The sequence below is a fragment of the Tachypleus tridentatus genome, chromosome 12 (genome assembly GCF_004210375.1).
Source record: "Tachypleus tridentatus isolate NWPU-2018 chromosome 12, ASM421037v1, whole genome shotgun sequence".
Classification (NCBI taxonomy): domain Eukaryota; kingdom Metazoa; phylum Arthropoda; class Merostomata; order Xiphosura; family Limulidae; genus Tachypleus; species Tachypleus tridentatus.
The window spans coordinates 97,037,253-97,181,431 of NC_134836.1; the positions used below are offsets into that span (position 1 = coordinate 97,037,253).

At 33.7% G+C, this 144,179-nt stretch overlaps 1 protein-coding gene and 1 long non-coding RNA gene across 2 annotated transcripts; both read right to left on the reverse strand.

Moving 5' to 3' along the window:
• Nucleotides 1-4,535: 4,535 nt before the first annotated feature.
• LOC143234088 (peroxidase-like) lies at nucleotides 4,536-72,771 on the reverse strand. Its single transcript, XM_076471143.1, has 15 exons — nucleotides 72,578-72,771; nucleotides 72,354-72,451; nucleotides 70,283-70,385; nucleotides 69,399-69,616; nucleotides 66,557-66,727; nucleotides 56,245-56,412; nucleotides 41,862-41,963; nucleotides 39,631-39,753; nucleotides 36,111-36,352; nucleotides 32,807-32,939; nucleotides 31,718-31,845; nucleotides 27,792-27,994; nucleotides 21,264-21,433; nucleotides 13,331-13,439; nucleotides 4,536-6,607 (listed from the first exon to the last, which is right to left on the reverse strand). The coding sequence occupies exons 1-15, from the start codon at nucleotides 72,754-72,756 to the stop codon at nucleotides 6,514-6,516; spliced, it is 2,241 nt and encodes a 746-aa protein (XP_076327258.1). The 5' UTR covers nucleotides 72,757-72,771; the 3' UTR covers nucleotides 4,536-6,513.
• A 58,285-nt stretch (nucleotides 72,772-131,056) lies between these two features.
• LOC143235567 (uncharacterized) lies at nucleotides 131,057-137,527 on the reverse strand. The gene is made up of 3 exons (XR_013019298.1): nucleotides 137,427-137,527; nucleotides 131,611-131,732; nucleotides 131,057-131,259 (listed from the first exon to the last, which is right to left on the reverse strand). It is a non-coding gene; the product is annotated as an uncharacterized LOC143235567 (long non-coding RNA).
• Between the last annotated feature and the right edge of the window lie 6,652 nt (nucleotides 137,528-144,179).

The window sequence follows — 144,179 nt, forward strand, 5'->3', positions numbered from 1 at the left end:
GATAGTCTCACAGTGCTAAGTTAGGGACATTCGGTCAGATTACACATTATGTTTTTATTATTTTATTAAATATTATGTGTTACTTTGTTGTTGACGTGTTTTGTTTTGTTTTCATTTATGGCATTATTATACTTTGTCTTAACTTTATTTTAAGTTATTTTTTAAGTCTTAAGTTATTTTACCACTTCATGCCACTGTCTGCCAGAGAATGCTTACATTCGTATGTTAAAATTCTCTTAGCCTCATAGGACAGCGAAACCCTGGTATGATTTGAGAAAAAAAAAACACAACAAAAAACAAACAAATACATGCCCTAGTGGCGTACAGTAAAGACTTAGATTAAGGTGTGGTGTTAGTAAAATGAGGCGAAAGCAAACATCTTAATACTAAATTACCAGTATGACCTGAAATATGTTATTTGCCGCTGGAAAAGTAAACTTGCATTTCTCAATTCCATAAAAAAAACATTTTAGCTACAATTAAACTGCATTTTAAACCGTATTTAAGTAAAAGTGAAGCCACTGTCCTCAATATTGATTTTAACGTAGATGGTACGCAGGAACATGCTATTTTTAATATTATAACGGTTTGTTACAAGCTGTTAAGTTCATTATATTTTCTATGCAACAAATATTTATTGTTTATGATTTATATTACAGAAGTATACACCACTATTCTAACCGTTAGATGGCAGTATATTATCATGATTTCTTTCTGGAATGATAGTATTATGTTGAAGGTAGGCCCAAGAGACCGCAGAAGTAAATTCTAGAAGGAAAGAAAAAAGTTGCAAGACTATATAAATAACCCAGAAAAATCAACAAGGTATTACGCTCCAAATAAATACGTTGCCTTACATAATTTGTTGGCTTAAGAGTTATTATATTACTTAAGACTGATATTTGTTTAGAGTTAAATAGTCGACAGAAACCAGTTCAGCAATGAAAAGTTGTGCGAAAAACAAATCGATTAAAATCTGTTGTCAAAAAATATATTTATTACTACAGCTAGTGGTTTTGGCTTCTAACCCTCTTCAATTGTAAAGACTGTTTGTTTGTTTTTGAATTTCGTGCAAAGATACACGAGGGCTATCTGCGCTAGCCTAATTTGGCAGTGTAAGACTAGAGGGAAGGAAACTAGTCATTACCACCCACTGCCAACTCTTGGGCTACTCTTTTACCAATGAATAGAGGGATTGACCGTCATATTATGACACCCCACGACTAACAGGACGAGAATGTTGGATTTGACGGGGATTCGAACCTGCGACCCACAGATTACGAATCGAGTACCTTAACCATCTGGCTTTGCCGAGCCCAGTTGTAAATAAGGAAGGCAGTCTAATTTCAAACATTACCTCTTGTATGTCCAGTTAACCCCTTCCACAGTTACGGACCAAACTTGGCAAAGGGGTTGGGAATGGCCGTGTAGGTGTTTTTATCTTTGTGACGTAGCTCTCACCTCCTACAAAGGGGAGTACCAAGGAAGATTAAAATGCCTTCGGAAGGTCATTTAGGCATGATGGAGTCTGAAAACAGGTCTTCAGGTTGCTGAACCAAAATCTGATATCAAATTTTATGTTCGTGGCCCACTTTCCATGTCACTGTTAAATTCGTGCAAGCAGCACTGAAATATTGATTTAAAAGAAAGCGTGTTTATGGCTTTAAGGTATATGCAGATTTTTTAGTCTTTGTTTAAGAATATCACATAAAAAATTAGTTACTATATGATAAGTCTGTATAAATACTCTTATAGTTCATATCAAAATGTTATTATTATTTGACCTCACATCCTTATTACGCTTTGTAAAACAGACACATACTAGGTATTAATGCAAGAAATAAATCGCCTATTTTTATCATTATATTCAAAATTTATAAAGAGATCACTAAGACCAAGTTATTGTACAATATCTAAAATTAAGATGACTTTATAATAGGACGTAGCAGGTTTACCCTTAAGTATTCTTACATCGGCTTTGAACATCGATGATGAATAATTCCAATTTAGAAAAGCTTTCTTTAACCACACGAGGACAGAAATATTAACTATTAGGTCTTATAGAAATCTTATATATTTCAATAATGTTATTTATGAAAGTTTTAAATTTTGTTACAGGATAAAACTTCAACATATGTCATCTTTTTCCCAAACCCTATGACTGATATTAACAGTATACTAACACCAAGTAACTTTGTTGTCATAGACAGGGTTTGCTTGTGAGGCTATACAGAGTAGCATGCAATGTTTGAGAGGATTTTGTGTTGTGACTTGAATGAGAAATATGATAAAGCTTTAAGTTTTATTCAGAATTCCAGTCACTTAAAAGCACTCTGAAAGTCATTATGTTACGGCTATGTTTCTTGGTATTTCAAAATAGCAGAATGTCGAAGATTTTTGTTAAATTTCGTCAGATCCAATCATTGTAATATTAGCTTGATTGTGTTTTGTACTTGTAAACTTACTGGACTTATAACCTTGTTTAGGGTTAGAGTTATCGTTTATTCACATACTTATTTTCTTATAACAGCAATATCTAAAACAACTTTTACAAATAATCGTAAGCCTTCTTCTTTCTTTCTACAGTCATGTGATAAAGTTAGGACACCCAATGAAAGCCTGTGTATTTTTGTAACATTTTTGGATATATAGATATTTAATCTCAATTTCAACAATACTGAGAGATTATAGGAATATAATTAAACAATTAAAATTAAGAAAAGACTTTTCAAGATCTTCTGTAAATGTAATTCTGCAAAAATGCACATTCTAACTGAGGAAAAGTTAGGACACCCTACCCCCAAATAGCTAGTGTTACCCCCTTTGGCTGAAATATCTGCAGTGAGACGCTTCTTGTAGCCACCTACCAGTCTCTGACATCGGTATGAAGAAGGTTTGCCCCACTCCTCAATGCAGAATTCTTTCAGCTGTGAGATGTTTGAGGGGTTTCTTGCATGTACAGCCCGTTTCAAGTCACCCCACAGCATCTCATTTGGATTAAGATCTGAGCTTTGACTCGATCATTCCAGGACTCTCCATTTCTTAGTTTTCAGCCAGTCCTTGGTGGATTTACTGGTATGTTTTGGGTCATTGTCGTGCTGCAGGGTCCAGTTCCGCTTCAGCTTTAATTTTCTTACAGATGGTCTCACATGATCCTCAAGCACCCTCTGATACACAGTAGAATTCATGGTGGATTCTATGCTCGTGAGCTGTCCAGGTCCTGCTGCAGCAAAGCAGCCCCAAACCATGACACTTCCACCTCCATGCTTTACAGTTGGTATGAGGTTCTTTTCCTGGAATGCTGTATTTGGTTTACACCAAACATGTCCTATGTTCTGGTGTCCAAATAATTCAATATTGGACTCATCTGTCCAAAGAACATTATTTTAGAAGTTCTGGTCTTTGTCTACATTCTCTCTGGCAAACTTCAGTCCAGCCTTGATGTTTCTCTTAGAAAGCAAAGGTTTCCTCCTTGCACACCTCCTATGCAAGTTAAACTTGTGCAGTCTCTTTCTGATTGTAGAGGCATGCACTTTTACATCAACAGTAGCCAGAGCTTGCTGTAGGTCCCGTGATGACATGTTAGGGTGTTTGGAGACCTCTTTTAGCATCTTGCGATCTGCTCTCGGGGTGAACTTGCTTGGACGACCAGACCTGGGCATGTTGAAGATTGTTTTGAAAGCTCTCCACTTGTTGACTATTTTCCGGACAGTGGAATGGCTGATTTCAAAATCTTTTGGGATCTTTTTAAATCCCTTACCAGACTCATAAGCTGTTACAATTTTCTTTCTGAAGGCTTCAGACAGCTCTTTTTTTCTCACCATGGTGCTCACTCTCACTTCAACAGTCAGGAGCACACCAAACTAAATGTCTGAGGTTAAAATAGGGCAAGCCTCATTCAAAATGCTGAGAAACGATTTTCTACTAATGTGCACCTGGTGTGATACACCTGTGTGTGAGTTGAGTCATTTTAAGTGGGAATAAATGTGGGGATGCCCTAACTTTTCCTCAGTTAGAATATGCATTTTTGTAGAATTACATTTACAGAAGATCTTGAAAAGTCTTTTCATCAGTTTTAATTGTTTAGTTATATTCCTATAATATCTCAGTATTGTTAAAATTGAGATTAAATATCTATATATCCAAAAATGTTACAAAAAACACACAGGCTTTCATAGGGTGTCCTAACTTTTTCACGTGAGTGTATACAAATATGAACTCGAAGCCTTTTTTAAGTAGCATAAGCGGTGTTATTATATCTAAAAAAAATATTTTTATATGTTCCATGAGAGAGAAAAAGGAATCAGATACATGTTGATTTAAAATCTAAGACAGCTATAAGTCTGATGAAAAAGCTCGTTATAGCCTAAAATGCTGGAAATAATAATAAACAATATATTTGCGACTATTTTTAAATCAATGTTTCATTGTAGTGTTTTTATACGCCTAGAAATCTCTATTTTAAGTTGTGTCAAATCTCATTAACATTAAAATGATATTTAATTGGTGAATTAATGAAAAACACTAAATTTTCCAAAACAATAATTTATTTGTAACACATTGACCCATAATAATAACATGTAGACAGAAACGGTTATTGTGCTTTCACATACCAGGCTTTAAATTTGTAACTTGTCTGAAAGTTTAGCAATTTACATGCTTCAGTTAGTGGTCGGTTAGCATGAAACATATCCCACTTTCATGTCTTTACCAATATGAAATTTCACATAAAGCTCATTACTATTGGCATCACTTAAATTTAAAGAAACAGTCAACTCGATCACAATATTATTATCTGTAAGTTAAGAGAGTGAAATTTAACCCCCAAATGATTAGTATAATATAATACGAGAAAGGTAATTAGTATTAGTGTATTAATCCATACATCCATTTTTACACTCGGTTGCTAAAAAACATTGTTGTCCAGTTTTAAGGTAATTCAAAAACATTATTATTACTTCATTTTTAAAATGGAACAATAAACACTTCCTATATGAGGTACAAATTAACGGGAATTTGGTAGTCCAGCAAACTTAAGTGGTCATGGCGATGCTATTACTTTTAATAGAAACAGGAATGTTTATAACTTCAGTTGGACAGCTTATCTATTTTAGATGATTCAATAAAAATTACGAAAACAAGTAAAGACCACCAAAAGATGACGTGGAAATATACTCCAGTGCCACCTTAAATGTATAGTGATGCAAGTGGAGGCAAAGCCATACAGAAATAATGGCATGACCAAATTTGTCATGTAAGAATAGAAATACACCCATTTCCACAAAATAATTACTCATAAAAAACGTATGACACTTCTAGACACAACAGTTACAGAAATAAACCTGATAAAAAGTATGATTACGAACTTTAACAAAGCAAGACTAATAGCAAGCAATCTCAGATGCCATAGAATGAATGCGACCATATCATCTGTTCAAAAACTTTACAGTAATAGTACCACCCACTGATATGCATGTCAGATGGGATGCAGTACACTGGACCCATACATGGTGGTCTTAGCTGCAGTATGTCTGAACTGTACCTAACCGTGCACAATGTCACACCAAGTCTGTTTATCATCTGTTAGAGGTAATGTTCAGCTACTGTGCATTTGTTTTGAGATCTGTTCAACTCCTGCTCATCGGTTTTGGAAACTTGTTTACTTTAACTTTTCCCAGTCTTAACAGATATATTTGTTATTCGCACCATCTCCTGTTTCTGGCTGACCCGAGAGTGCCAGTTCATGGTTGAATTTGTGGGACATAACGTGAAACATGCACTTTTTGTCTGGCTATCCTCTATCGTTTTTCCCCTAGGAGATGGACGCTACAATTCTGTACTTTTAAATAGATTCATTCGTCATGAATGTCAAAATTTTTCATTGTTGTATTTAATGATGTTGTAGTGTTATATGTGCATTGCTGCCAAAGAAAATAGCGGATCTCCCAGATGATTCCTCCTGACAGACTTTTGTATATACCAAACCTTGTTCAGTTGATTGGATTATTTATACTATACTTCCCATATTATTATTTATTTATTTTTTGGAACGGTCACCGAAGTTTCTGGAGGCTTCTAGTATATCTTTGGGTGTATTTCGATCCTGTAATTGACACAGAGTAACACTTTGTACCTTCAACTCCACTTTTCTACCTTTTACACTTAAAATGACAGAGGAAAAATTTCAGGTGATTCTTTATGACATTACTGTTTTGAGCGTTTACTCGTGTTAGAATATTCATTACAGTAACCGATGGTAATAGGTCGAGATAATTCAATATTAGTACAACTTCAGTTAATAAAGATTTTAGTTGAAATGAACCAATTATTTCTTACGTTTAAATTCCGGCAGAGAATAAGATAAAACGAATTATAATGGGGCAGTTGTATAATGTTTTACATGTAGATACTGACGTTTCGATCTTTTGTTATGATCACAAGGAGACGGTATTTTTCTTCTTATGTCACTGGACTAAGTCAAATTATAGTCATCAACAGAAATGTCAGTTAGCCCTATTTCCTGAATGAGTAGCCACCTTGCACTGGGTCCTCTTGCCAGTAGCGCAGGTCAATTTCAGGGATGTCGTCACAAAGTACCCTAGGGTTACTACAAAACAAAAAGTAGATGTTACATTGTCGTTAGCCGAGAAATTTAAAACAAATAAACGTTATACATAATTTAACAATAACCAAACTCCAAACATTACAGAATACATTAATTACAACAGCATATAGAGTACCTAAAACCACTTCCTCAAAGTTCATGCACAAATACTCAAATACACAAACAATACCAGATAGACTTCTACATAGTACAATAAGATATTTTGATAAAAATTGGCGAAAAATGAGTTGTTATGCGAACTAGACAGTTTGTTTGTTTTTGGAATTTCGCACAAAGCTACTCGAGGGCTATCTGTGCTAGCCGTCCCTAATTTAGCAGTGTAAGACTAGAGGGAAGGCACCTAATCATCACCACCCACCGCTAATGGGCTACTCTTTTACCAACGAATAGTGGGATTGACCGTAACATTATAACGCCCCCACGGCTGGGAGGGCGAGCATGTTTGGCGCGACGCGGGCTCGAACCCGCGACCCTCGGATTACGAGTCGCACGCCTTACGCGCCAGGTCATGCCAGGCCAAACATGCACATACCTAGACATGAAATATGAAACACCTACAATAATCCCTATCCTATGATTAATTGTATTAAACATGCACATCCCTAGGCATTAAATATGAAACACCTACAATAATCCCTATCCTATGATTAATTGTATTAAACATGCACATACCTAGACATGAAATATGAAACACCTACAATAATCCCTATCCTATGATTAATTGTATTAAACATGCACATACCTAGACATGAAATATGAAACACCTACAATAATCCCTATCCTATGATTAATTGTATTAAACATGCACATACCTAGACATGAAATATGAAACACCTACAATAATCCCTATCCTATGATTAATTGTATTAAACATGCACATACCTAGACATGAAATATGAAACACCTACAATAATCCCTATCCTATGATTAATTGTATTAAACATGCACATACCTAGACATGAAATATGAAACACCTACAATAATCCCTATCCTATGATTAATTGTATTAAACATGCACATACCTAGACATGAAATATGAAACACCTACAATAATCCCTATCCTATGATTAATTGTATTAAACATGCACATCCCTAGGCATTAAATATGAAACACCTACAATAATCCCTATCCTATGATTAATTGTATTAAACATGCACATACCTAGACATGAAATATAAAACATCTGTACATTAATTGTTATTATTTGTTGCATTTTAAAGCAAGTGTCAAATTATATCTTTATATTCAACTGAATGACTGAACTGCCGCCTTTATCGTGATATGTTAGTATTATAGCAACTGTTTAATGATGTTGTATTCGTAAATAACAATAATTATATACATATTTATGCAAATGAACACCTTACCACATATAAATACTTGTTTAAAATAGGAAAATAAATAGTTACAGTAGACTTAATGGGTGGTGGTTGGGAGTTATACTAGTTAGTTTAAATAACTGGTTGGGAACATTTATACTAATACCAGTTAGTGCCTTTCTCCCATAACTGGGGCTGGGCTAAGAAAGGTAAGTTTGTTTAACGTACTTACCCCCAAATGGTTGTACTTTAGATTTGTTATTCTTATTTTTATTTTCAATTAATTTTTTCTTCTTCTTTACTTTGGAGAGCAGTCACCTTCCCACAACTGTTCGCAGACAGTGAAGGGTGATATAGATGTGGGATGTTGTGGGATTGAGCACCCACATCTCGCTCTCCTATTTCTAATTTCTATTATTTTAATTATTTTATTCCTTTAATTTATTTTAATTATTTATGTGAGACTGGTAAATGAAGGTTAAGACTGATAGATGGTGTATCCCAACTGCAATGTAGGTCCTATTCCGCATTCACCTCCAAAACTTAGGATACATTCTATATCCCACATTATAGCCTGTTTCCTGGAATCCTTTCAGTTGGTACAGCGTTTTTTATTTTTGTTTCGGCTTGTTTAGGTTATAACAAACTAACATTAGACAAAGGTTTGGAGTTACTGTTTTTAACGCAGTCCTTTCTTTTGATTTTATTTAATCTTACTTAAGTCTTAATATTAATATTCCCTTCATATATATATTAGTTTGTTATACCAAAAAACAAGCTGAAACAAAAATAAATAAAAAATAAGACACTCTGCACTAACTGAAATGATCCCAGGTTACAAGCTATAATGTAAGATATAAAATGTGCCCTAGGTTTTGGAGGTGATTTAGAAATTAAAATAATTGATAAGGATATCAATGTAAATACTTTTGATAAAAGAAAATATTTTTCCTTTCCAATGTATGGTTTACCCTCGTTTAATAGTAATGTACCATACCCTTCTGTTATATTTTTTATTCTAGTATTAGTGCCCCCCGCTAATATAGCGGTAAGTCTACGGATTTACAACGCTAAAACCAGCGGTTCGATTCCCTTCGGTGGGCTCAGCAGATAGCCCGATGTGGTTTTGCTATAAGAAAACACACACACTCCAGTATTAGTGTATGTAAATTATTTTCAAAAAGATTAATGAACTTAATCTTTTCAAAATGAGAGCATTAATTAATGTAATAAAAACTTCTGCAAAACACTTTCTTGAAAATATTATAAAATATCAAATAAGAATCAATGATTTATCAAGTTTTGAAAATGAGAAACTGTAAATCAAACCTTCATATTTCGTAATTAATTTTAAACATAAAGTATTCAATGATTTGCAAATTCCTAAAAATTATTCATCAATCTATAAAAAAATAATATTTTCTTGTAAAGACTTAAAGCCTATCGTCAGTTATAAATACGAAGTTCAAATTGTTCCACCATTATATAATTATAAATGGTTTTAACTAATTTAAATGTAGATGAAGTTAATAACTTACCTTGTGAGCGTGAAAATGTTTTATTTACCGATACATTTCATAAATATATTGTTACTGTTAACTTAAAAATTATAAAAAGTAAAATATTACGTGAAATACTCAAAAAAGGATATAAATACAGAATAGCCACAAAATGTAATAAGAATAATATTCTAAAATCTATTTAAAACAAAATATTGATGAATATATTTTAAACATTAACTATATCACATCTTATCCAACTAGATGGTTCCTGGAATGACAGTTGTATGTACTCAAAAATGATATAGAATTAAATTATCCCGTATAAAGTTAAAGAAATACTATACAAATTTATTGTTTCATAAGTTCAAAATAGAATACAAGAATTGCAAGGAAAATATGCTTTATTACCCATTGATAAGGCTACGTGTAATATTGGTGTCATTTGTAAAAATATTTATGCATTAATTATGATAAAAGAAATTAATAGTACACAAGTATTTAAACTTATTAAACAATCTAATGATACAGCAATTAATAATTTCATTGAAACTTATAATGAACCTTGTTCTAAAAAAAATCCTTATGCAGATTTACATTTTCTTTAGGCTATTCCAAAACTCCATAAATCTCCAATTAAATTTAGATTTATTTCTAATTCAGTAAGAACAATTATTAAACAACGTGCTGTTTCATTAAATAAATTACTTAGTGTTTTACTTGAAAAATAAAAATATAAGTGTTAATAATAAAAATATATTTTTGGATAATAAAAAATAATCAACCCATTTTTAAATATTTAAGAAATTGTAAATAAATAAGTAATATTCAAGCATCACAATTCTTTGAAAATATGTAATATTTGTTTTAAATTCATTAATAGAACAGTTCTGATATTTTTTATAAACTAGACATAAGAAAATTAGGCTCCAAAAACATAAAAGATACATTATGTTTCTGTATCAACAATAATTATATATTTTTCAATAACCAGGTTTTTAGACAAGTAGTAGGAGTTTTACTTGTATTGCAAATTCATATCCTTATTATTATGAAAACAGATTTATTGAAAACTACACAAATTCATTAAATAGATGATTTAATTGGTATAAATAATCCTGGAGTAAATAATGTTATTAGCACTCTTTATCCAATAGAATAAGAAATTTAAAATACTTAAATATCTAATACAGAAGCACATTACTTAGATTTAGAAATTAAAGTAATTGATAAGGATATCAATGTAAATACTTTTTGATAAAAGAAAATATTTTGTCTTTCAAATTTATGGTTTACCCTCTTTTAATAGTAACGTATCATACCCTTCTGTTTTTAGCATTATGACTTCGCAATCATTCAGATATTGTACAGTTTATAATAAATTACAATATTTTATCAGTAATGTTGAAATACTGACACCAAATTTATTAGTTAATGGATTTGATAAAGAAACTTTAAATATAATTATTAAACTATTCTGTGACAAATATAAGAATGTGTTAAATAAATATAAAGAAATAAAAGATTAAAGAAATTTCTAATGACTATTTTTAGTTATGAGTAAGGTAATTTAACAACTTGGCACTACTTTATGCGGATGTACACCTCACCGCATATAAGGACTTGTTTAAAGGATAATAATTACAGTAGACTTAATTTTTAACTAGTATAATTTGAACAATTTACTGGGCTACCAATTAATGCCTTTCTACCATAATGGGGGCTGGAATGCTAACTTCAAGAGGTAGGTTTATTTAACTTACCCTCAAATTGTAGTACCTTATTTTTGTTATTTTTATTTTTCAATTAATTTTTCCTTTTACTTTACTTTATCTTCCCACAACTGTCTTCAGGAAGTGAAGTGTGATATAGACGTAAGACATTGTGGGCTTGAGCGCGCAAATGTTGCTCTCGACATTTCTTTTTCTATATGTGTTATTTCTATTGCTATTCCTTTATTTTCTTTAAGTAAGTCTAGCGAGTGGAGGTTAAGAGTGATAGACAGTGTATCCCCACCACAACGTAGGTCCTACGTTCGCAGCCACTTACAAAACCTAGGATACATTTTATATGCCACACATTATAACTTGTACACAGGGATCCTTTGAATTAGTGTAGCGTTTTTATCATTTGCCTTTTATTTCTGTTTCGGTTTGTTTTGGTTATTATATATATGTATATATACAGTACGGGACCGAGTAAAAGTTCCGGCTTAGACAGTGAACATGCGCTTCCTTAATTATATATAATTTTTTAACGAAATATTATACTTGCTTGACTCAAGGGAAGTAACACGTTTGTGAATAAATTTATTATACTGTTTATGCTATATTTATTAGGATAAGAACACAAACAGGCATTCAAAATATACATAAGTAGACAAAATCTTAATCAAATTTATTTGAAGAAAGTGTCCAATTTCAGCTGTTTCGTTTTTCTAATGAGCTTTCTTATGCGGTTAAAAGAGAACGTCAATTCGTCATAACAAACAACTTCTCCACAATCTCCACCATTATCAAGAATAAATCCACAGTTTCGAAAGTACTTTTTTCGCATTCATCTTTTACACATTTGATTGAATGACTTAAAAATGCAACTGCCTCTAATACGTCAGTTTTCATGATCATTTCTGATGCTCTCTTACAGTTGTCCATGTTTGCAATAATATGCTGAAGCATCAATTTTCTTTATTTCAATTTTATACACTGTATAATTCCATTATCTGTTAGCTGTAGAACTGATGTTGTGCATGGAGGTAGAAAGACTAAACGAACATTTGAAAGTTGAACATTTATATGACAAGTTTCATTATCATGGAAAAGTAGAATATTCCTATTTTCTTGTTCCATCCTTTTGTTTACTTTGTTCAAAAATTCTCAAATATAACACTTGTCATCCACGCTTTATTATTCGTTTTCCATTCCACAGGAAGTTCATTCTTCCTTAAATTTGTGAAACAGCGCGGATTTTCACTTTTACCTATTACCCATGGTTCCTTTAATTTTCCATCACCAAATGCTACCAAAAGTACAGTGAATTGTTCTTTCTAATAGCAACCTCCAAAATAATGACAGCAGGAAAAAGAACAGAACATATTTAGCCAATACTTACTGTAACAAAATGTCCGATAATTTGTTAATATTCAAACAAAGTATTAATTAAAGAATAATTAATTAATATTTAAAGAAATTATTAATTAAATAAGAAATTAATATTTAATCAAAAACATTTGTTCCGCCTTACGTAGGTTCTAACCCTATTTGTTGATAGAAGAGGTAGGTGAAAGATAATCCGTGATGACGAGAAAACCCACTTGTAGAGAAAAATATGTGTGAAAACGGCTGGTATGGGTAGAGAAAGCTCTATGAAGCCTTACTTATACAACAACTCAAGCTCAAAATAAACCAATACCTATAATATACCTATATTAATTAATATAATCCAACATCTAAGAACGCCCTCTACATTCCTACCATCAATCACACAACCGCCTTCAAACACGTGGTCAGCTATCGGTCAGTTATCTCTTTCTTTATTTGTGAATCTGATGATGACCGAAGAAGGTCGAAATGTTGTTCGCTCCTCTACATAGAGCTTTCTCTATTCATACCAGCCGTTTTTACATATATAGGTGAAAGCTAGTTTTCCTTCCGCGTTGCTCAAGTTCTGCTATACAGAGAACCTTTTATAAGAGAAATCTTAAGATAATGCTGCAAAATTTTGATATTTTTCGCCTTGTACATGTTCCCGTAATATGCAGCTTCCGGCTTAGACAGGTTTTACTTATATATACATATATGTATATGTATATTTATTTATTTTTATTTTATTTTTTGAAAAACTTGTGAACATTAACAGACGAAGTTTTAATTTTTATTCTACTCACTAGATGGGGTGAGCAAGTCGCATGGGGTTGAGTTGAATGGTTGGAATATCATCGGCATTTTCACAGAGTAGCTTAGACTGGGAAGATTTTCTGATCTCCTGCAGTTGCTCTGTAAAAAATTAATAATAAAATTGTTATATGTAATATATATAAATAAATGTGATAAAAATTCTAGTAACCAAAACTTATGGCATCAAGAAATGGAATTTAGTGCCACTGAAAGTAGGAAACAGTCATTACAGAAACACTTGTCTTTAACCTTTGTTAACTGACATACAAATGGATATGGTTATTGTAGGAGAGAAGTGGTTCTATGACAAGACGATGAAACTATGAAAACTCAAACAATGAGATTGGATATGCATTTGGTATATGACTGTTGCATGTACGTTTGTTTGTTTTTCAATTTCGCGCAAAGCTACTCGAGGGCTATCTGCGCTAGCTGTCCCTAATTTAGCAGTGTAACACTAGTGGGAAGGCAACTAGTCATCACCACCCACCGCCAACTCTTGGGCTATTCTTTTACCAACGAATAGTGGGATTGACCGTCACATTATAACGCCCCCACGGCTGGAAGGGCGAGCATGTTTGGTGCCACTTGCCTTTTCGCCTTTAAACTTTGTTAATATTGAAATACTTACTTTTACTCTATTTGCAGTATTGTTTTTCTTGTCTTGGTTAAAACTTTAACTAATGTATGTCATAGTTTTATCCACCCCATCAAATCTGCAGATAGAGCTTGGGCGAGATACTATATTGTACTTGAATAAAATCTTTAATTTCAACATGAAGCCTTTATTTGTCATGTTCTTATTTCTTAGATCACTGAAAACGTAGCAAATGTTTGGAGAAAAACACATTATTAGTACCTAGCTCACTCGGGTCTTTAGACAATGAAATACCTTAAATATTTAGAAAAATACATGTATGTTTGTAACATAGCATTTTCTGCAACAGGAACCTCAAGGGGTGAATTAAATAGAAAGTAAAAGGTGGAAATGTGTTAAAAAACAGAAAGTCTGATTTGTCATGACCGAAGTCACATATTGGTTACAGCAGTTTGCATAACTTTATGTTTTGTAGGATATAATAAACAATTTGAAAGTTGAAGACAGTATTACGGTAACATAGAACTACTTATGAGTTTGCTTGATTTATGAATTTTTATCTAGCTGTTTTCTTTTTAGTATAAAATAGCCACAAGAGTGAAATATTTGTTGTATTCAGTATAACGATATTAGCAAAAGATCGAATCATATTTTAGTTATAAATCTGTAAAAGTAGCGTCTGGACAACATTTGAAATAGTAAAAAAACCAACAACGAATTTGTATTGTGTTAAATGGGGAACAATGCAAAATATTTAATAATTATTTTATAAAAATAAACGTGTAATAATAAGGTCATTATTAGAAATAAGGAGTAAGATAAAATATTAGAAATGTGTTGTTGAGCATAAAATATGTAAATTAAGTAAGACATACCGGTAACATTTGCAGTTGGAAAGTCAAAAGTTGAATCTTAATGCTCAGTTGATTGCACACACCTTTCCCTGCTTCTAAGCTGGTGGAACAGAGGGAAAACATTTAGATAACAGTGCCCGCTTGTAGATTTTGAGTTAATATTGTCTGACCGAATAAAGCAATTTGATTGTTACTCTTAGAGTGCACCGATGGTCCCAAAGTACTGAGCATGTTTCTGTAGCTGTGAGATGCGAACCATGAAACCTCGCATTTTTAAGCTATTCCTGACCTCGTTTGCGTTTGTCCACCACTGTGATGATTAATGTTTAGTTTTTACACTTTTTGAAATGAATGTTTCGTATAGTACAGGTGGGTTATTCCTTAAATTAATAGTTAATGCAGTTAAAAGCAACAATTTTTTGTTTTTGTTTTACAGAATAAACATTTTTTATTTAAAAACTGTCTCGGGTTCGAATCCTCGTCGCATCAAACATGCTTGCCCTTTCAGTCGTGGGGGTATTATAATGTGACGGTCAATCCTACTATTCGTTGGTAAAAAAAAGTAGCCCAAGAGTTGTCGGTGGGTGGTGATGACTAGCTGCCTTCCCTCTAGTCTTACACTGCTAAATTAGGGACGGCTAGCGCAGATAGCTCTCGAGCAGCTTTGCGCGAAATTCAAAAACAAACAAACTTAAAATCAATATACAATCACCAATATACCCAAAAAGGTTGGACGCTCTAGGCACTTTCAGGAGTATAAATGACAAGAGCATTCTACAACTACTATCGCATCTGCAAAAAAAAGAAAACAAAAAAAAACGCAAATACACAACAAAAAACATCCAAGATAAAATAGAAAGTATAAACATTAAATATTCTTATATATGTAAAACCGGCTGGTATGGATAGAGAAAGCTATATGTAGAAGAGTGAACAACGTTTCGACCAGCCGTTTTTACATATATATTTTTCTCAACAAGTGGGTTTTCTTGTCATCACGGAATGAATATTTTTGTAATCTTTACTCTTGAAAGTGACACGTTAAAGTGTTGAAACTTATTCAGTATAATGGTGACTGCATATCAGTCTCAAATAGAATATATATTGAGTCAAAAAAAGAAAAGAAGTTGTTTTGGTAATTGTATTGTCCACTTATTTATGATTTTACACATGTGTCCAATAGGAAGATTTATCATAACTTCTTTCTTAGCCATATAGCACCCTTGCTTGTGTTTGTCTTATGAGTTTCTAGCTCTGTAATTCTGATAAGAACCCTTATTATAAAGTCGTTACCTTTTCTGTGTATTTGTGTAACTGTCTTCAGAATGTACCAAAATGTTTTTATTTGATTTTGTTTTACCGAAAGGAAACAAGAGGAACTATTGAGATTTGATTTAAACAGTCATGCTGGTGAAGTAAATAATGTTTTGGTCCAGCATGGCCAGGTGGTTAAGACACTCGACTCGCAATCTGAGAGTTGCTGGTTGGAATCCTCGTCACACCAAACATGCTCGCTCTTTCAGCCGTGGGAGCGTTATTATATGACGGTGAATCCCACTATTCGTTGGTAAAAGAGTAGCCCAAGAATTGCCTTACCTCTAGTCTTATTCTGCTAAATTAGGGACGAACAGCGCAGATAACCCTCATGTAGCTTTGCGCGAAATTTAAAAAAACAAACAAATAATGTTTTATTTGTTTTACATTTACAGTTATAGATAAAGTTATTGTCAGTTTGTTTGTAGCACAAAGCTACACAACAGGCTATCCCCACTGTGTCCACCACGGGGAACATGGCCTCAAATATTAACATTGAAAGTCTGTGATCTTTCCTCTGACCTACTCTGGTGGACTTTAGTTTCTGATGGAACGTAATTTCAAATGAATTGGAACTTTGATAAGTGTTTAGTGTTGAGTTGTTGGAGAGCAGTTCCATGAAATGAATGTTTTAAAAAATACCACTACCTCTAGACAGTTTCTTATTAATTATGAACATTCCTTCCCTGTACACTAGTACTCCAGAAGATGTCTTTGAGCCTTAAAAACTGCATTTAGTTTAACAAAACTGTCCGATAATTAAAAAAAGACTTAGTCAGAATTGTCTTAACTTTGATATTAGTTTTTAGTGACTTAGAACTCAACAAGCAGTATTATATTAGGCTAATGGTACTGTCAGTTGACTCCTAATTTTGATATCCTATTGATGCTCAGAGAAAAGCAGCGTAAAATCAAACATCTAAAAATGTTACATTAGTAACATGCACTTGGGTCACCAATATTTATCTTTTTTAAACGTTTCTTTATACGGTAACTTCTTCCAAAAGTATATTCCTTTTACACGTGACTATTCGTCTCCACACATGAGCAGTCTTGATGTTGCTGTCTCTAAGAAACACAGGCTTTAGCACATTTCTTATACGGATAACACAGAGACTATTATCCAGTTCTGCCTCACGTCATTCATCACAGATGAGTAAAAAAAAAATAGCACAGATATTCGACATAAATGCATTACACGTACTAAGTCATATCAGTGCGATAATTATCCATTATCAAGGAAGACTTTCTGTCTGTCTGTGAATGTGTCTCATCCTAAACAAGTTGATCGATCGTGACTAAATTTGGCATGCTAACGTAGCAGTCCAAAAAAGACCAAACTCACATTAAACTTTCCATATATTTAAAACTAGAAACATGTTATAGAATAATCCCTATATTGTAACTCACACAACAACAAAATTCTGAAAGTAAAATTGACAGCATTTTTTCTTATTTCTCGTAATAACCAAAATATCCAGATACAATGCAAAGGATAAAGATATTTCTACTGTTTAAGTTTCCAGCTTTTTCCTGATCCACGCTATTTAACTTTCAGTATATTTCATACATTCGTAAACAAAAGCATTATATAGAATAACCCCATAAAATTTTAACAATAACATAACACATGTATTCAGCTACAATATGGCGAGTAAAGATATCGCTACTTTGCCATTTCTTCCAAGTTTTGCGAATCATCTTCTACATTTCTTCACATCCGATCAACTTCCCCTATTTTTACAACAATGCTCTTGAAGAATAAAAGCTATTGAAAATCCTCTCGGAGATTTTGTTCATTTTTAGTAAATCTGTGAGTGTTTTCAAAAAAAAAAAAAAGATGAAGGAATGCATTGTTGTAAAATAACCTTTACGTTTTTTTAAGATAAGACATTTAAAGTGCAATAGAATTATGAATTATTTTAAATTTCGTGCAAAACTACTCGAGGGCTATCTGCGCTAGTCTTCCCTAATTTAGCAGTGTAAGACTAGAGGGAAGGCAGCTAGCTAGTCATCACCACCCACCTCCAACTCTTGGGCTACTCTTTTCCAAACAAATAGTGGAATTGACCGTCACATTATAACTCCCCACGGCTGAAAGATCGGGTACGTTTGGTGTGACGGGTATTCGAACCCGTGCCCCTGAAATTACGAGTCGAATGCCTTAATCCACCTAGCCATGCCGAGCCAAATGCAATAGAAAGCCAACTATGGACTGAAAGCTCACTTTTACTTGTAGATCTTAACCAGATCTGTCAGGTTATCACCAAGGGTAATTGCTTGGTCTGCAATTTGTCTCAAATTTTAGTCAGATCGCACTTGTACTTAATTTGTTACCATAATTTGCACCTCTCCAACTGTAAATATTTTTACCTACAGTAAAGTCTTATTATGAACAGAATTTGCATTGAAACTAACAGTTACATAGAAAATACGCAAATAATTTATTAAAACAATCCATGATATTAAAATAGTATAATAACTCAAAGAGTAAGAGACAGATTGAAAGAGTCAATATGATCAAACATTCTCAAAAACTCTAACACAAAAGATTAAAGAGAATTACACTGTGTAACACAAACTTTGTTGCATAGTGTTATTCTTGTAATTACAAACTTTTTAATAATTGTGTTAAAAATTAAATTCTTGTTGCTTCCTTCCGTAGAAAAAAATTCAGAGATATTCCAATTCATGCTCAAAGGAGCTAAACACCTCTACACAAAGGGTGCTGACCCTGTAATTATGTTTGTTGTCTGACCAATCACTTCATGATAACTACGGATAGTTTCTTAGAAAAACCAAGAATTTCACTCAAGAGAGATCATTTAGACTACACGAAACGGGATCTCCATGGCCAGATGGTTAAGCTGCTCGACTCGTAATCTGAGGGTCATAAGTTTGAATCCCCATCATACTAAGCATACGCACCCCTTCAGCTCTTGAGGCGTAATATGTGACGGTCAACTTCACTATTCGTTGGCAAAACTAGTAGCCCAAGAGGTGGCGATAGATGATGATGACTAGCTGCCTTCCCTCTAGTGGCCCGACATGGCCAGGTGATTAAGGTACTCGAATCGTAATCCGAGGGTCACGGGTCCGAATCCCCGTCACACCAAATATGCTATCCCTTTTAGCCATTTGGGGGTTATAATATGACGGTCAATCCCACTATTCATTGGTAAAGAGTAACCTAAGAGTTGGCAATAGGTGGTGATAACAAGCTACCTTCCCTCTATTCTTAAACTGCAAAACTAGGGATGGCTAGAGCAGATAGTTCTCATGCAGTTTTATGCAAAATTCAAAACTAAATAAACAAACAATACACGAAACGCCCTCCACAATGGTGATAAATGTGGCAATGAGTTTGTTCGACGCAATAAACAGCTTGGAGAAAACGTTTCAACAGCAATACGTTTTTCTTCAAAACTTCATAATTCCTTTCTGACCAACCTGTTAATCAAATGGTTTCTGAGGCGTTGAGGTTCAACCTCAAGCAAATTAAAACAAAAAGGGTTACTGGATTGTCACTCTTATTACTGTCAATAATCCGTATAACATTAACCTTACTTCTGGCATCAATATACCCTATGTTGGTTGGACGTTAAGTTGTAATTTTTCATTTACTATCTTTAGCTTTCTGCTCTTCTTATTTTACAAGTTTATACTTAGCAACAAATTTCTAATACTTTCCTTGTTCCTCAGTGGGACAGCGGTAAGTCTACGGACTTCCAACTCTAAAACATGTGGTTCTGTTCCTCAGGGTAAATACAGCCCATCTTCTAAGAAACTAGGAAGCAGACTTACTCCTTTTTTTGATGATAATTTTATTATAAATATTTTCTCTATATTGTTATTCATTTGACACGTGTCAAATCCTGTGCCTTTTGTACTGAGCAAATATATAAAATATACACAAGAAAAATAATTAACATTGATTAATAGGTTTATGGTTTGATAATCATGTCTTCAACTTTCAATCTGTTCTTTGTAATTCGGAAAGTGCAAGTTAAGTAAATCATGTGACTAACAAGTGACTTCCTCTTTTGAAACAATTTCCACACATTACTCTCCATTTCATCATTCTTCATTTACTCCTGAAGAAGACACGTCTACCGGTTTCAGTGGATGTATTCAGATGTGATCTGCTAAGCCTTTTTTATCCTTGTCGTTTTTTTTTTACTATCATAAAAATAAATATTATATTTATTCTACATTTGATATTTTCATTAAATTAGCCAAAATGGCATTTTAATTTTTATGGTGCAGATTGGTGTATAGATTACATATTAATACCAAGAAATAAACAACCTCATAGCACCAAATTGTTGTTTTTTCGTAATTGTACATTCAACGTTTCACTTTACAGCTTATTCAAGTGTTCTACTTACAGCCGTAACTGACAGTTTAAATCTTTATGTCCAGATTGAAGCTTTGTATCGCGAGTTACGGTTTGCGTTTTAGTCGAATACTCTTGAAGAGGTTGTAAAGTGAAACGTTGAGTGTCCAGTTAAGAAAAAATAACAATTTGTGTTGTTTTGGAATTTCGCACAAAGCTACTCGAGGGCTATCTGTGCTAGCCGTCCCTAATTTTGCAGTGTAAGACTAGAGGCCATGCCAGGCCCTAATTTGGTGTTACAGAGTTGCTTATTTCTAGTAATAAATTAATATTTTGTCTATTTTATCAATAGACAAAAAACTATATAAAAAACTAGAATACTAAAGCCTAAATGAGATCTATGTCTTCGCTTCACAAATTTGGGACATAATAAATATATTATTATTTATGTCACCATTTTATTTCAAAAATAATATTTTTACGTTTTCATACTTTCTGTATATCTTTTGTTGTTTATAATTTATTCTTGTATATACTTCTATTGAAACTATAAACAATTCAAATATACTTGAAAAACATCAACAATCTAATAAGTTACAAATCACACACATTCACCATATACGATACCTTAAGTTTATATAATTTCCACATTAAGCCTAGGATGACCAGTTTAATGACTGAGTTGTTTTGGTTATTATTCTGTGGTAAATAAAGCTTCAATTGAACGTAGCAATGTTGTTTGACAGCTTAAATTCACAGATAAGTTAAAATTAATGTTATATTAACAAAATATCAAAAAAATGGTTAACTCATTACTCAACCTGGAGTGAAAGCTGAAGGGAAACCAGAATTTTCATGCCAGAATCGATCACCTCGTCTTGAATTGGCGAATTGGCGAGCTATGATGCAAGCAAAGGTTGGACCAATCATAGCTCCTGCTAGATGGCGCTCTGTTACTCCTCCACTCCATAGGTCGATATCATCGGGATGTCTGGGTTGAAATAATATGAAAATAGAAAGAAAAGATTATATCCTTTAGCATGGAAAAAATTTTTGGAAAATAAGTTAAATCCTTAAAACTTGCTTTGAGAGAAAGAGAGAGAAAAAAAGCGTTAAGGTCTAAGTTTTAGAACTAGGATATCATTTTTGAAACATACAAGACTTAATTTAAATGACGAACTACCTTTACCAACAGTACATAAAATACGTATAGGTGAGTGAGTTTATAACATTCGTTTTAATTATTTAGCGATGTACACAGTACGTAATAAAAATAAATGTAATTACTATGGTAGTACCACCATGTTAATTTCTGCACATTTAAGGTTTAAATTTTAACTTCAAAACAAGGTGGATTCAGCATCTTGTTATAGGTTGTTCGATTTTTAATCTTGCCTTCAGCTTTCAAGACATTTTATACGTTATGATAATAAAATAATTGTAATTGAATTTTAAGGTTCGATCATTTTGCTACTTACTTGTATATATTTGATAGATATGGGATCCACAGTGTTACAGTGGTATGTCTGTGAACGTACAACGCTATAAACTGAGTGTCGGTACCAGGGTTGGGCAGAATACAGATAGCCCATTGTGTAGCTTTGAGCTTAAGTTCAAACAAACGAGAAACACTTAGCTATGAGTGATTATATTTCCGAAAATATCCAAGTATGTCGTTTCTGTATTTAAATGCTTTAGAAACAATAACGGAATTCAAAATATAATTTTTATTTGGTAAATATTTCAATAAGATTGGTTATCTTCTTTTCGACTTCGTGCAGAAAGGAGACCCAACTGCAAAGCGCTTGACAACACTAATGATATTAAATACAATATATTTTAATGATAACTTTACGAAATATAAATAATAAAGAATCAACAAACATATCATGAAAGGAGTTTGACGATCTAATGTAATTAGAAAAAGAACATTCAGGTCAGAGTTTATTTCAGTTATAAAGTTGAGTTCTTTAGATAGCTGAAACTTTCGAAAGGAGGTTTGTTTGTTTTGGAATTTCGCACAAAGCTACTCGAGGGCTATCTGTGCTTGCCGTCCCTAATTTAGCAGTGTAAAACTAGAGGGAAGGCAGCTAGTCATCACCACCCACCGCCAGCTCTTGGGCTACTCTTTTACCAACAAAAAGTGGGATTGACCGTCACATTATAACGCCCCCAACCTGGGAGGGCGAGCATGTTTGGCGCGACTCGAGCGCGAACCATCGACCCTCAGATTACGAAGCGCACGCCTTAACGCGCTAGGCCATGCCAGGCCTCGAAAGGAGGAACTAAGTGTAGTTTTAAACCTGATTGTTTAGTATCTGACAAACAAAGATAAGAAGGGATAATATTTATACATCAGGGTGTAACAAACAGCTGACTCTTCGCTTCTAAATAAAGGTACAGTTGTTTAGTATCCGACAAACAAAGATAAGAAGGGATAATATTTATACATCTGGGTGTAACAAACAGCTGACTCTTCGCTTCTAAATAAAGGTACAATTGTTTAGTATCTGACAAACAAAGATAAGAAGGAATAATATTTATTACATTAGGGTGTAACAAACAGCCGACTCTTCGCTTCTAAATAAAGGTACAGTTGTTTAGTATCCGACAAACAAAGATAAGAAGGGACAATATTTATACAACTAGGTGTAACAAACAGCTGACTCTTCGCTTCTAAATAAAGGTACATTGTTTAGTATCCGACAAACAAAGATAAGAAGGGACAATATTTATACAACTAGGTGTAACAAACAGCTGACTCTTCGCTTCTAAATAAAGGTACAGTTGTTTAGTATCCGACAAACAAAGATAAGAAGAGACAATATTTATACAACTAGGTGTAACAAACAGCTGACTCTTCGCTTCTAAATAAAGGTACAGTTGTTTAGTATCCGACAAACAAAGATAAGAAGGGATAATATTTATACAACTGGGTGTAACAAACAGCTGACTCTTCGCTTCTAAATAAAGGTACAATTGTTTAGTATCCGACAAACAAAGATAAGAAGGGATAATATTTATACAACTAGGTGTAACAAACAGCTGACTCTTCACTTCTAAATAAAGGTACAGTTGTTTAGTATCCGACAAACAAAGATAAGAAGGGACAATATTTATACAACTAGGTGTAACAAACAGCTGACTCTTCGCTTCTAAATAAAGGTACAGTTGTTTAGTATCCGACAAACAAAGATAAGAAGGGATAATATTTATACAACTAGGTGTAACAAACAGCTGACTCTTCACTTCTAAATAAAGGTACAGTTGTTTAGTATCCGACAAACAAAGATAAGAAGGGATAATATTTATACAACTGGGTGTAACAAACAGCTGACTCTTCGCTTCTAAATAAAGGTACAATTGTTTAGTATCCGACACGTAGAGAGGAAAGAGAATACAGTTGTGGAAAATCTATTATATGACCGTATTTTATCACATTTTTCTTTGGAACTACGTTTGTTTTGATACATCAATACATATAAAAGTAAATGTGTTTCATAAATGATGCAAAACTGTCTAAGTATTACATCAGCAGTTTTGGTGGCTATCTGGACATATAATCAGTCGTTTTTTGGCTGTAAATAGAGATTACTATAAAGAGTTGGCTTAGAAACAGATCAGCTACAATGGGCGTGTGATATTACCATGACTGAGAGTCGCAAGGTAACTAATACCATGGGAAAAACATTTATTGATTCTTTGAGCGAGGAAGGCACTTCGACAATGCAGATAGCTAGAAGAGTTAAATTTAACCAACCTACTGTGAGCCACTGGGTGTACAAATATAAAGAGACTGGCTGTGAGGAGTGGCAGAATGAACGTAGGAAGAAATCTTCCACAGTAGCTGACGATCATGCTCTGAACCTATAGAATCGTCATCTGTCGCCCACAGACCTCAAACGATCATAACAGGAAACTTCAGAGGACATTCTCACCACTCCCACTGTCTATTCTTGGTCATGTTCAGCTACTCTCCAAGTAAGATAACCAAGAAAGAAACCCCTTCTTATCAACAAGATGAAGCTCAATTGGCATATTGTTTGTTTTGTTTTTTGTTTTGATTTGAATTTTCGCACAAAGCTACTCGAGGACTATCTGTGCTAGCCGTCCCTAATTTTGCAGTGTAAGACTAGAGGGAAGGCAGCTAGTCATCACCACCCACCGCCAACTCTTGGACTACTCTTTTACCAACGAAAAGTGGGATTGACCGTCACATTATAACGCCCCCACGGCTGGGAGGGCGAGCATGTTTAGCGCGACTCGGATGCGAACCCGCGACCCTCAGATTACGAGCGCATGCCTTAACGCGCTCGGCCATGCCGGGCCTTGGCATATTGATAAGACTGAATGGACGAAAAAAATGCGGAGAAAAGTAATCTTTTCAAATGAACCAGACTCCCGTCTGTACAGATATGATAAGTAGCAGCACGCGCGATATCAGTATGGAGAACTGTTCTATCCAACGGGTTTGAATGCAGTTGTGAAGCATCTTGAGGATGATGCACATGTGGATTTATCACTGGCCAGGATGTAGGACGTTCGCAGTTTGTGAAAGGCACTATCAATGGCGACAAGTACATCAAATCCTCAAGTCCTGGTTAAAGTCAATAATTCGGAATCACTTCAGTGGAGCTGACTGGTGCACATTTCAAGATGGTTCTGCACCATACCATAAGGCTAAAATTTATGCACTTCATGCAGTAGGCGTGAAATAAAGAGGAAATTGTATTCTACTTGTATTGAAAAAAATATTTAGATTATTACATTACTTCAGGTAAAGGACTGTCTTTGAAATGATAGGATCAAGACAATACATTGGCCAGGAAACAGCCAATATCTTAACCCTTTCGAAAATTGCTGGAAGTTAACGTGTAACAAACTGCAAGACTAGAAACTGAGAAGCACATTGAAAATGCAGGAGTCACTGATATGCCTGTGACTTCATGAGCTCAATCCCGCCGACATTTAGTCCTTCATGTACTCTATACCTCGGTGATGTCAAGAAGTTATCAAAATCAGTGGAAGCACAACAAAATATTGAAACGAGAAATAGATCTTGTGACTACTTTTTGATAAGTAAGTTAAAGAGGTTTTCTTTACATTTAGGCTTTATTGGTCAGAGAACACTTTCGTATTTGACGAATGTAACGGATTTAATGTTGTATATTTATTTTAGTGCCTACGTTTGTTTCAATATATATTTGTATGCATGTGACGTATATTATTGGATGTGTATTGCGCAAGCGTCGCCTGTTCTTTAAAGTTGTAGAAGATACGTGATTGTAGGAATTAACAATATTTGTTTTACAAAAAATGCTTGCGTGTTCGAATATTGTTGAACGCTCTAGAATCTTGCGTGATTCGTGTTAAAGAAGATAGCTGAGAGACAGTAATAGAAAATTATTATTTGTCAGTTACAGCCACTAAACTATAATCCTTGGAAGATATAACTGTGATTAACGCTTATTAACTGGAAAACTACATAATTTAACCTGGAATGTTTGTAGATTTTAAACATTACAAACTGTTCAACTTCAGTGAATTGTTTTGGACGTTATTATTTCTACGAGAACATTAAATATCTTCCTCTGTAAGAAGTGAGCTTGCAATCAGTGCTAACCAAGAAAAAACAGGTTTATTTTAACCGAAGTGTGACAATATCAAATCAGAATTAATTTGCTCGTCATGGACCTGAATAGTCGATAAAATATTCATTTCTAGACCGGACAAAAAACTCAGTATTGTCTGTAAATTTGTGAAACTGTTGTATATAAATCATTATTTGTAATAACTGTTATTATAAATTGTATTGTTGTTTGTATATCAAAATATATTTGTATTAAGAAAGAAAATCGTATATATCGATCTTGTTGATAAATATCATTAATTTAATATATATTAATAGTTAATAACTTCTAAATTAATGTTAAAATTTCCGGTTATTTGAAATAGTAATACTTAAAGTACTCAACATAAATCGGAGACTTTTTAGATGTAAACAGTAATACGTAACCCAAATATTTGGTCGTTTACTGTAATAAGTTTGTTACTGTTAGTGTGTTGATAAGGCTAAAGATATATATGTCTGGATGACTAAAATATGAGTCAGTTTACTTCGCAAAATAACCGTTTTACACTAGTTTTTGACGCTTTCACAGTACGTATTCTCGTAAAATATTAGAGGAAGCAATAAAAACGTGAAAACGTTAGACAACAAATAATTATTTTCCATCATTTTATTACTCATGGCCTATGCTCGTAAATTAGGATACAATTGAAACTAACCTTTCCAAGAAGAAAACTGTATTATAATATAAGCCTGGGTGCATCTAGTTATTGGCACTGGTATCATGTATTATCCGATCTTAGCTGAGATTACGTTTCTGAGTATATTTAAAGTATGGCGTATTTATAACGTATGCTATACGTTTCAAAATGCCCCCCAGTGGCATGTCTGCGGACTTACACCCTAAAAACCGGGTTTCGATACCCGTGGTTGGCAGAGCACAGATAGCCCATTGTGTAGCTTTGTGCTTAATTCTAAACAAACAAACAAACACTTCAAAATGTTATAATTGTAGGTTGTTGCAGTTGTAATGCTTAATAAATACTTGATTTCCAAATCTGGTTGCAGTTCGTAAATATACTGTATTCTCACTAGCAAATATAGGTCCGCCTATTGACCACATTTTTACAGAGTTCAAGTAACACTACTTGAACTCCAACGTTATACAAATATCTGAAATTATCTATTAGCTGAATATTTAGTACCCAGCACTTCATTTGACACTTGTCTGTGTCTAAAGGCTTAAGATTGTGAAATATACTACACTTTACTTTAAAAGCTGGTTGTAGCAAAGAATTACATTTGTGGAATGTATTTAAATTTCAAACATAATTGTAAATTATGCTATGCTTGGAAAGTTTTCTACTTTTATTTGAAAACATAGTTTTAATTTTTCTTTTAATTACTTGACACTGGTTTATCTAAAGACTTGTGTTTATAAGGTTTTTATCGTTCTAAACACGGCTGTATCAAAGCGCTGTTTGAAGGGGTGCCACACACTATTTTACACTTACTTATAACCGTAGACCCACTTGTACATATACGGTATACACGTAAATGTAAGCTTATTACATGTTTAACTTTTCATAATCTGAGATTCCATATTTACTTAACTCTCCCATTTATAACAGTATGTGAATTTTCTTGTAGCAAAACCACACCGGGCTATTTGTTGTGTCTTCCAATGGGAATCGAATTCCTGATTTTAGCGTTGTAAATCCGAGTATTTACCGCTTTCCCAACGGGAAATCTTTTTTATAAGAGCATGTTTTTTACTTACTTGTAAAGTTGAGAATATTTTAGAGCTGTATTGTTGTTAAGTAGGGGCTCAAGGTCTTCGAACGTCTTAGCCCTACCCAGCCCACACCATTCTCTGTAGTCATTGTAACCTGGTACTCCTGTTTCTCGACCTCGTGCAATATTGAAGGAAATAAGGTCAAGTCCGTACGGTTCGGGAGGTTTTTCAAATAGATGATTAGTGACCTGAAATCACATTTTTAAATATTAGATATTATTATCACGAATCAACTGATGTTAATTAGTGCATATTAACCTGTAGTTTTAACTCAGGTAAGTATAGGTGCTTCAGTATTTAAGTTGCAACTCTTAATGAAAAAAGGAATAATGCAAAAAAATATTGTGTATCAAATCTGATATCGAAGAATTTCGAACTCTTAGGGACAAGAGTTCTTAGATTTTTTTTAACTGCAGATATCAAGTATACCTTCAGCATAGAAGAACATCAAATTTATATTTAATAGCAATATGAAATCTATACCTATTTTCAATCCCTAAGCCTATCATTCATGTGAAATATCAAATCTAGTTTGGAATTCAAATATAAACATTACCACTAATATAGAAAATCAAATATATTTCTAAAATTAACGAATATCAACCCTTGCACCAATGTGAAATAGAAGCCTACCATCAATGCGAACTACCACGTCTAATATAAGTAACATTTAAGATACACAATTGGAGTTACAAAACTATGTTTACGAAAAAGATGGAGGTCTGTTGATACAAGAAACGTATTCATATTAGAATGAATTTCACGTGGAAAATAAACATCAGATTAGATACTTTTGTAGAGATTATATTTTTGCACTACGCTTAATTAAATACTCATAGGCCCGGCATGGCCTAGCGCGTAAGGCGTGCGACTCGTAATCCGAGGGTCGCGGGTTCGCGCCCGCGTCGCGCTAAACATGCTCGCCCTCCCAGCCGTGGGGGTGTATAATGTTACGGTCAATCCCACTATTCGTTGGTAAAAGAGTAGCCCAAGAGTTGGCGGTGGGTGGTGATGACTAGCTGCCTTCCCTCTAGTCTTACACTGCTAAATTAGGGACGGCTAGCACAGATAGCCCTCGAGTAGCTTTGTGCGAAATTCCAAAACAAACAAACAAACAAAATACTCATAAGTTCGATACTGAAAAAAAAAAAAAAAAGGAGTGAAACTCTTGTTTTACGATTGAAGTGCCATCTATGCTTTTAATGCGAAACATCAAATGTATCATTAACGTAAAATATCAAGTTTATCTATCATGTGAAATATCAGAATTTTTCTATAATACGGAAAGTAAAATTTATCTACACTTTGAAGTAAGTATTACCGAATTGAAAAACAGCTCCATCTATTTTCAGGAAAAGGTTTCATTAATTCACAGTTACATTGATTAATGTTAACTTATGATTAAAACAGGCTACTTTTATAAATTAGAACTGAACTATTTACATGTTTAATTAAATATCATGCTCACACAAGGTTACTTATAACTTATATTTAAGTATTCTTTTTAACACACGAACATGTACAAAACAAGTAGTTTAAAATCACGGATGAATTTGATTTACAATTTGATCAAAGTTTCTGCTCATACCTATTTCAACTATTATAACAACTTTACGAATGTTTTCTCAAACTTAGATTCAGTGATAAGTACAGGCTTCTTCTCACGACCAATTGAATCTATAGTATTATGAGCATATAGTGTAATCGCTGATTTTTCTCTCTTCCCTAGGTTATAAAATCTTTTACTCTAATTGACTGTTACTGCTAAATATCATGTATATTGTTCTAGATATATTTTATTACATTCATTACATGCAAACTCGTTAATACTATTTTTTTCTCTTAATTGTTATCACTTTTGCAGTTAAACAAGAATCAAATATTGTTGAATAGTTTGAAAGCAGCTTTGAAATTAAAGTAAATATGTAACAATGGGAACACCTAAGACTGTTTATTTGTTGAAATTCGAGCAGGGCAACTATAGGGCTATCTGCGCGAGCCGTTTGTAATTGCCTAATGGTCACGGAACATGCTTACCTTTTCAGCTGTGGGGGCGTTATAATGTTACAGTCAATACATCTATTCGTTCTTAATTTAGCAGTGATAGACTAGAGAGATGCCAGAGACAACTTCTAGGCTGCTCTTTACCAACGAATAGCTCTTGTGTAGCGAAATTAAACACAAACAAACCGTCCCTAATTTAAAAGTGATAGACTAAAGCTGGTCAACTTTACCTCTGGCCAAATTTTGGACCACTTTTTATGAACGCAAAGTGAGATTGACCGTTGAATTATAATGCTTCATGGCTGAAAGGGCGAGTACATTCGGTAACTGGGTTGGAAACCACGTGTTGCACTGATTATCGAACAAATGAAATGCTAGATCAATACCAGGCCGGAACACTTAAATATTTAAGTAACTGTGGATTTTGTCAGGTCATCCCACAAGTAATGTCCGAAAATTTAATACAGAAAGTGCAGTTTTTCTTTGTAGAAGGCTTTAAAGACTAAAATATATAGTATGACGTGTATAAAAATGTTGAGACAAATAAAAGAAAACTAACCCAACTCCACTTTTTCAAATCATTAATCAAATAAACCTTTGTGAAGACGAATGTGTCTGAGGAGCACATTAGGTATATGTAATGCTTTATGAGTTTAAAAAGGCAATAGTGTAGCTGAAACTACACGAAACATTCAAGGTGTTTATGATGTGGAGTCTCTCAATGAAAGAAAATGTCGAAGATGGTTTCAGAAGTTCAGATCAGGTGACTACAGCTTAAGTGATGTGTCATGTTTAGGTCGTCCTGTTGAGTTTAATGATGACTTGCTGTTGGCTACACTTGATAAAGATTGTGAGGTAACAGTTGAAGAACTAGCACAGAAGCTTAATTCAACCCATTCAGCAGTTCACCGTCATCTGCAACAGCTTGGAAAGGTGTCAAAACTTGGAAAATGGGTCCTCCACGATTTGGCAAAAACCTACCTTCGAGCAAGAGTGGATATTTGCACTTCTCTGCACTCTTGTGAATGTAACTCACCTTTTCTAGACAGGTTAGTGACTGGAGATGAAAAATAGATATATTATAAAAATGTTAAGTGCTGCAGACAATGGCTCAGTGCAGGTAAACTGGCTAAAGCACAGCCCAAAATGGACCTCCACCCCAGGAAAGTCTTGTTAAGCATTTGATGGGATATTGTTGGTGTGATCCACTTTGAGTTGCTGCCACTCAATGTAACGATTACATCAGACTTCTTTTGTCAACAGCACTTGAATGTTGCATTAAAAGATAAGAGACCTGCATTGATCAATCGTAAAGGTGTTGTGTTACACCAGGATAATGCACGGCCCCATACAGCAAGGATCACGTCTGCAAAGATTGAAGAGCTAAACTGGGAAAAACTTCCACATCCTCCTTATTCTCCAGATCTTGCCCCATCTGATTATCATCTATTCCGAAGTTTTACAGAACTATCTTGTTGGAAATGAGCTTGGAACACATGAAGATGTCAAAACTACCCTCTCTACTTTATTTTCCTCCAAACCTCAAGAATTTTATAGAAGTAGCATTCAGAAGCTTGTGTATCATTGGCAGGAAGTAATTAATAATAATGTAACATATATTACTGATCAAATAACATTAAAAGCTTTTGAAATCGGACATTACTTAAGGGATGACCTAATAGTACTTATACTAAAAGATGGAGCCACTCGAAATATTTAGCTGTTATTTATCTCGGTATGTGTTATACGTTTGACAACACCGTCATATATGTTTTATATTGTAGAAAATACACTTTGTAAACATCTCTAAATAATGTAAAACAGTTGTTGTTGCTGACATTTCAACTTTAGAATAATAAGCATTTCATATGTTACCATTAGTACACCATATTAACACGGTTACGTACCTCCATGGTAATAAAAGGATCATATACTTGTGCAGGAGTATTGATGAGACCACCAATCAATTCGTCTATCTTTCCAGGCTCATAGACGATGAAGGGTCGCTTTAGAAGTATACGAAGAGGATCTTCTCCTAGAGGAGATCCAAACAGTCACATGAAAATGTGTAACGATACTACGTTTAGTATGTGTATTCTATATATTAACCACGTGATTCATTTCAACATGCTCTTTCGAAACACAATATATCAAAAACATAAAACAAACAAATACTCTTTTGTGAAACTACAGTATAGGGCCACCAAAATATATCCTTGTGGAAGAGATATTTGAATAATTACGATTTATACAGTGGTAGAGATACACTATCACATTTAACATTGAATATTCATTTTTTTTAAAGTCAAATTAGTAGTAAACATTTGTTTCCAATGTGTAATATCCCATTTCTAAACTATCTTCCACTAACTGCACCCATTCATCCATTCGTGTGAATTAAGTTAAAACATTAAAATCGAGATAGAACGAGGCTATGAATAGTTGGACACTTAGGGTGGTAATCAAAACACACATCCGCTTTCCAGCCGTATAATGGTAAAAGGCCTGCACAAGTAGTAACAGCTGAATTACAAGTTACAAATATTCCACTCAAAAATATAATTAAAATACATCTACCAATAAGGTAGAATATTATAATATAAATTGTAAGGGTAACAGGATTGAGGGTCCAATTTTTATTTTACATGTCATTTCTTCTGGTGAATACTAAAATATGATGTCATAATAACCAACAGCTTTGTAAACAATAACAATCACTTTGCAATCCTTTCACTAGTACATGATAAGTCTTTTTTTTCTTTCATCTACTGATTTTATTTTGACATAAAACAAATTAATTCAAACAAATATATGCAAAAGAATGATAGGGCGTGAAAACCGGTAATGGTAATTAAACGATGTTTTTATTGATTAATTACAAAACTTAGTCAAGATATTTTTTACTTTACATGTTTTAAATCTTTTTATTGTGCACTCTATAGGGCTATTCAACGTTAACGTAAACGCCATTCATTAGAAAACATGGAGGATCTTACCAACAAACTCGTGAAATTTGTTGTAACGTCTGACCATTCCTTGGATATGGGTGTGGCCAAACCTAAATGCAGCTGCTTGAAATGCGTTTGCCACTCCCATGTGAACGTTAGGGTCGTACCCGTTCCAGTAACCCTATTTATTAAATATTATGATATTCAGTATGGATATTATAGTAACACAAGTAGCTTTATATGTTTAAAAGAAAACGGCTATAAGATATAGACATAGACATTCTAGTAGTTGTAACAATTAAATTTTATCATATGGTTCATTATACGCATTCAATTAGCCATGTCGGTTAACCATAAAATTACATCATATGATTACTACCTACGCAAGCAGTCCTATAAACTAAACATATAATTATATTAGTTTTGTCTCTTAAGCATATTATTAGAAGATACACGGACATTCCCATTTTCACAGCTTTATCTGTTAAATATATAGTTAGAAAGTAATGACATGGTCAGTTCAGTAGGGGTTACTTAATTAGTTTTTTTATTTTGGTAAAAAATACATACTAAGGAAAACTCGAGAAAAAATACACACGTTATGCTATCGTTATGTTATTAACCAATTTTACATCTACGACAATAGTTTAAGCAAACAGCTACTACTGCTATGCTCCCTAAGTAAGATATTTTTATATTATATACTTATTGTTGCTTACGTTAGCTGTTGTGGTTATACGATTTAGTATATATCATTATTTTCAATTTTATTTATTGTTTATTATGATAAAGAATGTTTTACATTGTTAGCTTAATACATATATTTAGAACTAACCTAAATATCTCAAGTTTACCCAACTTTGTAAAGTATTATTGGGATTACAGCCAAAAATGTCGTTATTAGCGAGGTTACAAAACTAAGGGAAAACAATTCATTCTAAGCTATAGAAGTAGAAATATACGAAAAGCATAAGTGATCAGATTTACAAATTCTCACGTTGATTTTTAATTTCATTCTAACTACGTACCTTGCTCTGATCCAAAGTTAATATTATTAGGTTGTTTGAAAAATAATGGCGGATTTTTATGTCAAAATTTTAGTCATTTATACGGATAAGAAACCTGTCTTATTTTACGACTTCATATATACCATTGAAAAACTAAAGCTTTATTATATTCGTTTGTGCTTTCATTCTTTTCTAAAACTTTATTTCCAATATCTCAGACCCTTACAATTGATGATGGAAAAATTTGCGCGTCAAGTTTTTGTATTAATCCAAACTTGGTCATAATGCATCGCAAACAACTCACGATATCACCACGCATGAGGCGAAGGAAACATCTCCAAATGTACAGTGCAGCGTTGATTCCAAAATTTCGTAATGCAAATGTGAGTCTTGAAGATAAGACGGGCAGAGGACATCCTTGTGCTGTTGAAAACGAGCAACTGACAGCATTAATGGAAAGAAACCTGCACCAAACTGTTCAAGAAATGACACAAGAACCGAATGCTGGCATTTCCACAATTTTGAACCATTTTGAATAAATTGAAAAAGGGAAAAAGCTTGACAAATGGGTTCCACACAAATTCATTGAAAATTAGAAAAAATCGATGTTTTGAACCGTGCTCTATGCTGATTTTCTGCAAAAGAAATGGCCCATTTCTTTATCGAATTGTCACCTGTAATGAAAAGTGGATCCTTTACGACAGCAGGAAGGCGATCAGCGTAGTGAGTCGACCATAACGAAGCTCAAAAATATTTCCCAAAGCCAAAATTGCACAACAGAATATTATGGTCACTGTGTGGTGGTCTGCGACCGGTATTATCCATTACAGCTTGCTCAGTCAAGGGCCAAAATACCACTACAGAGGTTTATTGTCAAGAATTGGAAGAAATTCATGTAAAGTCGTGTGAAGAAATGCCAACATTAGTCAATTGAAGAGCACCAATCTTGCTTCATAATAATGCTCGACCACACGTTGCTCAAATGACGCTCCAGAAGCTCAACCAATTGAACTATAAATCATTGCTTCATCCTCCTTACTCCCCAGACTTTTTCAAGCATTTGGACAACTATTTACAGCACAAAATATTCAACAACAGAGAATGGCTTTAGAGAATTTTTGAGTTCTAGGACTTATGTTCATGGCATAAATAATCTTGTTTTCCGTTGGCAAAAGCGTGTAAATTCCCTATTTTGATTAATACAGTTGGTTTTGATTTTCTTATTTCTTATTAAAGATAAACTTTTAAATTCAGCATTATTTTTCGAACAACCTAATATTTAAACATAAGTGTTAGAAGGTATACATGTGACATTTGAATATACCATGAATTTCTATCTTATTTTAATATTATAACATTTATTATCAATTTATTCTTTGTTCTAGATATTTGCAGGTTTTACATAATGTGTGGTCGAGAAACGAGAAAGTAGTTAAATTGGTTTTACTATAAGGCGATCCTTGTTCCTTTTTCTTCATGAAATAGATTATACCTGTTACAGCCCAAGGTGGTTATTACTCAAAGCGTCACTTTGTGCAAGGATGTCGAAAGTAGTTTCCTTTAATAGTTGTACAGATAGTAACTAAAGGTTACAACTCCTGGTCCGGCATGGCCAAGCTTGTTAAGGCGTTCGACTCGTAATCCGAGGGTTCGAATCCCGATCGCGCCAAACATGCTCGCCCTTTCAGCCGTGGGGGCTTTATAATGTGATGGTCAATCCCACTATTCGTTGGTAAAAGAGTAACCCAAGAGTTGGCGGTGGGTGGTGATGACTAGCTGCCTTCCCTCTAGTCTTACACTGCTAAATTAGGAACGGCTAGCGCAGATAGCCCTCGTGTAACTTTGCGCGAAATTCAAAACAAAAAAAAAATAATTGCCCCCCTCTCAGTGGCTCAGCGGTATGTCTACGGACTTACAACGCTAAAAGCCGGGTTTCGATACCCGTGGTGGGCAGAGCACAGATAGTCCATTGTGTAGCTTTGTGCTTAATTAAAAAACAACAAGAACAACATGAGGATTAATTTGACACACCAACAACTATCGTGTAAAATGAACAAATTTTCTTTTAGGCATGTAGTGAAATCAGCGTAAAACGTCTTTGATTACCCAAACAAAAGCAACATGCATTTTTGTTTGGTTGGTAAGTTAAAACCAAGAGCTTCAGAGTGGTATATCCAAAAGTACCCTTCGTAGCGATCGAATCCAGAGTTTAAGTTTTATACTACATCAAGCTCACCACTGAACCAATGAGGGTTGCACAGCTTTAGGTGTGTACAAATAACAAAATAAAGCGTGTTTTCTTTTAATTCACCGATAAGAATTAATAACCAAGAAAATGATCTCACCTCTGCTTGTAGAGTGAGGTTGTACCTGTTTACCGTTTCTTCACCAAGAGCCATAGGAAGGAACTCTTTGTATATAATATTTTGGATACTAGCAGCTATAATATGTCGAGTCTCCTGGTAGATACGTTCATCGTTCCAGTGGGGATTTAATCGGCCAAGTTCGATTGCCTTTCGGTTGTGGTCACGAAGATAAAGAGTCTGAATAACCGTCAGGTGTATCTGTTCATTGATTCGTGGGTCGCCTTGCAGTAATAAATAATAGCGTCAACTAGTAAACATGGGATTAGGCTACTACAAAGGAAAATTTTAAAACTTCTCAGATAACAGGTTATACAGAAGAATGTCACAAATTCTTATGATACTGTATGGAAGAATACCACACGGTATTACGTGGATTAATTTTTTCCATGGGTTTATACACAGAAAAATGCCACACAAATATGTGTGAACACAAAAATATCACACATTCTTTCAAGAAATAAAGTACAGAAGAATGTTACGGACTATTGTACAAAAGAATATCACGCATTATTTCATTGGCTAATGTACAAAAAAAAAAGCCATACAGCCTTCCATAATATATAGAACAGATTCATGCTATACATTCTTACATGGATGAGCACCTTTGTTTCGGACATATTTTTCTGTGCATGTGACGAGGTTTCAGTGAGATACATTTATTATCGTGGCATATGATTAAACTTGGCATAAAAACTCGGTTAATGGCCCACATTGTAATACTGTATCAGTTTTAAAGTATTAATTTTATGAGGCAATATTTTTAAAAAACTTCAAATTTCCCCTAGTATGAGGATTGTGACAACTGCACTCAAGGTATCCCATTATCTCTAATTTTTATATCGGGCCCGACATAGTCAGGTGGGTTAAAGCTTTCGACCCGTAACCTGAGGATTGCGGGTTAGAAACCCTGTCACGCCAAACATGCTCGCTCTTTCAGCCGTGGGGGCGTTATAATATGTCGGTCAATCACACTATTCATTGGTAAAAGAGTAGCCCAAGAGTTGGCGGTGAGTGGTGATGACTAGCTGCCTTCCCTCTCGTCTTACATTGCTAAATTAGGGACGGCTAGCGCAGATAGCCCTCGTGTAGCTTTGCGCGGGATTCCAAAACAAACAAAAACAATTTATTTACCACTTTACAGAGAAGTGCGAAATTTAACATAAATTACGCATTATAATATTGTCATCGCTCATCTATCACAAACCCGTCTTTCAGTTGTTGTTGTTGTTTTGAAGTAAGCACAAAGCTACACAATGGGCTATCTGTGCTCTGCCCACCACGGGTATCGAAACCCGGTTTTTAGCGTTTAAGTCCGCAAACATACCGCTTAGCCAATGAGGAAGCCTCTCTTTCAGAAACTGCCAATAATTCTTTCTGACGTTTAATACTGCATTATTTATAATTAATATAAAACCAAGAATTTAACCTATTAAAACAGTGCACTATATTACATTGTTTTCTTCTGTCTTATATTACATTGTTTTCTTCTGTAGAGAGAACTTTGTATTTCACTTCCCCTCAAACTTTACTCCTACGCGAAACACTTCAAAGAGCTTAGCTGAATTTTTAACGACTCTTGTCACATAGATAGAAAGCCAGAAAATGTATAGGAAATTGCCTTTTGCCTGATATTATTCTGTGTTATTCGGTGCTTTGGTTAACTATTTAGAAATTATTTACTGCAGTAGTGCCATTAGTACAAAAAACAAAGTTCAGTTTCATCGGCAATCGTCAGAGAAGCAAAAAGAAGACCCAGATAAGTACTTTATGTATTGTTTGTCATGTGTATTATTTATTTATTATTATAAAAGTAACTAAAATGTAAAAATTAGAAAATGTTTGGTTTTATGTTAAGCAAAAATAAGAATAATATATGTATATTTTAATTTACGAAATACGCTCGCAAACAACGATACCGGAAATGAAGAAAACATTCGTCAAATGATTTACAACATGTATGGAGAGAGTATTTGTTACATGCTGTTCATAGGGCGATCGACCAATAACAGTTAAGTATAATACATGTATACTGTTACGAGTGTAAAGCTATTTAGAATAAACAAATAGAGTTTCATAATACAATTTGAAGTTGTTCTAGAAAGAAAAAAATGTAATCTAGATTTATTTCGAATTTCTTTTGGTGGGAACGAGATCGATCAAATTGACCAACTTTTATAGAGTTAAGGCAGAGAAAATAATATAAAATACAAAATTTTGTTGAAAAAGATTTGAAATTTATTTAGGAGTTTTTAGAAATTAGGCAGCTGAAAGTTGAAAATTTTCAAATGAAGAAAAGTATTTTTAATAGGAAGATGAAAATCCCCGCACTCGAAGCAATCAGCACTTTGACTCCATACATTCATGAAGAAATGTTTCGTGAAAATACTTCATTAACGATTCTGATTATTTTTTGTCTACAAATCACTTAATGATTATTGTAAGCTCGCGAAATTTCGTGAAATTACACAAAGCATACTGGAAATTATAGTATGAAAGTCTTCAAAGTCAATTTGGGGTCAGCTAGTAGTGAGAGAATTAATGTGCAAAAGAATGTCACACATTCTTAGAAGGGCTACCTTCTTACTTAGACTATTACAGAAAAATGGCACACAATCTTACGTGGAGTATCGTACGGAGATTACCACACATTCTGACGTGAACTAATATACAGAAGAATGGCTCAATCTTACACGTATTATTGAACAGAAGAAAGGCACAATCTTACACGTATTATTGAACAGAAGAATGGCACAATCTTACACGTATTATTGAACAGAAGAATGGCACAATCTTACACGTATTATTGAACAGAAGAATGAATCTTACACGTATTATTGAACAGAAGAATGGCACATATTCTTACAATGTTATATTGTCTAATGTACAGAAGAATACGACACAGTCAGTCTTAAAAAAGCTAAAGAATAGAGTTGTACACAAGAGTATTACTCGTTCTTTTCATATAATTTAATTTTCAAACAACTATAAATCAAAATATTCAACGTTACCTTATGTACAGTTTTAAATAGACATTCAACAGGAAATAACGCGTTCTGTTCCAAAAATACAAGTAGTTAAAAAGTTTACTTGAAAAGAAAACTAAGAAAAATAAGTTATTAATTTTACAGTAATGTAGGTATATAATTAATTTTTGTGTAACTTGCGTAAACATACACCTACACATAATACAAATGAAGTTTCAATAGACAACAAAAAAATGTACCTTTACAAAACGGCAACGTTTTGAAATAGCAGATTTCTATTTCAAGCTTTAAATTTGTTAGTTTATTATTTAACCTTCTGGGTATTCAGATTGAATCCTGGAACTGGGACACCTGCTCGAAACGTTAGCAAGAGTTTGTTTTTAGCTGCTCCATAAATCAAAAAGGAAGTAAAGATAATAAAAACGAACAAAATAGAAACGATATTTATATATTCTATAAATAAGTATACTACATTACTAATCTGTATATCTATTTAAATACATTAAATACCCTACCGGCAATAAAACAAAACAGATGGCGAGGTCTCGCATTGCAATCACGTTCCGGGTTCTCTGTCAATGGGGGAGGTAGTGGTTTCAAACCATACTCTTTGAAAACATCCCAGACTCGCATCAACCCTTCAATATAAAAAATCAGAACGTATTAATATGCAATATTTGTAAGCGACACTAATTATAAATAAAAGTTCCATACACAATACAAAATTTTAATATGTAATTCCAAAGGATAAAACAAACCTGAAGTTAAAAATGTTATAGTTATAAAAACAGAAGTTTTTTATTTCGCGAAATCTACAACAGTTGCAGCATAACCGTTCAAACTCCAGTTGTTGTTATTGTAAGTGATTCAAAAAGCTTAATCCTAATATTTTTAAACTTCTGAATCATAAAAGACATAAATGTTCACTTGAAACATAGAGATAGAAGCCTGGACACAATGCTGATAATTAGAAACGTGGAGATAGAAGCCTGGACACAATGCTGATAATTAGAAACGTAGAGATAGAAGCCTGAACACAATGCTGATAATTAGAAACGTAGAGATAGAAGTCTGGACACAATGCTGATAATTAGAAACGTAGAGATAGAAGCCTGGACACAATGCTGATAATTAGAAACGTAGAGATAGAAGTCTGGACACAATGCTGATAATTAGAAACGTAGAGATAGAAGCCTTGACTTTCCCACAATGCTGATAAATATATTAGTCTTACATCACTGCTGTTCGTTTTTCACTTTCTTAAAACATACAAATTTATTTCGTTAATAATATTCAGACATGCCTTTGATTTTTGTTAAACACGTATATTTCACTTAAACCGGCATAATTTCTGTTTTTTGTTGTTTAAACCATTTTTATTTCTGTTTTATTTAACCGATATCATAATGTAAAGAAGGTTTTGGAACTGAAAAGTAGTTATATAAACGTTTATTCAAAAAAATAAACAAATTATACAACAGTACGACACGCTTACCAAAGGGCTGCGCTCAACCCAAGAGAAAGAGTTGAAAAACAACGATATGTAAAAGAAAACTGGAAGACTAAGGAAAAAGAAACTCATAGAAAATTGTTGGGGTAAGAACAAACATTGCTCACTAGATAAAAAGGAACACGGAATTCTAGACAACGAAGTAGAATGAATAGTAATATGGCTTAAACCAGATAATAGAAATATTACAATTTACATAATACAAAGAGTAGTTAACCTGAAGGAAAACAATAGTGAAAATGTAAAGAAAGACATATAATAATAAATTAGCACAGAGGTTTGTTTGTTTTTTTAATTTCGCGCAAAGCTACACGAGGACTATCTGCGCTAGCCGTCTCTAATTTAGCAGTGTAAGACTAGAAGAAAGGCAGCTAGTCATCACCACCCATCGCCAATTCTTGGGCTACTCTTTTACCAACGGATTAACCGTCACATTATAACGCCCCCACGGCTGAAAGGGCGAGCATGTTTGGTGCAGCCGTGATTCGAACCCGCGACCCTCAGATTAGGAGTCGAACGCCTTAACCCACCTGGCCATGCCGGGCCTAGCATAAAAGTAAAAAAAAAAATTAATAAACATTTCACAAAAAGACTAAAGAATAATGAATATTTAGGAAAATGCTAATTTTAACATATCTATTGAAAAGACAATACAAAACAAAATGTGTGAAAATAAAATGAATGATAAGTGTGTGAAAGTAAGCATAAAGCTACACAATGGGCTATCTGTGCTCTGCCCACGGGCACCGTACCCGGTTTCAGATATTCCGTTGTGCCGCTAGGGGCGCAAAGTGTATGTGTGTTTTCCTACAGCAAAACCACATCGGACTATCTGCTGTCTCCACCGAAGGGAACGGAACTCCTGATTTTAGCGTTGTAAATCCGAAGACTTACTGCTGTCCGAGCAAGGGAAAGAGAGAATACATGATGATCCACAAGAAAGAAAGAAATACATTAACAACAAATGTTTTCTATGTGACGATATCGAAAAGTGATCAGATCGGAGCATGAGAAACAATGAAATTAATTTAAAAGAAGACTAGAAATAGAAAACTTGTAAGGAAAACAAAAGTGGATTTATATATAGACAAAACAATGGTAAACATATTTAATAAGGTAACACAATAACATACTTTAAAAGCAACAAGAAACACAATAGAAGAAAGAAAATTACCCATACATTTCCACTAATCTACCACCTAATTGTCATTGACTATAAATATAACTTTAGCTCACCTCCTTTACCAAGACGAATTTTACGAGCAACCTCTTCAGTTGAACCATACACAAAGTTGCCATCGATAGGTGATGAATCTAAATTGATGTGGGCTCTTGGTCCTGTCAACACAAACAGTACGTAAAAAAAAAATGATTATGTTTTTCATTATATTAACAATTAGACGTAGTATTTACTTTATTCTCTTTATCATGGTGATAACATACAATTAGAAATACGACATTTCTTAAGAAAACAGAAACTGTAATAAATTAGATCGTAACGAAATAAAAAATGACGTAAATAACATTTCGGTAAAATACAACAGGCTGATATATATATTTCAGGCCAGGCATGGCCAGGTGGTTAAAGCACTCGACTCGTAATCCGAGGGTCACGGGTTCGAATCCCCGTCACATGAAACATGCTCGCCCTTTCAGCGTTATAATGTGACGGTCAATCCCACTATTCGTTGGTAAAAGAGTAGCCCAAAGTTGGCGGTGGGTGGTGATGACTATCTGCCTTCCCTCTAGTCTTAAACTACTAAACTGGGGACGGCTAGCACAGACGGCCTTCGTGTAACTTTGCGCGAAATTCAAAACAATCCAAACTAAATAACTTCTAGCATAATATTCACCATTGTCTGCAAAAATCCTCCCTGTGAAGAAATTTTATACTCCTGCGGACTTACACACTAAAAACCGGGTTTCGATACCCGTAGTGGGCAGAGCACAGATAGCCCATCGTGTAGCTTTGTGCTTAATCCTAAACAAACAAACAAATCTTTTTAATTTTTCAATAATTACATGTTTTTTTTGAAAACTTCAAATGATGCGAGTTGAAGTGAAGAAGAATACATTTGTAATTTGTTTACGAAGTTACATTGTATAATATTGTCTCTATCAACCATGAAAACCACTAGAAGACAAATTAAATTGTATAATATTGTCTCTATCAACCATCAAGACCACTAGAAGACAAATTAAATTGTATAATATTGTCTCTATCAACCATCAAGACCACTAGAAGATAAATTAAATTGTATAATATTGTCTCTATCAACCACCAAGACCACTAGAAGACAAATTAAATTGTATAATATTGTCTCTATCAACCATCAAGACCACTAGAAGACAAATTAAATTGTATAATATTGTTTCTATCAACCATCAAGACCACTAGAAGACGAATTAAATTGTATAATATTGTTTCTATCAATCATCAAGACCACTAGAAGACAAATTAAATTGTATAATATTGTCTCTATCAACCATCAAGACCAGTAAAAGACAAATTAAATTGTATAATATTGTCTCTATCAACCATCAAGACCACTAGAAGACAAATTAAATTGTATAATATTGTCTCTATCAACCATCAAGACCACTAGAAAACAAAGTAAATTGTATAATATTGTCTCTATCAACCATCAAGACCACTAGAAGACAAATTAAATTGTGTAATATTGTCTCTGTCAACCATCAAGACCAGTAAAAGACAAATTAAATTGTATAATATTGTCTCTATCAACCATCAAGACCACTAGAAGACAAATTAAATTGTATAATATTGTCTCTGTCAACCATCAAGACCACTAAAAGACAAATTAAATTTTATAATATTGTCTCTGTCAACCATCAAGACCAGTAAAAGACAAATTAAATTGTATAATATTGTCTCTATCAACCATCAAGACCACTAGAAGACAAATTAAATTGTATAATATTGTCTCTGTCAACCATCAAGACCACTAAAAGACAAATTAAATTGTATAATATTGTCTCTGTCAACCATCAAGACCAGTAAAAGACAAATTAAATTGTATAATATTGTCTCTATCAACCATCAAGACCACTAGAAGACAAATTAAATTGTATAATATTGTCTCTATCAACCATCAAGACCACTAGATCAAGAACTAAAGACAAATTAAATTGTATAATATTGTCTCTATCAACCATCAAGACCACTAAGACAAATTAAATTGTATAATATTGTCTCTATCAACCATCAAGACCAGTAAAGACAAATTAAATTGTATAATATTGTCTCTATCAACCATCAAGACCACTAGAAGACAAATTAAATTGTATAATATTGTCTCTGTCAACCATCAAGACCACTAGAAGACAAAATAAAGACAAAATTGTATAATATTGTCTCTATCAACCATCAAGACCACTAGAAGACAAATTAAATTGTATAATATTGTCTCTATCAACCATCAAGACCACTAGAAGACAAATTAAATTGTATAATATTGTCTCTATCAACCATCAAGACCACTAGAAGACAAATTAAATTGTATAATATTGTCTCTATCAACCATCAAGACCACTAGTCTCTATCAACCACCAATACCACTAGAAGACAAATTAAATTGTATATGTTACCTCTATCAAAGACAAATTAAATTGTATAATATTGTCTCTATCAACCATCAAGACCACTAGAAGACAAATTAAATTGTATAATATTGTCTCTATCAACCATCAAGACCACTAGAAGACAAATTAAATTGTATAATATTGTTTCTATCAACCATCAAGACCACTAGAAGACAAATTAAATTGTATAATATTGTCTCTATCAACCATCAAGACCACTAGAAGACAAATTAAATTGTATAATATTGTCTCTATCAACCATCAAGACCACTAGAAGACAAATTAAATTGTATAATATTGTCTCTATCAACCATCAAGACCACTAGAAGACAAATTAAATTGTATAATATTGTCTCTATCAACCATCAAGACCACTAGAAGACAAATTAAATTGTATAATATTGTCTCTTGTCTATCAAGACCACTAGAAGACAAATTAAATTGTATAATATTGTCTCTATCAACCATCAAGACCACTAGAAGACAAATTAAATTGTATAATATTGTCTCTATCAACCATCAAGACCACTAGAAAACAAAGTAAATTGTATAATATTGTCTCTGTCAACCATCAGACCACTAGAAGACAAGTATAATATTGTCTCTGTGAACTAGAAGACAAATTAAATTGTATAATATTGTCTCTATCAACCATCAAGACCACTAGAAGACAAATTAAATTGTATAATATTGTCTCTATCAACCATCAAGACCACTAGAAGACAAATTAAATTGTATAATATTGTTCTATCAACCATCAAGACCACTAGAAGACAAATTAAATTGTATAATATTGTCTCTATCAACCATCAAGACCACTAGAAGACAAATTAAATTGTATAATGTTATCTTATCAACCACCAAGACCACTAAGAAGATAAATTATTGTCTCTATCAAGACCACTAGAAGACAAATTAAATTGTATAAATTGTCTCTATCAACCATCAAGACTACTAGAAGACAAATTAAATTGTATAATATTGTCTCTATCAACCATCAAGACCACTAGAAGACAAATTAAATTGTATAATATTGTCTCTGTCAACCATCAAGACCACTAAAGACAAATTAAATTGTATAATATTGTCTCTGTCAACCATCAAGACCACTAGAAGACAAATTAAATTGTATAATATTGTCTCTATCAACCATCAAGACCACTAGAAGACAAATTAAATTGTATAATATTGTCTCTATCAACCATCAAGACCACTAGAAGACAAATTAAATTGTATAATATTGTCTCTGTCAACCATCAAGACCACTAAAAGACAAATTAAATTGTATAATATTGTCTCTGTCAACCATCAAGACCAGTAAAAGACAAATTAAATTGTATAATATTGTCTCTATCAACCATCAAGACCACTAGAAGACAAATTAAATTGTATAATATTGTCTCTATCAACCATCAAGACCACTAGAAGACAAATTAAATTGTATAATATTGTCTCTATCAACCATCAAGACCACTAGAAGACAAATTAAATTGTATAATATTGTCTCTATCAACCATCAAGACCACTAGAAGACAAATTAAATTGTATAATATTGTCTCTATCAACCATCAAGACCACTAGAAGACAAATTAAATTGTATAATATTGTCTCTGTCAACCATCAAGACCAGTAAAAGACAAATTAAATTGTATAATATTGTCTCTATCAACCATCAAGACCACTAGAAGACAAATTAAATTGTATAATATTGTCTCTATCAACCATCAAGACCACTAGAAGACAAATTAAATTGTATAATATTGTCTCTATCAACCATCAAGACCACTAAAAGACAAATTAAATTGTATAATATTGTCTCTGTCAACCATCAAGACCAGTAGAAGACAAATTAAATTGTATAATATTGTCTCTATCAACCATCAAGACCACTAGAAGACAAATTAAATTGTATAATATTGTCTCTATCAACCATCAAGACCACTAGAAGACAAATTAAATTGTATAATATTGTCTCTATCAACCATCAAGACCACTAGAAGACAAATTAAATTGTATAATATTGTCTCTATCAACCATCAAGACCACTAGAAGACAAATTAAATTGTATAATATTGTCTCTATCAACCATCAAGACCACTAGAAGACAAATTAAATTGTATAATATTGTCTCTATCAACCATCAAGACCACTAGAAGACAAATTAAATTGTATAATATTGTCTCTATCAACCATCAAGACCACTAGAAGACAAATTAAATTGTATAATATTGTCTCTGTCAACCATCAAGACCACTAGAAGACAAATTAAATTGTATAATATTGTCTCTATCAACCATCAAGACCACTAGAAGACAAATTAAATTGTATAATATTGTCTCTATCAACCATCAAGACCACTAGAAGACAAATTAAATTGTATAATATTGTCTCTATCAACCATCAAGACCACTAGAAGACAAATTAAATTGTATAATATTGTCTCTATCAACCATCAAGACCACTAGAAGACAAATTAAATTGTATAATATTGTCTCTGTCAACCATCAAGACCACTAGAAGACAAATTAAATTGTATAATATTGTCTCTGTCAACCATCAAGACCACTAGAAGACAAATTAAATTGTATAATATTGTCTCTGTCAACCATCAAGACCACTAGAAGACAAATTAAATTGTATAATATTGTCTCTATCAACCATCAAGACCACTAGAAGACAAATTAAATTGTATAATATTGTCTCTATCAACCATCAAGACCACTAGAAGACAAATTAAATTGTATAATATTGTCTCTATCAACCATCAAGACCACTAGAAGACAAATTAAATTGTATAATATTGTCTCTATCAACCATCAAGACCACTAGAAGACAAATTAAATTGTATAATATTGTCTCTATCAACCATCAAGACCACTAGAAGACAAATTAAATTGTATAATATTGTCTCTATCAACCATCAAGACCACTAGAAGACAAATTAAATTGTATAATATTGTCTCTATCAACCATCAAGACCACTAGAAGACAAATTAAATTGTATAATATTGTCTCTGTCAACCATCAAGACCACTAGAAGACAAATTAAATTGTATAATATTGTCTCTATGAACCATCAAGACCACTAGAAGACAAATTAAATTGTATAATATTGTCTCTATCAACCATCAAGACCACTAGAAGACAAATTAAATTGTATAATATTGTCTCTATCAACCATCAAGACCACTAGAAGACAAATTAAATTGTATAATATTGTCTCTATCAACCATCAAGACCACTAGAAGACAAATTAAATTGTATAATATTGTCTCTATCAACCATCAAGACCACTAGAAGACAAATTAAATTGTATAATATTGTCTCTATCAACCATCAAGACCACTAGAAGACAAATTAAATTGTATAATATTGTCTCTATCAACCATCAAGACCACACAAATTAAATTGTATAATATTGTCTCTGTCAACCATCAAGACCACTAGAAGACAAATTAAATTGTATAATATTGTCTCTATCAACCATCAAGACCACTAGAAGACAAATTAAATTGTATAATATTGTCTCTATCAACCATCAAGACCACTAGAAGACAAATTAAATTGTATAATATTGTCTCTATCAACCATCAAGACCACTAGAAGACAAATTAAATTGTATAATATTGTCTCTCAACCATCAAGACCATAGAAGACAATTGTATAATATTGTCTCTATCAACCATAGACCACTAGAAGACAAATTAAATTGTATAATATTGTCTCTATCAACCATCAAGACCACTAGAAGACAAATTAAATTGTATAATATTGTCTCTATCAACCATCAAGACCACTAGAAGACAAATTAAATTGTATAATATTGTCTCTATCAACCATCAAGATTGTCTCCAACTCAAGAAGACAAATTAAATTGTATAATATTGTCTCTATCAACCATCAAGACCACTAGAAGACAAATTAAATTGTATAATATTGTCTCTATCAACCATCAAGACCACTAGAAGACAAATTAAATTGTATAATATTGTCTCTATCAACCATCAAGACCACTAGAAGACAAATTAAATTGTATAATATTGTCTCTATCAACCATCAAGACCACTAGAAGACAAATTAAATTGTATAATATTGTCTCTATCAACCATCAAGACCACTAGAAGACAAATTAAATTGTATAATATTGTCTCTATCAACCATCAAGACCACTAGAAGACAAATTAAATTGTATAATATTGTCTCTATCAACCATCAAGACCACTAGAAGACAAATTAAATTGTATAATATTGTCTCTATCAACCATCAAGACCACTAGAAGACAAATTAAATTGTATAATATTGTCTCTATCAACCATCAAGACCACTAGAAGACAAATTAAATTGTATAATATTGTCTCTATCAACCATCAAGACCACTAGAAGACAAATTAAATTGTATAATATTGTCTCTATCAACCATCAAGACCACTAGAAGACAAATTAAATTGTATAATATTGTCTCTATCAACCATCAAGACCACTAGAAGACAAATTAAATTGTATAATATTGTCTCTATCAACCATCAAGACCACTAGAAGACAAATTAAATTGTATAATATTGTCTCTATCAACCATCAAGACCACTAGAAGACAAATTAAATTGTATAATATTGTCTCTATCAACCACCATCAAGACCAACCATAGACCAAGACAAATTAAATTGTATAATATTGTCTCTATCAACCATCAAGACCACTAGAAGACAAATTAAATTGTATAATATTGTCTCTATCAACCATCAAGACCACTAGAAGACAAATTAAATTGTATAATATTGTCTCTATCAACCATCAAGACCACTAGAAGACAAATTAAATTGTATAATATTGTCTCTATCAACCATCAAGACCACTAGAAGACAAATTAAATTGTATAATATTGTCTCTATCAACCATCAAGACCACTAAATTGTATAATATTGTCTCTGTCAACCATCAAGACCACTAAAAGACAAATTAAATTGTATAATATTGTCTCTATCAACCATCAAGACCACTAGAAGACAAATTAAATTGTATAATATTGTCTCTATCAACCATCAAGACCACTAGAAGACAAATTAAATTGTATAATATTGTCTCTATCAACCATCAAGACCACTAAAAGACAAATTAAATTGTATAATATTGTCTCTATCAACCATCAAGACCACTAGAAGACAAATTAAATTGTATAATATTGTCTCTATCAACCACCAAGACCACTAGAAGACAAATTAAATTGTATAATATTGTCTCTATCAACCATCAAGACCACTAGAAGACAAATTAAATTGTATAATATTGTCTCTATCAACCATCAAGACCACTAGAAGACAAATTAAATTGTATAATATTGTCTCTATCAACCATCAAGACCACTAGAAGACAAATTAAATTGTATAATATTGTCTCTATCAACCATCAAGACCACTAGAAGACAAATTAAATTGTATAATATTGTCTCTATCAACCATCAAGACCACTAGAAGACAAATTAAATTGTATAATATTGTCTCTATCAACCATCAAGACCTCTATCAACCATCAAGACCACTAGAAGACAAATTAAATTGTATAATATTGTCTCTATCAACCATCAAGACCACTAGAAGACAAATTAAATTGTATAATATTGTCTCTATCAACCATCAAGACCACTAGAAGACAAATTAAATTGTATAATATTGTCTCTATCAACCATCAAGACCACTAGAAGACAAATTAAATTGTATAATATTGTCTCTATCAACCATCAAGACCACTAGAAGACAAATTAAATTGTATAATATTGTCTCTATCAACCATCAAGACCACTAGAAGACAAATTAAATTGTATAATATTGTCTCTATCAACCATCAAGACCACTAGAAGACAAATTAAATTGTATAATATTGTCTCTATCAACCATCAAGACCACTAGAAGACAAATTAAATTGTATAATATTGTCTCTGTCAACCATCAAGACCACTAAAAGACAAATTAAATTGTATAATATTGTCTCTATCAACCATCAAGACCACTAGAAAGACAAATTAAATTGTATAATATTGTCTCTATCAACCATCAAGACCACTAGAAGACAAATTAAATTGTATAATATTGTCTCTATCAACCATCAAGACCACTAGAAGACAAATTAAATTGTATAATATTGTCTCTATCAACCATCAAGACCACTAGAAGACAAATTAAATTGTATAATATTGTCTCTATCAACCATCAAGACCACTAGAAGACAAATTAAATTGTATAATATTGTCTCTATCAACCATCAAGACCACTAGAAGACAAATTAAATTGTATAATATTGTCTCTATCAACCATCAAGACCACTAGAAGACAAATTAAATTGTATAATATTGTCTCTATCAACCATCAAGACCACTAGAAGACAAATTAAATTGTATAATATTGTCTCTATCAACCATCAAGACCACTAGAAGACAAATTAAATTGTATAATATTGTCTCTATCAACCATCAAGACCACTAGAAGACAAATTAAATTGTATAATATTGTCTCTATCAACCATCAAGACCACTAGAAGACAAATTAAATTGTATAATATTGTCTCTATCAACCATCAAGACCACTAGAAGACAAATTAAATTGTATAATATTGTCTCTATCAACCATCAAGACCACTAGAAGACAAATTAAATTGTATAATATTGTCTCTATCAACCATCAAGACCACTAGAAGACAAATTAAATTGTATAATATTGTCTCTATCAACCATCAAGACCACTAGAAGACAAATTAAATTGTATAATATTTGTCTCTATCAACCATCAAGACCACTAAAAGACAAATTAAATTGTATAATATTGTCTCTATCAACCATCAAGACCACTAGAAGACAAATTAAATTGTATAATATTGTCTCTGTCAACCATCAAGACCACTAAAAGACAAATTAAATTGTATAATATTGTCTCTATCAACCATCAAGACCACTAGAAGACAAATTAAATTGTATAATATTGTCTCTATCAACCATCAAGACCACTAGAAGACAAATTAAATTGTATAATATTGTCTCTGTCAACCATCAAGACCACTAAAAGACAAATTAAATTGTATAATATTGTCTCTATCAACCATCAAGACCACTAAAAGACAAATTAAATTGTATAATATTGTCTCTATCAACCATCAAGACCACTAGAAGACAAATTAAATTGTATAATATTGTCTCTGTCAACCATCAAGACCACTAAAAGACAAATTAAATTGTATAATATTGTCTCTGTCAACCATCAAGACCAGTAAAAGACAAATTAAATTGTATAATATTGTCTCTATCAACCATCAAGACCACTAGAAGACAAATTAAATTGTATAATATTGTCTCTGTCAACCATCAAGACCACTAAAAGACAAATTAAATTGTATAATATTGTCTCTGTCAACCATCAAGACCACTAAAAGACAAATTAAATTGTATAATATTGTCTCTATCAACCATCAAGACCACTAGAAGACAAATTAAATTGTATAATATTGTCTCTATCAACCATCAAGACCACTAGAAAACAAAGTAAATTGTATAATATTGTCTCTGTCAACCATCAAGACCACTAAAAGACAAATTAAATTGTATAATATTGTCTCTGTCAACCATCAAGACCAGTAAAAGACAAATTAAATTGTATAATATTGTCTCTATCAACCATCAAGACCACTAGAAGACAAATTAAATTGTATAATATTGTCTCTGTCAACCATCAAGACCACTAAAAGACAAATTAAATTGTATAATATTGTCTCTGTCAACCATCAAGACCACTAAAAGACAAATTAAATTGTATAATATTGTCTCTATCAACCATCAAGACCACTAGAAGACAAATTAAATTGTATAATATTGTCTCTGTCAACCATCAAGACCACTAAAAGACAAATTAAATTGTATAATATTGTCTCTATCAACCATCAAGACCACTAGAAGACAAATTAAATTGTATAATATTGTCTCTATCAACCATCAAGACCACTAGAAAACAAAGTAAATTGTATAATATTGTCTCTATCAACCATCAAGACCACTAGAAGACAAATTAAATTGTATAATATTGTCTCTGTCAACCATCAAGACCAGTAAAAGACAAATTAAATTGTATAATATTGTCTCTATCAACCATCAAGACAACTAGAAGAAATTCTATACTCCTGTGGTAATTCGAACAATTAAGAGTGAATTGGATGTTGGTGTCTGTATAATTCAGAAAATCTTGAAATTAAAAAATGAATACCATGATTATATAGTCCAAATGCGATGTTGATGTTCTTAGCAAAGTCTTTTTATCAGCGCCACTGTTCGTATTTTGATGCTAGTTGTCAAGTTCTCTTGTTTCTGTAACGTGCATAAGTAACAACTACTTCATTAACCATTAGGACAACACTTGATTGGAGATCTATATTTTTAAAAGAGAAAATGTTCATTATGAAGGATAGAATGTAAGATGTCTCTTTCTCTCAATGTCCCACTTCCAGTCCGTAAATTTTCAAATTCTCTATTCGATGTGATATGAATTCACACACTGCATTGACGCCATCTTGGGTAAAGAACTACAGCATCTAATTCAATTCATATTGTTGTATTCATCATTATGCGAAATTCGTTCCTCATTTACTATGGCATGTGTTATCTATTTTTCAAGTGCGTTGGAACATAACTAAATAATGGCACTAAAATGTAAGCATGAACAACAAACACTTTCAGCAGCATTGCCGTATACTGGAACTATGAATTTCAGTGGCATATCCAGTTTATGTTCTTTTGGTAAACTGTATAATTGTGGAATGCGGTTAACATAGGGTTTTGGGGAGATTGAGGAACATCTGAGTACAAATGATCATTGCTCAATTAGAATTGATTTTTTGCTGCATATGGATAAAAGAATAATAAGATTTTGTTTTCAGATTAAAAAAAACAAATTTTGAAGAGATGAAAAAAGAACAATATGCTGTGAATTCATATGAGGAAAAAAAACATTTGAAGTAAATTCTTATATATTGAAAATAGGCGAAAATGGGTGCATATATAAAATGAGGCTTGTTTAAAAGATTAACATTTTAAAAAATTATTATAAGTATAAGACGCTTGCAATGATGGGAGGTCTGGAGAGTAATAAATAATATTTACCCAAAAGTTTTAAAGAAGTTAGCACGTGTGAAATACGTGCTACTAGTTCGTGAATAACGGGCACGTGTCAGAAAATTAAAAGTTGGTTAATGTTACTCATTTTTTTTCAAAGGATGTGATAAGATCTCTAACAGATAGGCCTATTAGTCTTGCATCAGAGATGAGAAAAGCCTTTAAAAGACTGATAAAAGATGGTTTGCAAAGTCATTTAATTAAATTTGAAATTCTGTTGGATAGTTTTACTTGCCTTATTTTTCATTCGAATTCTATAAAAAGATTAATACTTATGTAGATGAAGGTACGGGTATGGACTTGGTAAATTTTGATTTCCAAAGAGAAATTGACACGATATACCACATAAAAGGCTTGTTAAAAAGTTATCCCTGTAGGCGTGGGGGATAAATTGGCTTAATGGATAGTAAACTGGTTAGATGAAAGAAAATAAATGAAGCTTTAACTTTCCTTAATGCTGAGAATGTCAAATAGAGTAGTAACGATGTGGTAAGGGTAAGGTTAGAGTATTGTTTTAATATTGTAACAGATTTAACTTTCTTTAATGCTGAGAATGTCAGATAGAGTATTAATGATGTGGTAAGGGTAAGGTTAGAGTATTGTTTTAATAATGTAACAAGTTTAACTTTCCTTAATGCTGAGAATGTCAAATAGAGTAGTAACGATGTGGTAAGGGTAAGGTTAGAGTATTGTTTTAATATTGTAACAGATTTAACTTTCCTTAATGCTGATAATGTCAAATAGAGTAGTAACGATGTGGTAAGGGTAAGGTTAGAGTATTGTTTTAATATTTTAACAGATTTAACTTTCCTTAATGCTGAGAATGTCAAATAGAGTAGTAACGATGTGGTAAGGGTAAGGTTAGAGTATTGTTTTAATATTGTAACAGATTTAACTTTCTTTAATGCTGAGAATGTCAGATAGAGTAGTAACGATGTGGTAAGTAAGGTTAAGTATTGTATTAATAATATAACAAGTTTAACTTTCTTTAATGCTGAGAATGTTGTTCGTTACAGTATTGTATTAATAATATAACAAGTTTAACTTTCCTTAATGCTGAGAATGTCAAATAGAGTAGTAACGATGTGGTAAGGGTAAGGTTAGAGTATTGTTTTAATATTGTAACAGATTTAACTTTCCTTAATGCTGATAATGTCAAATAGAGTAGTAACGATGTGGTAAGGGTAAGGTTAGAGTATTGTTTTAATATTTTAACAGATTTAACTTTCCTTAATGCTGAGAATGTCAAATAGAGTAGTAACGATGTGGTAAGGGTAAGGTTAGAGTATTGTTTTAATATTGTAACAGATTTAACTTTCTTTAATGCTGAGAATGTCAGATAGAGTAGTAACGATGTGGTAAGGGTAAGGTTACAGTATTGTATTAATAATATAACAAGTTTAACTTTCTTTAATGCTGAGAATGTCAGATAGAGACAACCTTACCCTTACCACATCGTTACAGTATTGTATTAATAATATAACAAGTTTAACTTTCTTTAATGCTGAGAATGTCAGATAGAGTAGTAACGATGTGATAAGGGTAAGGTTGCAGTATTGTTTTAATAATGTAACAGGTTTAACTTTCCTTAATGCTGAGTAAGTGTAAGGTTACAGTATTGTTTTAACATAACATATTTAACTCTCTTTAATGCTGAGAATGCCTGATGTTTCATGATATTGGATGGAATTTACTTTATGTGATGATAAAGGTGCTTATTTAATATAGTAGTGTTTGTGTGTATATGTGCATTTTTATGGCAAAGCCACATCGGGCTATCTGTTGAATCTACAGAGTGGAATCAAACCCCTGATTTTAGCATTATAAATCCGTAGACTTACCACTGTACTAACGGGGAACTTAAATTAATAGTAGGGAAGTTCTACGTCGTCAAACCTGAGACCTCCTACTCTGCCTAAATTCGGAACGGTTTTACTTCAGTTAACTTTGGAATTCTCTTACTTCATGTAACACTGTAATGTTACATTATGCATTGCATATAATACGTTATTTTATGTTGCAAGGTTCTGGTTTAACTAAGATAAAGGCCTCATTTACAGCTCTTTTGAAAATGTTACGTTTTCAATATTTGAGGAAAGTTTCAGTAATTTAGAAGTATTCTAGCTCTATCATTGCTAGAAATAATTATATATGATATCTCTATTTCAGTTATCCTTGGGAACGGTAATATGTATAAGCTGAAATAACAAATTCAAAGCTAATTAAAATACAAATATATAATTCCTATAGCAAGCAAGATCACATATGAAAAAATATAATCTTTCTTCAATAAAGATTCAAGAGAAAACTTAAGTTAAAAAATGCATTTGGTTAACTGCTACTGACCTAGTTTATTAAATTTTGTAATTTTCTTTAAATTAATTAATCTTCAGTAACGAATGCCTGGCCTATTTCAATTAACTTGACTTTGACTGCGTAATCTAAGCCTCCATGTATGCTATTTAATAATCTTGTAAGAAAGTTATATGTGTTAGGACAATTTTTTCTTTGAAGGTTAGTGATTTTAGTATTTTACATTGGAGCATAATAATAAGTTACAGAAATTTATAGAATGTTCATAATGTGAATAAGATAGTATTGATGTTTCATGATGGCATTAGACAATGCATTCCAAATTTTGCTTCTATATATGTTGAATAAATTGATATTTTTAAAACATTTGTACTTTATCCGATTTCGGTATTTCCTTTTGAATATTTTATCATTACCGAGCTGTTAATAATTACAAATCTTTTTAGCTCATAATTTCTTTTTCTCCTATTTTTATGAGTAAAAATATGAGAACCACTATACTTGTGCTCATTGTACTTCTTAGTTGATTATGTTTATTTCAATATCCAGCACTTACCAAGAGTACATCCAGGTCTCTGACCTGCCTCCAGACGTTTAAAATCCAAACACCTTTGACCGTACAGAGAGTAGAATGGATCATCGTGAGGAATGTCAATTGTTAGACAGCTTTGATGTTGAAGATAATTAGGGCCTCCACAACAACTGAACTCCATATTATTTTGATCTAAAACAGAAGTGTTGCCACAATTATTTATGATACTAACTAAAACTCACTGTATTTTAATGATACTGCAATATATAAAGTCTAAGTCACAGTTCCTTAAAAATATCAAAATTACCATTATATGGCTTATAAGTAGGATTTTAGTTTCTCCAAGTAATAACAAGCATTTTGTAGATATAAGATTTTCTGGTGATAATAGTGCTAGAAAAAATATAAACGAATCTAGGGATGATAGAACTTCACGTAAATCATCGCTACATGACTTTTAATATTAAAAATTATTGTTACACAGTAACATACACAAGTAAAGAATGGTTGCTAAATTAGTCAAACTGAACGACCACGTACGAAGATTCTATAATAGTCTGTAATAATGAAGGTATGTTTTGATTCAGCTTGGTTTTCCTTGTACGTAAGTACTAAGCTTTTAGTTACACTATACTGATGTCAACCTTGACATCAACATGACGTTATGATGAAATTCCTTACCAACAGTAAGGAATACATACCTTTTATATGCAGCAATATTAAAGTGAAGTATGCATTTTACAGCGTAACAATAAATATACTCGTTTAGAATCTTTTCGCCACTGCCATCTCGACACAACTTTACTTCACAAAATATTATTTTATTACTCGTTTTCTGACGGTTTTTCCCCTGACTGAAAGTTAATGTATTCTATTAATGTGAGTAATAACATTTAATATTACGTATGATGATGTTATTTGCTCATTCACTTTAAAAATGTAGTGAGAATTCACTCCCTAATGACATTGATTGTATGTTATGCAATATTCTACTTGTTACTTTCGTCTAATGTTCGGTTATTAATGGCTAGTAATTTCCATTTCATCATGAACCTAAGCGTTTTAGAGAAACAACAAGTTATTGTTATCTACTTTTCGAATGTTCTCGTAAACTATTTATGCTGTATCGTTATTCATAGTACATACAATTTAGATTCAAACAGATAGTCTGCTAGTTATGTTTTTATCATGATATTTTTATTCCTTTTAAGGTCATTTAATCTTTTTATTATGTTTATTGCAGGTTTAATTTGAATTATCATAATCATGAGTCTGAATTTTTAGCTACGGCATATGTGCTCTCAGGACGGTTCCGAGTTTTTCAAGGAGAAACTTTAGCTCATGGCTTCATCATATCGTGTCCGATTTGAGATCTATAGTTTTAGACTCAGGAAGTCAAACCCTTTCCATGAATGTATTTTACCAAGTCCAAGGTCTCGTAGACCGATTTGAGATCTAATTATAGTTTTAGACTCAGGAAGTCAAATCCTTTCCATGAATGTATTTGACCAAGTCCAAGGTCTCGTAGACCGATTTGAGATCTATAGTTTTAGACTCAGGAAGTCAAACCCTTTCCATGAATGTATTTGACCAAGTCCAAGGTCTCATAGACCGATTTGAGATCAAATTATAGTTTTAGACTCAGGAAGTCAAATCCTTTCGATGAATGTATTTGACCAAGTCCAAGGTCTCGTAGACCGATTTGAGATCTAATTGTAGTTTTAGACTCAGGAAGTCAAACCCTTTCCATGAATGTATTTGACCAAGTCCAAGGTCTCGAAGATTAATTTACTCCAATCCTTCCTGAAAGGGTTTCAAGTGTCGTGGCTATTGAGGATTCCTTTATTTTTAATTACTACTAGTTAATGAGGCTAAGCGATAACCTCATGCACTGTCCAGAAACACATATAATGGATTTAGGTTTAGTTAACTAATCTCAGTGATGAAGTAGTTGTAATATTATCTCAACTGAAACAGCAACAAGACAGATGAACAATCTGGTGAGTTGGTCACTTTCTGATTCGGTATCTTAACGATAGTTTCTTGCTTTTTTGGGGATTTGTTAGATAATATGCCTATTGCGTATCTTGGCCATTCCTAAATGTAGTCTTCTGACTGTGGGATAAGAATATACTTATACGGGTGTTCCAAACCACATTCAACTGAAATATACACATCGCTAAAACCATCTTACATATTATAAGGATGATATAAGAGTTTTCGCCTACATATCTCACGACAACAGTTCATACTTCTAAAATACAGAAACTCCATATTCATTGTTTATATCACGTCACAAAAATCCTAAACACCACGCCAATGAAACAAATCCATGAATTTTGTAACATATCACGTTCATCATTTATGCTACAAAGCTAACATTTCAGGTTCTCTTACAAAAACCTTTGTATTAGAGAATAAAAATTAAAGGGACCCTTACAAACACTTTAATATTGGTTAACGAAACTTGTAGGGTCTCTTAGAAACACCTTTGTAAGGATCCTTCTGAAGATTTTACTATTGATGAAATAGAATTGGGTGGACCCTTATGAATGCTTTAACATTGGAGAACAGAGATTGTAGGAACCCTTGCGAACACTTTAATTTTGGATAATAAAAATTATATGATACAGTATGAATGTCTTAATATTGAAGAACAAAGATTGTAGTAACGTTTATGAACATCTTAATTTTACACAATAAGAATTATAGGATACCTTTTGGACGCCTTAATATTAAGGAACAAAGTTTCTATAGACCCTTATGAATACTTTGATATTGGAGACGGAAGATTGTATGATCTCTGATAAACATCTAAATATTGGAAAACAAAGATTTGATTGGCCAATATGAACACTTTAATACTGAAAAACGAATATTTTAGGTATCCTTATGAGCACTTTACTGTTGGAGAGCGCAAATTCCAGAGTCTCTTACAAATACCTTAATAGTTAGGAATGGAGGTTGCAGGGATCTCTATGAACACCTTATTATTGATAAAGAAGACTGGAAGGACCGTAATGAATGATTTGATATTGGAGAACGAGGACTGTAAAGTCTCTTAGAAATACTTTAATACTGAAGTATAGTATTATAGGGTCCCTTCTGAACACCACAATATTAGAGAATATAAATTGTAGGATCCCTTATAAGTTCCCTAGTATTATTATAAAACCAATTTGATATGTCTGATTTACTAGTGTTATCTCGTGACGTCACGTAAGCCGTTTGGTGAATTGTGAAATTTACATGAAGGAAAGTGCTTGAACTGGGCAGATTCTCATGTCACACATCCACTCATATATTCAGATTCCATACACACATACTCACCTAAGAACACAAGCATATCTTTGTGTTACAAAAATTAAATAACACGCAATAATAATTAATACCAACTTTAGATCAGATAATTATTTATTTGTTTGAACGCAAAGCCTCATTAGGCTATCTGTGCTCTGTTTGCCGTGGGGATGGTGACCAAGATTTTAACGTTGTAAGCTCGCAAACTTAACACTGACACACCAGGTGATCGACAAGAATAAGCTACATACTTGGAACAAAATTAAAAAATAAACAGGTAATGAATATAATTACATAAATTATTATTATTTATTATTACGCCTCTCGATTCCATGAAGGAACATAGGGCCGCAATCGCTTGCGGATTCATTAACAGGATGGTTTTTTAAATGAGCAGATTGTTAGCCCACTGCACAACCCCCAACCAGGAGGAGAAACCTGAGCCGTCCCTAATTTAGCAATGTAAGAATAGAGGGACGGCAGCCTAGTCATCACCACCCACCGCCAACTCTTGGGCTACTCTTTTACCAAAAAATAGTGGGATTGACCGTTACATTATGCGCCCCCACGACTGAAAGGGCGAACATGTTTGGTTCGACGGGAATTGGAACCCGCGACCATCAGATTACGAGTCGAACGCTTTAACCCATCTGGCTATGCCTGGCCAGCAGAGAAGCTATTTAAGACACTTAACATAAAGAAATTAGGCTTAATAATTGTTTCTAGTTCTGGTCATTGTTTACAATCCAGGGTTCTTAATAGGTGGTCCATAGGCTTCAGGGTCTCCGTGAGGCAGGGGACTAAAATTGATTTTTTTTCTCTATTATTTTGTATATATCTGTATGCATATGTTTATTTGCATTTTTCTGGGAAAATAATCCATAGCTTCGAATTAGATTCTAAAAGGAGTCCGTGATCCAAAAATGATTATTAAATAGTGGCTCACACACAGAAATCTTCTTCATCAAACACACTAGTTTAAGAGGTATCACATGTACTTCACTTTCACAAATAGGAGTCTAAGCCCACCTGGAGAGGTCACCTGTTTTAATCATTCGCACCATTGTACAGTAGTGTTTTGTCTGTCATTTAGCCAGTAGACTCTAAAATTACGTTACATAAGGGACACTTAATGCTACAGGTTCTACAGTCGTGACGTTAGTGAAACATGCACATACAATAAATCACGAAAAGAATTATGCACCCTTGAAGCTACAGCACAACATGACATATGACATTCAAAATCAAGAAGTAACTATATTTGTTGCTTCTAATTTTGGTTTTATTCACTCTTGAAAAATAATACCTTCGAAGACCTTGCGGAAGTACATCTAGCATGCACAGATGTGGGAGAGAAATATTCAAAAGAAAAATATAGAGGGTGTTTTATTTGTGTAAGTGTAGAAGAGAATAAGTACAGGAATATTTTAGAGCACATCGGCTACAGTGGAACCAAGGTGAAAAGAACCACCTTCCATTAATTGAATTGAACAATTTTTACGTTGCTATAGGAGGAACCTGTGACAGCATTGAACAGACTCGTATCGTTATTTTGTAGAGTATGGGAAACCAGTTAGAATCGAAAGGTCTAAGTTTTGAACCGCAATGTGAAGTGTTGTAACTATAACAGTTTATCCCGTTAATCAGTCAACAGTAACCGTATAGGCAGCAGACGCTGTTGACTGGTTCCCTTTATCTGATTAACAGTTTTAAATTAACATTAGCTAAGCCACAGTATTTGGGCCTAATACCTAACCCATGTGCTGCCTAACGTATCGTTCAAGTTTAAACTGCATAGTTATTTATGAATGTGACTAAACAAAAAAAAATGGCTTGTTTAATCCCGTCGCCTAGACAACCAGGAGTATGATCCAACAATTGTTTTTTGAAAGGTGTTTTCAAAATCTACAAACTTGTATCAAGCTACTTCTTCTTGCTTATCCAAACTTGTCAGTTTAAGCTGGCCTTACTTTTAAGTCTACGTTTCAATACAACCAGTTCCAGTCTGCAAATTAATTGCCAGTATAGGTTTTTAAGGACGCTTACTTTTATGTATAAACTTGTGGGTGTACCTGTGCAGTAGAAGAAATATTTTCTGTTTCTACTAGCGTTTTTCATTTGTTCTAAAGTTACTTGTCATAACTAGATCTCCATAAATCGAAAAAAAAAAAAACGTCCCTTACTTATAGAAACTGAAGCTACGTTTCAGTTCAAAAAGACAGTCAGTAAAGTTAATTGAAATGATATTAATTAAGATGTTGTTTCTTTTCCTTTTGTCCCTCACTGATACAGCGGTGAGTATAGGGATTTACAACGCTAAAATCAGGAGTTCGATTACCCTTAGCGGACTCAGTAGATAGCCCGATGTGGCTTTGCTATAAGAAAACCCACCCCTACCGTTTTCTTTATTTTTTTTGTAATTGTAACTCATATCGATCGAGAGATCGCGGAGTCATAATCTAAACGTTTAACTTAAAAACTCGGAGCCATTTTGGAAACCGTTATGTCGCAGCTAAAATATTCGTGATAATTCGAACGCAAAAGGCGATAAAACGCAATACTCATAAAAGATACACTGACTTTAATAGAAACAAAAATAGCATGATGAAAACATACCTGCTTCCAAGTGGCTCAGCGATATGTCTGTGGACTTACCAGCGAGAAAACGGTTTTCGATACCTGTGGTGGGCAGAGCACATGTTGCCCATTTGGTAGCTTTGTGCTTAATTCTAAACAAACAAACAAAAACACTCCTAGCAGACTATCTGTTTGAAACACGATCACGTGCACTTTGAACTCCAATCAGCATAAGTTATGAGTAGATTCGAAACAAACTATTGCTCTTTTTCAGTTCTCAATCGAGATCTGTTTTACAGAGTGTATGAGTGACAAATTAGCTGAAGTCCCTTCTAGAAAATTATAAACCTGGAGCTGATTCTGAAGTCTTTCGAAATGCCATCCTTTTCCACCTATTTGTTTGTTTATTTTTGAATTTCGCGCAAAGCTGCACGAGGGCTATCTGCGCTAGCCGTCTCTAATTTAGCAGTGGAACACTAGAGGGAAGGCAGTTCGTCATCATGACCCACCGCCAACTCTTGGGCTACTTTTTTTATCAACGAATAGTGGGATTGACCGTCACATTATAACGCTCCCACGGCTGAAAGGTAAAAGGGCGAGTACGTTTGGTATAACGGAGATTTGAACCGCGATTCTCGGATTACGAGTCGAATATCTTAACCAACTGGCTATGCCAGGCCTCCTTTCCACCTCTTTTACTTTTGAAGATTAGTCCTTCAAAACTTTCTCCACTCGAGTCACGCGGCCCGGCATGGCCAAGCGTGTTGAGGCGTGCGACGCGTAATCTGAGGGTCGCGGGTTCGCATTCCCGTCGCGCCAAACATGCTCGCCCTTTCAGCTGTGGGGGCGTTATAATGTAACGGCCAATCCCACTATTCGTCGGTAAAAGAGTAGCCCAAGAGTTGGCGGTGGGTGGTGACGACTAGCTGCCTTCCCTCTAGTCTTACACTACTAAATTAGGGACGGCTAGCACAAATAGCCCTCTAGTAGCTTTGTGCGAAATTCAAAAACAAACAAACTCGAGTCACGCTGAACTAAATAACTACTGCTCATTTCAACTGTGTTTGTTCATCATAAACATTTTGACTTAATCGTTTGTAAAATGTCTTACGTAGTTTTTCTCACATCAATTCTACAGAAACTAAGAACAGCTTTACTGGCTTTTGTGTTTCTTAATCAGGACAGTTTGCTCTACCTGCAAACAAATATTAAGAGAATCCCTCTTTTTTTAGACAGTTTTTAGCCATAATTTCTTTAAAATGTTAAAATAAACCTTCCGCAAAATATATGAATTTATGAGCGACAACGTTATTGCGAGTTAATATAAAAAATAACAAAAAATTACACGGAATATTGAAAGAAACTGTTGTTTCATTAAAATTACTTGTTACACAAGACAGACGTTTCACGTTGTTATATTACCCTTACATCGCATGAGATCAAGATTTGTATACATTTTAATACTCAAGTATCGGTTTCCTTTGTAATTGAGTTTTGTTTGTTTGCTTGTCTGATTTATCATCAAATATAAAAGAAAGTAACACAATGACCATTTATTTTTGTGAGCTATCGAGGTTAATATTTGAACTTGTTACACGTAAACAAGCATGGGGCAGAAAACTCGATAGAAAAACAACGAAGTATTATACAAATTATCTAATCCCTTTAAACAATGTATGCAACTTGTTTGTGAAATGTTCTGTGTAATATAATATCTTTATGTGATTTTTTTTGTATTGGACAAACGAATTACTCGTTGTATTATTTAATAGTTCCAAACTCCATAATAACGGAGTTCGAGATAAACGAATATAATTCTACCTTTCACAAATATTTTATTTATTAAAACCAAGTTACCTGAGCGTAACGATGTCTTTGTAGTTATAAACGAAGTGCTAGTCGTAACGTACAATTGTCTGCTTTCCTAAGTTCTGTAATTTTATTCCATATATTATATGCTTAAAAACACAGTTAAAATTAAAACAAATATTATCAAAATAAGAAAGTGAGTTTTGTTTTTCCACATGTGAGTAATATCAACATTTAATTGTCTCCTATATAAAATACACTGTTACAATGTTTATTTGTGCATACCAATACTTTTTACGACTCATATTGCGGTGATATCTTACACCTGACGTGATTAATAAAATCATAACATCGGAGACATGAAAACAATTATCACGCTGTAACATATCTGTATGTTCACCCGTTATTCATAAAACATCGAAATACTAAATTCATTTTTACATATAAACTATCTCTCATACGTGTGGCGGGCCTGGCATGGCCAAGTGTGTTAAGGCGTTCGACTCGTAATCCGAGGGTCGTGGGTTCGAATCCCGCTCGCACCAAACTTGCTCGCCCTTTCAGCCGTGGGGGCGTTATAATGTGACGGTCAATCCCGCTATTTGTTGGTAAAAGAGTAGCCCAAGAGTTAGCGGTGGGTGGTGATGACTAGCTGCCTTCCCTCTAGTATTACACTGCTAAATTAGGGATAGCTAGCGCAGATAGCCCTCGAATAGCTTTGGGCGAAATTCACAAACAAACATACATTTGGCATGGTTTAAGAAAATTACATTAATTAAAGTACGTAAAAGAAAGTGCCAAGGTAATGAAAGTAAGAATGGTGTTACGTATGAAAATTACGTCTGTAAGAACAATAAGCAACACCCTGTAACTAGCGCAGTATATGAGTGAATAACTATTCAAACAAAAAGAAGAAAAAAGGGTCGAACTTAACAATCCAATATCTATTGAACTGCTGGCTAATTGTTTCAAGTTTGTTTAAGTCTTTTCGTAGTTTATATTCAGCTCTGTTGAACAAGAAAACGATTTTGCATCAAGAAATTCCTCTTTCGAACTAATTTTCTCCAAGTTTTTTAGAACTGCTCTTGGGTTTCATGGGAGTCGCGATTCGGTACAGTTGGTGCATGGGACTTATTCGCTATAAATTTCATCAATAAACGGACAACACATAATTCACTTGATTTAAAATAATATATTCAAAAAAGTCAAAATTTGTTACACTACTGATTACCACAGTTGTATCCAGAGATTTAAATTATTCTCTTTTACGTCAAACATCCTCATAGTTTAATTACTTTAGAACCCGATTCACAGAATGTATATTTCTTCTCTACTTTGTTATTACAATGCAATCTCTTATTATTACACTTTAAAAGTTGTCACTATACATTCGATACGACTCAACTAACTTGCACTAAGTTAGTCACATATAATATATATATATAATGTATCAAGCCTGGGATAACTTTGCTTTTGAAAATAATTTATTTAATATTTGCATAATATAAAGTAAATAATGCTTTCCTATCAAACTTAATATAAAACAGTCGTGTGTTTCTAACAACTACATTACAAATGAAGCTCACATTCTTAGCTTAAACTAACTCAGAAAGGCTTGCAACAATTTAATATTTAACTAGTTCTTGCAAAGAAATTCTATTATGACGGTCACTTCTTAATACTCAAGATGTTGATGTACATATCATTCCAGTAAATAAAACATCATGAAATAGCTAAACTTCTGACCTTAGTTTTACTAAAGCAACAAGATTGTTATTCACTCTAGAATGATTAACCTATCAAGTCAGTCTCTGAGCTGTACATTTTTTGAAACAAAAGCTTCCAATGGTGAATTAGTTGTCACATTAAGGAATACAATAATAAAGAACAGCCAGCTCCACCTTCCACAGTCCATAAATAACCAAATCTATTTATCGTGTTGCTGCTGTTTCAGAACTGAAGCAACACTTATTAAAATTGAGCTTTTTTTACTAACTAGGAACTGAATCAGCACATCATCATTAAACTTAACTTGATAACACAGTAGTAAAAATTCTGAATGTAACTGAATACAAAATATTTAACTTGAAATAATTAAGGATACCACCTAATAATAACTTAGCTATTACGTAATATATATATTATGTCAACACCTGAGGGTTGCATAGCTATTACACAATATATACACTCAAAAGTTACGTGACTGTTGTCATAGTATTAGGAACTGGCACTAGAAGGCACGTTACTGAGCCCACAAAGTGGCATCAGAGTGTATGTTGGTATGAGAATTGAACCATCAGAGGATGATTCAGATCAACATGAAAACATGAAATCAAGTTTATAAGCCTGACATGGTTATATGGTTAGAGTGCTCGATTTGCAATCTGAGGGACGTGGGCTCGAATTCCCATCCCAAGAAACCTACTTCCCTTTCAGCCGTGGGAAGCTTAACAAACTGGTTATGTTTGTGTGACCAGTCAAAATCCACGAACTGGTCACACAAGACAAGAACAAGAGTTAGTAGTGGGTGCTGATGTCTTCCTTCTGGTCTATCAGTTCTAGATTAGGGATTAGGGATAGGAAATATTCCTTGATTAACTATGCAAGAATATATGAAAAATAAAGAAGTGATACTTAACGTAAGACTTACCTCTTGGTAATGCTGCTAGGGTCAAGTCATGGTCAATCATCTGACCCCATGACATGACGAGAATTGACAGCTCACCACTAGGGTAGTCAAAGTCGGGATGAATGAAGGTACTAATTAACCGAGCTGGTGGTAGAGGTCCTCCAGTTACTGATATTCGAGGTGCCGAGATTCCTAGGTATAGATGAAAAGTATATCTGAGAAATTTAATTGCTAATGTACATTGAGATAATTGCATTATCTGCTTCCAAGAAATCTTAACGTTATGCCAAAACTTTGTACAATTCTGAAGTAAGATGACAAATCAAGCACAAAATAATTCATGGTTGTGAACAAGAACTGTATAAACCAGCAATACACAGGACTATTTAACATAATATTAACTAGTCAGTTCTCGTTACTGATGCTTTGTATACAAACTAATTATACCAAGATACATAGTGTTCTGCAAAAAATACCAAAATTCATTTATTTTCCATTTTAAATATTCTGAGTTCTGTTAAATCCTTCTGCTGCACCAGTTCGTGCTGACTTGGGTGTGTGATCACTTGTTAATTTGGAGTGTATATGTGCTTTTACCAATGGAAAATAAAATAATGATGCGATAATTTTAATCAAAATAATATACAAGAAAAACTGCCAAGATGTTCTGGTCATAAGTCAACTGGATCAGAATATCGAAAAGAGTTAAATGGATCATAACTTAAAAATGGATTCAATTGATCAGAATGTAAAGTAACTTAACGAAAAGAATCTTAAATATATATCAAACTAAAATGAAGAATATAAGTAATTGTTTCAAAATAGTGCTAAACCTTAAAATGATTAAAGTGTATTAAACCATCATTTACGTGTTTGTATTGTTAACAATATTTCACACATTACACGACTCTGCTGAAAATGTAGATAGCGTAATCCAAAAATACACTTTTTTTATAACTTACAAGATAATTTATTAAAGTTATATAACAATGTAATGTTTCCTGAGGTTTAAAGATGGATATAAATCATTATTACCTCAAAATTATTATTTCAATACATTATTGAAACAATGTTTTTCATTCAATTAACCATTAAAAAAACAAATATAAAAGACTTGTCATAATTGTATTGTATATAAGCTGGCTCTTCATTTTTCAAATGGCTAAAAACAGATAACTTGTTTTAGAGCAAGAAACTTGCACACTGTAAGTGTTCCAGATTATTCTTACTAATGTGGCTCTTCATTCAATACCAGTGTAATTAAGGCATTACCTCAGACTCTGCATGCTGATGGGGAAGGGTAGAAAATTATGCTGTTATCTGCCTTCAGGGGAGATGTTAGTGTGGCCACAAAGTGGCACTAGAGAGCACATTGCGATAATGAATGTGAAGATAGTTCACGAAAAAATGAAGTAAAGTGGGATGTAGGTTAATGTGTCATTAATTTTACAGCAGCAATGAAAGTCTTAAAATTAATGATGTAATCTAATTTACATAACATTGTTTTCCAGTTTTATTGTATAAGCAAAACATTAACTCTGCTATTTTAATCTTAACAACTTTATATTTTTAGCTTGTATACCGTGTACATTTTACAAAGGCTGGCAATGTTTCTATAAGCAGATGGTACTATTATTACAAGGTCTTATTAAGATTCTATACACAAAGGTTTTACTAGGCATATTGTGTGTGACTTACAAAGGCAGATTGTATTTCTACAGGTTGACAGTCTTGCCTTTACTTCTATTTGATTGCACACAGATTTCAACTTCTCGCAATTTATGTTTATAATTTAATTTATATGTTTAATTGCATGCGTTTCACAAAAGCGAATGATATTACTAAGCAGATTGTGTTTCTAAGGGTTGTGTTTGTATAAATGAAGGGTGTTGCTATAGAAAAAGATAGTTCAATAAAATGATAGACTCATCAGAGGTTGTCTCGATATGACATTACATCATTAATGTCTAAATATAATTACATGCCCTAAAAGTTACAAGTAAAATCATTATTTTAAAGACAGAACAACTGTTACATATTATGTGTTTTTATCATACACAATATCTATTATTTGTATGCAGCAAAGTATTCTTGTCAATAATTTAACTTACATGTATTTAAAATTATCTATCACTTTATGTAATAAACGCTTCACTATTTCATTTGTTGTAAAGTTTTCACTTCTGTATCTAACTTAACAAACTTCTAGCATTTTGATGTTATATATGTAAAAAACGTATTAGTAACTCTTTTTTTCTGTAGTTTTAACTTTTATATCTATTATATAAAATATATTTGTCCAAAAACGTATACTTGTTTAAATCTCAAAATAACATACAATAATTTTCATGTTAAGCTGCATAAGTTCACTTGTTTAACTGAAACTTAAGTTTAATGTATCTATCAGCATACTCATTACAGAAACACGATCTCTTGCAGCAGATACCTGTCAGCCAGCTGCATGACAACATGTCTGTCATGGGGTCTAGCAGCTTGTCCTCTGGTTCCATTTTCTAGAATTTTGATGTTATAATCTCTACCCTTGCAGCAGATAATTAACGTGTGGTTTCTAAAGTAATGCTCTAACTATTCACCAGAAATATACATGCTACCTGGGTTACAAACAAACATATTTACTCAAGACTTTTGATGATGTACCACTGTTAATCTTTGGTGGTCATTAGTGATGAGAGAAAACTTTGTCAACAGTAGCCTGTTTATTCGAGAAACACCAGGTATAGTTCTTAGTGTTAAAGCGCTCACTATCTTATCGTGTTCTATGACTACATTTTTACCTTTGCAGTCTTGTTGTTTTTACATATTGCTATTTAAACCCCTTTGTGGCGTAGAATGTTATACATACCGTCAGGATGAGCTGGTGGAAGGAAGCGGACAAAAGGGGTATGTGTTGCTCCCCAGCTGGATTGTTGGATGTTGTTACAGATCCCTGTGAATGATCGAAATCGTTCAATGGTGCAAGGAATAGGCTTTACGTGGGCGGGACAAATTTCCCAGATATCAGTACGAGAAGTGTCAATCAGAGGAAGACCATTGAGTATTTCATCATGTGTCAATTGAAATCTACAAGGAAGGAAAATATAAAATGGAAACTAAAATTTGTATTTGTTGGTAAACAAACAGAATTTATGACACTTGTCGAGCCTTTAGTCGAGACTGTCATTAGAGATATAAAGTTTGTCTTAAAGCTATATTTAGAAAACAGTATCTCACTGTCTACTTTTTATCTATTTATTGTAATTCCACAAAGGACTACAATTTTGAATTACGTGACAGCCTTATGAAAAATTCACAGTGCGAATAGCTACTGAAGGTTATATTATAGTCAGGAAAATTCAAAGTATGGACAGTTACTGAAGGTATGCAATGGTCATATTTATCTCTAAAATATCACATGTTTATTTTTCCCAAGAACCATTTTTACGACTAAACTAAGAATGGAGTGACTTATAAGAAACGTTGAATTAACAGAAATATATCCCTCATTAAATTTTAGTAATTTGGATGAAACCTGTACTAGTTACAATACAGTAATTTGAAAGGAACCCGGGTTAGAAATCAATGATTTGAGAAAGCTTGTTCTTTGTTATAGTACGATATTTTAGTAGCAGCTTGGGTCTTGTTACAAACTAGTGATTTAATAGCAACAAATTCTGTTTTCTTAAAATTTACATAGCTTAAACAAAATTGGGTATTTTCTATCACGTGTGTATCTGGAAAGAGCCTTACTGTTCTGCCAAAATCTGGGTAGTTTCTAGTACCACTTCCCCTGTAACGCTAATATCCGCTGGTTTTGGCTCTAGTGAGTTGAGAGTCCGAGGTGTCTTGTAGCCTGAAAACAATTATATAATGAAAATAAATAGTGAAAGAAATAAAAAAGACTGTTAGATTGAGAGTTAGGTTTACTTCTATTGAAAATATACTTCATAATTAAGATCGAGTCATCGCACGAACTCTAATCTGTGAATTCGAACGTCCAGGACTTCCGGCACGTTGCTGCAAAACCGCCTTGTTCTTGAGTACTGTAGGCGTGTGATAAAAATAACGGTATTTCTAATATTCAATTAGAATAGTTTAAGAGTTGGTTGTAGTTGATACTGATTATCCGTCTAGCCTATAAGTTTCAAATTGAGGACGAATAACACAGATAACTCCTGTCTAGCTTTTAGCAGTGCGACAATAATCGAAACACAAAATGATTTAAACGTTTTGAAAACTATGGTTAAGCTCAGCATATACACCAGCTCTGCTATGAACTTTCCACAAGGTCAGACTTCTTCGTTGTTACATTTCTTCCAAACAACTTTGCATAAACCAGTTAATATCTTACGTCTACAAGAACTTGCTTAAGCATACCAACAAAGCAAAAATTCCTTGAAGCTACGTCAGAAGACTTGACAATACGTCGTCGGATAGAATTGTTGCTGGTACGGTCTTCTCGGCAGACTTTTTTCACTAAAACAGTCATTGATTGATGACTATGACAGGAAGTTTGATAATATGTTCTTTTCCTCTAGAAAAATATCTCTTTTTAGTTACTAACTTTCTACTGTTTTAATACAGTTATGGAAGATAAATACTATATTCAAATACGATTTATTTTTGTCTCGTCCAATAACAAAGCAATGTTTCGTACCTGTCTTCTTCCTCACCATTCTTATAAAACTTTCGTTAAATAATCTATTTTTCGTGTTCCAAAATATATTATGAAGGATTTCCTATACTCTATTTAGGGCAAGTAATTCCGTTTTGTGCCCACTTCCAGATTATAATTATGATATCTCTCATTCCAAGTAACGTTTGAGTAATAAAACATTTTGATTTTATTTCGTGCTGTGCCATACGTATGTTTCCAACATGTGTTCATTCATTTTATGTGCCATACGTATGTTTCCAACATGTGTTCATTCATTTTATGTGCCATACGTATGTTTCCAACATGTGTTCATTCATTTTACACCCAAAAACTATCCTTATAAAATATTAGATGTAAAAAGTTGTTGTTTTTTAACGCAAAGCTACAGAACAAACTATTTGTGTTGAGTCCACGAGGGAGCATTGTAAGTTCGGAAACTTACCGCTGACCCACTAAAAGACTGTTTAAAAACAATAAAGAAAGAATTACGTTACACTACCATTAAAATTAAGTTCGGTAAACATATTAAGCGTTATCTCACGCTTGTTTTCACCTTGCGCAAAACAACATTTAAGACTGTATGTTCTTGAATACGTGTTGTATTGTTGTACTTACACACCTAGTAAAAATATTGCTTAATAAGTTTATATTATACATTCATATCTGTAGCTAAAATAATTTTAGAACATTTTCTTTTTTGATAAGTTATTTCTAATGTGATGTTTTTAAATAAATTTATACGAATTTACAATGCTAAAATCATAGGCTCAATTTCCCTCGGTAGACTCAGCAGATAGTCCGATGAGGCTTTGCTATAAAAACACACACACACACACACTTAAGACAGTGGATTCTTATCTACAGCGTTTAATTTGTAGGCAAAGTTATGTATCCATAGCCGGTGTAATACTGATAAATAAATTATTTTAGATTTGTGTGTAACTCTATTGGTGTCATAATGTTGCTTTGGAAAATTTTCACATAAAATTATGAGCCCACTGCTAAACTAGTACTAGCATTAAATAATTAAAACATATATTTTAAAAACAATGTTGTTCAGATAAAATATAAATCTTCTAAGATAAAACATGTATGTTTACTCGATGAAAACTGTGCTCTTGTATCAGATGAATGTAGTTATAGAGATAATAACGAGGCACTGACCTTTACGCCGTTTTGCTTCAGCTAAAGCCAAGTTGATATCACTGTATCGTATGCAAATCTCTCCTGCTGGCCTATTATTGTCTATGGGACTGTAAAAACTAGAAATATTAAACAATATAAACTTTTTTGTGACCAAACCTTATCAAATAGCATCTTGATTTTTTTTTAAATTCTCACTCTATTTTAAAAGCGATAAAATATATAACAATAAAAATGAGACTTACTCTGGTCCAATCAGATTGAAGAAGCCTCTGTGAGAGGGAGCAGGAGATTTTCTAATGCCATCAGCGAAAACTCTTCGCAATATAAGAGCGCACCCTGATGAGCCTCCAAATGCATATATATCACGTGGTACAAATGGAACACTGTTTATTTCACAAACAGCATGTGTTGCAGACAGCATCAAAAGTATGATGGTTATTTGGCACCTGAAATGAATATAAAGACATTTGGTTATGAATAATACAAAAAAATTAAAACAGAAAATAAGAAAGAAACACACACTTGAAAGTTTTAGGCTAATTAACAGAAACTAAAACTGAAGAACAAATAAACAAATACTAAAAATACGACAATCGAAAAAATAAACAATCCAGTGAATTAAATTAAATTAAATAAATAAGTTAAATATTGACATGAATTAGAAAACGATGAAATAAGGGGAAAAGTATATGGAAGATTCCACCTATCGATTCTACTCTGCATAATTACAGATCTTGCCCCATCGAGTCATCATGGGGTAAACTTTAAACCAGACTTCTTGTAACGCATTTACCGTTGTATATTTATTTTAATACCGATGTCTGTTTCAGTTTGATGCACATGACGTATATCGTTGGATGTGTATCGTGTAAGTCCTGCCTGTTCTCTAAATTTGTAGAAAATTCTTGAGAGTAAGAATCAATAATATTTGTTTTATTAAAACGCTAGCGTGGCCTCGGCAGCTATAATTGTGATTAACGCTTATTAATCTGAAAACTATAGAATTTGACCAGGAATGTTTATAAAGTTTGAACGTTACAAACCGTTTAATTTCAGTAAATTAACTTCGGACATTAGTATCTCTACGAGGACATTAAACATCTTCGTCGGTAAAAAGTCAACTTATAAGCAGTGTGAGGCCAACCAAGTTAGCTCGCTTAAGCGAGGTGTAATAATATCAACTCAGAACTATTTTGCTCGTCGTGGACTTAAATCGTCAATAAAATATTAAGTTCTAAACTGGATATAAGACTCAGTATTGTCTGTTAGTTTGTAATAACTGTTACTATAAATTGTATTGTTGTTTGTATATTGAAATATATTTCTATTAAGAAAGAAAATTATATGCATCAGTCTTGTCGGCAAATATAAATTTGATAAATATCAGCATTCAATTAACTTCTAAATTAAAATTAAAATTTCTGGCTGTTTGAAATCTTAATACATTTATATAAGTGACGTAATAAATCGGAGACTCGTCCGAGTTTAATTATAGTACGTAACACTTCTACATTGTTTCACAGCTTTGTGCTTTCCAATAAACAAAACAAACAAATTACAGAGAAAAATGATACGCTTCCTATTGAGATGTGTACAATATCTTTCTGCTCCATTGTTAAATCTAGTTAGGCTTAGGGTCCTCAAATACAATTTTTAACTTTTATGGACATCTATTTCCATTTTTGTCTATTTCTGCACTTCACCTATCCCATGTTACAATTGAATATACAACTTATAGTGTATATCTAATATTTCTTAACTTACTGATTATAAAATGGAAAAAATGTGTTGTTAGTTAACAGTTTTTGAGTCAGCAAAACATAATATTACATTTTAAGGAAAGCACATTATTTCTAGATAACTTGTTCAACTGAAACTAAGTGATAGCTAGACTATAAATAGTCTAGCTGATATGTTTTTGAAATTCAGTACTGCAGAATAGAAAATTACTTCTTCAAGCACATCTGTGACAATGACATTGTACATTTATAAAGGTATAGCTAGAACAGATCATATCAAAATACCGATGCGACAATTATCAAAATAATAAATCCCGAATAGTTTATTTCAATGGAGTTTTATATTTAAATTTTACCATGGGTATTGAAAACACAAACTGCAGAGTATCTATTATCTTAGATAAAATTAATTATTTATTTTTAAACGTAATCGTATTATCTTTATTAGCAACTTTAAGGAAATTATAAATTTCGAGTAGTAAAACTGAAAATGTACAAGAGATTCTAGCTAAAGGAAGGTGTTTGATTAGTTAATGAAAGCAAAGCGTTTGATTAGTTAATGAAAGACGAAGCTACATACTATTTCCGAATATATCAATCAACTGCACAATAGTTACACATTATCACCATAAATCATTAGTTTACACATTATCACTATAAATTATTAGTTTTTAAACCTCGTCATAGCGGTAGATAACTAACTCTAAATAGGCGGTGGTGAAACTATCTTTAAAAACTATCAGTATTCATCCTTGCACGATCCTATACCCTCGTAGTGGTCTAGGTAGTATTAGTTGTTCAGAAAGTTATTCACGTACAAAGAATACTCGGTAGCAGTTTCCGAAAACGGTAAGTACGTCTGTCACCTGGTACAACAAAAAGAACCGGTACTGAGTTCAATTTCTGAAAATAAATTCTTGTTTGCTTATACCAGTTGTACCAGTTTTTACACTCACTCCGCCATGCATTAAAGGTTTTTGAAAGTATAAATATGAAATTATGTTTAAAACACATTAGTCACATTGCTATACACAGTTAAGCAAGCTTTTATATATCTTATACAGCAATTAGCAACCTTATTTTCAGGTCGTCATGGTTGATTTCATAAACAATAAATACAATAAGTCTTGTCCGATATTTTCTTTCCCATGTTATCACTATGTCAACGTCAAACGTTCACTTTGTAACTTTCTGTTTGAATCATGAAGGGAAGTGAACAAGAAATATCTACTAGAGATTGTTGAAACTGAAAATTATCACAATATTTTGTGTTAGACATACAGAGTAATCCAGGTGCGTGTTGACAAGCTGATACTATGAAGCTGTGTTTCAGCTGTACGTGTACCCCTATATGGCTGTTCCATGACGGTCAAAACTGTCGTGATTGCAGATCAACTTAGCCAGTCACCAGTTTGGTGGTCTTTTAAGTATCTGGTTTGAACTACTTTATTTAAATTTAAAGGCTTATTACGCTTACGTTGTCAGGTCTTAACAAACAAGAAATGTTCCAGCTATTAGCTAAATCAAATGTTGTGATTCAGTATCTGAATTACTTTGTAACTTTTTGTTCCCTGGTGGGAAGCTAAACTTCGGTATTTTATTTTCGTGAAGGATGTAGCGTAATGAGTTTGTGCTAAAACTGACGACAAAGTAAGTTCTTAAGTCTCTACCGAAACAGATTCCTTTTGTTCTCAAACTCATTTTACATAACAATATCGTCACCATTACTTCCTCAAGAATTACTTGTACCAGTAACATAATAAGGTTATTGTGAATCAAACTACAATAAAAAGTAAATACACAAAAATATCAAAATATTGAACTTTCAAAATTGGTGTAAAAATACGTTTAAATTATTAGTACGAATAAGATTACTATTCTGTATTGTTATATTTAAGTATAAATAAAATGAACACTTTCGTTAACGCAGTCAAAGGATGTAAACATTTATTGTAGTTATTGCGCAATAACTCAGAAGTATAGTTTCTAATCATTGATCAAACAAACTGCTATTCACATGTTTATTAACTAATAAATAAATCGAAAGCAACTCATTTCCAAAGCACTGTTTGCCTATAGAACGTGGCCCGGCATAGCCAGGTGGTTAAGGTACTCGACTAGTAATCCGAGGGTCGCAGGTTCGAATACCCGTCACACTAAATATGCTCGCCCTTTCAGCCGTGGGGGCGTTATAACGTGATGGTCAATCCCACTATGCGTTGGTAAAAAGAGTAGCCCAAGGTTTGGCGGTAGGTGGTGATGACTAACTGCCTTCCCTCTAGTCTTACACTGCTAAATTAGGGACGGCTAGCCCAGATAGTCCTCGTGTAGCTTTGCGCGAAATTTAAAAAACAAACAAATCTACATAACGAGGCTACTTTATTACGTACATCCAACGTAGTTATTTTTAATAAAGACTGTATTTCCTTATAAGAAGGTGATAAAAGTGTATATACTCTCGTATACAAAGCGGCTGTTCCCAATATTCAAAGCGTGATTTCAAGAAGCATTGAATTTCCACATAAGGTTCCTACTACGAGCTTATCCAAGGGAACTATTTAGATAGACGTTGCTACTTTGTATAAAATAAAATCCTTTTTTGATAGAAAACTTCATTTTCTAGTTACACTGGATAAACTCGGAATATTTGGAAATGAAAAAAACTAATTTTTTATATTTGTTATCTTCTTACTATGTAAAACCAACAAACTCTTCTCTCTGAATGGCTGACTATCATGAACTCTGTAAACAAAAATAAACTGTTTTGAAAGACAAAATATTTTCGGATAAATAACTCATAAAGATGTGACCTCCTCCGCCATGGGAGAAATTATTGTTTTATAAACCATTACCTTCGTAGATAAGGAAAAAGGGTTCGTTTGTACATTCAAATTATTTCCATTATACTTTCTAATTACTAACTTATTTACATCCAGGAGAAATGTATGTGTTTTTCAAACATTTCTTTTCTGAGTAAAATGAAATTAATGAGAATTATATTTTTTTCCTTTTCTTAGTCTCAGAGAAACAATCGTTTCAGCAGATGTTACTTCTCAACAATAAAGGCAGAAAGTTCTTTTACCATTAACTTACAAAACTAGTGCTTCATGTATAAATTCTACTGATTGTTTTCCTTGCTATAAAGTAGTTATAAATTATGCTCCGAGTGTAATTTTAACACACGTCTACTTCATTTCTTATGAATAAACTCAACAGCGTCTGATTTAATTTTAAGGTAAGTTTAAAATATTAAAATGTATAAGATTATATACTATTTGGAGGCCCGGCTTGGCCAAGAGTGTTAAGGCGTTCGATTCGCAATGCGAGGGTCGCGGGTTCTAATCTCGTTCGTACCACATTATAACACCCTTTCAGCCGTGGAGGCGTTATAATGTTACGGTTAATCCCACTATTCGTTGGTAAAAGAGTAACCCAAGAGTTGGCGGTGGGTGGTGATGACTAGCTGCCTTCCCTCTATTCTTACACTGATAAATTAGGGACGGCTAGCACAGACAGCCCTCGAGTAGTTTTGCGCGAAAAACAAACAAATTTTATTTTGTAACATCTTGTAACGTAAGATTTGTCTTGAAACTGCAATTTTCGGTAATTTATGGATGATTTTGGAACATCACGAGTAGATACAATTAAAAAAAATTAAGTGTTGTTCTTGTTTTTTGTTTTGTTAAGTTTAATGCCACACAATGGGCTATTTCTGCCGCTCCCCGCAAGTATCGAAACCCGAATTATAGCGTAATCAATCATCGGACTTGCCTCTCAGATTCTGTGTCTACTTCAAACAGATTAAGACATTAATAAACAGGAGAAATGTATCAAAGTTCTATTGAAAAATATATTCACGTATTATTTGTACGAAATAAAACTACAGTAGTTTTCTCGATCACTAATAGTTTTACCTCAATCTATTATTTAGAGCAGTAACGTTCATTTCATGAAATATACTAACAGAATAAGAACTAATACAAACAAGTGGACTACAAAAAATGTGTCTGATCGAGTAAAAAAGAGCTCCTTGATGCGCGTTTTCCTCTTCAGCGTCTCAACAATAAGACTGAGGACTTGTAATTCTAAACATCCAGTTTCGATAGCCTGTTGTTGATGTTGGCCTTTAACAACAAACAAACAAACGAGATCATTATTTGTATATCTTATAAATATTCCGTACGAAATAATTTAAGGAAAAACTACTTGTCCAATAAGGAGGTCATATTCTTGTCTGGTGTTACTGTTACATCTGTGTGTCTTATTTAAATGAAATAAGGTCACCTACGTTTCCTCTTCTTGTATTAATAGTTTGTAACATACTTTCGGAAACTTATTAAGATAGTTTCGTTTGAGAAACTCGTGTAATTATCAAGAAAATAGACTTTCTTGAAACCGCTCCAGCTAATACGTAAAGAATTAATAAAAAAAAAACTACCATTTTGATAAGGAAGAATAGGTGATGACGTAACAAAACTCTGCTACGAAAGATATTATCAAACCAAGTCGAAAGTAGTATAAAAATTGTCATTGTTTTCTTTGCTTCAAAACAAAATGCTTTTGTCTCTTTTACTGAGAATACTGGTCTCTGTCGAGAAGATCTGGAGTCGAATACCAGCCACCGAAACGTAAGATAAAAACCAGTTATTAATTATCATAATTTTATTACTTTTAGGTGATATTACATGTTATTGCCCCTCGCTTGTACAGCGGTATGTCTCTGTATTTACAACGCTAAAATCAGGGTTTTGATTGTCTGCGGTGGGCTCAGCAGATAACCGGATGTGGCTCTGCTATAAGAAAACACACACATTATATATTATTAACTATGACAACAAATGACATCCAATCGCCGTAACACTATTATATTTTAATTTTTATATTATTTGAGAATTTTATTTGATGTCAGATGATTATATAACATGGAAATAGCCAGGAAGTAAAAAGGAGAGAAATTAGCATACGCATGCAACGGTGAAATACGGGTTATTAGGTAGAGGGGAAGAGGGCAAAATATTCTTAGAGCATTTTAGGTCAGTCACTTGTGGCCTACTGAAGACAGACTCAAAATGCTATTCTTGCACATTTCTGGGTTTAAACGCTCTATGATTTAACTAACGTATTGAACAGAAGTAAAGGCTTCTACAGTACAATAAACTCGTTTTATGGCTATACGAGAATGTGAAATATAAAAAAAGACAAATTACAACGTTCCAAAGAGTTTACTTATTTTCATCAAGTGTAAAGTAAAAGTGTTTGTTGGAAAGTTACTTTTGAAATGTTAACAGTTTAAGTGAACCAATCATAAAACAGCTTAAATACCATTGGTGAATATAAATACAGGAGGGATACAGGATATTTGTTTTTAAAGGTTTTGTATATCTTATTAATAAGGTATAATGATTTTCTCTATAACTTTATATCTCGGTACATATGACATTTTACTTCTTTCCTTCAACTGGTTCCTACCAGGTGACAAGCTTGTGTCTTTTCTCCCGTCTCTAGCCCGAAAACCGAACAAATAATCCAGCTGTAACCGGATTTCGCGCTTGCCTTCACATCCCACTGTTTCTTTCACAGCATTGCACACTACGTGAGAAGGATGAAAACGTAATAATTTTTTTTCTGACCATCCCTGGTAATTTATAGTCTCCAACAGTCAGGAAATTCTGAACCAAAATACCTACCAAGATAAAGCAAAGCGTTTATAATGCTTTTTTGCTTTTATTTTTGTAATATCAGGTTTTATAGAGCTAAATTATTTTACCGTAGATGCCTTTGACCTGTTCACGATAAGTGTCAGCACACAGTCCACTTGTTTTAAAATGATATATTCAAAACGAGTCAAACGCATGCACAAAAATTCATTTCATTAGTGTCTAAAGCTCTAAATATTTATCTTTCTTGTCACACCAAACATCCTCGCCCTTTCAACCGTGGGGACGTTGTAATGTCACGGTCAATCCCACTATTCGTTGGTAAAAGAGCAGCCCAAGAGCTGCCTTTCCTTTAGTCTTACACTGCTAAATTAGGGACAGCTAGATATGCCTTCGTGTAGCTTTGCGCGAAAATTCAAACCAAACCAAATCTTTCGTGTCAAAACTCCACTTTAGTGGATCAGTTACTCTTGAAACCAATTCCTAAAATGAATTATTCTTCTTTACTCCCTTTTCTACTCTACAATCTGCAAAACCTTCATTTCAAAAATCACACTTTATCAACGTCGGTTACCACAGTTGTGTCTAGAGTGTAACGGATTTGCTACATTAATTATAATACGTAACGTTGTAAATTGGGGATCGTGTCTAATACCTGCATTAGAGATAAAATTTGTTTTAAATTCTTAATTCAATTTATATTTATTAATACCAACAAGATTTCATTATGGCTGGTTATAAAAGTTTGTTGAATCGCACTTCCTAAAACAACTAGAAAAATATAACGAAACTGAATTCTTAAAATTACCAAAATTTTAAAATTAATGGTTTTGTTTGTTTGTTTTGGAATTTCGCACAAAGCTACTCGAGGGCTATCTGTGCTAGCCGTCCCTCATTTAGCAGTGTAAGACTAAATGGAAGACAGCTAGTCATCACCACCCACCGCCAACTCTTGAGCTACTCTTTTACCAACGAATAGTGGGATTGACCGTAACATTATACACCCCCACGGCTGGGAGGGCGAGCATGTTTAGCGCGACGCGGGCGTGAACCCGCGACCCTCGGATTACGAGTCGTACGCCTTACGCGCTTGGCCATGCCCGGCCTAAAATTAATGGTTAAAAATCAATGAGAAAAAAATGAACTCAAAAAATGTATTGTTGAGATATTTATTAGTCGATGATGATTTGTTGTCTGAGAATGCATCAGAGGGATACTCTAGTGTCTCAACTAGCCAACCAGAGTTGAGTGATAAAGATAAGTCAGAAATTCAGTTGAAACTCAAAGAAATTGATCTTGAACAAGCCCGTATCGAAGCGGGGAAAAAAAAGTAAACGTTTCGAGGCCGAGAAAAAAATTAGGCTGGAAGAAATGGAAATTAAACGCTACGCCTATCGACTAAGTCAAAGTGAGAATTTTGAACTGAATCGATATATTAAAGTACCATTATTTAATGAAAATAAAGTTGGTAAGTATTTCCAATAATTTGGAAAACTTACCCAAACCATGTAATGACCTAACAGAAAAATGGTCGTTATTATTATAGAGTGTTCTTACTGGTAAAACTCAAGAAGCTTATGCTGCACACTCTCCAAAAGGGTCTGGCATGACCAGGTGGTTAAGGTACTCGACTCGTAATCTGAGGGCCGCGGGTTCGAATCCCCGTCACACCAAGCATGCTTGCCATTTCAGCCGTGGGGGCGTTATAATGTCAATCTCACTATTCGTTGGTGAAAGAGTAGCCCAAGAGATGACGGTGGGTGGTTATGACTAGCTGCCTTCCCTCTAGTCTTACACTGCTAAATTGGGAACGGCTAGCGCAGATAGCCCTCGTGTAGCTTTGCGCGAAATTCAAAACAAATTAAACCTAACTCTCTAGAAGATTGCACCAATTATGATGAGGTTAAAGCAACTATCCTGAACAAATATAAATTATTACCGGAGGGTTGTCACAAAGGTTCCAAGATTATTGCAAGCAACAAAACTAAATTTTTGGAATTCGCCCAAGAGAAAAAAGTTTATTTTAATCGATGGTGTAATTCTATGTATATTGGTAGCAGTTTCGACAAATTAAGATAACTGTGTGTAATTGAAAAATTAAACGCTGTACAAATGACGACCTCCAAATTTATTTGGATGATAAGAAAGGTGAAACACTAGAGGAGGCAGCTTTTTCACTGATGATTTCACTTTAATACAAATAAAAAACTTTTCTTAAAGAGATATTCCTGCCATCTCGGTAAAAATTTGAACTTGTTCAATCCACTAATGTTGATGACTCTTATAGAAATCCAGGTCCTCTAGTTTGAAATCTTCAGACAGTCATGATAAAACTTTATCAAACCCATCAAAGTCTGTCTGTTATTTTTGTAAAAAGCCTTGTTATGTTATGTTCAAGTTTTGAAGTTTGAAAAGGAAAGGAGGCAACATCTAGTGTGTTTGTGTCCACATGTGGACGAAGTTTCATAAACTTACCCGATGTTGCTGATTTGGCCACTGATAAAAAGGCTGATGTAGTTAATGAGGAATTTAGACCTTTTGTGTTTGTTGGTTCTGTGTCTTTGACAAATGACACCGTTAATTTTATACCTATATGTACTCTACGTGATACTGGGGTGACTCAGTCATTATTGTTAAAAGGTGTATTGCCAATAAATTCTAGTTCTGCTACTGGCGAGTCTGTTATTATTTATGGTATTGAGGCTGGTTTTGTTAATGTTCCTCTTCATAGCATTTATTTAGCATCATATTTAGCTTTGGAACCAACTGTGGTTGAAGTAAGACCTACTTTGCCAATTAAGGGTGCATTGTTATTGTTTGAAAATTATTTGGCTGGGGTAAAAGTTGTGGCCAAATCCAAAATGGGTAGTGAGCCAACCGCTGTTTCATTAAATGATGTTGTTGTTGAGGGTAATACAAATTTCTTTCGTGTGCTGTGACTTGAACTCAGGCTAAGAAATTATAAACACATGTTCAGAGGACGACATTAAAGATTTGTCACAGACAATTTTCGGACTAGACATGGATCTTGTGAATGATTGTCCTACTGACAAAGCTTTGATGAGTAGCAATAATGGACATGAGGGATCTGGTTCACCTGATGAAGTTCACTTTGCTAAATGCAAACTAATCCATGAGGAAAAAGAGAATCCACAGATCTCTTCACTACTTAAATATGCACTCACAAAGAATGAATTGGCAAAGCACCAAGTGGTTGTTTTTGCAAAAATGGTGTGCTCATGAGAAAGTAGAGACAACCAAATGTACCACCTTGAGAGGACAGAGCTGTAGTTCATCAACTCGTTGATCCAGAAACATATCATCCGCAGATATTTATAGTTGCCCATAAACTTCCCACGAGAACTCAGCAAAATGTGTTACAGAATTATGACGCACTTTTTTTGGCCAAAATCAAGCAGGTAAGATGTTTATTACTTTTGTAAAACTTGTCATACATGTCAGTTGGCTGGAAAATCCAATAAGAAAATTTCTGTCACTCTCTTCAAATTTATCCCAACTTTCGAAGAACGTCTAAGATAACATTTGTGTTTAGGCACTTTAACGTGCTATATAATTTTGTAATCATAGGACAATTTGTATTAATTGTATTATTTACCGTAATGCGTTTTGAAATTATATATTTCTTTAACTATGTATTGTATTAAATAAATGTTTATCTTTATGTGTAATATGTTAGTTAAAAATTGTCTAACACCAATTTTTTTTTATTCTCTGAAGAGGGAGGTGTAATGGAATTGCCACATTAATTATAATACGTAACAAGAGCTTTAAATATTTGTCTTCTTTTTGTCAAAGTTCACACAGTAGATTCAATTACTTTAGAACAAACACCCTTTGACAAGTGAAATTATACTTCGTATCTGTGTAACACTGTGAAACTCTAAAAAACGCTCATCACGCTGTTTAATTTCACTTTCACTAACTTAGCGTTTTCTGACTTGACTTCACTTAACCTGCGTTCACTATACATATTGTCCAACTGAGACCTAGAACATTCTACAAACTTCAAGACGCTATGATGTAACAATACTCACACTTCGAGAAAAACCTAAAAGTTTCTGGAAAGATGACGTCAACAACACTACAAAAACTGAACGACACATAATGTCTGACTCTTATCGTGTCTCTCTCCAAGGGACGCTGAGGGTGCATGCCTAATGTTCTGGCAATCGGTCCAGTTACTCACCAGTTATAAATGGGCACACAGACTTTTGTCAAGTAATATTTTAGATATAGATTTTATGATTCGTCAGATTCGGCATCCAACACTTTAACTTCATATATATATGGTATTATAACAATAAATACAAATGTGGTATATGACAGCTATTCGGATAACAGTCATACAGAATTTATTTAATTAAAACAAATACAAATGTTTTATACTTTATCATAAGATGCTCGTTAATAATAATAAAAGGGCGTTATAATGTTACGATCAATCCAACTATTTGTTGGTAAAAGAGTAGCCCAAGAGTTGTTGGTGGGTGGTGATGACTAGCCGCCTTTCCTCTAGTCTTACACTGCTAAATTAGGGACGGCTAGCACAGAGATAGCCCTCATGTAGCTTTGAGCGAAATTCAAAACAAACAATAATAATAAAAAACTTTTAATGGGTTTTAATACATAGATTTAGAAAATTATAAAACAAAATACGATAAATATTTAATATAAATGATCATGATGAAACAATAAGTAACTTCCTTTAATAATTGTGACACATTTTGTGTCTTATCCTCGTATATAAGACGATACTTTGTGAAGTTTTATGTATGGTCAGCACATGTCCATTAAATCATGAAATCTAGTTCAAGACTGTCATTTATTATTTAATATTATATGGAATATGATAAGTATCGCCATATCAAAAGTTGGTTGCTACTTACCAGAGAATAAAATCCATCTTTAAAATCATCTGATACCAATTTTCTTTTGAAAATCTTTCGTAAGTTGAACAGTACGTCTGCTTCTCTCAAGAACTTATAAACTTAAACTTCACAGTCTTACAGTTGGTTTGTCTACTTTTTCTACTCACTTAATTCAACAAGGCATGGTATCTGAAAGACCAGCTTCAGGGTAGGGTTTCTTTCTAAATATACTCAAAACTGGAGCAGTGTTTAGTAAGACACAAACACTGTAGTCAGAGTTGATATTCTACTAATTTTACCTTGCACTTTATGGTACTTTTGTATTACTGGCTCAATAAGGGTTTAGTTGAGTGGTGATTGGTTTACTTACTTTTTTCAACTCCTGGCTACAGTAGCTAATATCGAGTGTTACCGGTAAAGTGAATAACCAATCGTTAAGTGCTGGGATAACGTCATAAATTTCATAGTTATTGTAATTCTTTCAATCACCTCGACATCCTTCAAATGATAAATCAGTAGTTTCATTATATTGCAGTGCAAACTGGGATTGATCAACGAAGAACATTTCCTGAATGCATTATTGTGATACCATGACTCCATTGTACAAAAAACCAGTCTAATTTTGTAATCTTGACGTATTCCTCAGTACAGAATACTTGGCATTATATGACCAATGACCTGTAGTGGTTCATTACTTAAAATACAGTTCGTGTAAATGACGCATTAATATAAATATCGGCATTAACTAAAACGCAAGAACCTCAGTAAATGAGGATTTTACGTGTTTACAAGTCACCACACATCAAGCAGACAGACAAACCTACACTTCGAACTAAGACATCCTCTCTGGATACAAATATTCCTTTATAAACAAAACACGTCATTCTCCAGCGGCGAACTCATAACGGCTTTCCTTAAACAATGTTCGTTATTATTACGAAACAAATATTACCTATTTATGTTTCATAGTACACGCAAAAACTGGCCGTTTTATGCCACACCTGTAAGTACACAAGGAGAGTTCTGCTTTAGAACAGGTCTCAGATTATCTAGAGTGGTTCTTCAAGATGCATGTTCTGTAATCCTAAAAGGCAAGTTCGTTGGTCAGTAATGTGATACTTCTTTCAGATTCCTTAAATATAACGTAATATATATTATGTGTTATGTCGGATATTGAGTCAATAATCTCATTCTGAGTTTCTCATAAGGCTCTAATTTCCCAAATATCAAATCTCACGTTGCAGCTTCGTATATTCATATTATTTTTATTTCAAAAAAGTCGTAATTTGGGTATTTGTTTGTTTGTTTGTTTGTTTTTCAATTTCACGCAAAACTACTCTAGGGCTATCTGCGCTAGCCGTCCTAATACTAGAGGAAAGGCAGCTAGTCATCACCACCCACCACCAACTCTTGGGCTACTCTTTTACCAACGAATAGTGGGATTCACCATCACTTTGTAACGTCGCTACGGCTAACAGGGTGAGCGTGTTTGGTGCGACGATGATTCGAACCTACGACCCTCAGATTACGAATTGAACGCCTTAACCTACCCGGCCATGCCGAGCCAATGGTTTGGGGGAAATAACTGTTTTTCCTCGATGTTCTTTATCGACAAGAATTAGGTCTTAAGTCAGTTATACTTTTTGTTTATTGTTCTTATTTCTCAGAGATCAAATCTTTGTTATACCATTACATCCTACAGGTTTGTTTGTGTGTGTAAGTAATTATTTAAATAAAGAAATGTGTTTTCTGCTCGAGTTTAAGTAACATACAAATGAATTTCAGTTGTGATTTCATTCATACAGTTCCAAATAATTATGACTTCTATTTCTCTTCTCAGATCCTAACCTGATGTCATGCTTGTCTAGCTTGTTAACTCAATAATAACATGTCCTTCTGGTGGCTCAGCTGTAAAGTTCAAAGCTTTTGGTGCTTAAATTCAAAGTCATATTTCTTGTTGGGCATTGCGCAGACAGATAATTGCGCAACTTTGGCCTTAAACAAATCAAGCCAGCAGAGATAGATCAGGAAGCTTTATTTGAAGTGTTTCTAGCTTCAACACTTTAATTTTTAATACTTTAAGGCCTTTTTTATATAATATTCAGCTATACTAAAAAGTATCGTGAAGAATAAAATAATTCTAACTGATTAAGGAAGTATTAATTGTGTTTGTTTTGTTTTGGAATTTCGCACAAAGCTACTCGAGGGCTATCTGTGTTAGCCGTCCCTAATTTAGCAGTGTAAGACTAGAGGGAAGGCAGCTAGTCATCACCACCCACCGCAAACTTTTGGGCTACTCTTTTACCAACGAATAGTGGGATTGTCCGTCACATTATAACGCACCCACGGCTGGGAGGGCGAGCATGTTTGGCGCGACGCGGATGCAAATTAATTGTGAATAAAGCTGTAAGTGGCTGCTTTCATGACAGTAGTTGTTTTAGAAATATTATTTTCGACAATATTTGTTTATTTAGGACTCTGCAGACGTTCTTGACGTTTTTAATGAATGAAAGTGTAGTATTAATATATATTTTTGTCAAACTTGTCATTTTGAAATAACAAATATTTTATGTTATGTCTCACATGTGGAATTTTTAAATGTCTTCATTTTATACTGATAAAATCGTTTCTGTTCCTGTTTCTTTAAAAACAACATAATTGATAATTTATCTCTAGCCATTAACTGAGAGGCCTGTAGTTACTGCCAGCTTTATCTGTCCTTTTGTGACTAGATTATGACAGTTTTAATTGGATCAAAAGTGAAAGTAAGCTAATCAGTACAATAGTTGTATTGTAGCATACTGTGCTAGGTTTTGTTCTAAATGATTTCTGTCTTTTCATTGTATCTACTGTTTTATTATAAATACTTTAACTTTATCCATACGAACTCTAGTTATAACATATTCACACCGTTTTCATTTTGTTGTTTTGCTTTACTGACTTGTCAACAATGATCTCGAGCGATTTGTTAAAACGCTATCTTCACCTTCATACAAGATAACTGTTGGTGACAGAGCTGGATGACGAATGTTAAGCCCTCTCACGGAGTATAAATTAAATTACTGTAAAAATTGAAGTGAAATATATCATTAAGAACTGATTAACCCTGTGTTTCTCAACACCCTTCTCACTGTCAGCACGTATAGAATTCCCAAAGGAGAAAGAAGATTTTTTAAACCTGTCTTCATTAAAACCCCAGATTAAATATAACATATTAAAATGAATTTCCAGTGAACATGAAACTGCATAAAAATTTAAGTTAAAGCAAACAGTACGCGAGTGCAATGTGAAGGTTCAGTAACTGTTTAGTTTTGAACTGGCGAAGAAATCTTGTAATATCTGTTGCTGTAATACTTGTGTGTAGTGTTTTGAATATAGTGAGAAGGTACTTGAAGACTATCTAGATTACTTGTCCCTCATTTTGAAGTGATACACTAGAGGGAAGAGAGGTTACTGTAATCGAAAAGTGGGATTGTTTATGACTATATAACGCTCCACATGACTAAAAGAGCGAGCATGTTTAATTATACGTGATTCTAACGACAGGTAGATAGCAAGTCAAGCGCCATATTGTACGACAATATAATGTGTATAGATTTTACTCATAATGTACATAGGGCACGTCCACACCAACAGTATGTTTCATATTAAATTTAGTTTACAATCTTGCCGTTTTCTTGCACAATTTAATTAAAAGTCGAAGAAAGACGTATTAAAAGTGCTTCTTATTTTTTCAGTGTCGTACGTGATAGCTTATAATGTTAAAATTATAGATTGGATACCCACAGTGGGTTCAGCACATATAGCCCAGTGTGTTGCTTTACTTTGAAACAGTCAAAGGATTAAAAAATAATAATAATAAACTCGAACATTCTATGCTTAGCCCTAAAGAAGTAAGAAAGGATATGGTAACTAATTGTAATGCAATGGTGTCTTGAAATAATCGTATAACATTGACAGTTAACAAACAAACTATAAAGGAAGTAGGAAGAGGTTTAAATAGTACCTTACCCTCCCAGGTCAAGCACAGTAAGATCTAAAGACTGATCAAGACAAGGCTTTCTACTACCAGAAACGGCTATTGCACTTTGTATATTCACAAAAATGTATTATATTAACAGTGTCAGTGATTCATGTGCAAAAGAATAAAGATAATACAATATAAATGACAAAACTTTAAGTATACACGCAGAATAAATTAAACTGGAAATAAAAGTCACTTTAATTGTTGAATATTAAACTGTTGAGTATTTCAGCTGCTACGACAGCTCTTATGTCGGATTTTTTTTCAGCAAATTTGAGTAATTTTTTAAAACAAGCAACAAATACTGTTTTTTCTCTGAGCCAAACTTATAGTAGTACACAAAATGAAGAAATATATACAAAACATGAAACAATAACTCGTCCGTGGCACTATGTTACCGATCGGCTTGGACGAGTTATCTCGCCTACGGTATTGAACAGGTTAAATCATAAGCTAAAAAAACGTAGTATAAGTTTTAATTTGGAATATTTCTTTAAACATTTAATGGAAGTATAAATATTCCGCTGATCTAAATAACGAGAAACCGGATGGAGACAATAACAGGTTTCCATTTTTAACACTTACTGGCTCCTAAGGAATGTCGAAACATGGCACGTTCGAATTCTACCGCTCACTATTGTCAATTTTGTGCCTAGTTTTTATACTTCTACCAAAAAGGTACAACTTTAAAGCGATATTTTTGGGACTACAGTAGCTAGTATGTAAGCTGTTCTGAGTTAGTTAATTTTTATTTTAATAAATCGTATGTTTATGGCAACATGTTTATATCATTTTCTTTCTTCTCGAATAAAACTAGAATACAAAATAAAGTTTAACCCTCACATGTGGCGTTGAGATATGAAGTAACTATTATAGACTACTGTATCAGTCGCCAGATAGTAAACAAGATAGTATGTTAGATAATGTGCAATTACATAGAAAATTAATGTAACTAGCATTAAATAAGCATTGTTATATCGTACTGTAACATGACAGAAAATTTTTACTTTAAACTTGCTAATACTTTTATATTAAACCACATTTTACACATAACACCTAAATGTACGTTTCAATTTTTGCAGGTATGCCTTATGAAGTTACGTAACACACGAATGTGTTTGTTAGTTTGGGTTGGTTTGTTTCGAATTTCGAGCAATGCCGTCCCTAATTTAGCAGTATAACACTAGAGGGAAGGCAGCTAGTCATCACTACCCAACTCTTGGGCTACTCTTTTACTAACGAATAGTGGAATTGACCGTTACTTTATAACGCCTTCACGACTGAAAGATCGAGCATCTTGTCATTTGTCAGTTTTATAATAATGTATTTTCTGGTGGTGTATTGTGCATGGGCCTGTTAAACGTTTCTAAGAGTGTATTTTTGTATAACGGAAAACGTTGTACATATAGGTATTTGTTTGTAGGTTTGTAATAATGTATTGTAATTCACTAAAAAATACTAGTGTATTTGCCAATTTGCTGAAAAGGTTTTCGCAGGTCATAGAACATGTGTTTGTGTTTTTGCAAGGAATATATTTTCTTCTAGTAATGTAATAAATGGGTCTTCGAGTTTTATTCAAATATAATTTAAGGTAATATAACATAAGAAGGTTTTTTTTTCGAATGTGTTTGTTTGTTTTATAGAAAAGTTTCGGGAGACATGTTTAAAAACAGTGATGTGTTTGTTTTATAGAAATGTCAATTTTACGGAAGTATTAAGAAAATTAATATTTTCTTAAATAATCGTGAACCCCTCTTGGGAATAAATGGTATTACATATTTCAGTATAAGGTGTTTATGTCTCACATTTATTTTGAATCATAACATATTTCTAAATCAAACTTAACTTGTTTGGTAACATTAGTTCCTGTACACATTTATTTATCTTTACTTTTGTCGAAAGCTACTGTAAGTACTTTCTTTCAATCACCATTTGATGGTTTCTGTTAAGATTAACATAACTTTTCTTAAAAAATTAGTTGTTTAAATATAAAGCTATCCGAGGTAATACATACCCTCAAATACAAAATAGGGAATTATTTAGCTTCTTACTCGATTTATTTTTTATCACAAAATGAAACCTTTTGACTGGTGGCTATTTAGTTTTAGAAATAACGTTCAAACACACTATGCAATCCAATTCAAGTCTGATGTTTTAACCCACTCACCAAACAATCCAACTCCAATCAGAAGTTTTAACAAACAAAAGGATCCAACTTAAATGTTGAGTTTTCACATTTATTAAACAATCCTAAAACGAGAGATATCCAAGACAAATAATATTCGCTTTATGAAATAGATCACACGTTAATAAATAATGTGTTACCGAATCCATGACTTTTCTTTTTTTACTGAAATAGGCCAAGCATCTGAGCCAATGTTTGTTGTTTTAAATTATTTCTTCTGACTTTTCATGGATCTTCGCTTGGCACTGTCACGTTTATCATCAAAACGGCAAGCGTAATTTTAATCAGCTCTCATATTAAATAACCCTATAATAAAGTATAAAAACACAATTTAAACTTTATAAGTACTGTGGCTACCCATTTCTAAACTAATTCTGCCTTGCTTCGACAATAAAATAATTATATTTTACCCAGTACAAAACACTTAAAAGTGAGTTATTTTATTCTATGGCTTAGTCATTATGATTAATGGATTTTATATCCGCACCTAAAGATGCAGTTTAAATTATCCTACTCTATCTCTCTATTTTATAACTTTAAAGATTTATAGCTCTTACATTTACAGTTAATTACATGTTCAGTTTTTATGAATTACATGTTATATACTGTAATATGACTCTATGTATCAGCATAGAGGACTAAAATATAAATCAAACACATGTAGTTGTTCAACTAGATAAAAGGTAAATATAACTTACATACGTATTCGATTACTCGATCCTTCAAGGAAACTCTCATATCACAGAATATAGAGACGAAATCTTCGAAATAGACATGATATTCTACAGTAAAGATATTTAACTAAAGGAACTTCAAATTACTTTATACGGTAAACTATTTATGGATTAAACCTTTCCCAAATAAAAGTGGCTACTTAAAACAAAAAATATAGTTCAAAACTTGTAAACAGTATTTTCTTATATAAGTGCATAAGTAACGAGTTACAATCTATTTAGACAGAAACAAACAAATATTATCGTTTGTTATATTAAACAAGAAAGAGGGAGAAACTCGTTGTAGGAATTAATAAAATTATCTTACTGATCGTGATGCCATGGCTTAGGTTACTCTTTTACCAACGAATAGTGGGATTGACCTCCACAATATAACGCCCCCACCGTTGAAACGATGAGCATGCTTGATGGGACGAAGATTCAAAAACTCGACCCTCAGATTACGAGTCAAGTGCTTTACTCACCTAGTCATGCCGACCTTTTTTTTAATGTAGGAATGAAACATTTTTCATATTTTTAGTACAACTACAGATATCACAAATTTTATCAGAGTTAAAAATAATACTTTCTCTTCATTTTTTTAAACCTAATTACTGATGGACAGTTTTAGATAATTGTTGATAAAAGTAAAATGTGTTTAAAGTTTGCAACATCAAACTGAACGATTAAGTGAATAAATAGATTCACTTAAATAGTATAAAAAAGCCTAGAAGCTGAAACCTAAAACACCCAATAATACAACAAAACTACTCAATGTTTTCACTTCATAAATAAATGAAGTAAAAAACCAAATGTTTTTTAATAGTAGAATAGCGTAAATATACTTTATCTTGTTTGCTTTTATCATATTTATTGTTTATAATTTGTTTTTAGCACAGATTCTGAGAAAATTACCACTCTATTTAATTTACTGCGATACTAGGTTCTCCGGTAAATACACATACTAGCTCAAACTTGTTTTACAACACTTAGGGAACAGGAAGTAAAGTACTCCGAGTAACTTGTGATGAAACACTTGCTGTCCTGAGTATGCACAGAAACTGCTTCAAGTAGCTTGTTTGAAAACACTTAAGAGTTCCAAGTACGCACAAGAACTAGAAAACCACACCCTCAAGTATCTTACTGTGAAACAGTTAGGTTCCAGGGTATCCATAGAAATTGTTCTGAGTAACTTGTTGGTATCTTAAATGTTTCATTCCTGTGATGAATTTGGCTGAATTATTGTAAAACTTAAAGCTTATTTAACTTATTGTCAACTCGTAATGAGTATCATGTCTCTCACTGTTACTGGTATAAGATCCAGGCTATCCACAATGTTTGATACAAATAATCTATCTAAAAAGAGGGAGCACTGATATCCAAATTACCGAAAGTGTTTGCCTTGTCTTGCATGTTCTAAACTTGAAGAAATACTCAATTACAGATGTGTGAAAATCATTTACCTGGGTGTTTATTCGTAGCCGTATTAATCAAGTATTATCTCAAACGCTACTCCAAATACTTGCATATAGCTGTAATCGCCTTCCTTTCATGTTACCCTTTGCAAGTGCAAAGATAATTAAACTACCAGGTCACGTGATTTAATAAGCTGTGTGCTTTTTTGATCAAGTAGTTCTTGTTCTAGTCAACAATCTCATAAGTCGAACATGAGTCTGACTCTTTCTCTTTTGACATCTGTTGATTAACATGCTTAGTTTGAAGGTTTTCTGTACCTACTTCATTCCTAAGTTTCATTATCTTCATTAAACGTACTTCCAGATGGCTTAGCAGTAAGACACTTAGTTTATAATGGTAAGAACGGGTTTTCAATACCTGTGGTGAGAAGAGCACAGATAACCTCTTGTGTGCCGTTATGCTTTAGAACAAATACACACAGAACACACTCATTTAACTTACTTTTTTATCTAATTTTAATTTATATGTAATGTGTAGGCTCTCCAAAAGAGGGCCGAAGGCCACCTACAAGGGCGACTTGTTTAATTACTCGCACCATTATACAGTAAGGTGTTGTCTATCAGTCAGTCAAAGGACATTGAAGTGATATCACATAAGGGACATTTACTTTTTCGATTTTTATTGTCGTGATGTCAGTAAAACATGTGTACATGATTCACGAGAGACTATTATGCATTCTGTAGGCTACCACACAGTATGGTATATGAACTTCAAAAGTAGGAAATAAAATGTTTATTACTCATAATTTTGGTTTTATTTACTCTTGAAAAAAACACTTTCGGGAACCCCACAAAAGTACATCTAGCTTTAATATATATTTCACTCGTTTGAATTCAGTGTCAAGTAAAGATTGTGTCAATATTGACACAATAAGGATTAATTGTTGGAGTTCGACTTTATCAAGCTAAGAAAAGATTAAATTAAATCCAAGTTTTATAGATGCGAGTGGAATACTCAAGTCACTCAAATGTGTAAGTTTGCACTTAGAATAAAGAATTGGTCCAGAGACTGAGATTCAAATGGAAATAATACTTTAATTCAATATCTTTGGCCTGGCATGGCCTAGCGCGTTAAGGCGTGCGCTTTGTAATCTGAGGGTCGCGGGTTCGCGCGCGAGTTGCGCCAAACATGCTCACTCTCCCAGTCGTGGGGGCGTTATAATTTGACAGTCAATCCTACTATTCGTTGGTAAAAAAGTAGCCCAAGAGTTGGCGGTGGGTGATGATGACTAGCTTCCTTCCCTCTAGTCTTACACTGCTAAATTAGGGACGGCTAGCACAGATAGCCCTCGAGTAGCTTTGTAAGAAATTCCAAAGAAACAAACGAAAAACAAAGCAATATCTTAAGATACTCAACCACATCGAGATTACAGTTTGATTCTCTACTTTGTATGTCGGTGTTTTAAATGGTTATGTTGTGCTTATTTTAATCATCGTTCAAAAATGTGCGAAGGCATTTTTTTGTGTTATTTGAATCTGGTTTCTATTTTCCTGATTGTTTCTCCGATATAGAAGTTGTGACAGTTGTTACGTTGTATTCTATAAATAATGTTGGTGTTGTATTTATCAATGTAGTTCTACGTGGTATGGATTTTAGTTTTATGCATGGTTTTTACTGGAATGCTATGTTTTGTTGTAAGTTTTATCAAATGTTGGTTAGGTTTTCGCAAATATCAGGAACATATGGTATGCAGCAGCATAGGGGTTTATAAGTTGTTGTTTCTTTGAGTTTATTATTGTTTGTTTGTTGTTGCCCTTGTTCTTCGTCTAGGTACATATATAATTTTTTCAACTAAAAATAGTCCACATAGTCCAAACAAAAGCTCGAACTTGGATGTGGTTATCCCTCTGCGTTCCCCCAGCTGAGAGTGTTAATTCAGAATCCAGACCTTCAACAGTTACTATTAATGTTAATGAGTCTGGTCTCTTTAGCAAGCAGGAAACTGTGTGTGTGTATGTTTGTGTGTGTTTTTTATAGCAAAGCCACATAGGGCTACCTGCTCAGCCCACCGAGGGGAATCGAACCCCTGATTTTAGCGTTCTAAATCCGGAGACATAGCGCTGTACTAGCGGGGGTCAGCAGGAAACTAAGCCAGTGATAAGATGATGCACTAAGACATGTTGGGGAGATCTATTTAATGTTGTTTACAGGTCCTAATTTTAGAGCGTTTACAATTTTTATCAGAGGGTGTATGAACCATTAGGAGAGCGGAATCTTTACTAGTATGTAGAGTAAAAAGTAAATTGCGGTAAGTTGGGTCGAACTCTAAAAATCTGGTTCATATTTGTTCAGGCACAGAGAGCTAAGTTATCCTTGTTCTGTCATCTTGTTGGCTTTAACTCATATGAATTTCAATGGCATGAGAACAAACTTATGTTAAATAGCTGCACTTACCAAAACCTGTCTGAAACTGACATTAGCTAAGATAAATGTATTTGGACATAAAATTTATTTATGGGATGGTTACACTTACCATACATGGCAGGAAATGGTAAGAATAAGCACATCAACTCACATTTATAGAAGGGAACAACATAAAAATGTTCAAACAATTTCTCCTAATGTTGCAGCAAGTAACAGCTTGTAACATTATAATGTTAGATTAACAGGTTCAGATGTAATTTTAAAAATGTTCGAACTTACACTTCTGCATAATCCAAAGGAGTCTTACTTGTGAACAATGGACTTCATCTTAAACCAAAAGAATACGTTACTCAGATTGTTCTTCTCATGTAATTTTCTTCCTATTTCTCTAATTTTATTATTCAACTTTTCATAAAAACTCCTTTATGAACTCACAACATACGATCTCAACATCTACTAATTACTACCATCTATCAAAACAGATTCAGAAAAAATTAAATATCATTCGATAAAGCAGATTTTGAAGTATGTACATTAAAACAGAATGAATAAAGTGGTATTTTTGTTTGTTGTTAAACAAAACCTACACAAATGACCTATCTGTGCTGTATCTACTGTTAGCATCAAATTCCGATTTTTCGTCTTGTAATTCCTCAAATTTATTGCTGCATCACCTTAGAGAAAAGTGGTATGTGACGGATGGTTTTGTAATAAATGTACTAGATGTAGCTCTTTCAGATAACAAAATCAGGATTTATTAGGAAGTTTAAAAGACTTAACAACAAACCACAGATTTTGAAATATTTATAGTTTCCTTAATTGTACTTTGAGTAAATATTTTCATACTAGATTATATTTGTTTGAAGGCTACGTAAGTGTTATTGTGCGATAAGACATCAGGTAAGCCTAACTAAGTTTAGATAGTGTAGCTGATGTTGGTAAAATATTTTGATGACACATGACTTATGTCCCTACTGGCTGACTATTGTTGTAACGTTTACCGTATTGAAAAACGCAGATAAGTAAAATAACCTATTTATATTTAAAAGAAATTAGATCTGTTAGAAATATATTTATCGCAACCAATATTATAGTTACCTAACTTGATCTGACGTCATTATGTCATATCAGGTTACAGATCACCAATAAATATTTGTTGGTCTTTAAGACCAAAAGTGGTGACTAAGCAACTGGTAAAATAATTACCTTAATGAATATCAGTGAAGTTGAAATTAATGTTATATATATATTTATATATAATGAAAATGTCTGGTTTACGATAAAATGTGAAGTATACGTTTCTACGTTTCTCTAAAAATGTTTTGAGAATTCCACTGCGTTAAAAATAACAGATAAAGAAATCCAACAGCATAATATTTTATATAGAGACTAGCTGCTAATTGGTAAATTCATTGTAAATGTATTTCCACTGTGAGAAATGGAAAGCATTACCCTCTTTAATCCAGCAAGGGTTAATGAGGTCCAGTTGTAAAAATGAGATGCAGGAAAATTAAGCTATATACTGAACTAAATTTAAGCACTACAGAACATCTGGCAGCATATGCAAGTAATTTCCAGATTTACACAAAAAGAACTTGTTTAAACATAGATTATTATACTCTAACAACATATTTATGGGTAAATTCACTGAAATTTTATCGATTGAGTTCCTAATGCTTAAGTGATACGTCATTGTTTCGCTGGGGAACTCTCAGAAAGAGCTTATCCAACAGTGTGTCTTCATAATCACACAAATTCAATGCTGGATAAGTTTTGCGATACAAACTGCATAAATTAGATTTTAGCCATATAGGTAGTGTAACGGATTTATCACTATAAGTTGATCTTAATACTTACGTATGTTTCAGTTTGACGCATGTGACGTATATTGTTGGGGTGCATTGCGCAAGTCCCACCTGTTTTCTAAATTTGTAGAAAATTTCTGAGAGTAAGAATCAACAATATTTGTTTTACGAAAACACTACCTTGTTTTCGAATATTGTTGAACGTTTTAGAATTTTGCCTTAAAATATATAAAGACACATTATAATTATTATTATTATTATTATTTGTCAGCTATAGTCAGTGTGCTACAGTCCTCGGAACCTATAACTGCGATTAACGCTTATCAATCGAAAAACCACAGCATTTAACCAGAAACATTTACAGATTTCAAACATTACAAGCTGTTCAACTTCAGTGATTTACTTCGGACGTTATTATTTCTACCAGGTGTACCCGGTGTGAGGCCAATCAAGAAAAGACAGTGTTAACTTAGCCGATGCGTAACAATATCAACTCAGATTTATTTGCTCCTCATGCACCTGGACCATCGATAAAATATTCAATTCTAGACTTGATAGAAGATAGGTTGTCCACAAAACTATCAGATACGTCAGGAATAGCGAAAATAAAGCTCTGTAGTCCATACAAATGACCATCATTGCTTGCATTTAGGACATTACCACTGCTACTAATAAATCTCACTCCAGAGCTGCCATCAATAGTTACTATTTGATTAACTAGATCTGGATATACAGTAGACTCAGTATAATTTCTAAAACTCTTGTACATAAACAAATATATTTGATAACTATTTGTAATAACCATTATTATAAACTGTATTATTGATTGTATGTTGAGTTGAAATACATTTGTTAAGAAGAGAAATTGTATGTATCAGCTTTTTGGCAAATATCATAAATCCAAAATAAAGTTTCCGGTTAAATGAAATCGTTATACTTAACGTAGGTAACGTAATAAGTCGGAGGCTTATCCGAGATAAATTATAATACGTAACAGTAGCTGGATTCTTAGTGATTATCCTCTTCTGAGCCTTGAACTCGGCTTAAGTAATCGCTTATTTTTCCATTTGGTTGAATCATTGGTATAACTTAGGCACGATTATGTCTCATTCTTCTTGTTACGAATCCAGGGCTGTACCATCTAAACTCAAAATCATACTTTGGATTACCTGCTCCTCAATTTTTTACTGTCACGGCAGAGCACTGAATACTGAAAGTTAATGGTCTGACACATAATTGTAGTATACATTGATCATCAGTTAGTCCTATTTGTCAAGCCTTGTATAAGAATACGATTAGAATTAGAAATTGCATGACTTAACATCTAACAAAGTAATCAGAACAAGGCTCAACTGGTTGTGAGGGATATCGTTCTTCTCATGAAAGCGACTTCGGTGGTTTTAAAGTGATAATTTAAACTAAGAACACAAGTAGAAATTGTCTGTGGCAACGTAAACAGTGCTTCAACCAACCACAAAATGTCCAGCCGTACCACATTTTGGATAGGTTCGAATAAAATCAAAGCACCTAGCTAAGGTACACGTTTTTATTCTGGATATTGTTGCTCAGTCAAGTTTATTTGAATTCTAACACAAGGCTCTTCATAGCCTATTGCAATGGCTAAACCAAATATGATACAAATAATTTATTATTTCTAATAATTAAGTGTTGATCAAAATGTTTATTTTAATTTATCTTCTCCTGAATATTTGGGACAGGATAGCCTGCATCTTATACATAAGAATAAGCAACTTCTGTTCAAATTGAATATTTGGAAAAAACAAACAAGAAAAACTGGGAAAGTAAATGAAAGCTAGTCTGCCTGCTAATTAAAATTATTGTCTCCGGGTCGAATGTAACCACAATTCTGAGAAGATGTAGTGATAGAACTGTTCCAATTGATGTAATAATCCACTCAGCACAAGTTGGATCCAGCATGGCTTGATACATGAATGTAAACATACTTTATTAGTAGGTACAGGAGCTTACTGGAAGCCACAAAATGCTATGGACAAAAGCGAGAAGCTAATGGAAAACTTGAATTAATCTTATCAGCGATGCTACCTTACAAACAACAAACATGATGCAGATGTAGAGTCAAGAATAGGCATCTGAAGGATTGGCTTTCGTGTTTCATCTGTAAAAATGAGCCGTAAAACAAATTTGTTTACAGCTTTCTACAAAAGTAATTAAATGGTGACTAAACAGAGCACAAACGTATCTAGGAGGTTATAAAAATATACGTTTGTATACACAATAGTATTTTCTTAACATCCATAAACCTAGTTTTATGTAGAACAACCTACTGCAATGAACAATATATATGAACTTTGTTATTCAGTTCAAACGTTAATCTTTGCTTGCTTACAATATGAATATTCAAGAGCAAGATATATTTGTTACTAGTAAATATTTACGAGAAGATGACTATGTAATTACTAAATGAAGTGCTCCGAGAAAAGTGTGTGTAAAAAAAACGTATGTGAAACTTAAATATAGAGCTAATGTTACTTTGGCTACTGCATATATACACGTAAATACTAATACGTCTGTAACTGTTTTTGAGGCCTGTAACAATAATATCTCATGTAAGTACTTATTAATTTAGAACGTTGCTGTTACTGAGATGTTTTTATAGCCAGAGGAAAACAAAATTAACCCATAACCGTAGAGATATCTGTAATGTAGATGTTATGAAGTAACTTCTGATGACGTTTCCCTTGAGCACTAGGGACATAGCTAGCACTGAAAATATTAGATATGAATAAACAAGAGTTGTACTATTTCTTCCTTTTGTTATGATTGTCAAGAAAAAAGAGGCCCCTGCATGGCCAAGTTTGTTACGTAGCTCGACTCAAGTCGCGGGTTTGAATCCCTGTCACACCAAACATGCTCGCACTTTCAGCCTTGGGGGCGTTATAATGTTACGATCAATCCCACTATTCGTTGGTAAAAGAGTAGCCCAAGAGTTGGCGGTGGGTGGTGATGACTAGCTGCCTTCCATCTAGTCTTACATTGCTAAATTAGGGACGGCTAGCGCAGATAGCCCTCGTTTAGCTTTGCGCGGGATTCCAAAACAAACAAGAAAAAGATGCAAAATGAAATTCTTCGTCACACATATAAATCTCTTAACTGTTTGTATAATTCTCATTAATTCAACACCTTAGACTTTGTGTCCAATCTCTAACAGGTAGAGCTTAGTAGTAATAATAGTAGGTTTCAGTCTACTCTCAGTGCTTGAACAGTATTAACGTTCTTCAAACTACTTAACCTGTGTACTTAAATGGCAACTTTTCAGCAACTGATGGAACCGGAGTTACATGGCTTACATTAGTAAATCTGTCTTACACATGTAGATCACATGAAGTGCAGGTAAGAACCTCAATTAATATTTCGGATAAAAACAGGATTTAAACCTAAATCCTGGAAGGTGTATGTTTGTGTGTTTACGACCATAACTATTTAGACATGTAGTTGATACGGAAGGCATGACTCCTTCCACTTAGTAACTGACCAAAATCTATAACGAACAGAAAAAAGTTCAACGTCGTTTTGGCTTTTTAGAATGTCAACTGCTTTTTTGTTCAACTTCTCTAAAATAGTCCTTAATGATGACTGTCAGCATTCATTTCTGCACTGAAATGCATTTAGAAAATGTACCGATGTTGTCTTATCCGAAGCTAAAATTATTTATATATGCTGAATGTATATTTCTCTTGCAATGGAACTGGAGCACTGCCATCGTAGGTACAAAGAGGTGTGGATCATGATAACATATGGAACTGGAGCACTGCCATCGTAGGTACAAAGAGGTGTGGATCATGATAACATATGGAACTGGAGCACTGCCATCGTAGGTACAAAGAGGTGTGGATCATGATAACATATGGAACTGGAGCACTGCCATCGTAGGTACAAAGAGGTGTGGATCATGATAACATATGGAACTGGAGCACTGCCATCGTAGGTACAAAGAGGTATAGATCATGATAACATTTGCTAATTGTGTGGCGAGAACTTCTGAATGTCATTACTGGATAAAAAAGCAATAATATATTTCACTTATTTTAGCTGCCAAGCACCTTTTACACTACTTACACGGATGAGAGGTCATTGTTTGAGTGGTTATGCATTACTGAAATAGATGAAGAGATTTAAGGAACAGAAGGTGTTACTGGACATTGGGCAAAATACTCGAAAAGTATAGCTTAATTATATATATAGTATACATAAGAAAATGCAGAAATTCAGTGTGTAATGCTATTGACTGACCACTGTTAAGCATAAAAAATCTGTTTTGATTGCGTATTAATGTTATGTGTAAATGGAGTACTGCTGTTCTACAAGTGGTGTAGCAAAGCCATTATCCAGTGATAAGGTAATTCTTAAATTGGCTTAGATGTAATTACACGTTTATAGGTAAAGATAATGCCCCTCTTCTTCACGATTTGTTTTTTATTTGTATGTGAAAAAAAACATTCCACTTTACGGCTATGTTTTACTTTTATTTAAATTACAATGACAACTTTATTCCGCTATTGGAATATTGTTAATAAAATTGGGATACCAACCTATCATAGACACAAATGGCCAGCACTTACCCTGAAAGGTCGAAACGATTTGATGCTTGCCATTTATTGTTTGGTTTGATTTTTTTTTAATACAGCACAATGGATACCTCACATCTTAGAAAAAGAAGATATTGTAATTTGAGAAAAAGTGTGTGGGATTGGAAGAGCGATAGTCCATAGCTGAAATGTTTATAATGTTATAGCATCATAGCTCTGGTTGCAGCACTTATAAATATAAATTTATTTCCAGTAGCATCAGTGTTTAGTGAGATTCCAGGGTTAAAAGAAAAGAATACTAAAGTGGTGGTTTTAGGCTCATCTTCAGGTGTTACTCTGCTTGAAACAAAAGTTACTTTTTTGTCAGAAGAGTTGGAACCCGTACCTTTAACCAGCCGAACCAACCAGCACCCAGAAACAAAAGCTAAAAATATAGATCTTTTACCAGTGTTCACAGATTCACATTTGGGCACACCTCTTGTCGCAGCTTAGTTTATGTATATTTGACCACTAGTAAGATAATTTGATGTATATTACGATTATATTTGATTATTTTTTTATTTTTGCTGTATTCATTTTGAAAGTAAAGGTTAGCTGCTACGGTTTGGTTTTGGTTTGTTTTTAAATTTCGCGCAAAGCTACATGAGGGCTATCTGCGCTAGCTGTCCCTAATTTAGCAGTTTAAGATCAGAGGGAAGGCAGATAGTCATCACCACCCACCGCCAACTCTTGGGCTACTCTTTTACCAACGAATAGTGAGATTGACCTAAACATTATAACGCTCCTACGGCTGGAAGGGCGAGCATGTTTGGTGCGACGGGAATTCGAACTCACGATCCTCGGATTACGAGTCGAGTGCCTTAAAAATATTAGTTTAATTGTTTCATAAAACAGTATCTGTATTTGATACAGATTCCCTTCTAATATGTATGTGCTTATAATATTTTTTTCTTTAATGCTATATCTCGTATATCTTGTTTAACGCAACTGCCGATTGTATACTCTAACATAAGACATATCAGCCCGGCATGGCCAGGTGGGTTAAGGCGGGCGACTCGTAATCTGAGGGTCGCGAGTTCGCATCCCCGTCGCGCCAATCATGCTCGCCCTTTTAGCCGTGGGGGCGTTATAATGTGCTGTCAATTCCACTATTCGTTGGTAAAAGAGTAGCCCAAGAGTTGGCGGTGGGTGGTTATGACTAGCTGCCTTCCCTCTAGTCTTACACTGCTAAATTAGGAACGGCTAGCACAGATAGCCCTCGAGTAGCTTTGCGCGATATTCAAAACAAACAAACGTAAGACATTTACACGTACATAATAATACAACAAATAAGCCTTAGGACCCAACGAGTATAGTTATAGTGCATGTCTTACTTTCAGTAAAGTATTGTTTTTTGATAGAAATGTTATCTCAAACAGGAAGCTGACGCCTGGCTTTATTTATATTCATTTCATTGTTTTTTTCGATATGGTTTCAATATATTGGAGATACATGATTGTGACTTATGAAATATTATCCGCAAAAAGTTCATTGACACAGTATTACACAAACAAACTTACACACACCCATATATATATATATATATATATATATATATATATATATGTGTGTGTCCTTATTACATGTTTGCCAAAGAAAATCATAAAAAATACTGTTGTTTTGAAGTAAGCACAAAGCTATACAATTGGATATCTGTGCTCTACCAACCACTGGTATCAGACATACCGCTGAGCCACTGGGGGGGGGCTACAAATACTGTCGAAGCAAAGGAAATTATTCTAATAAATAATTTTCTTTTTCCAGCAAGGAGAAATTTTCAAGGTGATACTGTAGCTTTTTAGTTATTGGGGTAGGTTTAAAACACTTAGAACAGTTTTATTTATAATCAATTTCTAAAATAGGAATTCAAAAATGAATCAGTCATTTCCCCGAAAGAAAGCTGAAAACCGTATAGAAGGTTCACCTGTTTTAATCATTCGCACCACTATACAGTAGTTTGTTGTCTGTTAGACAGTCAATTGACAGTAAAATGATGTCACATAAGGAACACTTAACATTGCAGTCTGTACTGTCGTGACCTCAATAAAACGCGCGATAAAATATGCTCACTCTGTAAGTTACGCTATATACAAATCTCCAAAGCAACATATTCATTACTTTTAATATATCTAGTTTATGCTGCCAAAAAAAGGCTTTTTATCAATACTTGTGATTAAAAGATAAACAAACAAATAAAATACCTTGCCTGAAGAAACGGTAGTTTATTTATGACTAACAGCTGTGCTGTATTTACTTTATTTTCCATGTAGTAACATTGTATTAGCCTATCCACATAAAGCTTAAATTGTCATCACGGCATTTATTCGGGTTTATTGACCTGAACATATAGCAGATAAAAAACAGACACAATATGTATATAGTCCTCTATTTGTGTACACAGTTCTTTTTTCTTCATTTTGTAATTGATACTAGTTAGGTTTATAGAAAAACCTTAAAATTACGTGTTACTACATTTCGCCCTAATATGTTTCATAGTATAGTTGTATTAATAAGTCATTCTCACAGCACTTTGTTTATTAGTCAAATTACTTGCAAAGCTGCTCGAGGGCTATTTACATTAGTCGTACCAAAAGTGACAGTCTTACGAGAAGGCAGCAAGTCAACATCACCAACCACCAAGTTTTGGGCTATTCGAATCAAATAAACATATATTTGGTTTAGCAGCAAGAGGGACTGTCTTTTCTCTGTTCAACGAGGGGAATCGAACCCCGGATTTTAGTACTGTAAGTCAACAACCTTACCGCTGACCCACTGGACGACCTCGGAACAGACAGGTAAACGAAGTTTAAAATTTTTCATCTACAAATACATAAAAAAATCGACATTTACCTTTGTTCTGGTGGAAATATCAAATGAGTTTGATAATTTTGTATTTAATCAATTTTGAGTACCTCCCAATGACTCGTCTGAAAGTCTGAGAGCTCATACCACTAAAATATGGGTTTCGATACATAACACAGATATCCAATTGCGTAGTTTTGTGCTTATCAACAAACAGTTTATTTTAATACTTGTTCATTGTTCGATATACAGAATACCTTTCGTTACAATATTTCGTCAGGTTAACCTGCCACCATCAGGTACAACAATTACAAAGAGTAAACTCTTAATCTAAATAATACAAAATATTAGCGGATAGATAAATTGATGTTTGATTTGTTGAGTTTAACAAGACTGCAGAACATAAAAATTTGTTACAAATTATCAAACAGTTAATGCCGTTTTCTGTATATGAGCCCCACCCTAGTGGCACAGCTGTAAGTCTGCTGATTTACAACACCAGAAATCGGGTTTGGATACCTGTGATGGGCAGAGCACAGATAGCCCATTGTGCATCTTTGCTCTTAACTTGAAACAAAAGAAAAAATGCTATACAGGAGGAATCTGATCACAAAATCAACTAAAAATTAATATACAAAACTGAAAATCATGTGAAAAGAAAAATTATGGAATCTTGTTAAACTTCAGACACCACTTAAAATCAGTGATTCTCCTATTTAACATCATATGTCATTAAGAGATTTGGAACATCCGTTATAAATATTGTATGTGTTTCTCTCTTAGACACGTGAAGATATCTAACATTATATACAAATCAATTTAACTTTATTCCGAAATAGTAATTCTAAACATTATTTAGGTTTTAATGGTGGTGTTTAGCGCCTAGTACTACAATGTTAATGTTCTTATAATCACTGGGAAGATATATAACAAAACAGTTTCATTTATTTTACATCGTAACGACATTTGTGTTCGGAACATAAATGTTATATACACTAAACATATTCATATAGTATGATTGTATTATGTAAATTCACCTTAAAGATAAAAAAGATAAAATATGCAGAACAATGCAACCTCGGAAGTCTTCAGCTAACTAACTTAATCAAAGTTTCAACCTCTAGTCATAATACTGAAGAATAATTTCTTTAGTTTCTACTGTCAGGTTTTATTGGGAAAAGAGACGAATGCACTTAAAATTTCACATTAATATTTTCTTTATTTGTTGAAATCATCTCATTAGATTCCACACATGTTTTTTTATATATATCCTGCTTGACTAGAATGTGATTATTTCATATATAAAGCTAAATAACTTCTTTGAACTACTTCTGTTACAAAAGTCAAAGAAAATAAATATTTTCATTCCGCATACTTTACTGGTTCTAGAACCAGTAAGAGACTTGAAACTAATAAAATACGTTCCAGTTTTCTTGTTACAAATAAAAGTAAATTTCACTGCCAAATGTAATATACTGGATAACTTGTATTCAGAAACAACTTTTAAAAATGTATTGAAATTGCACCTTAAATGTAACTTTGCAACTTTGTCAGTTATCATGTGATAGTTTGTTGGCTGTACTTACAATGATTTATTGGAAGGGATACTAATAATTATATATATATATATATACTATTTGTTTCACTGAGGGTTAAAGCTCTGAGCTACTTATGCTGCTTATCGATAAAGTAATTGTTGAGCATTTCAGTCATGCTAAAAGTCACTCAACAACAGCCAGTGATAAATCTATATTATTATTTAAGTTACCTCACATTTTGAAAGATTAACAATTAGGAAATATAAAGTTTACTTTGTTACAAATTTAATTCAAGAAAGAATAGTTGACGACTTACACTGTAAATGTAATTTCATCTTTAAACCTCTAGTTCAGACATTTACTTTCTTACTGAGCTATTGGTATGCTCGGATTGTGAATCCAAAGGTTTAGGGTTTGTAACCTGTTGCCGTTAAAAATGTTTTATACATTTAGGTGGCTGTTTGAGTACTATAAAATTGAATGATCAAATTCTACTTTTATATTTGACATGAACAACGAACGGATTGATGGTGGGCTAAGTTTATTAACTTCCTTCTCCTGGTCAGTCAGTTGAAAACTAGAGACAGCTTCCCTCTCCTTGTCAGTCAGTTGAAAACTAGAGACAGCTTGCTTCTCCTGGTCAATCAGTTGAAAACTAGAGACAGCTTCCTTCTCCTAGTCAGTCAGTTCAAAACTAGAGACAGCTTCCTTCTCCTGGTAAGTCAGTTCAAAACTAGAGACAGCTTCCTTCTCCTGGTTAGTCAGTTCAAAACTAAACACAGTTTTCGCAAGCTGCCTTGTGTAGCTCAAACAGTAAATTCAAGAAATCTTTGCAACTACAAATAATTGTAACATATTATACATGCACGAAAATGTATTCTACTGAAAGCAGAAACGTCAACAATTAATGTGGAAATGATAATTCTGATAACATAGTTTTAGTTTAGTGTATCTTTGCATAAAAAAATTGTAAAACTAGCTTTCTTGTTATTTATTCGTCCTTGTTTGAATGACGTTATATGATGTTATGGTACACAAGAGATCTAAAAAAATCGTTAGGATAAGTGCGATATAAAATTTTATTCATCAAACGCATATTTTTGTCGAAAATGTCATTATACTTAAAAGTGAAATAATGACAATTTCTGATTTCTGTACGCTGATCCTTAATCTTTTAACATATTTAGTTCTCTAATTAGTCCTACTTTCTTTTTTATATGCAAAAACGGCTCGTTTGGAACCTGACCGAAGAAGGTCGAAACGTTGTTCGCTCTTCTATGTAAAATATTTTCTCAACCCAAACGAGCCGTTTTTGCATATAAATTTCTCAACAAGTGGGTTTCTTGACATCACTGATTAGTCCTACTTTCTAGCTGTCTGTGATCTTTGAATACCTATGGAATTTACTGGTATGAAAATATTTAATTTATCAGTCGACTGGAGATTAATATTACATGAAAACTATACACGTTGCTCTTCGTGTTAAAGACTAATTAATTACCGTTTTTATATATTCTAAACACAACAAGGTATTGATATAGTACGAACAACGTTTCAACTTTTCCCTTCTCACTGCTAGGATTTCCTGTGAAACTGATGTGTGCAAATATGTTCTAATTCGCAGTTGAACTTCGGGTTTGAGTCGATGCTTAGAGTACTGTTTGTTTTCATTACGGTTTCAGTGAATGGCTCAGTCAACGAAAATATTAAATATAAAGACTTGGAAAACAGCCATAATTTGAACAATGCATTCTTTCGAATTCAAAAGGTGTGAAAATATTAATCTTTTTTGTATTGTAGTTTTCTGATTAAGCGCAAAGCTACACAATTAGCTGACTATGTTGTGCCCTTCACAGATATTGAAACCTGGTTTCTACCGTTATAAGCATTCGGCCTTACTGATAAGCTGCTAAGGACATTAATTAACAAAGGAATTAAATTGCTACTCGTAGTTACAGATGATAACTGTATAAATAAATTTCATATTCTGGAGTTATATTAAGTGAAATCAATAGTATTATAGTTTGTTTTGTTTTTGTCTAAAACTTTTTAAAATATCTTACACGAAAAAATTATTATTTTTTTGTTATCAAGTGCAGATCCATTGGAGGACATTAATTTACAAAGCAATTTTATTGTTACACGGTGTAACAAGTGCTAATTGTAAATAAAACTGTATATTTTGAAGCTATATTTAGTTAAATCAGTGACATTATAAAGTTTTTTGTCTTAAACTTTCTAACATTTCACCGAAAGAGGAAAAGGTCCGCCATGACCGGGTGGTTAAGGTACTCGACTCGTAATCTCAGACTCGTGGGTTCGAATCCCCGTCACTCCAAACATGTACGCCCTTTCAGCCGTGAGGACGTTATAAAGTGACGATCAATCCTACTATTCGTTGGTAAAAAAGTAGCCCAATAGTTGGCGGTGGGTGGTGATGACTAACTGCCTTCCCTCTAGTCTTACACTACTAAATTAGGAACAGCTAGCTAGCGCAGATAGCCATTGGGTAGGTTTGCGCGAAATTCAAAACAAACCACACCAAACTAACATTTCACACGTTAACAATTTTTATTGTTGTTGAGCGAAGCGTTATACAATATACTTACCAGTAAGTCACTAGAAAGAACTACTAAATTTGTAAAAGATGGAAAAATTATTTTAAAATTAAAATTTTAATAAATAATTCAAAAATTAAAACTTTCTACAAATAGTATACATTGATGAACTGAAAGACATTGTTAATTATAATCAAGATAAAACTATTATTAATATATATATATATATATATATATATATATACAATTGTATTGTGAAAAATTTATTTGAAATAAACTTATTTTGCGTTGACCACCGATTGCAGAAAGGAGGGAGGGTAGGTCTCAGTAAGGTTATAAAATTATTGTTTTCATGACCAAAATGTTTAAGCTATGTTACGTATTATAATTTATCTTGGACAAGTCTCCGATTTATTATGTTATATACGTTACATATTACGATTTCAAATAACTGGACACTGGAATTTGAACTTAGATGTTAATTGAATGTAGATATATATATCAGATATATGATATTTACCAAGAAGATTGGTACACATGATTTTCTTTCCTAAAACAAAGATATTTTAATATACAAACAACAATATAATTTATAATAACGGTTATCACAAATAACAATCTACACACAATAGTTTTATAAACTTACATTCAATACTGAGACTTTTATGTTGCCTAGAGCTGAATATTTTATCGACGGTTTACGAGGAGCGAATTAATTTTGTGTTTATTCAAAATATACTTTACTAGACGAGAATGTCAGCTAGCTCTATTCTTTACATACGAGCTTTTTCACCAAAGAAAATATTTAATGTTCTCGTAGAAATATTAACACCCGAAGTTATTTCTATGAAGTTTAACAGCTCGTGATGTTTTAAATTTAAAAACGTTCTTGGACAAATATCTGTAGTTTTCTGATTAATAAGCATTTATCACATATAGCTTCCGAGGTTTATAGTAACTGGCTTTAGTGACCCAACAATATTAAGCTGTATCTCTCGTGTTTCGATTTATAAACTTAGAGGCAGAGTTCTAGGCCCAACGATGCTGGTATTTTCGCATTTATTGTTGATTTTTACGCTCGAAAATCTTCTACAAGTTTAGACGACAGGCAACTTTTGCAATACACATTTAAAAATATGTGAAACAATATCTGAACAAACACAAAGATTATGACTTAACTTTAAATGTAGTATTTCATAAACATGCATTACCGAAATTGACCCAGTAGTTAGCGTTTCGAATGTTAGATCCATGGTTTGTTCTTCATTACAGACAAAACATAAACATTATGCTCTTCACTTTGGAGTCACAGGTGAATTTATAAGATTAACAGACAAATCGCACTATTCGATTAGAGTAGCCCACGAGCTGGCAGTGAACGATGTTAACCAGCTGTCTTCTCCTTAATCTATCTCTCGAAACAAGGTACTGCTAACACAGTTAATCCTCGAGCAGCAGTTTACGAAATTGATCAAACAAATAGATATAAGCATGTCAATAGACATCTGATTGAATGAAAGTTATGAAGTAATCCATTTCACAACAGACAAAACTTTATGTTAAAGATTCAAATATGAACTCTCGTAGTTCGTGCTTACTATAACCAAATTTTATCACTTCCTACTTCTGGTTTTTCTATTCTACCACTCACATAAATCTCCCACGTCACTTTCAACCAATTTTAATACAATGTTTTAAATAAATGTGTAGCATTTGATATTTTAAACATTGAAAGCTTCTTATGCAACACATGACCGAAACAGGCAGGTCAGACGTAGTCATCCGTATTTCTGTACTGCTGACCAAAGGCAGGGAAACTCATCATAAGTACTTGCCTCCTACACGGCTGCTTTTAATCGAATAGCAGGGTTGATTGACTGTCATGGTTACAGTTGCCACATAACTAAAAGCATCAAGCGTGTTCGACATCACTCTGTGACTCTAGCTCAAGACCTCACACCAGGCATGTTATCCATTAAGTTAAACCGGTTTTATTTTAAACATGTAAATCAAGTCTTCTTTATATGTCTTGCCCCCTGTGGAGCAGCAGAATGTCTGCGGTTTTACTATGTTAAAAACAGGATTTCGACACTCGTGGTGGGCAGAGTAAAGGTAACCCATTATGTAGCTTTGCACTTAACTACAAAGAGTTATCTATTTCTTTTACACTCAATGAAGTCTTTAGTTGTCATTTCATAGTTCAAGTTATTTTTATTCACCGTAAGTTCATACAATTCAAATTAGTAATCCATTATTAAATTAATATTTATTGATGCTTGTCCAAATGCTCAATGTTAAAAACTTCAGGGGGAAAATAACCTTGTCTGTGATCTCTATAAAATCATTAAAGGATTTTGGAGAAAGCTGTCATTGTTTCAAGCACATTTGAAGGAGGAAATATCTCTTATTTTCAGTGTTCAATGAGTTTCATGCTGGAATCACAGAAAATGTCAACCTGGAGTTTCAGAAAAACATTATTGGTGATTTAAATAAGCATTTTTAGAGAGATTTTTGGATCTCGACAGAATCGAAAGTGACATTCTCCTTTTTCAAAATCCTTTTGATTGTGTCATTGATGACGTGCCAGTGGAACTTCAACTGGAGGTCATCGATTTGCAAGGAAATAACTTGTTGAAAGCAAAACACAGAGAGAGGCAACTTATTGAATTTTACAGCTGCATACCTGAAGATGATTTTCCAAAGCTGAAGCAGTTCGCATCTGATATGGCATCAGTGTTCGGAACAACTTATGTCTGTAAACAAGCATTTTCAAAAATGAAGTATGTGTAGTCGGAGGGCCCGGCATGGCCAAGCGTGTTAAGGCGTTCGACTCGTAATCTGAAGGTCGAGAGTTCGAATCTCGGTCGCAACAAACTTGCTCGTCCTTTCAGCCGTGGGGGCGTTATAACGTGACGGTTAATCCCACTATTCGTTAGTAAAAGAGTAGCCCAAGAGTTGGCGATGGGTGGTGATGACCAACTGCCTTCCCTTTAGTCTTACTGATAAATTAGAGACGGCTAGCGCAGATAGCCCTCGTGTAGCTTTGCGTGAAATTCAAAAACAAAACAAACAAATAAAGCTTGTAATTTTTTTGTACAGCTACTTTCACAGCTAGCACTATTTTTATTCTTCACTACATGCCTTATTTCATTCGTTTAGATCTGGGGTCACCAAACTTTTTTCACAGGTCGCCAGATTACTTGGAAAATGAGAAGTGCGGGCCACATGATCATTATGTTCAATATTCATAAGCTAGAACGAAAGTTATCTGTAAAAGACTTAACACTAAGTTTAGGATGCCACTTTAGCCATGTGGGAGTAGCATGCAATACACACATATAATAAAAATCAAACAGAAATACAACCAACATTTTTATTTACCAAAAGGTTATCAAAGAAGATGACATTAGCAAAAACAATTGTCACATCGCACACAGTGAGAACATATCTGAATTTCACCAAGCCGCAAAAAAGTTAGTGAGATTTATGAAATTGGCGTTTGGCTTTTAAAATATCTTTTATGTTCGGTTTTGAATTGCTGCATCCAATCATTAGAATTGCTTTCAAATGTTTATCAGTCAACCTTGATCGATGTACCGACTTCACATTGTTTGTTTTGTTTAGCAGTAAGACTAGAGGGAAGTCATCACCACCCACCGCCAACTCTTGGGCTACTCTTTTACCCAAATGGCAATGCTTATCCCTTACCTATACGTATCTATGTGATATTGGGGCGACTCAATCATTGTTGTTAAAAGGTATACTGCCTTTATATTTTAGTTCTGCCACTGGTTAGTCTGTTACTGCTCCGGATATTGAGGGTGGCTTTTTAATGTTCCTATTAATAACATTTATCTAACATCAAACCTAGTTTTGGAACCATTTGTGACTGGAGTAAAACCTATTTTGCCAATAAGGGTGTATCCTTGTTGTTGGGAAACGATTTTGGTTGGGAAAAAGTTGTTATCAAACCCAAAATTGTTAGCAAATCGACCACTGTTTCATCTAAGAATAATGTGGTTCTTTAGGAGAATCCAGACGTGTTTCTTGTGCTGTAATCCGACCTCAGGCTAATAAATTAAGCCAAAGATAAATAATAGACACGTGTTCAAAAGGAGAACGACATTATAGATTTGTCTTAGAGGACTTTTGGATCCTACAGAGATCTTGTGAATAATTGTCATATTGGCAAATCCGTGGTTAATGACAATGATAGACGTGAGGAATCTGGTTCGACAGGTAAAGTTCCATTGTGAGAAGTAAACTGATCGCTGAGCTAGAAAAAGATTTCCAGATCTCTTCCCTATTTAAACATGAACTGGAGAACCAGTTTAAACCAGAATTCGAACCCACGACCCTCAGATTAGCAGTCGAACACCTTAACCCGCCTTGCCATACCGGGTCATCTCCTGTGGATAGAATAATAAAGAGCTATTATTAATTAATTACATTGCAGTAAAAGAGGTTTTAATCATGATAATGTTGAAAGAGTTGTTAAAAAAGTAAAAAACAAGGACGTAAATGTTTAGTTAAAACCACCTGCTGGAAGAAAAAACAATGTTTGATACCGTCATTTTTACCTGGCTTATCTTTTCAAATAACGAAGTTACTTAATAAAGAAATAAATATATTTCTGACATATAAACCGATAAATAGAATAAATAGCCAAATTGAATACTTAAAAGAGTTATACAAGAAAAACTACAAGGAATTTAAATTACAGAAGGAAAGAACACAAAGACATGTTAGAAAAATAATTTTAGCAGTTGACCATTAATAGAACGTATCTGTGAAAACAACACAGAATTAAATAGTAAAAAAAAAACTGTTATTGTAGCACAACCTATAAACATTATACGTATGTATATACGTGAGTCTGTTGAAATAAAGAAATATAAAAAGGACTATGATCTTAATGGAGATTTTTTCAGCAGATGGTGTGAAAGTTTTTAATAGATAAATTGTATTGTGGCTATTTTTGTACGGGTGTATATAAGTGTGATTTGTGCAAAGTATCGATTGTTTGTTTTTGAGTTTGAATTTCGCACAAAGCTACTCGAGGGCTATCTGTGCTAGCCGTCCCTAATTTAGCAGTGTAAGACAAGAGGGAAATCATCACCACCCACCGCCAACTCTTGGGCTACTCTTTTACCAACGAATAGTGGGATTGACCGTAACATTATAACACCCTCACGGCTGAAAGGCTAGCATGTTTGGCGCGATGGGGATACGAACCCGCAACCTTCAGAGTACGAGTCGCACGTCTTAACACGCTTGGCCATGCCGGGCCGAAAAGCATCGAAGACGACACAGTAAACATCTGTGTGTGTGTTTTCGTTTAGCAAAGCTACATCGGGCTATCTGCTGAGCCCACCGAGGGGAATCGAACCACCTATGTTAGCGTTGTATATCAGTAGACTTATCGCGGTACTTGTGGGGGGCACAGGTTGAGTGTATCAGACTCTTCTCAGTATCATCGGGCTTGTCTTTTTTTTCTTTTCCTTTTATCCTGTAAGGTACGTTATTCACTATTTTATGATATATTTCTGTTTGTTTGTTTTCTTATAGCAAGGTCACATCGGGCTATCTGCTGAGTCCATCGAGGGGAAACGAGCCCCTGATTTAAATTTTTGAGGCTGGAATTAGTTTCATTTCTATAATTGTATACAAAAAATAGTGTTTTTTTTTCAAATAAAGAGTGAGTTTCTAACTTAGTTCAAACTGCTATAGATTAATTTGGAATCTTGTTTTACATTATTATAAGTTAATTTACACATCTACTCAGGTAACTTACTTTTTGGATACATTTATATTTTCTTAGATACTTCCAACATAATAATTAACTACTTATAAACGATCAACTCCGCATGGCCAGGTAGTTAAGGCATTCGACTCATAATTCGAGAGTCGCGGATTCAAATCCCCGTCACACCAAACATGTTCGCCCTTTCAGCCGTGGGAGCGTTATAAATTTCGTTCAATACCACTATTCGTTGGTAAAAGAGTAGCCCAGGAGTTGGCGGTGGATGGTGATGACTAGCTGCCTTCCTTCTAGTCTTACACTGCTAAATTAGGGACGGCTAGCACAGATAGCCCTCGAGTAGCTTTGTGCGAAATTCAAAACAAACCAAAATAAAACGAGCGAAAGAAAGAACAAAGAAGTTAACTGTACCAACAAGCTATTCAAAGTAAAAAGGAGGCAGATAGACTGATAATTAAGACAAAATAATTAAAAAGATTAAGTGTACATATATTAACCATATATAACAAAACAATTTGCTTATGCATATCAAATTACACTTTAGATAACTATGATATCACTACATCATTTACTTATTAAAAGTTATCCGGTTCTTATTTCTTTCAAAGTTTCAACTAGTTTTGAAATGCATATAGCGTTCAACGCCTTTACCTATTTAGTTTTTAGTGTTGAAAATTAATGTAAAAATGACCTAGTCATGTCCAATTACAAACTCTGAAAATGTTTTATATTAAACTTAATTTGAGTATTCTATGCCGGAAAACTACAATGGTTTGAAAAAACACACTTCATAATCAACCATTTTAAGACAAATTTACACCTCTCGTCAGATGACAAGAAGACGAACAGGTTCTTTTACGTGTCAAGTGTTTAAGTCATCAAAGCCTGTTTTTCACGTGACGACACCAACATAATGTTTTTTTTTTGTTTGTTTTGGAATTTCGTACAAAGCTACTCGAGGGCTATCTGTGCTAGCCGTCCCTAATTTAGTAGTGTAAGACTAGAGGGAAGGCAGCTAGTCATCACCACCCACCGCTAACTCTTGGGCTACTCTTTTACCAACGAAAAGTGGGATTGACCGTCACATTATAACGCCACCACGGCTTGGAGGGCGAGCATGTTTGGCGCGACTCGGGCGCGAACCCGCGACCCTCAGATTACGAAGCGCACGCCTTAACGCGCTAGGCCAGGCCTCTCCAACATCATGTAAGTTAAGCAGTGGTAATTGACACTCCATTCTGAGATGTTCTGATATGTTCGATGCTGATCCACTTGCTTAATCTATTTCTCAGTATTTAAAAGAAATGTAACTGGGGCGCAACAAAACACTTTGAAGAATAATATTTCGTTGTAAGATGTAATCTTACTTGCTATATTAATGTGGAAACACGTTTGATAACTAATTTTTTAAAACGAACCTGATGTTTTACGAAGATGAATTTGTCCATAAACTGAAGTTGATGGATGTTTATCAATTGAAATAACGTATTAAAAATATAATCAAATACCCATATTCTCCCAGAAAAATATATCCCCATGAGTGTGATTTACATCGTTCGGAGAATGCTGATAAGATATAAACTTCTATTATTATCGTGTTATTTGTTTGATTTGTATTTTTTTTAAGTTTCTACTTCACGATTTTGCATGTCTTTAAATAAAGACTGCAGTATGATAGAAATGAAATAATTATATCTCAATTTCATGATTTTACTCCGACAAAGTTGTAAACATTCAAAACAGGTTTGATATGTTTACACAATAAACCACTGAACGTTTATAAAAACATACGTGTCTTTTACACTTATTTATCTACAAAATGTTGGACAAGTTTTTCATACATCTCGGAAAAATATTGTTTTGAAAAATTCGAACGAAATGATTAATAAACCAGAAAAAGATATATCCAGCGGTTTTACTCTGTGCGTGACGGCATTAGTTTGTTACAGATAGTTAGTTCGAACGTTTCAGACCAACACCGATAAATGTACAAAACCTGAAGAAACATTAATTTGCGAAATATAGTTCGCTAATATAACATGTTACACTTTTACAACAGGTTTTTTCATCATATGAGCATTAAATGAATATCCTGAATAACGGAACGAATACTACTTTGAACTGCGGAATATATCAAGCCTCGTTTTACAGATATTAAGTTCATTCGAGTTTTGAATGACTTAAAGCTTTAAATGAGAACTTGGTACGGTTTGGTGTTTAAAGTGCTCGACTCTTAATCTGAGGGTCACGGGCTGAAATCACCGTCATCATACATACTGGCCTTTCAGCTGTGTGTGAGTTATGATATAATCATTATTCCCACTTATTCCTTGGCTAAAAAGTAGCTCAAGAGTTGGTGATGGATGCTGCCTTTCCTCTAGCTTCTCACTGCTATATTAGGGACGATTATACGGTAGCGTTGTGGGAACTTCAAAATAAACTAAAACACACCAATCCACGAATAAAAGAGAAGACTTTCGATACCATCTGGTACTCAGATCTAACATTTTGAATGTTACAGATGGAACTATCAACAGATATTTGCTGGCTGTCAAACTTTCTAAATGAAAGAAAATGTCGGGTAAACGAAGAGAGCGCCTACTCAGGGTATTTTACCCATGAGTCAGGTCTTCCTCAGGAAGGGGTAGATACCCTTCAAACTCTTCATGTATACAAAATGCATGTCATTATATCACACAAATTTCTCTAACAGCTACAAACTTACAACTCGCTCTAAACGAAAGCCCCCCCCCCAGTGGCACAGCTGGATATCTGCGGTCTCACACTGCTACAAAACGAGTTCCGATACTTGTTGTGGACAAAGCACAGATAGTCTAATGTGTGACTTTGTGCTTAATTCCAAATAAACAAACAAACTAAATGAAAGAGCATAATTTTGTCAAAATAAGAGATTCAAAATTAATATACCAAAAACTCTGACTTGTAGTTGCAAAATTAAAAGAACACTTTAAAAACAACCCAGAACCCATTTTTTGGAACCCACTTTTAAACTGCTATAACAGTAAATTTTCTAGAATTTACGTATGATCCAAAATTATCTTATCAAAGACATATAAATGAAGTTACAACAAAACAGGAGACGAGAAAACCAAGTTAAAAGTCTGTTTGAAAATAACGAAGGCTTTTGTTTTTTGTTTGTTTGTTTTTGAATTTCGCACAAAGCTACTCGAGGGCTATCTGTGCTAGCCGTCCCTAATTTAGCAGTGTAAGACTAGAGGGAAGACAGCTAGTCATCACCACCCACCGCCAACTCTTGGGCTACTCTTTTACCAACGAATAGTGGGATTGACCGTAACATTATAACGCCACCACGGCTGAAAGGGCGAACATGTTTGGTGCGATAGAGATGCGAACCCACAACCCTCAGATTACGAATCGCACGCCTTAACACGCTTGACCATGCCGGGCCGTCATAATAAAGTCAGGTCGCCAACAACATACCGATGATATACACACGACCAATAAAAGAATGCAACTGTTCAGAATGGATCAATATACCGAAGAAAACAAACAAAGCTACACAAAAATATAAAGATTAAATATTGAGGTCACAGTCATGTGATTATTCGTGCTAACGCGATTGTCATCTTGACAAAAATGCAAACAATAGCGAAACGAGTAAAACTGAATATGTACTGTTTTTATAGGTTTATCGCATACTTAAAAAGACAATCAAGTTGGATAATTACACCATCGCCGACACCTTCTAATATCAGAGCTAAACCCATAGAAAACCTGACTAAAATGGTACTGCGTTCAGTGTCGTAACGACGGTAAGACAATAAAACGTGGGTTATTGCAACTTTGGTGTCGCAAAAGCCACACATTGGTGGATCAGTTCCAATTAAAAGGAAACGATGGGTTAAATTGTGACCAATGCGTAGCCCAACCAGAATAACCTCTTCCCTCCAACCTATATGGAAACAAGAAAGCCAAAGAACAACACACAAAGTTTTATCTAAAAAAGTTTATTACGATGTTACACATTCGAAGTTGACTGCCATCTGGCACGAAGCCAAACCTTCAATACAGAACCATAGCCTACGTACTGGAAAAGCACGGCTACGACAGCACCAAGGCAGAGAGACTTATCTGCAGCGTCAGTGAACTTCTTCCTGCAAATACCAACGTGGTCATGTATCCAAAAATAAATGGATAACAATTTACGATACAGAAAAATGGACCAACCATTGTTGAATATCTATGAAATCAAGGTGCAAATTAATGTGAAGCACTTTCAAGGCCAGTAGTGAGCTAAGAGTATGTGCAAATAGTCGAATCAGTGTACGGCATAGCTTATACATGATCCAGGAAAGGGAAATAGCATACAACTCGCTAGTTAACACAGAAATTGTAGAGGGAATCGTGCAAACAACTACAGAGCCACAGCAAACCATGGAAGAGTTTAAAGACCTTTGAACTATCTCTGTAAAAGGGAATAGAAATGCAGTTTGAAAAATCTTTGGCAAATAATAGATAATACTACTAATCGGGAGTGTCCACTTTCTGAAAATGACTGAAGGATAGATCACATAGAATTATGGCGCGATTAATCCTGAGCATAAAATATCGATCTACTCCCCAAGAGAGGACATGGACGATATTCAATAGAATAGTACACTTAACATGTAGCTGCTTTTTTTGAAGAATAAAAGTAAGCTTATAGTCAAAGATAAGCTTCAAGAACTTTGCATTAGAGATCACAGGAAGAACAGTGTTACTAAGACAGAGCTTAGGATTAGGGTGTTAAACTCTGTTGGTGGCCAAAATGCATGCAAACGGTTTTAGAAAAAGAAAAGGTAAGGCATCTGCTTGGTCCATTTCAACAAGCAATTTGAAAAGTCTGAAGCTGCTTCTCAATAAACCTTATGTTCGATGATTGACACAAGATGTGAAAGTCACCAATATAGAGCCCATTTGCAACAGAAGGAGGAAGCTGTGTAGTGCTAGCATTAATCTTGATATTAAAAACGTATGACACTCAAGACACAGCTCAGAGAAGCTACAAGTTCCTATGTCGAAGAAAGGACTCAGAACTGCCTTTGCAGTAAAATATTCTGAATGAAAATTGGTAAATGGCCAATTTGACCATATGAATGCCAGTCTCACAAAATGCAATATCTCCACATGGTAACATAAGCTTTCTCAAGGTCAAAGAGCATGGAAATGGGATGTCCTCTTTTGAGAAAGGCTTCTCTGATTGAGATGTTGAGTTTAATCAGGTGGATCATGGTGAAGTACTGTTGATGGAACCCACACTGGGTGGAGGGAAAGGAGGTTGTTTGATTCAAGAAATCAAACAAGATGAGCATTAACCATCTTCTTCAAGACCTTACAAAAACAGCAAGAGAGGCAGAAGAGAAATAGCACAACACCTCATAGTGAACAACATCAGGTATGACCAATGTACTGTTTGACAAATAAAGAATGAGCTGAGTTCCGCCAGTGTAAAAGAGAAATTATAATTGCAGAGACGATCAGCCCAAAAGGAAATAGGTGATCAATCTGACAGAGACTTGATGGTCCAGAAAGCAGGGAAAGAGAAAGATGTACAAACAGGTAAGCAATGTTCTCACTGAGAATATTAGTAATGCCCTGAACATCAACAATTTCCTCGTCATTAAAGAGCAAGATGGAAATGTGATGGGAAAAATACCTCTAATTTGCCTCCCAAATCTTGTTCTGTATGATTTTGAAATTGGTGATGGACGAGGTGCTATTTGTGAACTTAATCCAACATTCCTTTTGGCTCTATCTGACCTGCCATACATGGATCCAAGCCAGTTGAAAAGTAGTGCAGTTAGAAAGAGTGGGATACCTACAAAAGCTATCTCAGGCATGTTTCTGAGCCTTCCGTGTATGCTGGTAGTCTGTAGACCATTATGGACAAGTAGACGTGGAAAATGCGTCGAGGTTCTAGGTACAGACTGAACAATGCAATTAGTTACTGCTCTCATGCAGTCGTTAATAGATGATGTACTAACTACAGCAGGATCAAGTTTCGAGAGAAATACATGAAAGAGTACTATTCGACCTGGTCCAAATTCCACCATAACACTTAAGTCAAGTGGGATTGACCACAATCAGTCTTCCTCAAAATGATACGAAAATTATCACTGTCCCGTTGGTCATTGTCTGTCCTCCAACAAAAACAAGAAAAAAGGAGAAAGAAGGCACATAGATAGATCACAAAGATGCTCCCAGAACATAGCTTCTTGACTAACTTAGAAAATCCACGAAGCCCATTTAGCTTCTTTTTTTTTTATTCAAAAGGTTTGCCTCAGGATAAAAGAATGAATTAAATGTGGTGGGCAGGGTGAAGACTGCTGTTCCGAGTCTTCAAGACGTGGTCTTTTACCATTTACCTGTTGTTTTTTTCGGTTTTTTTTTTTTTTTGAAGAACTACGGAATTCATAAGAAAATTAAAGTTCAATGCCTACTGACTCCACCCACTCTGAAGTCTTACGAGGGAACGCACTACAATGCCAAACAAGGACACTGCAGCGATGCCAAAGTTTCGTGTGTGCTATACCCAAACACCAGCATCAGACACAATCGGCTCCCTACTGCTAGACTTTCGTAACGTACCGTTTATGTAGCTTACTCACTGTGTTCTAAAAAGAGGTATATGTGTCAATACATAAGATATACTAAAAAATGAAAAAGATTTGGAGTATATGAAATTAATACAACAACGATTATACCAGTGCAAATGAGGAACATCAATGGACTTGGCTCTGATAGGGGTACGTAAATTACACAGTAACATTAAGTGATATTAATATCCACTTTTGCATGATGTTCCCCGTTAAATTAATACAACAACTCGTGCATTTAGGAGTGAGAAAGAGGTAGAATTTTCATACCTGTCCAAATCACGAAACAAATCTAATTCCGATGTAGTCATCGAGTAACCATGAATTTGTGCTAAAATGAACAACAAGAAATCGAAAAAAAAAGTTTAATTCCTCATGAAATACAGGTATTATTTGCACAGGACGAACAGTTTGTGCGAAGCGAAGGAGACGATTCATGCCAACATTTATAGTATCGTCAGTTTTTAAAGTCCAGCATCATTAGGTAGCTTTTTGTTTTTAAACTAAACGTTTAAAAGTTAAGTTTAAAATAGCTAGGAACCAACGTTTATAGAAAAGCAGAGTTAGAATTTAAAATTTAACCATTTTATCTGGCAGACAGTAGCACTGCCTATGTAGGGATGACTTGTATTATTGCCCCCCAGTGGCTCAGCGGTATGTCTGCGGACTTACAACGCTAAAAACCGGGTTAAGTGGGATTGACCGTCACATTATAACGCCCCCACAGCTGAAAGGGCAAGCATGTGTGGCGCGACAGGGATGCGAACCCGCGACCCTCAGATTACGAGTCGCACACCTTAACACGTTTGGCCATGCCAGGCCATTGTAACATAGGAGACTTGCTAAACATTTGGACTGAACCTTCAACCATTTTGTTATTTGGCTGAAACTTATTTTGAACAAGACATTTTTATTTGGATTCTAATTAATTAATTCGATTAATTTTCTTTTTTCACGGATTGTGCATTTATAACCGACCCCCGAGACCACATTACTAAATTTAATTTCTAACGAGAAAAAAGAACGACCTTAATCCTTAGTCGTCAATGTTTTTATGCAATGAACTGACCTAAACCGATTTATATTTAATTTTAAATTAGTTAATCAGATAGAAAACGAACCCCTCTTGAGAATTACATATAACAGCTTATTCTAGCTCAAACTGTTTATATATACTAGGAAAATAAAAATATGTTCAGATTAGATTTTCCAAGAAGGGCCCACCCATTTTATTTAATATCATTGAGGAAAAAATATTCATCGATTTAGGACACCAAAACCATCCGAAAAGAGACCTGCAATAAGTCGTACCTGGCTTCGGTAAACACAGAGAAAAAGATCAGAGACAAAAGCCGTCAATGCGCTTCACGAAATAATACCAAACATTATCAGAAAGGATCTCCGTCTGAAAAAAGCAACACAAATCACTTGCACTCAAGACTCCAACGATATAATTGTTTAGCATTGCATATCTTAAGTAGGTGGAAAATAAACAGCTAATCACGCTATTTCTGAGGAAAGTATTATGGTAAATTTGCCAAATGCACTGGCACTGGGAAGTCAGCATATTTGTCAATCAGACTGATTATGGACAGCTTGTATAGAAAATTATTCTTTTGAAAGAAAAATAACTTAATAATCATATATTAGCTCACATATTCGATTATATTATAGTTCGTTCGGCTTGTACTTGTGCATTATTTACCCATTTATATGTATATATTACACAAGAACACCTTTGAGTGAAACTATAAAATGTAGCACATGCATACTCAGACACAATCAGATATCATAATTTTGATCGAGTCTAACGAAATAAAAATTTTATGGGCAGTTTTCTGTAACGAACTGGGTAGGTTCCGTATTGTTAATACATTATCTGGAACGTATCAGTTTATTCGTTACTCATGACTGACAAGCAAACTTATTAACAGACATTTGGCTAGCGATAAATATAATATAACAATGTAACAAAATCTTTTGTATTGGCTAAATTTATGTTCAGAAAATAACTTATTGTAATCTTTCTTACCCTCTTAGGTTTATCTCACAGAATCCTGTTAAGCTAACTTAAAAGATAAAACGATTCTATTAATACAATACGGAATAAATCTAACCATTCTCAGGTTTAACTACGCTTTCTGAGTTTCGTGACAAACTGTTACTAAAGTATCCCTTGCAACTGATCCATTATTTATCAGTCATAAATAGGCGTTTTTACATTCCAAATATTCAGTTGCTAAGTTAACTGAATTTTATAGAAACTACGTTGCATTTATTGCCCTGTTAATCTAAAAAATTATAATTATCCTTTTGAATGATTGGCATTTAATTGAACAGTATATAGAATTGCATATTATTTTAAAACTGATATGTTTTTTGTTGTTTGTTTGTTTTTTTGTATTCGGTCCAAATCAGAGAACTCAAAATATCGTTCTACTCGTCCAATCAGGGAAATTGAATATCAATGTATATCTCTAATTGTGTAGAACATGTGATATTCGTAGAATGGTGTAAGTTAAAGCGAGGACATATGTTCCAGTAATGCAATAGGATTGTACAAAAAAAATGCTGTAAATAAAAAAAAATAAATTAGGAGATCAATAATTAAAATTATCAGTAGAAATTATAATCATGCTTTTGACTTAATTTTTCATTGAATTAAAATAAACAAATTGAAAATCCCCATCCTCCTAGCTCAGCAATAAAGTTGATAGCTTATGATTAAAAAATCTTATTTCAATACAGAGCACATATGTCTCATTGCACACTTTTGTGTTTCACAACAAATAAAATCCAACAGGGTTTTTTATTTTCAATATTTTAAAACTCATTTCTATAATTCTTCCTAAAAGTATAAATTTTATTTTGCGTTTGTCCAGTAAATGAATACATTTGATAACTTCACACTATTCGAGTGCCCCCTTTGTGGCTCAACGTTAAGTTTAAATGTCAAAAACGGGTTTCGATACCTGTGGTGTGTAAACACAGGTAGCCCATTGTGTATTTTGCTTTCAGCAACAACCATATGTAAGGGAAGTAAAAAATACCTTTATTAAGTATCAACTACTATAACTTATATACATAGTAAATAGTGTTTAATTTAAAAACATGACGGTGTTAAAATTAAAACCCACATACTCTATCGAAATTCAAAAAAATGTAGACGTAACACACTCTTAGATTATAAATAACATACATATATTATTTTTTCTACTCTTGTTAGAATAAAAGGCAAGTTTAATTAATTTAAGCTTAGGTAAAAATGACTAAACTAAACATTTCTTGCTTTGACTGATTTTAGTAAGTTCGTGAAATTTTAAGCTTTTGGATTAATTTCTTAATTACTTTAAAGTTGTTTTAATTTTACTCATTTTTTACTTTTTATAAAACTCAGTAACTCAGCTGTATGTCTGCGGACTTACAACGCTAAACTCCCGGGTTTCGATACCCGTGGTGGGCAGAGCACAGATAGCCCATTGTGTAGCTTTGTGCTTAATTCAAAACAACAACAACAAAACAAAGAAATCTTAAATAATATAAATGTTTTTAATTCATGATGTCAAAAAACATGTAGGTTCAAAAAGTGCTAATACAAAACTTTAAAATCCCCATAACCCGAACGCTTTCAAAAATGTTCACCTTCCCAAAGCACTCAGATTATAGAGTTTCTGTTGATTTAGTATGCAATTACTTTTTATGTTTTATTACTGTAATTGTCACAACTAGGCTTAGAAAAATTCAATCCAAGCTCAACCTGGCCCAACTCTATTAAACGATTTGTGTTTCTTTATTGTTAATTAACAGTGTGAGCTATGAATGAAATGTTAAGTAGTTCTTTCCTACCTTGTCTCCCGCTAATACAGCGGTAAGTCAACAGATTTACAACGCTAAAATCAGGGGGCTCGATTCCCTTTGGTAAACTCAGCAGATAGCCCGATGTGACTTTGCTATAAGAAAACACACACACACTCTTTCTATCTCCACAAAAACATACTAATTTAAATTTTGATTGCCTTGCTATAGATTACAGCTAGGTTGTGTGGTTTAGAATTGCTTTCTCACGATTAATTACTCAGTGTTTATAAGTGCAAAGGATTTCTAAAATAACATTTACGTAGAAGCCCTGTTAATAGAGACCTATGTAGTTTCAAACATAATTACAAAGCCAAGTCCAACCACATATTAACTAAATAAATAAACATTGAATACTATTCCATACAGTATTCTACGTAGATGCCTCCAACGACAGTAGATATTACTTGTTCTTGTATTTAAAATCAAACACACAAAGATTAGCCCTAGTTCCATCTTAAACACACAAAAACATAAACAATAACGTAACTCCGTGATGTCGAGAAAACCCACTTGTAGAAAAAATATATGTAAAACTGCTCGTTTGGGTTGAGAAAATATTTTACGTAGAGGAGCGAACAACGTTTCGACCTTCTTCGGTCATCGTCAGGTTAACTCCTCTATGTTGTTCGCTCCTCTACGTAAAATATTTTCTCAAACGAGCCGTTTTTACATATAATAACGTAACTCCTGTTTATACAGGTGAAAATAAATAAGGTGAAGATTCGAATTTTGTTTTCCCATCCTATATAGCTCATGGTGGAGTCAGTTCAACTTTCCGCATGCGTGAAAACGCTCAGTAGATTTTCATCTTCATGAAACATAAATATCCGGACCTTGTTAATATTTTATCACACATTATGTATGCTAACTTTAAGCTAACCTCATATTTTCGACTCTTATTGTTGATCGTTTTCAAACTTGTGAGTAGATTGGAGTACAACTCTTTTTGTTTTTCAACAAGACTGTGTCTGAGAAGAGCCAGACAAGCTCGCTCAAATAACTGTTTCTTTTGTTTTTCAACAAGACTGTGTCTGAGAAGAGTCAGACAAGCTCGCTTAAATAACTGTTTCTTTTGTTTTTCAACAAGACTGTGTCTGAGAAGATCCAGACAAGCTCGCTCAAATAACTGTTTCTTTTGTTTTTCAACAAGACATGTCTGAAAAGAGCCAGAAAAGCTCGCTTAAATAACTGTTTCTTTTGTTTTTCAACAAGACTGTGTCTGAGAAGAGCCAGACAAGCTCGTTTAAATAACTGTTTCTTTTGTTTTTCAACAAGACTGTGTCTGAGAAGAGCCAGACAAGCTCGTTTAAATAACTGTTTCTTTTGTTTTTCAACAAGACTATGTCTGAGAAGATCCAGACAAGCTCGCTCAAATAACTGTTTCTTTTGTTTTTCAACAAGACTGTGTCTGAGAAGAGCCAGACAAGCTCGCTTAAATAACTGTTTCTTTTGTTTTTCAACAAGACTGTGTCTGAGAAGAGTCAGACAAGCTCGCTTAAATAACTGTTTTTTTTTTGTTTTTCAACAAGACTATGTCTGAGAAGATCCAGACAAGCTCGCTCAAATAACTGTTTCTTTTGTTTTTCAACAAGACTGTGTCTGAGAAGAGCCAGACAAGCTCGCTTAAATAACTGTTTCTTTTGTTTTTCAACAAGACTGTGTCTGAGAAGAGCCAGACAAGCTCGCTTAAATAACTGTTTCTTTTGTTTTTCAACAAGACTGTGCCTGAGAAGAGCCAGACAAGCTCGCTTAAATAACTGTTTCTTTTGTTTTTCAACAAGACTGTGTCTGAGAAGAGCCAGACAAGCTCGCTTAAATAACTGTTTCTTTTGTTTTTTCGCTGTTATCGTTTCGCATAACACGTGAAAATACAAGACAGCACACTTGTGTTTCTTAACTGCAAATAGCGTTTTTATTTTATTCGATACACCATATATTAAGGTTATAAACATATCTTTAGTCTATCCAAAAACTGTTCTTGTAATAAGAAAAAAATACAATTTGACTAACACTTTAATAGGTCGAAGCTTGACCTGAGTCACTTGTACTTTACTTTATTGGGTTTTATTGAAAGGAAACTTTTCCCAATAAACTACGCCCCATAATGCCATATAAGAACATTTACGTAGTATGATAAGACCGAATAAAGTTCATTTACCTTTCAAGGAATTGCAAGACCGCTTCCTTATCACAAATTGACGTTGTAGCTTGATAACACAGTGACAACTGAGTCAACATTTTGGTTTATATGAGTCTGCATAATGTCACCTTTTGAGCTTAAGCCGCCGGTCACTGGTACTATGGCGCAATCTCTTCTTATCTAATCCTATTTCCTGTGATTATGCCCCAAAGCCCAATAAATCAATTTTAGTAGCATCACATTGAAACTGATGACAGTATATTTATTAGAATTTTCATTTATAGAAATATTCGGTTATTTTATACCCCTTAGTGGCTCAACTGTATGTCTGAAAGCTTTTGGCTCTAAAATTCGCTTTTGATACCCGAGGTGATCACAGCATTAAGCCCATTTTGTAACTTTACGCTTGTTAGATATACACACACCTGTATTCGGTTAATCAGTGATGACAATAAACCCACTTGAAGTAAAAATGTATCTTAGAACGGCTGGTATGAGCATTAACACTTTTACTAATAAAGAAGGAGCAACGTTTCGATCTCTTTAGATCATCTTCAGAGATAACAAAGAGAGAGCCTGCAACTGACCGTTAACCTGAAGATAACTAAAGAAGATCGAAACGTTATTCTCTACTTTATTAGTAAAAGTGTTAATACCAGTACCAGCCGTCTTAAGACATTTGTATCCAGTTAAATTGAATGTGGAGTTAGGGCTTAATTGGTTTATTTAGTGTGAGTGTTAAACTTAGTTATTTTTAGAAATGATACATTATCACAAGTTTGTTTACTTAAATACTAACGAATCATATGTTATATAGTTGTGTACCTATGAATTAGTGATTGTTCTATTACTAGAGCCTGCTGAGTCTTTCTCTTTGTTTTAATATGGTATCATTGCAGCATAATACTTAGTAATGTTTGTAACAGTCTATACCCTTTTCGGGATATATATAAGCATCGATAATGTAGGTCGAAAGTACAGAAAGTAGTGAGAAATATAGTCAAATAAATCTAGACTGTGTTTGTAAGTTTAGTCATAAAAAGCATATATGGCGATTTTTGAATTGAAATTATCACCGACTGTATTATAATTATGAAGTGATTTAACCAGACTGTATGGACTTTGACAAAAAAAAAAAGAGAAAATTATTTGAAGCCCTGAATACAACTCCGATAACCAACAGTATAATGAACATTTGTTTGTATACATGTCTGACGTGTTTTAATATATTTTAAAAGTGGGCTCTGGGTGTTTCTTTACTATTAGAAGTATAGCCAACAAGTCGCAGACAACTACTATAAACAATTCGGCCCATATATGATACCTAACAATATTTAACAACAAACAAATAAAATAAGTGTTGGTAATCATTTTCTTATATATATATATGTATATATGTATTTATACCTTTCAAATTTTAAACGAAAACATAAATTATTGTATCCAAACCGAAATCATTCACTGCTGTAATTTGAAAGTTATAGTCTAATTTCAGCATCACGAAGCTACAAAAACCAACTAATCCAGATGATAGAATTAAACAACATGAACCTTAGATTAACAGACGAAAAATCAGAGAAATCATTGTTGATAAAATTGAACAATGCCACAAGTGACGTATACTCGGGCACGTTCTTATATGTTTTAGTTCGTTATTTTCCCAGACATTTCTTACCTTGTTCTTTTTCTTTTCAACCATAAATAAATCTATCACATGGATTGGCATATACATGAGTAAGTAACGGCTACCAATTATAATATTTAAATACGTTGTTAAAGGTCGATTTAGATACCCTTACGTTTTTTTCTACTGTTAAAACATATGTACTTGAATGGACCTTACCAGTCATCGAGAGGCCATATCTGTTATAAAAATATTTTCCCTCACTGCAAACTGTGTAAGTGTAATAAAATAATAAATAAATAAAAGTAAGTACACTGAGAACGCAACTTGCCCCACTGTGGTTATTTGCGCTAATTGTCTCTAATTTACAAGTGATAGATTAGAGGTAGGCATGTACTCAATACTACCCACGACAAATGTTTGGGTTTCCCTAATTGAACAGTGAAATTAGCCGTGATGAAACGACACCCCACGACTAAAAAAGGACGGTGATGCGATTCGAACCCACGACCCACGGATTGTGAGACATGTCAATATTTTTGTTGATTCAAGGCCTTTGTATCTACCAGAGAAATGTTACCCAGTATCTGTTAATGTAATTAATCAATACATTGTTTCCAAATATCTTCATTCACGTTTTGAGGTTGGGTGTCTTGTAATGCTTCCTGGGATTGAACTATGAATCCGTACATTCATGGCTCGTGTTCTATTGTCGCAAAACTTCGTATCTTACTTTATGGTGACAGGCACACTATAAGAGCGTTCGTCAAGTAGCCAAAGAGTTAGTGATGGGAACGGTTTTTGAGTACAAAGATTAAAGAGCCCGTGCAAAATACACCACGTCATCAGTCAACAATTCTTCTACGTTATATATTTAAAAACATAAATTAATTAATTCCTAAGTCACGTTAACTATACCATACCATTCCACTAACATTCCAACTTCTAACAAAGACAGTGAGTTTAAGACATTGTTTCTACCCCATAACTGGTATGTTGTGCTGCCAAAGGCCGTGTGTGTAAAACCACTCATACAGTAGACAGGATTGTAACATCAGTTACCTGCATGTGTACAGTTCTTACTTCTGTGGATACTTCAGTTGACATTTCATAGTTTCAACATAGGGTTAAGGTTCACTAGGTAAAACAGATTTTAGTAATAATACTACACAGCTCGACATTGCAACAGTAACTATCACAACTCACCGATAGTATCAACATTAATACTGATTCACACTTCTTCATTCACTAACATTTACCATTATTTACTACAACAGTTTTGTTTTACTCGCAAGAATGATGATTTATATGGAATTGATTGATACAAGGACACAGTGGCACTGAGTGAGGTTTTAATGTCTCTTATATTAAATAAACGATCTACATTGCAAACACATATATTAACAGTTACATACCGCACAGTCTTTAAACACGCACATTCTGAGCAAAACGTCTTACTTGTAAGGAAGACATATGACTGCTAATTCTCAGATTAGCGACCAAAACCAATCTACTAGTAACTCTTGTTTAAATAAACATATCAAAGTTTAGTAACCCTTGTTTAAATAAACATATCAAAGTTTATTTAGAGTTCTATTGCCTGCCATTTGGTCGATATCGTTGATAAAGGATATTTTGTGTTGGCACAGAGAAAAGACACTCAAACCAGCAATGACGATAGTGTCTCTTTCTTGGTGTCTTGTCCATCTGTATTTTCAGAACAGTTGGAGAAGCATGCTCGTGATAGCCTTAACACTCGGTTGGCAGCTGTCTAGGTAGTACCAAGTTCCAGTCGGTGTTTGTAGGTGCAGTGTTTTCTACTGAAGTATATCATTATGTGGTTCAGATGTTACTATAGCTATTCCTCTGTCGGAGATAGTACATCGACTACTACAGGATGTCTACACTTCAACAACGTAACTAACTTTACATCGACTACTGCAGGATGTCTACACTTCAACAACGTAACTAACTTTACATCGACTACTGCAGGATGTCTACACTTCAACAACGTAACTAACTTTACATCGACTACTGCAGGATGTCTACACTTCAACAACGTAACTAACTTTACATCGACTACTGCAGGATGTCTACACTTCAACAACGTAACTAAGTTTACATCGACTACTGCAGGATGTCTACACTTCAACAACGTAACTAAGTTTACATCGACTACTGCAGGATGTCTTCACTTCAACAACATACATAAGTTTACATCGACGCACCTTGTTGCTACAGGCATTACTTTTACTAGACATACAACATCATTTATTACTGAATATGTGCATTTTAAAGTCCTTATATTCGATATACTGCCACCATGACGGGATAACACTTTACTACAAAAAATTATAGCTCATGAGCATACACAATTCATTATTGTTACTATTATTTGTAAATCTTGGTTTGTGCACAGTACACTTTACTTTTGTAGTCTTGTTCGCACCATAATTTAGTTAACATAGCCAAAGTATCCTATACCTTCAAGCGCTAGGTCATACTAGGTCATATACAATTTGTTGCTCTTTTCTTTGATCACGAGTTCAGAGCGGAATCTAGCAAAGCTGAAAATGTAAAAATTGGTTCACAATCCACATTCACTCATACGTTCGATTTTAGGAATGAGAAATGACATTCATAAAACATATTTTTACACTTATCACAGTCATAAAACGTCACAACGCACTAACCCGCGACATTCTCAGCTATACTATGAAGGAGCCATTTAAGGAACATTTTGAAAAATGTTATTAAGTATTAAAAACCAAAGACAATTCAAAGAGGTCGTCAGAGAGAGATTTTTATATTATTTGTTAACCTTGACAACTATGTTTTAATTGCAGGATGTTTAATAACTTATTTATGTTCGACATCTATGAAACCACCGCAGTTGTAATATACATCATCACACTCACCGTGATAGTTTTTAGAATAGAAATATTCCACGAAACAGCATATGTTACTTTCCATCAGCTCTTGCTACAAAGGTAACACCTAGGACTAAGGTATCACATATTTAGAATGGGTGTTCCTGGTTCTGATTTAAAAGAAAAACAAACTTGTTTCTAATATATAAATAAACAGTATAAAGATAAATTATTATACAATATCTGCCTGCTGTAAACTCGTTATGCTTAATTAAAAATAATATAGATTTTAATATTTATGAGAGGTATAATTTGTGGATATTATTTGCCCTTTATTAAGGACAATAAAGAAGTAATGATTATTTATTATACACAGATTTGTTCATTCACTGAATTTAAAAATTACAATTTAGATTTCAAACCAAGATATTTCTTAAAACCCTTTCATGTGCACACTTTACAATAAATATTTTTGATGTTAATAAAAAATTAAGTACAAAACTTAATGTAGTTATTGAAAACAGTGAGCTCACTAATATAAAAACGAAGCTAAAAAGTAAAAGGATTTGAAATCAAAAGCTTGATGTTTGGCGGCAAGTTATGTCTTTCGTTTCTTTATAACACTGACAAAGGTGCTAATTCCTCAAATTCCATATTCTTTGTTTTTGTCATCTCTGTATTTGTAATTAATATCAAAATTCTGTTCACGAATATATTATTGAGTCTCTCACGTAGAATACAATGCATTTTACAATTTATAACATTGATAATGTCTGAGAAATCTAGAAACGATTTCTTTTTTACCATTTGCTCAAGCAACTAAAAGAGATAAGCTTGCGTTTAAATTACAACTTAAATGAAACATTGTTTTTGTTATAACTATAATTGCCTGTAAACAATTTGAGTACTTCCAAACACTGCTGGTACTTTACGAAAGTTATTTCTACATAAAGAGGTCATAAGCTGTTGTTTTATTATTATAGACACCTGTATTAATGTAATTTATTAAATACAGGTTTTCTGGTTTAAAACAAACAAACAAGCTACGTATATGTAATTTTCAACTGTTGAGGAACATTAAACACATTGACACAATATCATATAATATGAGCGGATAAACTAATGAACCTAAGATCCGAAAATGTCTCTTTTTTTCATGTATGCTTCACAAGAAATCAGTGTGGTTCACATTTATACTAAAGTGATCTAGAAGTACCAAGAAAACAAATCTTTTATGCTACATAAGAACTATAATTACGTAAAGGAAATTTTAATAAAAAATACTTGTATGTCTATTAAAATGCTCACAGATGATGCTACAGTCTACGAATATTCGCTCGAAACAAGAAACACGAATATGAGAACGGCAAACCTTTAGATGATAAAACGTTTTAAAAGCACACCTGTAAAATTAAATAAATGAAAGGTATATGTTGAATTAAGATATTAGTGTTTCGTTTTTTCTTTCACTATTTTCTTCTCTAAATTTCACAGACATCTAATAGCTGATCAATACTATTTCTGGCTTCATCGAAATGGTAATGTTCATTAACATTGCTATTTTGACGGAATGAATCCATTTTTTTCGAAATTTCACCACGCTTTAGACTAAAACTCAATTCACTAGTTTAAGAGAACGACTCTAGAATATCAAACAAAAGTAAATCTATGTTGATTAAGTAAAACGAGACATAATTTAACCATTCTTGTTAGAATTGTTGTTAGTTTGCGATACATTACATATGGTAACACCTTGAAGAAGCAAAATTTTGGCAACATGTTGTACAAGACAGTAAAAGCAATTATAACTGAGCAGATACGCTTTAACTATATTGAATGTTTCCAACAACACACACATAAATTATATTTTGTAAGTCTAGAAGTCATTTCTTACTCCCAAAGGTTGATTTGAGAACCACGTGTAGGTAGCAAGACACAACTGCAAGTCCCTACAAAGGTGTTTCAAGTAACTGATCAGCGAGAAATGATTTCAGCAAAAATGTCTATGTAGTTGCCCATGATATTTCAGTTGATGATATATTCTACTATGTCAAGTAAGGAAATACTGAAAATGATACAACAAAAGAAAGCTAATAAAAAACGTTTATAATCATTCTTTTAGTTGCCTTGTGAATGAACTTCGTGCAACTGTTTAAATGGCCTGTTTTTTTAAGATATACAAATCAACAATCAACATAATTTGATATACCGGTAAGTTCACGGCTAGTACAATAAAGATCAAGGTTTTATAGGTGATTTTGTACTATGAATAACTGTAGATGATAATTACAATGAAATTGAAAACCTGAAACACTTGGAATTTGAAAGAACTCCCTCGTATTGCACTCTGTATTAACAACAACCATTTGAGCGGAAAGCGACACAGAAATCCTGCTCCGAAATTTCATGAGAGAGTGTGCAGATCTATGCTCTAGACATATCTGATGAATAAGGGTGAATGGTCAAGTTAAGTTTCTGGAAGTAAAGGAGTGTATCTATGTTCAAAACATGAAAACCAATTTTTATCCAAGTTACTGTGTTTTGTGTGATTAAACATTCGGATGCCGTACCTGGACCATGATTTTAATGAATGGAGTAGAAAAGTACAAATGTTCAATGAATGTTTGAACTTTACTACACTGGACATACATGAATGATTCACTAAATCAACTATACACTATACGAAATTAGGATGTCAAAAGAATAATCACATATATCGTAGACATCAATAGACTTGTATTCTTGTCATATAAAATACACAGCCAAACCTCGTAAGTAGAATTTAATGAATATAAGTGGGATACTGTAATCAGTGTGAACACACACATATATATATATATCAATCTTTAAGATTACTGCTTTCATTTATCCAACGACTTAGATAACAAGACAACACCTACTTTCTACATTGCACATGAAAACGAAACTGGCTGTTAATAAGCACCATAACTGTATCTGCGATACAGAACTTTCAAACGAATAAAAATAATCCAGCGTCAGGACCTGCATGCTGCTGAAATGATGGCATTTCTTTCAATGGAACTTAATTTATGGAACGACACAATAGACAATTGTATAAAAAGCATTTTGTACTATTGCTTAAACTCGTAGCAATTATCAGTTAGCATTATAACTACATTTTGTTAAGTCAAAACTGTAACAGACTTCGTGTTGTACATTTATGTTAGCGCCTACTTTGTTTCAGTGAAGATTTCTTTTTTGCATATGACTTATATTGTTGACCGTGTATTGCACAAGTCCCGCCACTTTTCGAAATTTGTAGAAGATTCTTGAGAGTAAGAATCAACAATACTTGTTTTACGAAAACGCTGACGTGCTCGATCATTGTTGAAACTTTTAGAACTTAATGTGGTTGTTATATAAAACCGACGCGCCAGAAGAAAAAGATTATTATTGGACAACTACAGTCATTGTGCTATAGGCCTCAGAAACTATAATTGTGTTTAACGTCTACTAATCGTATAACGACAGAACTGGACCCGGAACGATTATACATTAAAAGCCTTTCAACTTCAGACGTTGTATTTCTACAAAAACATTAGATATTATCGCTGGCAAAAAAACTTACGATTGCTTCAAGACAAGCTAGCCGTCAAAAGAAGTGTACAAATGTATCAACAAAGACTTAATTTGCTCGTGGTGGACCTAGACTGTCGATAAAATATTTAGTTCTATACTGTATATAAGACTCATTATTCTCTGTAAGTTTGTTTGTTTTTTTAATTTCGCACAAAGCTACACGAGAGCTATCTGCAATAGCCGTCCATAATTTTGCAGTGTAAGATTAGAGGAAAGGCAGCTAGTCATCACCACCCACCGCCAACTCTTGGGCTACTCTTTTACCAACGAATAGTGGGATTCACCGTCACATTATAACTCCCCACGGTTGAAAGGGCGAGTATGTTTGGTGAGATGGGGATTCGAACCCACGACTCTTGGGTTACGAGTCGAACGCTTTAAACCACCTGGCCATGCCGGGCCTTCTGTAAATTTATAAAACTGTAGTATATAAATCATTATTTGTAATAACTATTAGTAATAACCGCTAATTTGAATTGTATTTTTTGTATATTAAAGTATATTTGTGTTAAAAAATTATATATATCAGTCTTGTTAGCAATACCGTAAATTTGACACATTTTGATAATTAATTAATTACTAAATTAAAATTAAAATTTCCGGTTATTTGAAATTGTAACATGTAACGTACGTAACATAATAAATCGCATACTGGTCCGAAATAAATACGTAACAAAACTTAGGCCCTTTAAAAAAATTAAATATGGTATACAATACAAATAATTCATTTCCATTAATAAAAAATTGAAGTTCACTAGACGCTAAAATCGTTATTTACTGGGTGGTAGAATGCATGCATGCAACAACAACAACAAAGTTAAACTGTTCTTCTGCACAGCAATATACACTTCAGAGTAACCTTAAGCTGTTGGTAGTGATTCTGTTACTGACGAAGATGAAACGATAAGCCACAGAGAATAACTAACATGGGTCGTTTTTCAAGTATAACTTTTAATGTTGAAGAATTCAAGAAAAGGGTCATTCCGTGTTCTGAACGGATTACTCTCTATGTCTTTATGTGCAAAAACTATACAAAATTTCGCAATTTTTTCCACTGAATAATTATGTAGCTTGTTTACACTAAAACCAGATTGACTCTTACTACTAAAACTTCAGTGAGGTCACACGAAATTCACAGTGTTTTTTTTTTTTTTTTTCAATTTCGGGCAAGGCTACACGAGGACTATCTGCATTAGCAGTCCCTAATTTAGCGGTATAAGACTAAAGGGAAGACAGCTAGTCATCACCACCCACCGCTAACTCTTGGGTTACTCTTTTACCAACGAATAGCTGGGTTGACCGTCACACTATAGTGCCCTCACGGCTGAAAGGGCGAGCATGTTTGATGCGACGAAGATTCGAACCTGCGACTCTCGGATTACGAGTCGAACGCCTTAACCAAACCAACCAAAAATCTCCAACACGAAATCTTGTAAACCCCAATAACCTTACACCAAAGTATGGCGTCTTATAAATTTTTAAATTAAAACTTTGATAAGCATTAAATTAGATTCCGAATTTTATGTTTCCGAAATAAGCACCTAATTAAAAAAACGTTTTGCGCTTCATACAACACTTACATAGTTTGGACAGTAACGTCATTATGTTTAGCTTTGATCTCATAAGCTTATTTTTTCAGATCCCTTGTCATGAGGCAATAGACGTTACTGCACAAATTATTTCACAAGAACCCTGAAAAGGATTAATATAAAACAGAAACACTTAATCAAACTGTTACAATAAGCCACATTGCTTTACTCTCAATACTTGCAATTAAATAGTAGATGACATTTCTTCGGGATTACTTGTCAAGGTGAACAAACAAAATTTATTCAACACACAAACAACCTGCACTAAAACAAACATAACAATTCACTGTGTAAAATAAAAACAACTACATGTTAACATTTTTAAACCATTAAACCGCCCAAAGTTTCACCACTAAATTTCAGAGAAAAATCAATATACATGCAGCGTAAACTACAGAAACTAGTTTTCTCGTCATGTTGTACACTAGAAGCTAGCGCTCTAAAAAGCGTACTAAAATGGGTATACACTGTATGCAACAGAAAACATTGATGAAGAAATTACGCATTTATCTCAGTGCTTACTCACGTGAACCAGTTCCCTACTAGTGTTGTTACAGAAACTATTAACGAATTTAAAAACCCGGACGAACGACACTTAACTAATATACAAATTCCACATATACGCCACAAAAAAATAATCACTTACTGTCCTATATATAGAAATTATTACGATACCTTTGTCGGGAGTTTCAAAAACAACAGGTGCATAGATGTGGCCTTAACAAAATGTTTATATTAATTTTAACCGCCCGTAAACTCAAACTCTTTACTTTGAGTGACTGGTTTCGTGATGAAATTACAACAAGTTAAGAAAATTAAGCAACAAACTCAACCCACCAGGAAACATTTCAAATTCTATGCAACTATATCACACAACACATTGCGGGGCCCGGCGTAGCCAGGTAGTTAAGGCACTGGTTAAGGCGCGGGTTCGAATCACGGTCGCACCAAACATGCTCGCCCTTTCAGCCGTGGGGCGTCATAATGTGACGAACACTCTTCGTTGGTAAAAGAGTAGCTCAAAATTTGGCGGTGGGTGGTGATGACTAGCTGCCTTCCCTTTAGTCTTACACTGCTAAATTAGGGACGGATAGCGCAGATAGCCCTCGTGTTGCTTTGCGCGAAATTAAAAAAACAAACAAACACATTGCGTATTTTTTGTTTATGTTTCCTATTCATCCATAAATAGATAACTTATCAGTTAATATGCAAGTACGAATAACCATCACAAATTCTAAAACTTAAATACACTGCTAAATCTTTGAATGTTGATTTCAATATTAAAACCTTCTTCACTCGTTAAACTTGTATATTTAAGAATGGTCGTAACAGCGATTAAAACGAAGTACCTGTTCTAAAAAAAACAAAAAAACGTTCTTTACTGTAAAAAACTGTAACTTATAATAAAATATATTTTGATTACTTTTGATTATTCATATAAATTATATATATCTATATTTTTCTAAAACAAAGTCGCCCCTCAGTGACACAGCGGAGTGTCTGTGGGCTTACACCGCGAGAAACCAGTTTTCGATGCACGTGGTGGACAGAGCACAGGTAGACTGTTATGTAGGTTTATGATTAATTCCAAACAATCAAAAATAAAAATTTAACTTTTATGTCCCAATAATATTACCTCAGACTTGTAGTTTAAGTACTTCTACTCTTTACTTTGAGTGGTTGAAAGCAGCTTCCACTTGTTTTATCCTTATTACACACTATTTATAATAATATGTAATAATAAAAGGTTTGTGTGTGTGTGTGACCACCATTACTCCAATAGGAAAGGGCCTAGAAACCTGACGTTTTGCATACATACTATGTGGAGACTGATAATGTGCAGCTAGGTATTAGTATTTATCCCTAGCTATAATATACACAAACCATGCAGAAAATAATTGTGGCCACCATAGCTTCAAGAAGAAAGAACCTTGAAACTTGAAATTTTGAAACTATACTAAGTGGACCCTGAGCGTACGCACCTGGCATTACTTATTTTATCCTTGTGTGTACGCATCCTTTTAATGAGGTCAGGTAGCAAAGAAACACATAGAAAATAATTGGTTATTTATATTTCTGATAGAAATCGCAGACAGATCAGGACGTGGGTGTGTGCTCGCTTGCGCGTGCGAGTCTTTTTAATGAGGCAAATTAGCGAAAACCAACATAGAAAATAATGGCTCCTTATATAACAGCTTCTGAATTATAGAAAATCGGGTTCGTTTTGGTACAATGCGATTTTATGGCTATGGCTTTTATGTCATGTTGTTTAGCAGTAAAAGTATATAGGTTATATTTTTATGCTCAAATTGGTTCAGAATACACACTGTGACCTACACAACTACAATACATCAATCTAATAACCCGAAAGGAACCGGATACTTTCGATAGTATTAATATAATAATAATTCTCAGATTTTGAATGAGCGCGCACTTCAACCGATAAAATCAAAAAGCAGACATTTTGTACAACATCATATTAAAAGTTTGTCAAAGTTTAAAAAAAAAGGTTTAAAGTTAGGTCGTAGAATAACATTATAAATTTATTTATTGATAGTATTAAGTATAGTAAAGTTTAACCCTAATTTAACAAAAGCATAAAACGTGCGCAGATTAGTACTAATTTATCTAATTATCGAGCTTAGCATATTCTTAATAAAGTCTTCACTAACGTTAGGCCTGAAAGAAGTTGACTTATAGATTCCAGTGCCTATGATTATAATTCCTTTGTGTTATTCTGGAAATCCTGTGTTTATGGAAGTATTGTTGTGAAATTATCCTTAGCTGAACGGCCCGGCATGAGCAGGTGGGTTAAGACGTTCGACTCGTAATCTGAGGGCCGCGGGTTCGAATCCTCTTCGCACCACACATGCTCGCCCTTTCAAGCGTGGGTCAAAGAGTAGCCCAAGAGTTGGCGGTGGGTGGTAATGACTAGCTGCCTTCCCTCTAGTCTTACACTGCTAAATTAGGGACGGCTATCGCAGATAGTCCTCGTGTAGCTTTGCGCTAAATTCCAAAACAAACAAACAATACTAAGCTGACTCAATGTTTTACAGGTCTCTGCTAGTAATATATAATATTTTAAGGTTCCGTATTTTAATTAATATTGTCCTAGGCTATTGAGAACACATTATTGTCAGTCGATACAAGCACTAACTTACTTACAGAATAAGGTTCGGTACTCATAGTGAACGTTTCTCTGTTTTATATACCGATTATTTAATGCTCAGCTAATAAAATGATTATTATTAAATGATTTGAGACATTTGAAAATCTCCAGACTAACTAGTGCATCATAATTTCAGGATATCTAGTGATTGATATTTCTGTATTCCAAAGTGTTGTGGTTGTTCAGCCTTCTTTAATACAGTCTCTCTTTATTTCACAATTGCATCACTGAACGGCAAAACGGATTTGCTAGAAATGTTTATAACACACCCTCAACTGAAAGAGCGGAGCGTGCTACGTAGCATACTGTGAGGTAAAACTTGCAGCTTTCTAATCCAGAGTCCAGCATGCAATTAATTATGTCAGTCTTGCTTAAATTAAATATGAAAAGAAAGTGGGATTTTCTTCTTACATACTATAATTTATCTCATATAAGTCTGATTTATTATGCTACGTACGTTACATTCTGCGATTTCAAATATCCGGAAATTTTAATATTGTAGATTGATGCAATTTTATTTCTTGACACAAATATATTTGATACATATTAACATTTAATTAAGTACTAAATAAAAATAAAAATTTCTGGTTATTTGAAACGGTAACATGTAACGTACGGAACATAATAAATCGGAGACTCTTTCGAAATAAATAATAGTACGTAACATAACAAACTCGGGAATCGTGTCCGAGATCTGAATCAGAGATAAAATTAGTTCTAAATTAAAAGTCAAATCTTAATTTAATGTATATTTATCAACAAGATTTTATCATCTCTGATTATCAAAGTTTTCTTGAATTTTCATTTCTTTAAATAACTTGACAAAATACAACAAAAGTGAATTACTCGAAAATGTCAAAATTTTAGAAGTGTAGGTTCAAAATTCAATGAGAAAAATGAACTAAAAAGTGTATTGTTGAAGTATTAGTTGATGACAATTTGTTGTCTTAGGAAGTATTAGAGGAATACTCTAGTATCCTCACCAGCCACTCAGAGTTGAGTGATAAAGTTAGAACTCCAATTAAAACTCAAACAAATCGAGTTTGAACAAGTCCTCATCGAACCCCAAAAAGAGAAAGTCCGTATCAAAGCAGAAAGGCAAAGTAAACGTCTCGAAGTCGGAAAAGCCAGTATTTAAGCCGATTAAGATATTGGGCTGAAATAATGTAATTTAGACTTAACTCTAATCGACCGAGGAAAAATGAAACTTTGAACTCAATCGATATATTAAAATACCACTATTTAACAAAACTGAAGTTAACAAACATTTCAAAATTTCGAGAAAGTTGCCCATTCTATGCAATGGCCCACCAAAAAATGGTCATTATTGTTTCAGAGTGTTCTAACTGGCAAAGCACAAGAAGCTTTTGGTGTTTGATTGTACCAATTATAATGAGGTTAAAGCAGCAATCCTCAAAACATATGAATTAGTAACGGAGGCTTAAGACCAAAAGTGTGAGTTATTGCAAGCAAGACAGCCAAACTTATATGGAATTCGTCCACGAACAAGAAGTTTATTTTGATCGACGGTGTAATTCTATGCATACTGGCAACAGTTTCGACAAACTAAGACAATTATATTTGACTGAGGAATTTAAATGTTGTACAAGTGACGGCCTAAAAACGTATTTAGATGAAATGTTGTTGTTGTTTTGAATTAAGCACATAGCTACACAATGGGCTATCTGTGCTCTGCTCACCACGGGTATCAAAACTCGGTTTTTAGAGTTGTAAATCCGTAGATATCCGCTATGCCACGGGGGGTAGAGCTAAATGAAAAGAAAGTTGATACACTACAGCTGCTCTTTCCGATGATTACACTTTAACACATAAAACAATTTTTCATAAAAATAAGTTCCTGCCATCTCAACAAATACTTATACCTGTTCAATCTACTAAAGCTGAGGATTCTTATTTAAAAAATCCAGCTCCTCTTTTTCGGAATCTTCAACCAATAGGGATAAAATTTTATTAAAGTCATCAATTTCCTATTTCTGTAAAAATCCTGGTCATGTTATGTCCAGTTGTTGGAATTTGAAAAAGAAAAGGAGGCAACATCCAGTGTGTTTGTGTCCACATGTGGACGTAATTTCAACAAGTCACCCGATGTTGCTGATTTGGCCACTGATAAAAAGGCTGATGTAGTTAATGAGGAATTTAGACCTTTTGTATCTGTTGGTTCTGTGTCTTTGACAAATGACACTGTTAATCCCATACCTATATTTACGCTATGTGATACTGGGGTGACTCAGCCATTATTGTTAGAAGGTGTATTACCAATAAATTCTAGTTCTGCCACTGTTGAGTCTGTTATTACTCAGGAAATTGAGGGTGGTTTTGTTAATGTTCCTCTTCATAACATTTAATTGACATCAGACCTAGTTTTGGAACCAATTGTGGTTGAAGTAAGACTTACTCTGTCAATTAAGGATGTATCATTACTGTTTGAAAATGATTTGGCTGGGGGAAAAATTGTGGCCAAACCAAAAACGTGTAGTGAGCCGATCACTGTTTCATTTAAGGATGATTTTGTGAGAAGAATTCAAATTTGTTTCTCTCGTGTGCCGTAACTCGAGGTCAGGTTAAGAAATTAAGCCAAAAAGAAATATAGACACGGGTTCAGAGGAGGACATTATAAGTTTGCCAAAGACACTTTTTTGACACTGGCACGAATCTTGTGAATGTTTGTCCTACTAACAAGTCTTTGATGAGTGGCAATGATGGATGTAATTGATTTGGTTTACCTTGAGAAATTCCGTTTGCGAGAAGTAAACTGATTGCTGAGCAAGAAAAGGATCCAAATATATCATTACTATTTAAATATGTTCTGCCAAAAAATGAACTGGAGAAAGTTGTAAACGGTTACTTTTTCAAAAATAGTGTGTTCATGAGATAATAGAGACTACCAAATGTAGCAGCTTCAAAGGATTGAGTTGTTGTTTATCCAACTGGTGTTCTAAAAGCGTTCTGATATATAGAAAGTGCCCCATCAATTCTCCATGAGAGGTCATTTTATTTAGGAATCAATAAGATGTGTGACAAAATTATGATAAAATTTTGGCCAAAATTAAACAAGATTCTTCCCAGTGTTTCAAAACTTTTCATCTCTGTATTGTTTCAACAGATTGTTTATCAGCTTAGTGCTGAACAAATTATATCTAGTGTGTACCAGCCCGAATTGCAAGCTGCTCTTAATAAATTCCATTCTACCTTGAGAAATATGATTCGTGCTTACTGTCTTAATAATGAGAAGGACTAAGACGATGGAGTTACTTTATTATTATTTGCTGCTCAGGAGTCAGTTCAGGAGTCCTTAGGATTTAATCCATTCGAATTAGTGTTTGGCCGTTCAGTGCGTAGCTCTTTCAAGTTGCTGAAGGAACAATGGTTGAAAGATAAACAGAAAGTATTGCATTTACTGGATTAGGTTTCAAGTTTCGTTTTAGATTGTTGGGTGCTTGTGAATTAGATTAAGATTAGATTACAGGAAAGGGATCCACCGCCAGCTCTTGGGCTGCTCTTTTACCAACGAAAAGTTGGATTGATCATAACAAGATAATGCCCTCATGGTTAAACATGCTTGATGTGAAGGAGACTCGAACCAGCGTCCGTCAGATTACGAATCGAGCGCTCTAATCATCATGGTCAAGTTGCTACAATTCAAGCCAAAGTTAATTGCATTGTGAATTATCTAATTCATACGAACAAAAACATTTAATTGCATTGTGAATTATCAAATTCATACGAACAAAAAATTTGATGAGATTTTGGGAAATGGTTGGTTATTACAGAAAGTTATTACAAAATATTTTTCTGACATCACTGTACCACTAACAAATCTACTGAAGAAAAATGAAAAATTCAAGTGGTCTGAAACATGCCAATGTGCTTTTGAAAAGACCAAGTTTTTACTTCCCACTTACTCTATATTGATAGTTCCTGACTTTGATGAGATTTTCGCATTAATTTTTTTTTTTTTTGCATGTAACGTATATTCTTGACTGTGTATTGTGCAAGTCCCGCCTGTTCTCGAGATTTATAGAAAATCCTGGAGAGATTCTGGAGAGTAAGAATCAACAATATTTGTTTATCAAAAATAGCTAGAACAATGTTGAAATTTCGAAAAAATCGCGTGATTAATATAAAAGCAGCTGGACGAGGAAGATTATTATTAGACAGCTACAATCAGTGTGCAATCAGTGTTCTGAAGATCTCTGAAGCTATAATTATAATTAACCCGTATTGATTGGAAAACTACA

What these genes read in the sequence shown, in the direction of transcription:
- LOC143234088 (XM_076471143.1), bottom strand. Translation starts at nt 72,756, where the DNA reads ATGCTGTCTGCAACACATGCTGTTTGTGAAATAAACAGTGTTCCATTT. An exon ending in CCTAGCAGCATTACCAAGAG is followed by an intron (nt 56,413 to 66,556) that starts GTAAGTCTTACG and finishes CTTCTGTTTTAG; the next exon opens with ATCAAAATAATATGGAGTTC. An exon ending in AAATATTCTCAACTTTACAA is followed by an intron (nt 21,434 to 27,791) that starts GTAAGTAAAAAA and finishes ATTTCAACCCAG; the next exon opens with ACATCCCGATGATATCGACC.